At 31.1% G+C, this 141,175-nt stretch overlaps 17 protein-coding genes and 1 non-coding gene across 29 annotated transcripts in view; 7 read left to right on the top strand and 11 right to left on the bottom strand.

Annotated features, from left to right (window-relative positions):
• LOC106766846 overlaps positions 1 to 458 on the top strand; it is a 2,356-nt gene extending 1,898 nt beyond the window's left edge. For both annotated transcript variants that reach the window (XM_022782827.1, XM_014651611.2), the window contains exon 5: positions 1 to 458. This exon is cut by the window's left edge. In XM_022782827.1, the coding sequence (XP_022638548.1) occupies positions 1 to 124 (124 nt within the window). In that variant the 3' untranslated portion in view covers positions 125 to 458.
• Positions 459 to 12,028: 11,570 nt separating this feature from the next.
• On the top strand, positions 12,029 to 16,169 carry LOC106769218 (la-related protein 1C). Its single transcript, XM_014654740.2, has 6 exons — positions 12,029 to 12,673; positions 12,977 to 13,490; positions 13,575 to 13,731; positions 13,832 to 13,922; positions 14,984 to 15,055; positions 15,175 to 16,169. Exons 1-6 carry the CDS (start codon positions 12,326 to 12,328, stop codon positions 15,448 to 15,450), a joined length of 1,458 nt encoding a protein of 485 aa, XP_014510226.1. The 5' UTR covers positions 12,029 to 12,325; the 3' UTR covers positions 15,451 to 16,169.
• A 3,079-nt stretch (positions 16,170 to 19,248) lies between these two features.
• On the bottom strand, positions 19,249 to 20,647 carry LOC106765933 (bZIP transcription factor 27-like). Of its 2 annotated transcripts, none has more exons than XM_022784411.1 (3): positions 20,072 to 20,647; positions 19,881 to 19,958; positions 19,249 to 19,622 (listed from the first exon to the last, which is right to left on the bottom strand). In XM_022784411.1, the coding sequence occupies exons 1-3, from the start codon at positions 20,507 to 20,509 to the stop codon at positions 19,551 to 19,553; spliced, it is 588 nt and encodes a 195-aa protein (XP_022640132.1). In that variant the 5' UTR covers positions 20,510 to 20,647; the 3' UTR covers positions 19,249 to 19,550. The 2 variants fall into 2 exon arrangements, with proteins under 2 accessions (XP_022640132.1, XP_022640134.1); XM_022784413.1 differs by having other exon boundaries at positions 19,249 to 19,619.
• A 7,083-nt stretch (positions 20,648 to 27,730) lies between these two features.
• On the top strand, positions 27,731 to 35,059 carry LOC106765778. 2 transcript variants are annotated; one of them, XM_014650510.2, is made up of 10 exons: positions 27,731 to 27,902; positions 28,393 to 28,418; positions 28,571 to 28,705; positions 29,208 to 29,276; positions 30,404 to 30,433; positions 30,981 to 31,013; positions 33,214 to 33,284; positions 33,610 to 33,691; positions 34,518 to 34,610; positions 34,747 to 35,059. In XM_014650510.2, the coding sequence occupies exons 3-10, from the start codon at positions 28,574 to 28,576 to the stop codon at positions 34,804 to 34,806; spliced, it is 570 nt and encodes a 189-aa protein (XP_014505996.1). In that variant the 5' UTR covers positions 27,731 to 27,902; positions 28,393 to 28,418; positions 28,571 to 28,573; the 3' UTR covers positions 34,807 to 35,059. The 2 variants fall into 2 exon arrangements, with proteins under 2 accessions (XP_014505996.1, XP_014505995.1); XM_014650509.2 differs by having other exon boundaries at positions 28,557 to 28,705.
• A 401-nt stretch (positions 35,060 to 35,460) lies between these two features.
• Positions 35,461 to 37,076, bottom strand: LOC106766769 (SKP1-like protein 1A). Its single transcript, XM_014651517.2, has 2 exons — positions 36,695 to 37,076; positions 35,461 to 35,880 (listed from the first exon to the last, which is right to left on the bottom strand). The coding sequence occupies exons 1-2, from the start codon at positions 36,986 to 36,988 to the stop codon at positions 35,707 to 35,709; spliced, it is 468 nt and encodes a 155-aa protein (XP_014507003.1). The 5' UTR covers positions 36,989 to 37,076; the 3' UTR covers positions 35,461 to 35,706.
• Positions 37,077 to 38,779: 1,703 nt separating this feature from the next.
• On the bottom strand, positions 38,780 to 42,848 carry LOC106765856 (protein MID1-COMPLEMENTING ACTIVITY 1). 4 transcript variants are annotated; one of them, XM_014650620.2, is made up of 9 exons: positions 42,665 to 42,848; positions 42,065 to 42,196; positions 41,467 to 41,895; positions 40,355 to 40,734; positions 40,027 to 40,127; positions 39,553 to 39,624; positions 39,228 to 39,334; positions 39,053 to 39,146; positions 38,780 to 38,968 (listed from the first exon to the last, which is right to left on the bottom strand). In XM_014650620.2, exons 3-9 carry the CDS (start codon positions 41,875 to 41,877, stop codon positions 38,916 to 38,918), a joined length of 1,218 nt encoding a protein of 405 aa, XP_014506106.1. In that variant the 5' UTR covers positions 41,878 to 41,895; positions 42,065 to 42,196; positions 42,665 to 42,848; the 3' UTR covers positions 38,780 to 38,915. The 4 variants fall into 4 exon arrangements, with proteins under 4 accessions (XP_014506106.1, XP_014506108.1, XP_014506107.1 ...); XM_014650622.2 differs by having other exon boundaries at positions 42,065 to 42,165; XM_014650621.2 differs by lacking the exon at positions 42,665 to 42,848 and adding an exon at positions 42,257 to 42,632 and having other exon boundaries at positions 42,065 to 42,165.
• Positions 42,849 to 60,156: 17,308 nt separating this feature from the next.
• On the top strand, positions 60,157 to 62,730 carry LOC106767164 (F-box protein At4g35930). The gene is made up of 5 exons (XM_014652004.2): positions 60,157 to 60,291; positions 60,370 to 60,768; positions 61,720 to 61,794; positions 61,897 to 62,006; positions 62,108 to 62,730. The coding sequence occupies exons 2-5, from the start codon at positions 60,397 to 60,399 to the stop codon at positions 62,367 to 62,369; spliced, it is 819 nt and encodes a 272-aa protein (XP_014507490.1). The 5' UTR covers positions 60,157 to 60,291; positions 60,370 to 60,396; the 3' UTR covers positions 62,370 to 62,730.
• Positions 62,731 to 63,294: 564 nt separating this feature from the next.
• Positions 63,295 to 71,772, bottom strand: LOC106765932. The gene is made up of 12 exons (XM_022784449.1): positions 71,495 to 71,772; positions 71,275 to 71,405; positions 70,943 to 71,176; positions 70,495 to 70,750; positions 70,186 to 70,369; positions 65,235 to 65,242; positions 64,990 to 65,085; positions 64,606 to 64,800; positions 64,299 to 64,429; positions 63,958 to 64,191; positions 63,572 to 63,827; positions 63,295 to 63,491 (listed from the first exon to the last, which is right to left on the bottom strand). Exons 1-12 carry the CDS (start codon positions 71,754 to 71,756, stop codon positions 63,298 to 63,300), a joined length of 2,181 nt encoding a protein of 726 aa, XP_022640170.1. The 5' UTR covers positions 71,757 to 71,772; the 3' UTR covers positions 63,295 to 63,297.
• An 11,812-nt stretch (positions 71,773 to 83,584) lies between these two features.
• On the top strand, positions 83,585 to 85,517 carry LOC106766750 (rac-like GTP-binding protein RHO1). Of its 3 annotated transcripts, none has more exons than XM_014651491.2 (9): positions 83,585 to 83,829; positions 83,948 to 84,002; positions 84,079 to 84,201; positions 84,298 to 84,385; positions 84,460 to 84,569; positions 84,641 to 84,704; positions 84,925 to 84,989; positions 85,073 to 85,138; positions 85,225 to 85,517. In XM_014651491.2, exons 3-9 carry the CDS (start codon positions 84,103 to 84,105, stop codon positions 85,324 to 85,326), a joined length of 594 nt encoding a protein of 197 aa, XP_014506977.1. In that variant the 5' UTR covers positions 83,585 to 83,829; positions 83,948 to 84,002; positions 84,079 to 84,102; the 3' UTR covers positions 85,327 to 85,517. The 3 variants fall into 3 exon arrangements, with proteins under 3 accessions (XP_014506977.1, XP_014506979.1, XP_022640128.1); XM_014651493.2 differs by having other exon boundaries at positions 83,926 to 84,002; XM_022784407.1 differs by lacking the exon at positions 83,585 to 83,829 and having other exon boundaries at positions 83,846 to 84,201.
• A 2,225-nt stretch (positions 85,518 to 87,742) lies between these two features.
• LOC106765728 (cell cycle checkpoint protein RAD17) lies at positions 87,743 to 92,699 on the top strand. 3 transcript variants are annotated; one of them, XM_014650439.2, is made up of 12 exons: positions 87,743 to 88,159; positions 88,285 to 88,342; positions 89,048 to 89,133; positions 89,217 to 89,264; positions 89,689 to 89,745; positions 89,983 to 90,085; positions 90,350 to 90,660; positions 90,746 to 90,863; positions 91,236 to 91,361; positions 91,499 to 91,697; positions 91,776 to 91,833; positions 92,116 to 92,699. In XM_014650439.2, the coding sequence occupies exons 1-12, from the start codon at positions 87,974 to 87,976 to the stop codon at positions 92,350 to 92,352; spliced, it is 1,587 nt and encodes a 528-aa protein (XP_014505925.1). In that variant the 5' UTR covers positions 87,743 to 87,973; the 3' UTR covers positions 92,353 to 92,699. The 3 variants fall into 3 exon arrangements, with proteins under 3 accessions (XP_014505925.1, XP_014505924.1, XP_014505923.1); XM_014650438.2 differs by having other exon boundaries at positions 90,746 to 91,100; positions 91,559 to 91,697; XM_014650437.2 differs by having other exon boundaries at positions 90,746 to 91,100.
• Positions 92,700 to 93,581: 882 nt separating this feature from the next.
• Positions 93,582 to 95,944, bottom strand: LOC106766888 (protein POLLENLESS 3-LIKE 2). Its single transcript, XM_014651666.2, has 4 exons — positions 95,621 to 95,944; positions 95,303 to 95,515; positions 94,899 to 95,054; positions 93,582 to 94,758 (listed from the first exon to the last, which is right to left on the bottom strand). The coding sequence occupies exons 1-4, from the start codon at positions 95,786 to 95,788 to the stop codon at positions 93,817 to 93,819; spliced, it is 1,479 nt and encodes a 492-aa protein (XP_014507152.1). The 5' UTR covers positions 95,789 to 95,944; the 3' UTR covers positions 93,582 to 93,816.
• A 1,772-nt stretch (positions 95,945 to 97,716) lies between these two features.
• On the bottom strand, positions 97,717 to 100,022 carry LOC106768865. Its single transcript, XM_014654229.2, has 3 exons — positions 99,898 to 100,022; positions 98,255 to 98,368; positions 97,717 to 98,126 (listed from the first exon to the last, which is right to left on the bottom strand). Exons 1-3 carry the CDS (start codon positions 99,922 to 99,924, stop codon positions 97,995 to 97,997), a joined length of 273 nt encoding a protein of 90 aa, XP_014509715.1. The 5' UTR covers positions 99,925 to 100,022; the 3' UTR covers positions 97,717 to 97,994.
• Positions 100,023 to 100,059: 37 nt separating this feature from the next.
• Positions 100,060 to 100,133, top strand: TRNAI-AAU. The gene has a single exon. It is a non-coding gene; the product is annotated as a tRNA-Ile (tRNA).
• A 696-nt stretch (positions 100,134 to 100,829) lies between these two features.
• LOC106768864 (proteasome subunit alpha type-7) lies at positions 100,830 to 104,051 on the bottom strand. Its single transcript, XM_014654228.2, has 3 exons — positions 103,761 to 104,051; positions 103,223 to 103,637; positions 100,830 to 101,280 (listed from the first exon to the last, which is right to left on the bottom strand). The coding sequence occupies exons 1-3, from the start codon at positions 103,931 to 103,933 to the stop codon at positions 101,119 to 101,121; spliced, it is 750 nt and encodes a 249-aa protein (XP_014509714.1). The 5' UTR covers positions 103,934 to 104,051; the 3' UTR covers positions 100,830 to 101,118.
• Positions 104,052 to 106,132: 2,081 nt separating this feature from the next.
• LOC106768916 (histidine kinase 1) lies at positions 106,133 to 112,426 on the bottom strand. Its single transcript, XM_014654304.2, has 13 exons — positions 111,967 to 112,426; positions 111,568 to 111,813; positions 110,664 to 111,461; positions 110,188 to 110,435; positions 109,773 to 109,932; positions 109,505 to 109,631; positions 109,314 to 109,403; positions 108,855 to 109,049; positions 108,666 to 108,735; positions 108,445 to 108,487; positions 108,013 to 108,153; positions 106,771 to 107,937; positions 106,133 to 106,666 (listed from the first exon to the last, which is right to left on the bottom strand). The coding sequence occupies exons 1-13, from the start codon at positions 112,156 to 112,158 to the stop codon at positions 106,439 to 106,441; spliced, it is 3,705 nt and encodes a 1,234-aa protein (XP_014509790.1). The 5' UTR covers positions 112,159 to 112,426; the 3' UTR covers positions 106,133 to 106,438.
• Positions 112,427 to 118,764: 6,338 nt separating this feature from the next.
• On the bottom strand, positions 118,765 to 121,491 carry LOC106765930 (protein EARLY-RESPONSIVE TO DEHYDRATION 7, chloroplastic). Its single transcript, XM_022784406.1, is given in 5 exon segments — positions 118,765 to 119,359; positions 119,429 to 119,513; positions 120,049 to 120,215; positions 120,401 to 121,160; positions 121,163 to 121,491. Coding segments are annotated over 5 exon segments (1,362 nt in total). The 5' UTR covers positions 121,323 to 121,491; the 3' UTR covers positions 118,765 to 119,169.
• Positions 121,492 to 127,064: 5,573 nt separating this feature from the next.
• Positions 127,065 to 135,750, bottom strand: LOC106768403 (alpha-mannosidase). 2 transcript variants are annotated; one of them, XM_014653549.2, is made up of 28 exons: positions 135,080 to 135,750; positions 134,930 to 135,013; positions 134,729 to 134,817; positions 134,228 to 134,402; positions 132,994 to 133,206; positions 132,826 to 132,897; positions 132,541 to 132,654; positions 132,336 to 132,436; positions 132,137 to 132,230; positions 131,865 to 132,032; positions 131,667 to 131,756; positions 131,349 to 131,414; positions 131,216 to 131,272; positions 130,919 to 131,138; positions 130,582 to 130,715; positions 130,187 to 130,252; positions 130,039 to 130,098; positions 129,738 to 129,809; positions 129,167 to 129,214; positions 128,931 to 129,050; positions 128,769 to 128,834; positions 128,451 to 128,563; positions 128,282 to 128,372; positions 127,956 to 128,066; positions 127,785 to 127,880; positions 127,669 to 127,716; positions 127,458 to 127,526; positions 127,065 to 127,342 (listed from the first exon to the last, which is right to left on the bottom strand). In XM_014653549.2, exons 1-28 carry the CDS (start codon positions 135,278 to 135,280, stop codon positions 127,154 to 127,156), a joined length of 3,027 nt encoding a protein of 1,008 aa, XP_014509035.1. In that variant the 5' UTR covers positions 135,281 to 135,750; the 3' UTR covers positions 127,065 to 127,153. The 2 variants fall into 2 exon arrangements, with proteins under 2 accessions (XP_014509035.1, XP_014509034.1); XM_014653548.2 differs by having other exon boundaries at positions 134,930 to 135,746.
• A 1,182-nt stretch (positions 135,751 to 136,932) lies between these two features.
• LOC106768405 (26S proteasome non-ATPase regulatory subunit 4 homolog) overlaps positions 136,933 to 141,175 on the bottom strand; it is a 4,534-nt gene continuing 291 nt past the window's right edge. Inside the window, exons 2-10 of the mRNA XM_014653550.2 lie at positions 141,070 to 141,175; positions 140,767 to 140,872; positions 140,427 to 140,541; positions 140,126 to 140,335; positions 139,616 to 139,928; positions 138,656 to 138,779; positions 138,243 to 138,346; positions 137,578 to 137,646; positions 136,933 to 137,222 (exon numbers count right to left, since the gene is read on the bottom strand). The exon at positions 141,070 to 141,175 is cut by the window's right edge and continues 8 nt beyond it. Coding sequence (XP_014509036.1) covers positions 137,172 to 137,222; positions 137,578 to 137,646; positions 138,243 to 138,346; positions 138,656 to 138,779; positions 139,616 to 139,928; positions 140,126 to 140,335; positions 140,427 to 140,541; positions 140,767 to 140,872; positions 141,070 to 141,175 — 1,198 coding nt within the window. The 3' untranslated portion in view covers positions 136,933 to 137,171. The remainder of the gene's footprint in view (positions 137,223 to 137,577; positions 137,647 to 138,242; positions 138,347 to 138,655; positions 138,780 to 139,615; positions 139,929 to 140,125; positions 140,336 to 140,426; positions 140,542 to 140,766; positions 140,873 to 141,069) is intronic.

Here is a 141,175-nt window from a genome sequence, read left to right as displayed (position 1 = left end):
TGTTGCTGATGACCTTAACTTGGATTTGGTAGTTATTAGCATGGAAGCAATTCATACAAAGCACATAGATGCAAATTTGCTTGCTGAGTTCATTCCTTGTCCTGTCATGCTTTTGCCATTGTAATTTGCATTGTTTTAAGATAGGGAGCGGTTTTTGTTTCATCCCCTCTGTCTTCTCTCATGCAATTTGATATTCCATCGTGTTTTTTAGCATTTGCTACTCCAGTGTCAGGGATGTACATATGTGTGCTGAAGCACATCTAAGTTTTATGTCTGCAAAGGAACCGTGTTAGAGTTTTCTTCTGGGGACCAAATTTTCAAGAAATGATAATTAGGAGAGGAATTTGGATCCTCTATCTGAGCTATTGGAATGTTTTTCTGCTATTTTAAGTTTTGGATGTATCTCTCCTTGAAGATACCATTTGAAAATCTCACATCGTTAAGGGTTATTGTTGTCCCATGTTCTCTGTTTAACATGGTTCGTAGATATTGCAATTTCACTCCCAATGATTCTGATTTCTGGTTCTGAAAACATATCAATGATGAACATTATCCATGTTCAAAACTTCAATTTAATATATTTCACTTTTTACTTTCATCTGTAATTGGACTTAAAATCTGAAGTTTGAATCTCATGAACCCCATCTCAGAATGAAAAGTGGTAGAGAAATTGCTTTTTTCCCCATTGAATGAAGTTATTTACCAGGAAAAAAATGGAAATTCGTGAAATATAATTTTCTTATAATAGTAACTGATTGATCTTGTTCAAAATGGAAATTTCATTAATCTAAATCGGTTTTTGTTTGATTTTTATTTTTCATATAATTGTAAAAAAAGATGTCATTTCATTCAAATGCATTAAATATACGTTTAATGCAATTTAATGTATGTGTTTTTAACAACAAACACTGTAGCAATTGACATAAATGTTATATATAGGTCGAATTGAAGGCCTATCTTTATTGAAACCTTCTGCCATGAAAAAAAAAACGAAAAACTAATTTATTATCATAAAGGGAGGAGAAACAGAAATCCAAATAACCCTAATTTATTTTATTGACCGAGTTGGATGAAAAATGTCTGCACCAAACAATGAAATTAGTTGGGACTATTTAGTTGATCAATAATTAATTGATTTGACGTTTGTAAGAGCAAGTTGTCACCAATATGGGATTGAGAAATCTACTTAAATTGTATTTTCTCTTGCACTCGTAAGCAGTGAAAAGAATAGCTTAAATCCTTAAAACTAGTTATAACATGAGAAATTAACTGGTAGTTTAAAGTTTGTGATTGTTAGTTGAAAGCAAAGCACTTAAAAAGTTTACTAATTATGTCATAAATATTGAGTGAAATTATAAGTTATTTATAAATATAAAATAATCAAATTAAATATGTCTATATGATGTGGTATTTTAATTTTAATTAACTTTACAGTCTTATAATTTTATATTAATAAATAAATCATTGTAATTATATTTATTTTACTTTCAATACTTATATATATATATATATATATATATATATATATATTTATATTTACTAATAATCTATATTATATTTTCAACATTTCTATTCAAATTTAAAACAAAGTACAGCATATTTTTAAATATATTTAACACTTTCGTCGTGTTGATAATGTAATAATTGAAGTATCTTGAAATATAATGTTAAAAATAATATAATAATTGAATGGTTAAAATAGACAATATAAATACAAAAATATTTACAAAGTACAACTAAATTAAATCTACCATCTATCAATATCAATATCTCAAAGTATTATTCTCGAACCAATGTAAATAATATAATATTAAAGAAATAAAGATATATATATATATATATATATATATATATATATATATATATATATATATATATATATATATATATATTCAGTAACAAATGAACTTGATAAATATATAATTTTTTATTTAAGAAAGCAACTCTTCGAATTTAATATATTGTAAAGAGAATATTACAAAATTAAGTGATATATCTTTATACAAATAGTTTGAATTTTTTTTCCAAAAGCCTTTTATCTAATGTCTGATTGAATTTCTAACTATCTTCGAATATGAAGTAAACAATGAAAGATAATCTAAAAAATAAAACACAAAAGTCAATTTTTAAAGAGTTGATTATTAAATTATAAACTTATAAACTTTTGAAGAATAAAAACAAAATAAATATGAAAAGTGTAACATCTCGTATTAGTAAAACTTTCTACTAATTCAGTGTATTTGTTATCAAGCATAAAATACACAAGTTTGGTCACACAAATATATTACATTATTCCTCATGTACTACTAATATAAAGTATTTCAAAATAAAAAAATTTAAAATAAAAAGAAAGAAATAACATGTAATATAAATCAAGCAATACAACACTAGTTATCCACATTTAGTTTACTCTTGACCTAGATTAAGAGTATGTTCTTCTTATTTTTTGTTATTGTGTAACTTATTATCTTAGAAAAAAGAAATTAAACAATCACAAAACAAGGGTAAATAAGTATATTTTAAAAAAATGTAAAATTAAATTCAAAGATTTAAAATCAAGCAAATCATGTACTATTAATTCATTCAATCAAATATATAATATCAACAAACCATAACAATCACCTCTGAAAGATTTTGTGTATAAAGTCAAATTCAAAAATTTTGCACCTATCATAAGGATTTCGATAGCATTTCGATGGTTTCACCAATACTTCCTATATGACAAGGTTAACTCACATACATTAACCAAAAAGGGTCCATTCAGAATCAATTCTCTTCATAGAAACCTCAATCGATTCTCATTAACTAAATATTGTACTCTATGTGAGTTGAAATACCTAGTAGAGTCTAAATAATCTCCTTTTGAACCCATACTGAATATACTTAACACAAAATTGGAATGTTTTCTCTCTTGCAAGACATTGCCCAACACAAGTCATATGATGCCCTGTGCCAGCCCTTTGCGCCTCAACCCTAAACCCTAAACCCTAAACCCTAATATCAGACTAATGCCCCACAACCCTTGGGTGGCGCCCAACAGTGAATGTATGGGAGTTCTGCCTAATGCAAGCCAAGTTAGAGACCAATATCCAAGTGGCACCTAACAATATTGTAGGAGTACCCAATAGTATTCCAAAAACTTGAAATTTTTCTGAGTTTTTAATTGAGTAAATTGACTCTTTCTAAGATATTCTTCACTTAATGAGCTTTATAAAGTTATAATATAACTAAATTTTAGCTAAAAAAATATCAATTTAATCAATTAAATGTCTCATGGAGAAGTCCCCATCAATAAACCAAAAACCAAGGTTTTACAAGAGCAAAACACATTAAATCAACCTCACTTATCTTTAAAACAATCCTACAAGACTAAATAGATTACACAATCATCCCTGTAAATCCAAATATCATATAACTTCCACTACAACAACAGACGAATTCATAATTAAGTTTCAATAAATCAAATTCACCTATAAACACAATTATATAGTCAAACACATAAAAGTTTTTAAAAAACTAACTTCTTTTACCTATATAATAGCACAACACAATTCCTTTGACTCCAAACACCTCTAATCACAAAGATTGACAATACATGTGCACAAAGAAAACCTAGATTAACAATTCAATCATACTCTAATTATCCTATTTAAATAAAGATTCATCAAGAACTCATATATTATACATGCAAACCTAATCCCTAAATATGCATCCAAAACAAATATCAAATGACTTTAGAAGAACTTAATTTGTTCAACTTAAAAATAAAATAGAAGTATAGATCTCTTTGAACAAATTTACAACGGGTTCCTATCTTTGAAAGAATGAGTAAATAGTTAATAGCTTTTAAAGAAGGATAGAGAAAAAAGAAGAAGTTAAAAAGTAACACTTTTTAAGAAAATGATAGAAGTGAATAAAGAAAGTCTTAACTAAATATTACTATACTAGTAAAGTTAAACAAATTTTAAAACTAATAAAATAAACTAGAAACTATAATGATGTTTAAAAGAATATATATATATATATATATATATATATATATATATATATATTAACTAACATTTATTTAAGATAACTTCAACAATTTAGCATTGATAAAAAAAAGAGTAAATATGCAAAATTAAATGACAAAACCTTCTACAAGGAGTTCAGTTTTTTTTTTCTAAAAATTATAATCTAACATCTCGTTACTTCTAAATATCCTCAGCTATAGCATATATTAGAAAAATGTCCAAGGAACCTCAAGCTTAATTTAATCCATCTGATTTTTTTAGAGATTTAATATTTATTATACTCTCTTGTTATATTATAAAGTAACATTCATTTTCCAGAAGTGCCAAATCCACTTTATTTCTTTTAACGTTCATACAAAACTTTAAATAATTATCTGTGGACATTTTTTTTATCAAACTGTTAAATATAAAAACTATATGCATCTTCGAAGAGAATAGCTAGAAATGATAGAAATGATAATGCAAATTGAATTAATTAGTTTTGATATGTCAGAACAAGTTAGGTGGATTAAGATGCGTACAACCACAAAACTATATTGTAAGCATAATGACAAACTTGTATGTCCACATGTCCATGTGAAAAATGAAAAAAATAACTAATAAAGTTATTAATAGTATTTGTATTCCAAATTTGAGTCTCAACTAAACAAAGATAGAAGTAAAAATAGTTTTAAAGTAAAAGCATATATATTAATAACCTCTCTTGTGTAAGTAAATAGGAAAACTTTGAAAAAAATATATTAAGTAGAATAAAAAGTAATAATGATATACAGGTGAATGCAAATGATTCATAATTAATTAAACTTATATTAATAAAAAAATAGTTTTTTTACTGACACACTTCACAATGAATTTAAAGAAAAACAATGAAAAAAATTGAGTAGTGAATTTTTGTAAATAATTGATATTTATTTTTGATTAAGATACCGTCTAAAATAAATATGTTGAGTTTTACTTCATATTACTCTAAAAGTTTCACATAAATTTGTTTAAATTAGGACTTTGAATTGTTTTTTTATTTATTTATTTTTCCTTACTTTTTTTTCTTTAGAAAAATGGTGATGATGATGGTATTTCTACTTTGATGTTTGTGGATATTTTAAAAGTTACTTTTTAGTCTAAATCAATGGTTGTAAGTGTTTTGTGATGGTTGACAATTTCTTTGGATTACATTGGAATTTTGTGATTGTAAGTGTGTTATTGAGGTAATTATCCCTATTGTGATATTGAAATTGAATTGTGAGTGCTTTTGAGGTTTCTAATCACAACAATGCATTAATTGTTTATATTAATTTTGTGTTTCTGATTTGTTGTGGTTTACTGTTTTGTTTACCATATCTTAAAATTTTGTTTATTATTCAAACTATGATTCTCATAACACCATGGTTCCCTAATAAGTTCATGTTAAGAATCAATGAACTTTGATATCTTAACTATGATGACACCCTAAAATCCAACAATGGTCATCCCATAAAATTTTTATTAAAAAAATATAAAATAAATGATAACAAAACATGGGGTTAAGGAGCTCATTGCTCATAACATGACTCATTATTCCTTTGCTATAAGTTATGATAAAAATACACTAACATGGAAGAATCATCTACCATGGCTTATATTCCAAATTGAAGGAAGATATCAATAATAAAGAAGATGTAATTTTTTGTTAAGGTATAGTCCTACTTGTTAAGGTCTTCACGAATATTCAAAGAATGACTTGAACAATCATATGGTTCACCATCTCTTGAGTGATAAGATTCTCACCTAAAAAAAAAATCCTTCATAAAAAAGGTAATTATTTTGTCTTGATTTCCACTTAAGTAAAATATCTATCTTTTAACAGAAGTCATGGTAAAATAAAAGTTTGGTCTTACTATTATTTTCACTTAGAATGAAATTGTTTTGTTTAAACAAAAATATGCGTATTTATAAATCAAATGTCTATAATCAAACAACATTTTTCCCACCATTTTCAACCACCTAAAAAGAACAACAATCATTGTATACTTATTTTACAACCCATAACATTCAAATGTGTTTTTGGCTCAAAAAGAATAACTTATACTCTAATTTTATTTAAATGTAACTATTATGAATTTCAACATAATATCATACATTAACTTCTATAAATCAAAGATCAAATTAAAGTAGACATGGTTCCTAAGTTTCTTAAAATTATCACATACAATGAGTCCACACTTACAAAGATCAATTTACACACTAGTGTAGCAGAGGGAAACGACAACGGTTATTTTCGACTATATGTAGCGATTCATGAACCGAGATATATACAAGCGAGGCAAAAAGGGGTGAGTTTTTTGCCTTGGTTTTGAACTGAGGTAGTATGTGGGGATCTTTTGCCTCGGTTTAGGGGAACCAAAGCAGTATGTAAGGGTTTTTTTTTGCCTCAGTTGATTTCGAACCGAGGCGGTAGACGTGTCCTTTTTATTATTCTTTTTGTCTATTCAAAATCATTTTTATCTGCAATAGGACAAATTTTAAGTTTAGCATATTCAAATCCATTGTTTCACACTTTCACGCCACGCCAACTACTTCACCAACTCTTTTTAACTATTAGTAATGTAGTGATATCAAAATAAAATGTAATTAAATCAAAATGCTAGAAGATCAAATAGAATTCATCACATTAACATAATAGAATGTAATGAAATGAAAATGCTAGTGCAATGTTTCCATACTTTATATTAAATCAAACAATAAGGAGAAACATACTATGGCTTTGCAAACGGTCGGAGGCAACTTCAAATGGCCGATGATGGCGACGAATGGTCGCAGGCAGCGACGAACAACTAGTGGCTGCGACGAACGGCCGATGACGGCAACGAATAACGCAATTCGCGCGAGAGAAATGGAGGCAACAACGTTCACACGACAGAAATGGAGCCAACGAATATGGGAACTACAACAAGCACTTCACGCGAGAGAAATGGAGGTCACGAACCAACAGTTTTGCCTAAGAGAGAGAATTGTTGTGCGAGGAAGAAGAAGGAAACAAGGATTCTCGTGCAAGGAAGAAGAAGGAACAATAGGCTAAAATGTTTTACGTTTCTGAGAAGTTAAATATCGACGAAAGATATTGCCTCAGTTCTTTACTTAACCGAGGCAATAGACCATTACTGTCTTTGTTCTTAATGCAACCGATACCTAAAACCCTTTTAACATCAGAACTGTCAGGTGATGGACAAGACATATTACCTTGCTTTTATGTAGAATCAAGGTAATATGTCATTTTTAAAAAAAGTGTCAGGCAAAAAGTTTATTCTGCAAAGGGACACATGAAAATTTGTAGGGATTTAAGCATCGATTGCTAATTTAATTGAAGTAATATAGACTTTCTGCTTCGATTCCCCTTGAACCGAGGTGTATAAGTTAATTGACATTACGAAAATACCACCACGTTTTTATAGGCTTTGTTTCTTCTAAACCAAAGCTTATTGGGCGAGTTAAAATGAAGTTTCTGCAATAGTGACAATTTCATAATTAAATCTACATATACTTTTGCACTATTTTCTAAGTTCTTACAAAATATGAACCATAATTAGCACCCGTTACCTTAAGTTTTGAAGTTCCACGAGAAAATAATCCAAAAAATAATCAAATTACTTCAAAAAAACTTAATTCACAAACAAAGCATAATATTAGAAATTTAGTTAACATATATTAATCTAAATGGTTCGTAAGGACTTGGAAAATAATGTAAGAGTAGTGATAGTTTTAATGATGATACTCAATTATTTTATTTATAAAAAGTTCAACTATAAATAAATTAGACATTAATCAAGTTTCATTCTATAAGAAACCATTATCTCTCTATAAACTCTTTTCAGAACTTTCTTTGCCTTCTCTTTTTCTTGAGCTTGTCTTTCGTCTGCTTGATGATCAAAGATCACTAATGGACTCAGGACAAAGAGGTCTACAATTCTACCTAATCATTTTCTTAAACAAAGTAACTTTATCTTTTGTCATTCTTTTTGGTCTTTAAAGAAATTTGTTTGCATTAAGATGTTAAAATGTTTGGATGTGACGTTAAAGGACTCAAAATGAATCCTTGTTCAGTTAGAATTGTTAGGGTGTATTATGAAAATTGATCAGAGTTCTTTATATGTAGGTAGGATAACTAGTGTTAGGTAGAGTCTGTGGAGTTTGTGAGAGTTGATTTTGTGTAGCACACCTTTTGGAGTTTAAGAGTATCTACCTAGGTAAGGAAAGTTAGTTTAATTATAATGGTCGAGCTTTGAATTAATGAAGTGGAACTACTGTGATATTTGCTTTTAAACTGTTGAATTAAAAATGTTATTTATGGAACTAATTTGATTTTGTTAGGATCATCCATTTTGATCTATCTGAGGTTATTTTAAACTAAAATAAGGTGTTTTAAAATAAGGAAGAGTCAAAATTGCATAGATAGACAAGTTAGATAACCTAACTCAGTCTAATCAAGGGTTGGAATTTTGATATAGCATCAAGCAGTACCACAAATTTGTTGGGCGCTATGCAAAGGGCTCAAGTTAGTGAGATCCAAATGTCCAAGGTGGTAGGCGCTACCTTGGGACTGTTAGGCGCTTACATGAATTTGTTTCAATGGTCTAAGGCACTATATTGGAACCACCAAGTGTTCACTTGATAATAAGTTTTAGTGGGTGCCACCTCGTATCGCTAAACGCTCACTTGACAGTGAGCTTTAAGGGCTTTAGCATTGGGTACTAGGGCCTTATGTTGGGCGTCAGAGGCCTTGGGTTGGGTGCCATATTCCCCTCGCTAGATGCCATATGGAATTTCATTCAAAGAGTTCCTAAAGTGTAGTGTTGGGTGCTAGGGAGCCTTCGTTTGACACTATGTTTTGTAACATACTGATTTATGTTCAAAATAATTTTATTTAATCATGTATGTTGATTTATTGATAATGATGAATGAGTTTGATATGTAATGCGTGATTTTTGTTGTTTGGATAAGGACATTGTAGTGATTTCCAAGGAAGAAGTGTTACATTGATGTTGAATTACAATGTATTTAATGTTGATTTCGTAAAGACATTATATTTACTTTGCTAGTATTCTACTCAAGTAGAGAAATATATCTAGTTGTGAAAGTCAAGAGAGGTTCGTATTTGGAGTTTCGGTAAGAGAGCAAACTCGCAAATATAATATTTACCTTGTCATGCTCTTTGAGAAGGATGTTGTCCAACATATACATGTCCTAAGAGGCAAGAGTGAGGGATAACATATGCACAATCTCTCAATTTACTAAATACAATTTTATTTCGGAAGTAAAGTCAAATGTCTAAATCTTGAGAACCAATGCGTTATGAGGGCAAGTTTTATGCAGACATTTGATTTTGCTATACTTGATTGACTAGTTTTAGTGATTATAAAATTTAGGTTTAAACCTCTTTTTGGTCCCTAAGTTATGAGCGGATGTTCAGTTTAGTCCCCGCTTTTAAAAATATAAACTTTTGATTCCTAAGTTATAAAAAATGTATCAAATGAGTCCTTTTTTTATGTTCATGGTCAAAGTACAAAGAGCAATCTAAAGTGGTCTTATTATTAAGAAACAAATCAGAGCAATCTAAAGATGTAGCAGTTGTTAAGAAACAACCAAAAACAATATTTCAAGTTAAAAAAAGACTCATTTTATACATTTTTTATAACTTAAGGACCAAAGATTTACATTTTTAAAAACAGGGACTAAACTAAACATCTGCTTATAATTCAGAGACCAAAAAGAGGTTTAAACCTAAAATTTATAATATGCATTGTCTTTTATACTTACACTACCTTACATTGTTATCTATTGTGTTGTGGTTTGTTCATATGTAATAATTATATGTTATACATAAAAAATAATCATACATGTGAGAAAGTTGTGAAAGAATATAATTTTTCATGATTTTTTAAAAAATAATAGTTATTACTTAAATATATAATTTTTATATTCTATAGATCTTATTGATGAAGTATCAATCATCTTTTAAAAATTTAGTTTTATTTTCTTATTAATTATTTTGTAAATACATCTTATATATTATATTTATAAGTTTGTTTATGCCTTTTATTAATTATGTAATATTTTAAATTAGTAAGGTGATCCGAATAAGTTGGAGTGTTAAATATTCCATGTGCAAACATTAAAAACCAAAGTTAAAAATTTAAAAGAAAAAGAAAACTTACTTTAAAACAAAAATCAATTGATTTAAACTACCCTAGATTGAATAATTTTAAAATTTTCAAAGGAAGTTAGAAAGGCCAATTAAAAGTAATTTTTAAAAAATAATAGTTTGTTAAATATTTCACGTGCAAACTTTAAAAACCAAAGTTAAAAGTCTAAAAGAAAAAGAAAACTTACTTTAAAACAAAAATCAATTGATTTAAATTACCCTAAATTGAATAATTTTAAAATTTTCAAAGGAAGTTAGGAAGACCAATTAAAAGTAATTTTAAAAAAAAATAGTTTGTAAAATAAATTATTATATAGTTAAATTATAATTACAACCTTATATTATATTAAAATGTTTTTCACGTTAAAAATAAAAAAATCATCAACAATACATAGTATTAAAAACGTATATTGTTTTTTTACTCTATCTGTTATTATAATTAAAATAATAACTATTCAGTGATGAATTTCTAAATTTCACTTTTCATAAAAATATATACTTAGTATATATACATGACCGTGTAAAATTATTTATTTTCTTAATTTCTCCTGTTTAATATTATTTTAATATTTTTTATTATGAATGAATATCTTAACATTTAACTAACTGTGACTAAATATTATAATTTAATTTCAAATATGAACTTCATCTTAAAATGATTTTACACTTTTAATTTAATGGATTTGTTTAAAAATTTACAAACAGCTGTCTCACACAAACGTACCGAACAAATTTAATATAACTTTTTATATAATTCAACTTATTTTTTTATTATTTTATTTTCAATAATTTTGATTTTTTTAATAAAACAGTAACTAAATATATAATACATATTAAAAATTTTGTAGTAAATATAAAGCATAACTTAATTGTTTAAAAATATTTTCTATTATTTATTTTATTTATACCAAATAAATATGTATTAAGTATAATGAACAAATTAAAATACAATATTATATTGTGAAAAAAATATTTTGGTTATTTATAATTTATTTGAAAGATATTCAATAATTTAATAATGATTATGATTAAAGGATATAAACTGTTGAGAAGACAAAGTATTGAGATAAAGATAGAAGTAGAGTTGTTAGAGATGGTTAAAACAGAACATGTTTGAACTAATTATTGAAACTAAAATTATACTTTAAAATACTTAAAATAAATTATATATTTAATTTATGGGATCTGAATAAATATTTGGGTCAGATCTATTCAAAATCATGGTAAAGTACACTATTGTTGAAGAATATTTATGAGAATAATTTCAAGACATAAGAAATTAAAAATAGAGAAAAGTTAGGTATCTTATATTTTTAATAGTAAAAATAATTCATAAAATATATTTTTAATCAAATATTTTGTACAAAATAAGTTTGTAATGTTTTTAAAAATAAAAAGAAATTAAAAAAACAGTTTATTCTCTTAATTGATATACCAATATTAAAATTTTATTGTAAGAAAAGATATAGTCTAACTGATTTGGTTATCATTATTTGGAGTTGCAGTATACAGTTGCATGGTGGGTGAAGAAGAATTAGTTGCCACTCTCAGGATCAGGTATGAGGTGTATGTAATCTATTCTCTGCAGAAAATATTAATAGAAGAATGTCTGAAATATTAAACAGAAAGATGAGATAATTTTGTAAAAGATAAAATAATTATAATTATGATAAGTAAAAAATAAGAATGAAAATGAAGTAGATTTTGAAAGAAATGGTGGGATTATGATATGATTATCTTGAATAAAAATTATATTTTCTTAGAATATATTTTATTGGCAGACAGGGGTATTTGCGTAAAGTTGTAGGTCACAGAAAACCTGGTATAAGAAGGAAGCTCATCCCTGATTCTGAGAGTCACAGTGAGAAGAGCAAAAAAGCACAAGAAACAACGTGACCCCACCCCCTTCTCCTTCTTATAAATGCACACTCTCTAACAAACCAAATACCTCTACCACTTGCGATCCGAGAGATCAAACCCTAATATACACATACACACACTTTCTCTCTCTCAATCCCAATTTTTTTTTATAACCATCTCCTCGATCACCTCTCAGACACGCGCAGATTGAGATTCAGATTAACCCTAACACATACTCACACACACTCATCCGATTGGGATTCCGATTCGGATTCAAATGGCTACGAACGGTGCCTCTCCCAATCATTCTCCTAAGCCCGGAGTCTCCTCACCCTGGAGTCAGATTGTGGCTGCAGCTGCGCCTCCTTCCTCTCCGCCTCCGCCTGTCGACTCTGCCTTCATCAATTCTGCTCCGACAGATGATGTTGATAACGCAGGTGGAAACAATGTCAATAGCGGGAAGAGGCCTGCGTGGAATAAGCCCTCCAACGGTGCTTCTTCTTCCGTCATGGGTGCAGATTCCTGGCCCGCACTGTCGGAATCCGCTCGCTCTTCGGCAAAATCGCCTTCACCTTCGGAATCTGCGAAGGGTTCCATGGATGCAATGTCTACGCCATCATTGCAGGTTTTTTTTTTTTTCTCTTCCATCTTTTGTTTTTGTTAATTTGGGATTATTGATTTTAAAAAAAAATACAAAATACTTGAGGCAGATATTTTTTAATAACTTTATGTAGTAATATTCAGTTCTGTCTAGTGTTTGTTTGTTTTGTCTTTCTATTCTACCAACTGAAAAATAATGCAGTGTAGGTTTTTTTAATATTAGAATTTAGATCAAGGCTGTTGTAGGTGATTGTAAATTGAATCTGTCTTTTAGTTTGTCCGGTATATGGAGATTTTTGAAAGTGCAACATGTACATTGCTGTTGCAGGGTTCTGGAAGTGTGGTTCCTTCGCCACATAGGCAAGATAGGGATAATGTAAGTGCGAACAACACTGTGCAGACTCATCAGAAGTCTTTTAATAAGCGGGGCAATTTCAACCCATCTTCTAATGGAGGTCACATTCCTCCACAAACGTTGGGGCCTCAAGGTCTTATGGCTCCTGCTGGGTCCCACAACTATAATTCTTCTCTTAAAGAGCATCAACCGAGAGCTGGATTTGTGCCTAATGATCATCCGCCACAACGGAATTCTTTTAGACACCGGAATGGTGGTGGTCCTCATCAGCGTGGGGATGGTCACCATCATAACTATGGGGGTAGACGTGATCATGATCGTGGGAATCAGGACTGGAGTAATCACCGTAATTTTAATGGTAGAGATAACTATATGTCTCCAAGATTCGTTCCTAGGTTTATTAGGCCTCCACCACCTCCTAATCTTGCTCAAATATATCCACCTCCACCTGCAATGCGACCTCCTTATGGTTCTATTGGGTATCCTGGTACGTGATGATGTTTTATTGTTTATGTTCAGATGATGTTTTTATTGTTTATGTTCGTGGTCTGATAATTGTTTGCATTTGCAGAACTACCTCCTCAGATGTTATATGTTCCACCTCCACCCATGGAATCAATGAGAGGTGTCCCCTTTGTCTCTCCAATACCACCTAATGCAATGTTTTTTCAACCTACTGATAATCATTTGCACTCTAAGATTGTGAACCAGATTGATTACTATTTCAGGTGTTGCTTATGCTTTTGATTAATCACTATTTTCATCTTTTATGATTTTTAACTGCTTTAAGAAGTTGTCTGCATATTTACCACACATTGTCTTTTTCAGCAATGATAATTTAGTTAAAGATATATACTTAAGGCGGAACATGGATGACCAAGGATGGGTTCCTATAAGTTTAATATCAAACTTCAAGAAAGTAAGTTGGTTTGGTGGTATTTGGTTGCCTGATTTTTTTATATATGGGAAATTGGTTGGTTGATCGGGTTTGTAGCTGATTAATAATACCATACTGCACTTTCTGTTGTATTGTTTGATGCTCTCTATATTGGATAGTGATTGATGACATATGTAGTAACATTCTCGTTATCCAATCTATCCTATATTTTATTATCCTTTCCATGACATTCATGGGATAACAAACAGTTGTAGTATAGGTTTTTTGTTTTTTTAGGTTATATTAGAAAATCTTTGAGAGAAGTATGAATTTACTCTTAAAATCAATGTATTACGGCTAGGTGCATGGTAAGTGCTACATTCAGTATGGATCAAAATCTAATGATTGCTGGGTTCCAACAATGTACTTTGGTTGATACATGAATTATTCACCACCCTTGTTAGACTAGAAAGGCTTGGATACAAACCTCAGTGTGATTATCCTTTTGATTTTCTGTTATTTATCTCTTGGGGTTATTTGAACTATATACCTCAGATATGAATATGATCCCTGCAATAACTTATTGTTGAATTAGATGGATATAGGTGGGTAGTAAGAGTAATATTGCAGGGTATACACAAACGTACCAGGTTGGGAAAACGGTACACCATTTGCTTTTATGATTTGTGAGGTGACTTGAATGAACCAAGTTTTGCTATACTCAAATTTTTACCATCTTTTTGAGGAGTTCCATATTCATATGTCTCTTGATGGTGTTGTGTTGATGTACAAGCCGTGATTTGAGTGACTTATTTATTTGAGTGACTAATAATGTGTATAGAGTTTGATTTACTGACATAGGTAAAATGGAAGTGGAGGATTTTGCTTATTGTATCTGATTATTGTAGAATCACTTCTAAAGCTGAACATTATATGTGGGGTAGTCTGTTAGAGTTTTCCTTATATTATGTTTTGTTTTTTCTTTTCTTTTGTGATTTCAGTTAGTATTCTGACCAATTTTTGTTCTTTTGCCGATTCTTCTATTTTGGATACGTAGATGAAGCATTGTTCATCATTAGATGACTATTTTTTTTATGTCGTAGGTCAAGTATTTGACTGAAAATATTCAGACTGTGATAGATGCTGTTCGAGCGTCATCTGTTGTTGAAATTCAGGTATTTTTGTTAAACTAGCATCCTATCTCCCTGTTTTAAAATTTAAGTAAACAGGACAATTGGATTATATTTGTTTGTTAAATCTATTTTATGTTAAACTTATTCCTCTTGGATTATAGGGTGACAAAGTTAGGAAAAGAAATGATTGGAGGAGATGGATCATGCCTCCTGCTCAGCTTCCTAATTCTAGAGGTTCTCAAACCGTTGGACAACTGGCAGAACAAGTCCAAAACATTACGCTGGAAACAACTATGAATGATGATACTGGGGTATTAGATGTTTCACAGGATAGTCCCTTCGGGGAATTGAATGGTCAATATCTGCTTTCCACTAGCGAGAGTACTGGACAAGTTGGCATTCAAGTTTCAGATCATTCTATTTCTGCCAGAAATTAGAGCTGCATCTGTTCTTTAAAACATTTTTGAAGAATATTCTTCAGAGGGAGGCAGGAAGCAGGGATCATGGTCTCAATTTTTACATATCGCACAGTGGGACATGATTTCTCATGAGGTATCTAGGAAAACATGATTGAGAAATGGGAAGAAAATACCTTTTTATAAAACAGAAAAAAACACCAAATGGTAAAAATGGCCCGGAAAAGGCGCATTTATATTTTGTGTTTTGGAGCTAGTAGCATTACTCTTGTGATTACTTGTTTATATGGGGTGTAATGTTCCTACTCCAATGGTGGGATGGTAGTTTACTTTAATGTGGGGATTATTTTTTGTTTTTATTCCCCTGAATTCCCCCTTGGCTGCTTTTAAAATTGTTTGGGGTTCATGTTACCACCTGGTTTAGGAGCATTATATGTGAGATGGATCAATGGGTGTTGAATGAGTTTGATAGCTACTAGTTGACTGAGTGAAGGGGAACATGGCTTTCTGCTGACGGAGCTTCTGCCGCAACTGCTTCTTCACTCAATCGTTGTATGATGTCCCTTGCTATTTCCCCTTCACATCATATTTGGAAATGACTACACCTTTTTTTCCTTTTCATTCAAACTCTTACTAGCCATAAATTTGTCCCTGTGGGGGGTTATTTAAAACTTCCAATTTTTTGCACTCCATGGAACTTGTCTTCCTTATTCCTGTTCATGTAATTCGTTTACTCTTTATTTTAGGCTTAACGTTTTCAAATAATTATTACCAACTTCATATCTTATGCATACAGTCTTATAATCACAGTAAATGAAGAGAATAAATATAGTTTTCGAATTAAGTTTTAAAATAGTTAAGTTGTATTTTATAAGGTGAACTTTGCATTCGAAGTATTTTTATACATCTTGGTTGTGAAATTCTTTTTGGCCCAATGAGTTTATACGACTAGCATTCATGCGAAGTTTTCTCAGTGTGATGTAAAATTTTATTTCAATATATTGACTTTTTCATACAACTCTTATGAAAACTTTTAAATTTAAGTTTTATTTAATGAGAAGCTCACTTTGAACAATTCTAGCAATTAAATCAATTTCATGCTTTTCAGCACAAGCACTTGTAATCTAGTTTTGTCCTTTCCATATTTGAGCGCTGGACGATTTTCTGTACTTTTCTATATGACGTGTTTTATTTTGCGACTTATATTTAGAAAATACGGAAATAATTGTATTTAAAAATATAAGAAAGATATATATATATATATATATATATATATATATATATATATATATATATATATATATATATATTATTTGGGATACATAATTAAATATTTGGGATACATGAACAATACAAAAAGAAGTAAAAAATATTATTAGATTTTTCTTTTGTATGCAAATCATATAATACATTTTCCTAAAAATAACTCTTATATTTGCTTTTTTATTTAACTATGTAATTCCAAAAATGTCCCAGTCCCAGATTTTTTTTTATAATTGCTTCTTGCATCTCATCAATTTCTACCTGCATCCCTACGAATTTTGAAATTCAAATTCCGAATAACATACTTGGGTATAAAATTTAGTCAGATAATATACATAATATACCGTGTCAAATATTTATGTAGAAAATACATTTTTTTAAAATCAATTCTTTCCGATAATAATACTTTTTACATTAATTTCGAAATTCCATAATTTTTAACACTTAGACACACGTAGGTAACATAAGAAAACAAGATACCCAATAACTTAAAAATTTAAATAATAAATACCAGATTGAAAAAACTAGGTATTTTATTATTTGGTCTTTAAGGTCACTAATAAAAAAAAACATAAATTTTATAAATCTATACTCACTATCTATTTATTATGAATGAACTATACGATAAGTTTTATTAGTTTTGTAATAATGTCTCTGTTATGTTATATTATAATGGCCAGTTATAATTTTGACTAGCATGCTTATCAATTTAAAATTCGAATTAAAAAGCTTTCATCGTGGTGAAAACACGATAATTATAAATAAAATGCATGTTAAAATGTTATGTTATTCAATAGATTCTACAATATTAGTTATTCAACTTTCAATTTTCAACACACCCTTAAATGAAGGTAGTGAAAATAATATATATAGAAAAAAAAAAGAGATATCGAGTTTAAAATAAATTAAATATTGGAGTGTCCATGTAATTTTCTCATTTTTTTTTTCACATTCATATACTTTATAATGTAGAAAATATTTCAAATTTTAGAAGTCCCCAAACAAATATCCTTGCATATATTAGATTTAGATTGTCAGCTTAATGTTAAAGGTCTTGTTAATACCAGAACTCATATTTAAACAATTTGATCTTAGGTTTAACACATTAACTACTTTTGTCCTAGTGCTTATCAACAAAATTTCTTCACATTAAAAATAGTAATAATAATTGAATTGAATAACACCTTTTATATTTATTCCAGCCCAAAATTGGAACCTCTCCACCTCTTAACCCAGAAGTAAATAAATAGAAAATAGTTTTTAAGATAAATTCTCATTCTCTTTAGATCATATTTGTTCTAATTTGCTTAATATAGTTTCATATAATTCAAAAATTAATACTAAAAAACATGCTAACCAAAAATGGAAATAAAAAGATTGCTATAAACAAGTAACACGAGATTCAATGAATGAAATAAGTATATTAGAAGCCATATAGAGATAAAAGAAGAAAATAAAAATTAATTTTGATTATAAGAGGATAAAGATAATTAATAAATATCTTTTTCCTAAACAAAATTATACTTTATTTGCAAGAAGGCTTTAACTCATTAAATATCACTATTAATACTAATAAAAATCAACAAACACTAATAGTAGTTTAATTAAATTTTATTAGTTATAATTAATTTAATTAAAGTATATTAGTGTTAAAAATATTTAAGGTTTTTTTATTAAACATAATTTTATTATTAATTTATATAGAAGAATATTAATACTGAAAAAAACTAAGTCTTTTTTTTTAGGCCCAAACCTTCACCTCTGAGTCGACATTGATTAGAAGGAAAAATCATATCATCCATACTTAATTACAAGATTTTTTTTTTTTTTGTTTTTTCGGTCCAAGCCATGTATTTGCAACTCCATGCTTAATACAATTTTTTCAATTTTAAATAATAACTCACTTTTATTAATAATCATTTTATTTAACCTAATCACTCACCCATAAATTATTTGAATTTAATTTTTACTAATCTTATTTTATTTCAATAAAATTTTATTATTTTGAATTTCTTTTATATTAAAAATCACATTTCATTTTAACACGATTGCATAATTTTTGAAACATTGTCTTACTTGAGGGTACACCATTGCTCCATTATTCTTGATCTAGCATATCTTGTAGTGCTGGTTACTTTTGTATTATATAGAGGTTTCATTGAAATTAAAATAAGTTTTCTAGTTATGAAGTTTTACTGTGGCCAGTAACATGCATTTTTATTATTCTAATTTTATGACCAAAGATAAAACAATAATCTTCTAATTTTAATAATTAAAATTTTTCTTAATTTATTAAATTCATCACATTATTCAAAAACTTCCATAAACGTTTTTCTTAAAAATGTTATTATTTTTTCTTTAATTCAAATAACTTCACTTTCCTCTGAAATCAATTTCTAGAAAGAAACACATCCTGAAAGAAATGATATAGGTATGGTAATTAAGTCTAAATATTATCCTTAACATGGTTGTGCATGGCTTGAGACTAAGTAACTAATACAGAAATTATAGCTGCACCATGGAGAGAAGGTGTTAAATATATCTATTATTGGGCAATCCTGATGTTTGTTAGGAAGGTCTAAAGTCCACAAGCAGAGAGTACAACAACATGTGCAGATAATTGAACTTTTGAAATAAAGATATGAAGTATGTCACCCACACTATCAACCAATAATGGTCAAATATTTAGGCACATGTGGAGTAACTATTGAGATAGTCATTTATGGAAGATGGAGCTTCTCAATATCTACAACTACCAAGCTAGGGCCACATAATGCTGTCATACTTTAAAGGGTACATTTCTGTCTCAGTGGAACGTGCCTCTGGGTAAAAGGATCACTCTAATAGTAAAATGCTTCTTAAAATGGAGCTGTATATGTTCGATATAGATTGCCCTTCTTCCACTCATTCGTTGCGCTTTCACCCAACTGCTGCCAAAACAATACAAACACCCCAAAATTCCCTTTTTTAGGGTATGTGATGAATGAAACAAAAATATATTTCAAATCTGAATTAAAAATAGTTAAAAGATTCATTTTTTTTTTATATATAAAAAAAATACACCTTTATGCATATTTATTTCCCTTCCCCTCATTGCAAGTTTTCCAGTTTACAGTACAAAGGAAGAAAATGGGAAAAGATGTGTACGGAAAGATCAATAATCAAAGAGATAAGGGAAATAAGGGAACCAGTTGCTGCTGTTTTCTGAGTCTTGCATTCTCTTCTCGCAACTGCTTGATTTTTTGCTTCAACTCAAACAAGTAAGCCTACACAGAAAAAGCAAAACACGGACAAAGATCATTGTTATGCAAATAAAGACGAAAACCCGAAACAGTGGTGACACTCTAAAGCTAAGAGTTGAAGAAGAAGCAATATTTTCCTGCTTTCTGGCTCTGGATCGAGCAGCAGATTCGCGATTCTTCATGAGTCGTGCGTCGCGCATGTCCCTTGAAGGTGGGGCTCTTTTATTTGAAAATGGGTGGGCAAAAGGTTCGGTCTTTGAAGCATTATGCACCAATTGCAGGTCCTTTTGCCGGGGAGGGTACTCAGAGCACGTGCTCAAGGTGAGAGCAGTCACCGGAGATGTGTCCACAGTGAAGCTGTTAAAGGGTCGAGCTAGAAAGTCTTGAAAATTTGCACCTTTGGAAGTGGGGGTAGTGTCGGAGTTGTGGCCGCTTAAGGAAGTGAGGTTGATGCCGTCCCATACATCTTCCATGGCTTTGTTGTTGGTAGTGTTGTTGGTTGTCGGGGTTTGGTGGTTCAGGTTGTTCCTGTTGCAGGTGGTGGTGGTTGTGTTTATTGATGAAGATGACAGCATTTTGTGGAAGATGAAGTGGGGTTGGATTTGGAATGGAGAGGTAGGGAAAGGTGACAAATTTGGAACACTTGTTTCAGCGGTGTGAAATTAAACATGAAAAAGAAACAGTCTTTAAGTTGGCCTGTTGTTGGTTACACTGTTTCGTACGTTGTCTGTGATGAACAGTCATGTCCCGACTGTCCTGGTTTGCAACTTCTGACATGTCCAATAAGCATTTCTTTAACTTTTATTACTTTAGGTTAAGTATAGTTAGTGTTTCTGATTGTTTTAGCGTTAATTAGTGTTTCTAATGTGCCCCGGAAAAAATAGGATGTGAAAATAATCGTGCATGCAAAATTATGAAATAAATAAACAACACACAAAAAGTTGGATGAATGCATGTTTGGATACTCGTCCAGTCTTGGATTTTTCACTTGTCATCTTCCATTTTCGTAGGCAACAAATGTGAGTGCAAGATTTTTTCGTTCGACTATGCTTAACGTGTTCACAGATACATCATGAGTGAACGAGTGAATGTGGTCCTTGAAACATAATACAAAGAACGTCACGTTGGACAGGTACAAATACATCACTCTTGAGAAGTTTATATATATATTACAAGGAAATTTTTAAATGTAACAAAAAATAATTGATAGTAATTAATGTTAATTTATAGATTGAAATTTATTAGTGTTTTGGCGTGAGACTAGGAATTATAATCAAAATATCCTTTCACACCTTTTATTTAAGTCTTTCCATGTTGTCTTTGGTTTCTGTGAAATTTTTTTAAGTTTTTTATGTTTCATTTTCAAATCGTGCGAGTGGATATTTGTCAAAAGTACTCTAAACACTCAAGTTAGTAATTTAACTGATTGATTATCATAGTAATGTTTAAATTCACAATGAATGTCATCACCTACATCCTTATCTTAGACTCATAAATGTAAAGGTTTCAAGAATGTTGTGATTAACAATTCTGTTATTTGTTGTTATAGTCATATAACCTCTGGGCATGAGCTTATGGGAGAGAAAAGGAAGAAATCCTTTGGGGTTTTTCTATTCTTTTAGGAGCTACATTGCTTAATTTTTAAAATACCTTTAAGTCAATACAAGTTAATCCTAATTTTTTTCTCCTTAATCTTGTGTTGCAACTCCTCCTTCACTTTTTGCATCGCCATGCTTGCTTCCTTTGCATCCTCCTTCTCAAATCCCTTTTTTCCACTAATACTATATTACACCTCCTATCATACATAACACTTCATTCTCCTTTTCCATCAACATGCTTTGCAACAATTATCTTTTAGCTTATATACAAGGTGACAAATGAGTCATAGACGACATGACACATGCCACACGTCGTAGTCATTTTGCCTTAGTAAATCCATTAGGTTGTGTTCACTTTAGATGATGAATTTGAGGGGGAGGAAGTGAATAGATTTAAGGAGATTTGAAAGTAATTGTTATTTTTTTAGGAGATTTGGAGGTGAGTGATAATGGATTTGAAATAAAATTTGTGAAAATTAGTGTAAGATTTAACCAATTTGAGAGATAAAAATATTGGTTTAATTGGTAAAATTGAAGATTACCAAAATGCCCTAAGTAGTAAAAATAATGTAAAATGATAATTGTTGATAATATATAATTGTAAAAATGTTTTTAAGAGGAAAAGAAATAAAATTAATTTTTAAAATGTAAAAAAATTGATATTTATGTAAAGTGAAATATTTATTTTAAAATACTATATTTTGTGATGTCGCACCAAGTTTGGAACTGAACCACACAATGGGAACCGAATACACCAGCAAAGGAAACCTAATATAACATATTTTTCATTTGTGCGTTGAGATGGAACCAAACACTATTTAGTTTAAACTGAATACATACATCAAGGAACCAAATATTCAACCTTCTTCAAGTAGTCTTCTCCATCTTCAAACTCTTTGTTTTCACCTTCATTTTCATCTTGAGAGCAAAACTGACTTTTTTAAAACAAATAACCCCAAATCCGAACAACTTCATGGGTGATAAAAAAAAATACATATCTCACAAATCCTTGTAAATCCTTCTTTGCATAAGATATAGAAAGACACACCTAACTTTAATCTATCCCGTATTTTACTCATATCTACATTTTTTGTTTTAAGATTTTGAACTTTTACTTTATTCTTTACAAAAACACTTTGTGATGTGTTAAAAGTGACACATATTTCTAAATAATTTTAAAATATTAAAAATATATAATTTTTTAAATTAAAAGTAAACAATTTGATAAAATATTTTCAAATAAATTATTTGAGAATAAGTTGGAGAAAAAGAAAATATTTTTGTTTTCCTATATTTTTTTTAGTATTTTCGAATAAAAAAAATCCACATCGATTTCATATGTTTAATTAAAAGTATCTTAATAAAGAACTTCAAATTTCATAGATTTTATTTTATTTTTAATTTTTTATAATTGTAACATAAAAAAAATAACTTAAAACTTAACAAGAAAATAGATAAAATCATACTTCTTATTTCACGTCTTAGTTCCGTGCTTGTTTGCCCTTGACATGCTCCTAAGCTCACACCGTTTAGGTGATTGTTGCAAAAGAAAAGACAAACACATATAGACAAAAACAATAAGGGTAAGGTAATATCCAAATGGATAAAACACGAAATTCACAAAACAACATATAACATTTTCATTTCAACCAAACACAACACCTGAACAAGTAAGACATCTAAACTTAAGATTTGGATACCTGCGTTATTGTCGAGCTATGACATGTTGTATACTTGTAGTGGTGAAACAACTAGCCCACCCTAAGTTATCACACAATATTAGTCCATTAAAACGCCCTTTTCCTACTCTCACCGCATGATCCCCCTCTCAACTTGAGAATGGATGACCATTAGAATGTCAGGATAATCCTTCTTACAATAATACAAACACTATAGGACACTGCCATGGGATCTATCCACAAAAAATCATGGAATTACGTCCATCTACCATGCACATGATCAAGACATACTCATCTTCATCATATTCGTCAACGATAAACATACATATAAACATGTTTACAAACCATAAATATACATACATCTAAATTAATTCACCTCATAACAATCATCATTATCATCACATACTCAAAGTATTTCAAGTATAAAATCATTTATAATATTATGGAAATAACAACTACATAATACAATTTTCTTCATAATAGCTTGTTACACACATTAGCCAAGGAAAACAACTTGGAAACCCTCACCAAAGCTCCAAAAGGGTCCAAAACCCCCAAAACGACCTAAAAACATAAAAAAATTGATGTTTAAAACCCAAAATTTGAGATTCACAACAACTTAATTCCTGCTAGACAACTCTTACCACCAGAAGCTTACCACCTAACTCCTTACCAGACGATCTATCAGACAACTCCTTACCATACGATCCATTAGACGATTCCTTTCCAGACGATCTACTAGACAACTCCTTGCCAAACAACTCCTTATCAAACTATCTACCAGATGACTCCCTACCAGACGACTGCTTACCAGACAATCTATAAGTTTTTTGGTACAATAAGAGACCAAGTTAACCCTTAATGGCCCTAAGATAGTTTCTAAAACTGCAGACTTTCCCCACAACCATGACCTTAAAATTGTAACTGTCAAAGCCCTCATTTTATGATAAAAACTCACTTTTCTTCTAATTTATTCTAAACCCAAGTTTTGTAAAAAGACATCAATTCAAATTCACTAAATCCATATTCACAAATTCATCAATAATAAACAACTTTTCACATCGGCAAACCAATTACACACCAACATGTTGAAGTTTTCAATTCAATACACCACCATTTTCAAGCACCCAACATACCAAATTTCACGATTTAATTAAAGTTCAAAGATCAATCATCACATCATCATACAAACATCAAATATCACATGCATACCAAATCCAAACCAAATAAACTAGTTTTCCTTACCTGAGTGACACTTTGACAGTTCTAAGAACTCTAAAATTTCTCTTACGGCTTCAAGATCTCTATTTACTCCTACAAGTCATGACAATTTGATCAAAGGATACCCTCAATATCATTGATCAACAAAGAGTCTTAGAGAAGACTCATACTCCAAAAGAGTGAAGAAAACCCCTACATGCAAAGACACCAAACTTTAAAGAAAATGGAAGAAATAGATTTACTATATAGCTAAAATAAATTGGTTAGAAATGAAGATCTCACCTTAAGGAACTCTTAGGCGATCTCTGTAACATCCCAATGATTATAGTATTGAACTATAATATAGTTATTACATCCTTGATATTATAGAACAATCATAGAAACGAGGAATAAAAGTTTTCCTCAATTTTATACAAATTATCACTCAAATTTTAAACTTAATACAATTCAAACTTAAAACGATTAAAAACAAGGATCTTATCCATTTAAGCTAAACACTAGTCGATCCTCCATCTAATGCCTGTTCCACCAGCATCTCATCACCTTCTGCTCACACCCACCGAATGATCATCGCCGAGAGAAAACACACAACACAACAATAACAACCAAACAATAGATAAAACAAGGGTGAGCTAATGCAACAAAATAACATGGTATATTTAAATTAATAACATAATTTCTAACTTATAAGTCAAATCACTTAATAATACAATAAACATACCATAATTATTATAAACTCAACCCACTCAAATAATCGTATGAATATCAAACTCTCAGTAGGTTATACACTTGCAATGGTACTTTACTCAAATACATCATATTTTACTCTGTCCCCCAAAGTGGATCTTCGAATATGGATGCACCTACTTGCTAGTTCAATTATCTTATCCTACTATGTCCCTCAAACTGGATCTTCAAATATAAATGCAACCACTGAAGCTACATCCTTCTTACTCTGTCCAACTTCTCAAGGTGGATCTTCTGTAAGGATTTCTCACTCTCCACCAAACTCTTACTATGTTCAAATACATAAATTTCACATCGAACATAATATAATACATTCAACACATATTTCATATCCATTGAGTATTTTACAAAATAAAATTAGCAGAATATAATATGTTTAATAAGAATTTAGTTAAAACACATCGAGTATACTTTCATGAAACAATGGACAACTTAAGTACCAAGTCTTTCCTAGCTAAAGTGTTCCTCAACTTATTATTAACAAATTTCTTATTTACATGTTCAAAACAACAACATATAATATTAACACAGAAATTCAAATAGTTATACAACAAGCACATTGTTTTTTCATTAACAGTAATTGCACATAATTTCAAGACATGAATAGTTATGCAAAAATATTTATCGTAATATAAAAGTTTAGAAAGATTAGCTCCCCTTACCTCTTTTTTAGACTTAGTTTCCTACTCAGAAGTTGTTCCCCCGAAAATTCTCCAGAGTCTCTACTCTTTTTGCAATCAGAATTTCTTCTTAATTATTTCCTTCTCTCCCTTTGTCTCTTATTTTCTCTCCTTCTTATTAGAATCCTTCTCCCCCCTTGGCTATTTATAGCAAAAAAATATTTTACTATTCAATTTTTTTTTAAAATAATTTTATTAAAAATAATATTTTAATCATCCATCACCCAATGTTCTTATCTTATCTGCTTCTTCAATGTCTCATAGGATGTCTTATTCACTGGGCACTATTCACATTTTTTTACTATTCATTTTTATTTTTTCTTTTATTTTATTTTATGTTATTTTTTTACAAAACTTTCTAAAATAGGTTCTCAAAATTTTGAATCCCTCTTTCTGAAATTATTATAATTTTCTATAAATTTTAATTTTTTTAACCGTAATTTTTTTAATCATATTTTCTATTAATTAAAATTATTATTACTAATAATATTGTTAAAATTTACTATTATTTATTAAAATAGATATTTTTAATGGATCTTGCAATATCTGATCTTTCGATGAATGAATAAAGAATTAAAATTTCTAAAAAAAATAGAAAAAAATTTAAAAAATGAAGCTTTAAAGAGAAAACTTATTTGATAATAAAACTTTCTATTAGAAAATTTTATTTACATGATTAATATTTTTGAAATAAAATAATAAAACATCATTTTTTAAAATTCTTCATCACATCTAATACTCTATTTTGAGCGTCTTACATCAATAATAATAATAATAATAATAATAATAATAATAATAATAATAATAATAATAATAATAAAAATAAAAATAAAAATGATGATGATGAATCAAAAAAATTATTTTTAAACTGACACTATTATTCAATATACAACTTTAAATAAATATCAAAGGCCTTTAATATAAAATATGAAACATAAATATAGTAAAGTTAAACATTATTAAAAGAATATTTTAGTATAACAATATTTTCAAAATAAAGATTTCATCCAGAAATTTCTCTTGAATTACTCAAACAATAATATCTTAGAAACAATTTTATTTTATTTTTCATTAAAAAAATGTAAAAGGAATATCCAACTCATGGAAAAATATGCGAATTTTAGTAACTTGTAAAAAAGTTACTATCGTGTAAATTAAAAACTATTAAAAAGACATTACCTTTAAGTTATTATTATTACTTAGATGAAATATATATATATATATATATATATATATATATATATATATATATATATATATATATATATATATATATATATACACACACACCTACACACACTTTTTTATTATAATAATAACATATAAAACATAAATTCATGATTATTAAAATAAAAAAGCACTTTTAAATTTTAAAATCAAGGTATACTTTATAATCCATACTTATATATAAAAATATTTTTTTACTTATACTTATTTTCAATTTTACTCTTTAAATAAAAGTTTCTTAAATTAAAATAATTATTTTACCAATAATAGTATTTAATTACCATTTCTTTAAATATTAACTATTTTTAATTTTAATATTTTTTTTATTAAAAAATACATAAAAACTATTTACAGTAAAACTATAAAAATTATTTATATTTGATTTTATAATTATAATAATAACACTAACAATAATTTTTCTTATTTTATCACATAGATTTTTATTATATGTAGTTAATTGATTTTTGTAAATTAATTATAAAATTTCAAAAGTAAAATAATAAAAAAAATATTAGTAAAAAATTAATAATAAATTATCATGACTAAATTTTCTATTAATGATTACCCCAGAAAAAAAAAAATCCTCTTTAATTAGCATAAATTACTCCTTCCAATTTCCATTGTATACGTTCCTGTATATTTTGAAGTAACTATCATTTCTATATCGGAATGTTTTAATAGAACTATGGAAGAGCTGAAGAGTCGAAACACATTGAATGTATAAGGCGGGAAATAAAGAGTGAATACAAATTGTCTGGTGTTCAACAAAATCTCTGTTCGGAGGGTTGCTCACGAGGGCGAGAGAGACAATTCACGGTAAGTTCTTTATCTTAACACTCTCGATGATCCTTTCAGCAATTGTCTTTATTACTGTAATTAGGTCACAGCACCAATTACTTACATCACCAATTGTCGCAACAGATTTCCTAAACTCAGAATTGGCTTAGGGTTATGAATAGTAATTTTCCATAGCAATTCATTGATAGAGTATTATGTAGTAAAACTGTTGCTACTGCGTAATTCTGTTCTATCCCAATCTTAAAATGAATATAAGAGAAAAGCAATAAGCGAACCTAACAGCAGAGCAAGAATTTTTTCTGTTATTGGTTCTGGTCTTTCAACTTGCTTCGAATACTTGTCTGTAATGAAGATTCCAAAAATCTGCTAATATCGCAGCTCACAATGCTAATAAATGAATGTCATATACTTGTAATTTTGAGCCAGTTTCCATGTACTAAATCTCTTTTCTAGCTCGTATGTAATTTAGCTTTCCAATATTTTCCAATTAACGTGCTATAACTCTCAGGTTCTTTTCAGAGGGACTCATTTCAGGTAATTGTTGCTCACATCTTTGCTTCACAGTTCATTCACTTCAACAGCATATGATTTGCATGCACGAGCTTCACATTCAATTTTTTTTTTTTTTGGCTTTTATATCTGTTCTGCTCTGTGTCCAATGATTATTCATAGCCACTGATTTTAAGGCAATGGATAAAAGACCTGAACATGGAGCCAATGCCTCGCTATTGCCTTCTAATGGAATAGGATCCAGGTTCTCCAATTTGAACAAGTCTTTCAAATATTCTATCAGATCTTTGCTCACTTCATGCTCAAAAGAGGTACACTTTGTTTCTTCTTTCTTCTCTCTCTTCTCACGGATGCTTTCAATTGTGTTGTATAATGAAAGAGTTAATAATAGGTATGTAAAAGAATTTCACTTATTTTGTGCTTTTTGACCAGTTCACCGTTTTCATATTGCTTTAAAACTTGAGACCAGTTTTATGGTTCAAATAGACCGGACACCAGACCGGTTCACTGGTTATAACAATTGTGTGATATCACTCCCTTGTAATTTATAGACGCATAAAACATTAACCAGATCTGTTGCACTAGTTCAGATCAGAAGCTTTTGCACTAAACAGATAGTCATATGTTTACACCGTGTTACTGGCTTAATAGGTAGTAATGGTTGAGTTACGTTATGTCTAACCCATTCTGTGATAGCATACCTTTTTATCTTGTGGTTTGAGTATGAGTAATCAAGTATAAATCTGAAATTATGTTAATATTTTGCACTCTAAGACGGCTATATATTGATACATGTTCTGTTGACGCTTAAAGGAATTTTATAAAGCATTTTCAAGTTTCTCTAACACTGAAAGGGAATTTCTCCATCGCCTATTTCTTCAGGTATGCACTCTTGATATTAGTTTGTCCATATTAGAAGTATATTTCTGAATGTTACATTGAGTTTTAGCCCATAAGACAACCGTGCCAATGGGTTGACCCAGGTCATCATTTTTCCTATCTAGTTTTCCTAATAAATTGTGTTCTAAAATTAGGACAGTGGTTGAATTTCAATATTTCCTTTATATTTATGCCAATGTTAATCTTGGAAATGTTTTTGTGCAACCTTGTAGATAGAGTTATATAATATTTTTATTCCTCGGCCACTTAATGCTAAGTAGGTTTATAGAAGGTATTAACCATCAAAGGGAGGGCAAATTAAAAAGACATCTTTACAAATAAATACGTAAAATGAAGAAGGCCTTAAATGTGACAACATAGCAACAACTTGTTAGATATGAAATTAAACAAGGATTTGTTGTTACTATCAAGCTTGTGTCTATCAAGAAACATGTTTTATAAACCTGCTGCCCCAATCGTTCAGTGATTACAGATTAATGATTTCATATCTAACATGCCCCATTACACTGGAGCCTTGCGAGACTGGAAGCCTTTAAAAGCTCAGACAATGCACTGACATCCTCTACCTTGTATTGAAATATAACTTTACTTTTAAAACATAGAGGCTCTAATACCAACCTACCTAAGAACAAGTTCTGAAGCACTTCAGAAAAAATACTTTCAGGCTGCACTGATTTTAAAGGAAGGAGGTGAATGAACGCCTAGTATAGTCCCCAACATCCATCCAACCCCCTTTTTTAAGTGACTAGAAAAGAACAAACAAAAATAACTAAAAAATATATGGGTGTTGTTGGAGTCTTTGATAAAAAAGAGTGACCTGTGCATCACTCTTTATAAAATGCAAGACTACTCCAAGAAATCTGTGAATTATTGTGATTGATAGTTTGACACTCCTTTTTACAGGAAGTGTCTTCTTTTCTAATTGTAATAGGAACCAACCTATATATATATATATATATACTAATTAAGCTATATATATCATTCCTCTTCTTAGCTGGACGCAATTCACACAAATTCCTTTGTTCTGTTTTTCAAAGGCCAAGTGTCAAGAAATACTTGGAGTTCCATTTATTTGTATTCTAATTGCCTTTTTGTATCATGTCTTTCAGGTCATTACTTCATTGCACGAAAACATAGAGGTAAGTTCGTGATAGGTGCTGTTGTGAGTAATGTTGATGTATAATCCATTCCCTCCCAAATATAAACAGCTGATGAGATGCGTTATGCAACAGTTGAGGATGTTATCTCAATATCACTTCTGATTATTTCCTTCTAGTCATAGCTATTTTTCAAGCATAAGCCTGATGCTGATGTTTCGCTATTTTAGATACTTAGTAATGATCTGTCATCTATGGTTTGAGTCAGTAAAGAAAATTATCTTCTTGAAATTTGTATTAGTTAGCTTATGTTAAGTTTGTGTCTGTCAGCGTATGCAATGGTTTAGTATTTTTCTTTTGTTTTTTTAGAATTATTGGATCATGATTTGTTGTTACTGTGCAATTTTGTTTTGTTTCTTTTTCTTTCCCTCTCTCACATGTTGATAGATTTGTCGGGAAACATCTATTCAATAACTTGTCTCCTCCTCTAACTATTTTATTTACACATGTGAAGCTTTTTAGCATAAATAATCTGCGATTATTTTGATAAAAATGTTAATTTTAAATGCTCAGTTAATTATTTTTCCAGGAAGGGTTTGAGACAATCTGCCTTCAAACACAGGTATAGTTGAATTATTGTCTCTGTCCTTTTATTCTAAAATTTAAACAAAAGTGTAGAACAATTCTGTATCTGATTGCCCAGCATTCTGATAGGTAACCGAGTACGAAACCTAACCAGAACAGCCTCACACACACTCACAACACCTAACATAACAATGAACGAATGGTAGTGGATGAATGAATTTCTTTTATTGATGGTAATATCTCAGTAAACAAAAGCAAACAATAATTAGGAGCATAACCTCCTTCAATTACTTGGGAGCATAACCTCCCTCACAGGAGCATAGCTGCCTGTCAACAAAACTCGATAATCAAAAGCATCCTTAACAATAGACCCTAGCTCTATTTATACTAAAATATTTCCCGCTCATCTCATACTAAATATTTCCCTAGAATATATCTATATTTAATATAAATATCCTTATATGTAATATAATTATCCCCCATATATTTCCCTAGCATATATCTTTAATTATAAATATCTTATATTGAATATTTTCCTAGAATATATATTTATTTACTATAATTATTTGATACTGAATATTCTCTTCGAATATAGCTCCCTTTATTGTAATTAGTTCCCACCCATCCTAACTGCTGCAACAGTTAGGATGGTAACTCTTCAATCGTTCGACTCAAGTCCTTCGCTGCTTCCCACCGTTCGGCTCGAGCACTCACCATCTTTAGCCGTTCGGCTCGACTCCTCACGGCCTACCACCTTTCGGCTTGGCCTCTCTCTGGTTCCTCCCTTTCGGCTTGGTCGCTTCTCGTTGTTCACCGTTTGGCCTGCTCGCTCCCCGCCTTCCATTATTCGGTTTGGTCGCTTCTCGTTGTCCACCGTTCGTCCTGATGACTCCCTGCCTTCCACCGTTCAGCTTGCTTCACCCTGTCTCCTATCTTTTGGCTCCAGCTCTTCACTGCCTTCCACCGTTCGGCTTTGCTTCCCCTTACCGTTCGGCTCCCCTGCCTTCTATCCTATCACCCAATATCCTATCACATTCATATACTGCAATTTAGTTAAGGATTGCAACCATACATTATAAGACTTGCACATTAGTAGGCATGGTAGACAGAAGGGGCAAGGTAAGTTTTCGTTGCCCACCACAACTACCACCTAGGTCTGGAGCAGGTTCACAAGTAGAATTGAAATTAATGGAAATCAAGGGGGGCAAACTTTCATTTGGATTAGGCTCCTCTAAATTGAGTCTGTTTTTAAAGTGAACAAGGGTTTATTTACTCTCCATTTAGTCCAAAGTGCTTTTTGCTCTAAAATGTAGAAGTACATACACTTTCTTTCTCACAGTAAACACACACTCATTTTAGAGGATCTTTCGCTTTAATTCATACTTGAAGGTGCTACCGAAAGTGTGTGGAAAACAGTAAAAGAAAATAGTATGGACATGTTATTGAGGATAGTAATTGCATATATTCTTAGGCAAATCCTCACAATGTAATCAAATTAATAAATTTGTATAAAACTCCTTATTCTTGTGCCTTTTTTTCATGGATACTTGTTTTTATTGTTGCAAATGGTCAAATACCTCCCACTCGATGGTTAAAATAAGAGCTTTTCTTATTTTAATCAAATCATATTTAACTCAAATTTCAGCTAGGGAATCTTTAGAACTAGCTGATACAGTTTAGAAGTTCAACCTTTCTAGTTCTTTTTAAGTTTCACCATCCAGTTCTCTACAAGTTAAGATTTGGCTTTGAAGATATTCTTTTTAAAAGGCATGACTGGATAAGCTTCCCAAGAAAGATTTGGAAGAGAAAAATATGAAAACAAAATGAAATTAATTTCTCCACGAGTTAAAATTAGCTTATTTGAGTTAACTTGTAGAAACTTTCATATAACTTCAAATTTTCATTTTAACTATTGCATAAGTTAATTCTAACTTATAAAAAAAAATCATTTTTTTTTGTTACTTCATATTTTGTTTCGTAGAAGTCTTTATGGAGAAGTTCTTTCATATAGACTAAAAATCTTCTACAGTACCTACATAATCATATCACAATTCAGTTACTTCCTTTAAGTAAAGTGAAAGTTTTGAATGCTTTTAGATACCTTAACACATGCAGATATGGTGGCTTTGAAACATACTCTTATTGCTATACCCTCTGTGTAGGACATACAGGAATGCACTTGCACTATCCTAACATATACAAGTTAGTCTGTAATTTTGCATTCATCTTTGCTGCAGGCAGGAGCCACTCTTGATGCTGTGGAGGAAATTGTGGAAGAACAAGATCTGGATGTCCTGTTTTCAGATAGGTATGATAGGATTTTGGAACAGCATTATAAGAAGTTTGTCGTAGGATGTTATTACTATTATTATATATCTGAAATGGTCATATTGAAAATTCCATTCATATTAGCAATCATATTAAAAATTAGTGAAGCTTAATCTCCAACACAAGGCTCTCTTTTGTTAACCCCATTTTTAATCTTGTTGGTAGAGATTTCAGATTACTTGGAGACGAATGCTGATTATTTTTAACGCATTGAATTTGTCTACTTATCCTATATATATTGGTTATTACGTTTACAGTATGTTTGATTATTTGTACTCAATATGGAAACATTGATAAAAATGCAGGAGTAATATAATGGATGTTTCTGAGAATCTGTCTATGGCAAAGAAGAAAGAAATTCAACACTTAATGCATATGGTTCAATTGGTAGGTACACCGTACATTGCCATTATGGCATATTATACTGAAGGTGAACTAGAAAATAAGTAGTTTCTTTTTTATTAAGGGATTGCACATCTTGAGTCTATTTGACGCCACTATTCACTTCGCCTAAAAGGACAAAATACTGTCCACTTTCTGTGCGTCTCTCACTATTTTCATATTATTCCATGCCTTCTCTTTTTTCATTCTCAAATTTTAATAGACAAAAAGTTTATTATCCTTCGCCGTGTGGACTCCAGGAACAGCCTTCTACTTTGTCATGAACCTAAAAAGTATTCCTTGGAGCGTAACAGTGATAACCTTTGTCTAGAACTCGACATACAATTTAAGGGTACAAAGCAAACCCTTATTAATTGGTTTGTAAATTTGAATATAAATCACTTTGTTAAATTTTGAAATCATGTGAAATACGTATACAGAGCTGAAAGGTTTGGTCATGAAAATGCTGCAAAGTAAATTGGCTGGGGCACAAATGATATTAATTATCAATTGAAAATAATTGATATTTTCCTAGGCCCTTACACAGTGTTATAGAAGAAAATGAGGGTAGAGGTACTTTTATATCTTTTTTCTTATTTGGTTGGAAACTGAGAGTAGGAAAGAGAAGGAACTATCTTGAGGTTTTGTTATTTCTCCGCTCCTGTTCATTAGTGTTGCTATAGGTAAAAAAAATTCTCCCTTTAAACCTAAACAAATATCCTTCCGTTCTTCTACCCAAACCAAATAAGAGATTTTTCTGTCCTCTCCGACTTCTGAATCGTTTGTTTTTCTTCTACTTTGTACTCTGTATGATCACCTTGTTGTTTGTTAGGGAGAGGAACATAATCAAATGTTGCGCAACCGACTGCAAATCCTTAGGGAAGACAACAAAGTATTATCTGGCGCTTCCCAAGCTGTTGAGAAGGTGAATGTCTCTGAACTCTTCTCTGGTCATTCCATTAGTCGAAAGGTTATAATTCTGATGTTTTATTACTTGGGGGTTTCTTTTTTGGCTGATGCGTGTCTCCCATCTGTTATTTGTTTATGCGCATAACCAACAGTTCAAGAACATGAATTTAAATTATGGAGCCAACAGCGGTGATGGGATCCGTGATGTATAACATATCTTGCAGGTGCTCCAGCAAATTTGATGAAGGTTCATCCTCTGGTTATAGTTCCTTTCTAAAACTTAGTAATTCATTTTAGTTTTTACTGTTTTATTTTTAATTATCGTTTTACTCTAGTAAGAAACAACTAGTTACTTAAGGGAATGGTAGAATTTCGTGTCACTCTAAGAAAGTGAATGCTACCTCTGTATACAACCATTTGTTATCATCAATTCTTGCATTAATACCGCCTAATGCCTTCTGCCCTTACGTTTTGGTCGGTCTTTTAAATGAGCTTTCGATTGTGAATTTGTAAAACACTTGAAACTTTTTAGAACCCGGAACTGATTATGTTCCTCTGCTACAATTATTTAGAAATTCATTGATTTTGTTTCCTTTTGCTAAAAAATATCCAATCAAAGAGATGCCTTTTAAAATGTTTCTATATGGTTTTCTCTGAAACAAATCTACTAACAACCAACGGTACATTTTCTATTATAATAAAGCATAATTATTTTCTGTCTATAATTCTAGCTTCTACATTTTAAATAACTTAAAATTAAAACAAATCCAGAAATATGAAGGTCATAAAAGCAGCATTTTATAGTAGACACGTAGGATGAATAAATTTTCACAATCCGTTCTAAAAAAAAAAAATCATAGCATCGATGATACGAACAAGCATAGATGAAAAGAATTACAAAGCACACAAGTTTGACAATGGATCAAACTTCATATAGAGACTCAAAAGCATTACCAAATATTCAACTATTACTTACAAATTTCAAGATTGCCCACAAGGTTTAACAAAAGAAAAAGTCTTTTACGCCAACATATAAAAACATAAACAAAACAGAATAACTAGTAACTATCCCTTGATCCCATCCACGGTCTTCATTGGAGCTTCAAAATAATTCATTCAAAAGCCCATTGATTTTCCCTACGAACTTCTTCTTCTTCCTCAGGGGTGAAGTCATTCTTAATGTTAAAAGTCTTGCGAATTTCCTCAGGAGTCTTCCCCTTTATCATGTCAGCTACAGTCTGGCATGTAAGGTCCAAAAGGTTCTTGATATTCAGGTAATTAGCAGCCTGGAACAAAAACAGAGTACCATAACCAACCAACAAAGTAAATAAAGATAAAAATATACAGATACGAGTTATAGATGTCACAACTTACATACATAACACAATCATGTGATGATCGGATCAAATACATCGATGATTGTTATTTAGAACAAATTACTGTCTCGAAGGGGCATGGAAACACATAAGAACTCTTGAATTGAAATGGAAAAATAGATAGAACTCTTAGTTACTTCGAAAATGGTAAGATCTTTGGAAATGTATTACATTCTTATAAAATTGAAAACAATTTTCAGTCCTAGGGCTTACTTAAAAACACAAGGTCTATCTCAGACTATTCTTTATCTTAAAAGACTTTGGTTATGACTCCTTCGTTGGAGATGTCTTTGTATACAATCTCCTCCTCTCTTAATCCATTGAGAAAACTATCTAAGCATACGAAATGAACAAAAGAATCAAGCTCCAAAACAGACCATGGATACAACGTCACCGTTATTGATCCTCTGAGCAAGTTGTAAATTTACATCCGAAGCCGCCGACATCACAACTTACAAAATTACAAGGTTTTGGGATTTACAGGGATAACATTGCAGCAAACAATAGAACCAAAGTATTCTAAGAAACTGCAAATCCACCTTTTGTACTTAGATGGTTGCACAACATCATCATCTAAATAAAGAATCAACAATAACGGTAAACAATTATACAATATGCCAATCCACGATAAATCAATTGAAAAATCCAGAAATCCTAATAAAAATAGAAACCCTCAATAGCAAAATCCTTAACCTCCGCATAATAAAATCATAAAATAACGAACCAGAATGAGATCGAAGAGCGTGGCCTGATCAACTTTGACGAAATCAGCATCCCAAGCCTTAAGCTCGTCCTCGGTAGGCTTTTCATCAGCGCTATTGGCCTCAACGTGTTTCTTACAGTACTCAATTACCTTTGCAAGAATTTTGCTTGTGACATTGGGGAGAGGAATTCCGCTGTCGGCACAATCATCCTCTATCATATGCTTTATCGTCTGAGACTCCAGAGCTACAATCTCATCCACTTCGAACGCCTCACCGTCCGAACTCTTCAGCGTGATCTTCTTTGTTGATGCCATATACAAATCCCTAACCCTAACCCCTTTTTCTCTCTTTTCCGTGCGATTCTGTTTCTAAAGCAAAACGCTATTGGTAAAAACAAACGTGTGGTGCATCGTATATTTATGGCGTTGTTATATGGGCCCCACCCAAAACGAGCCTATCATTCATTGGCTATATGAAATATATCATTTTAATCGTTTTTATTTTCTTAAATATTTGAAACAATATACTCACATCTTTTACTTCTTCAAATTTTAAATTTAAATCAACTAACTCAATAAAATATAGTTTATCTTTTATATATAGACAGTGTGTAAGGAATCCATTTTTAGATCAAAGAAATATTAATTAAATTCAGATTCTAATATTAATTAAATTAATATAATAAAATCATTAGCTCTCATGATAATGTTCGATTGTTTTAATAGGATATATGAATAATAACATATATCTTAAATTTTATTTTATTTATTTGATTGCTATTATTAAGTTTTCATGATATGGTTTTAGTTATATAAGGAGGCATATGTGTTTGGGTTTTATTATTTACTTAAATTTAATTATAATTATATGACGTAATATAAAAAATAAATTAAGATTTGTATGATTATGCTTTGGTGAAAAATATATGATTGATAATTTTATTTATTTATTGTTTAATAATATATGTTGTAATTAATATATATAATTAAATATTTTTTTAAATAAATATGATTAATTATTTTAATAAAAAGATAAAATGATTTGTTATTTATATTTAAAGGATAACTTATGTCTTTTATTAATAGTTATATATATATATATATATATATATATATATATATATATATATAATTGTGTAAATAATATTTTTATGTGACATTATTGTCTTGGGATTTCATGATATATTAAAATAGTTATTTTATTTAAGAACATGAAATATGGTTTTAATATGGTTTGAGTTGGTTATTGTAATATTATATGTATTAATCTATAATATAAACTCACACTTATATCCAATGATAATATATAAACAAATAATTGTATTTGTGGTTGTTGTAGTGCTTAGATATTATTGTTAAATAATAATAATAACAAAATATATTTTTTAAAATAAATATGTTTGTTGTGAGTTATATATATATATATATATATATATATATATATATATATATATATATATAATTTTATTATATGATTACTATAAAATTTAGTATGTATGGGATGATAATTTAATTAGAAGATTTTAGATAATTTAGTTATCAAAAGGTATTGTTTAATATTGTTAATTAGATATTTTAAAAGATATTCTTGAATATTATTAAATGTGAGATATATTTACAAATTAAAAGATATCTTAAAATATTATTTAATTTAACTAGATAATAATATATATATATATATATATATATATATATATATATATTAATTATTGATTCACTTATCAAATTAATTAAAATAAAGATATTAGATAAAACATATTATTTATGAACTTATTAAGTCAATTAAAACGAAGATAATTTTATTTGATTGTATTATGAAAATAATAAAAGATTTAGAAAATAAACCAAATAAAGATAGATATGTCTTATATGTATAGTATGTTAGCGTAGAAATGTAATCATTAGAAAAAAAGAGACAGAAAATCCTATGAGTTGAGAGCGAGGTTTGAGAGAAAAACATTGTTTTTCTACCAAGGAGATGTAAGGAGAGTTGACCTTACTTGATTTAGGTTTGTATATTTTAGTTTCTTGGAATGATGATGTTGTAGAAAGCGAATATTGTTGATTGTTTCGTATAATTATGTAAGCTTTAATCAATTTGTGGTGTTGTGTGATTGAATGGATTGATTATTTCTATAAAACAGAAAACTTCTTTACATAGACCCTGACTTCTTGAGACAACACTAATAACCAAATTGCTTCTGAACAAGAAAAAAATTCTATGTGAATCTCATGGTGTTGCTTAAGATTCCATGTATTGTGAGGGTGGAGGCCTTGTGTTAGTCTTCTCAGGACCTGCAATTCAATAGGTTTTGAGATTAAATGAAAGACAATTTCAATTCCTTGAGTGTTGAAAGAGCTGCATGGAGTCAGTCATACCAGAAGCCCTGCGGATCTCAACTTCTCTCCATTCTTGCACAAGTGCACAGCAGCAACACATTAAATGAGAAAGAAAATCATCAACATAGCCCCCCTGCCATACAATGTCAGTGCTTAATAAACATGAAATATACCTACCACAAATAATTCACCACCAAAAGGAAGGAAAATTTACTCTAATGTTCAACATCTTCCGAAGCTTACTCCTTATGCAGCAAGTATAGCAGCAGCAAGATAAAATTAAAGAATATGCCATCAATTCGTTACATACTTCTGCAGAGGCTGAAAACCCACCAAATTGAAATTATAGGAGCAAGACCGTGTGACAAATCAACCAAATTCATGATGACAAGAATAATATAAAAACAATTACCCAAACAGGAGCAGAAAGTATGGTTTTGTTTCATTTAAATGTCATGACCTTTTTAGCAGTTTGATCTAATTATGTTATAGCTTTGTCAGCAAAAAAAAAAAACAGATTTCGGATATAGCTCACTTACATATTGGCCTGTTAGTTGCAACACTAGCAATATCTGACAATGTTCCACAAGGGCAGAAGCATGTCTTTATACCTGCAAATCAAATTATCTACTTATGAGAAGTAATACAGGATCGGATACCTATGTTGAGCATTCTATTACTAAATATTTTCTCTTTAGTCTCTTAAGTCTCAGTTTCAGATACTAGTAGTTACTGTAGTTATTGTAGTTAGTTCTTCTAAAATCAATTGTTTGGATGGAGAGAGTTTCAGATGTTTGGAAAAATCTTCATATCAGATTCTACAATACAAGATGTTTAGTAATAATTTCCTCCCATATTTGCTTTAATTGAGTTAACTCATATTAGGTAAGCAAGTTAAACAATATATCTATTATTTTAAAGATTTTGATTGAATATGATATCCAATGAACAAACAATATGCTCTTAAATAGAATAGAGAGAGAGAATCAAATTAACAGAATGAGAGCACATACAAAGACAAGGTTCAGAACAGCAAGCAAGTAAATCAGTATGCCAGTCTTCCCTATTATATGAACCTCTTGTTGATAGCAGATCCTTTCCTGAAACTGATGATCTGAGTGAAGGGTCAGATCAATTGAAATATAAGTTAGTAATGATAAAAGGTAAGAACAACATTTTTTTCTAAGAAAGTCATTATTGACAGCATGACAACATAAAGGAAGATTGGAGGAAGCATGAATAAGTGTTGTGTTAACTACTATACTGTTTTGGGTCAAGTAGTTTCCACTGACCAGGAGTTTACCCATAACACGTGAAATCGGGCAAGTGTGACAACATTACCTCGATGAGGAAAGAGTGTCATTCTTTTTGGCACCATTGTCATCAGAATAACTGCTTCCGCTGTACTCTACTTTCTTGTTATTTTTTTCTGAATGATAATGAGCTGCAACTTCTGTCACGTCTAATAAATGTTGAATGAATTCATACTGATATATATCCATATTTGCTTGTGAATGTTCTAGCTCTGCTTGAAGCTTTTCGTTTTCCTTTTTAAGAGCTTCGTTGAAAGAAAAGTTTGGATAAGAATAGGAAAGAGTTTTCTTCAGCACCACAGCATCACCTTTCTCAGGCTCAGGTTTCAAAATGACAGTCTGTATCTTTTGCTCCTCATCATCTAATGTATACTCACATTGATCCTTTTCAATAACTTCAAGTCTTTCCTGAACATTCCAAATAAGCAAGAGATCGTTATCAGTTATCAGACCAAATTTATGAACTTAAATTTCTTCATGAAATTTACTATAAAAGGTATATCAGTCTTTTGGAAGATTCAGAAATTTGCAAATTCTAATCCAGAAGCAAAATGCCGCAACTTGTGTGCAACACCATCATACATACTCACAAATATGAGAATAAGGAGATGTAATTTCACTAATTGTTATAGAATTTTGAGTTAGAACTTCAGATGCTGATTTTTGTATATAGATGCTTTTAGATAAGATAACTAATGCACGAGAATGGACTGAAGAAAAAGCATGAGAAGGGCCTATTTTAAACATCTTAAAATAAACCTGATCTTGACTAGTGAGAGTTGGAGTTCTCCATTATATCAAACACAGAGCATCGCAGGACATAGTTGTGAATATACACGGAGGGAACAGAATAATCCTCCATCTCTTCGTATGAATCTCAAGAAATTGCGATTCCAAAAGAGTGGTTTCTCAAACACTGTTGAGGCAAGTTCTCCGAATGGATCCCCATATTTCATATATAACATATTCAAGCACAGTGCCCATTTTTTCTGGTTTGTACAAACCTTATCTAAGCAATATAAATTTGAAGTAGACATAACCTTAGCAAGATTGAAAATATCAACGAAGATGTTCAAAGAATAATTGCAATATAGTATTGGCATAAAGATGCAACAAGGAAACAAGGCGAATAGCAGATACCCTAACTCGATTATTGTCCACTAGGGAAATGAGAGGAACAAGGTGCAAGTATCTGTCAATTTCACTTTGAGCCTTCCTGAATTGATAGACAATGTTCCAGCCCATAGCCAGCAGATAAAGATAGCTACGATCTTGACAACTATTAACCAAAATGTAAGACCTTCTAAGGGCATCTTCTAGCTGCTCCAGAGGCTCTCGGGTTTCGGGGTACTTCTTTAGCTCAGAGATCTTGAGCTGATCCAGCAAGTTTCCAATCAACTTCAGATGCTGCGCAAATTGCCTGCAGTTCTTCTTGTGCATCCGTGCTGTACTTGCAGCTTTCACAATCATCCCAATCAACTTCACAGCATCTATGCCCGTTAGCTGAGCCACATTTGCAAGCTCCCCAAAATATTCCCATGAAGATGCCATCCTCTCTCCAAACACAACCTAAAATGTCCATCTACATCAGCTCACATCACAGTTCCCAACACAAAACAGAAAACAAGAAAAAACACTTGTAATACTTGATTTAGTCAGCAGAACCTAGAATAAGTAGCACCAAGGTTATCCAAGAAAAACCACTATAGTCTGTAGATGCCAGAGTCCATTTCTTTACCTTTGATATTCAAATTACATGGACATCTCAACAATTTGCAATCTTCCTCTGCATGGTGTTCTCACTTCTCGAAAACAGCATTGTCCTTCAAGATCTCGACACTGCAACCAATGGAAAATGCAATTCAAGCACCTGAAAAGAGAAAGCAGAATGAAAATGAACAAATCTTGAGAGTGTCAACGAGACAAATACTCTAATCTCTGATTCACCCCCAAACCCAGTTCAAAGTGTTGAACTAAACTGATATTTTCACCCATTTAATCAAAATTAGTCTCACTTTTTTTTGCTTAAAAAATGAAAAAGAGTATCTCGGTTGTCAGTTAAGAAACCAGTTAGAATATTCAAGGCTTCATGCTTACAATGCGTAACGTAACATAACGGAACACTTTTGCTTTAAACAAACAGAGCAAAACATTAATTAAAAGAAAGAAGAAAGAAAAAAGGAAGACTCGCACGCTACACAACAATGCCAAATTTGAAAAACCAGATGAAAATAAGGAACATGGAATTCAAGTAATGGAAGAAATTGGTTTGCGTAAACAGCCTTTTGTTGGCTTCTGTGCTAAGGGAAAAAAAAAACAGAGACATCCCCTGATAAACCTTTCTGTCTCTCTGTTTTCTCTGTGTTATCGGTTACAGTTACGGTTGGGTGTGGTTCCATGAAAGGCAGTTACGTAAGTGCCTCTCATTTGCCCATTGCCGACAGCAACAGTGAAAATGCAAATGTCTAATGTTTGATATTGTTTATGGCAGAAAACTTCGAAGTTAATCCAAACACGGTGTTGGGAATGGCGTTGGTGGTGGTTGTTGACACCGACGTGGAACCAAAGTACGTGAGTGAGAGTAGCTAGCATGGCAGCTTTCTCTCTTATGTGAGAAAGCTTATGAAGTTATTTGTGCCAACCACACCAATTACGAGTAACATGCTTTTACATTAATTATTAATTATTTCAGAGTAAAATATTATAAAAATTAAAATATCATTAAAAAAAATAGAGTAGATATTTGTATTTTAAAAAAATTAAAAAAATAATAATATTTTGAAATACATAAAATTTTTACATTTTGAAATTATTTTTTTTCTTTTTTCTTTTAAAAAATTATAAAAGTTATAATCATTTTAATTTTGTATTGTATGTTACATTAATGTAAAAATATGTTATTTTATCATTATTTAAAAAATTAAAAAGTAGGAAAATAATATCAATGTAAAACTTTATCTGTGGTCAAAGTATATATTTTTTTCTCTTATTTTTATTTTACAAGGGGAAAGTAAACAAATGCTTCATTCACAATCACACTGATAAAAAACCAAAAAAATATGAACAGTGTTTCGTAAGATAATATATATGTTTATTTTAAATTATGATATTAGATGGACGAGTTTAGTACTTCGTATTTTAATTATTTAAATTAAAAGTCGTGTTTCAGAAGTTATTGAATTTATCAACACTATTTATTTTTAGGTGGTACGAATGTAATTTGAACATCACTTTTTAATTGATGTAGTCTCTTAACCTTCTGCTTGATAAAGAGAGACAAAAGCCAAAAAAAAAAATTAAAGAAAAAACGAAATGGCTGAAAAAAAAAAACAAGAAAATATATTTTATTACAATATTATTCTATTTTATTTTATTATTTATATTACTATTAGAGAAAAGTTTGTGTTTTGGTATCTCTGCCTTTTCAATTTGTTTTTTATTTTTATATTTCAAATTTATAAACTTAATCTTTCAAATTTAATATTTATTAATAATTTTCCAATCTTTTCTTCGGCCTCCATTAAATTGCCTTGCACGTCAAGGCCCATTGTTAAGCAAAAGGTAGCTTTTTAAGACGAAGGATATTCATACCGGACGTGAGAAAATGAGATTCTCCGTCATATCATAATATTAAGTATTAGTTCTTTATATTTAGATTTAACATGTGATGATATTTTATCGATACAACAAAAGCTAAATTAATTTGAACTAAATATACAACAATAAAAAAAATTACCTAACTTTTATTATTACTTTACAGATTTTTAGCTATAATTACCTTGTAAGTTTTCTTCTTTTCTTTTTCTACACCAAATCAGACTTACTTTACTCTATCCAGATTCCCTTGTGTACAATCCAAGCATTCCAAGTTTAATAACACTAACACTACACTCAAAATTTTATTAATACAACTATTATTATAATTTATAAAGTTAGAAAACACACACACACTCATTACAATTCAAGCATTTCGTCATATTTTCTTCTATAACATTTTTTATTTTCTTCTTTTATTATATTTTTTATTATTATCAGTGTAATACTTTTTATATTTTGACAATTTACTCATTAAAAACTCACTAAAAATTCAAATTTTCATGGAACTGTATGTTATGTGTGGTGACAAAGGTGATAGAAAAAACACTGCATGTTATAATGAACCTGTGACTTTTTTGTCTTTATGTGAAACTGAATACATTACAGCTTTAGAAGCTTCATGTCAAGCAGCGTGGTTGGGTTTTCTGTTGAATGAATTGAAGGTGAATCTCACACAAACTACTAAGTTGTTGGTGGAAAATAAGTCAACAATTGACTTAGTAAGACATCTAGCTTCTCATGGGAGAAACAGGCACATAAAAACATGCTTCCATTTTCCGTCAGAGCAAGTGAGCAATGGAAAACTTGCCATTGAACAGTGCATATGTCTGAGGTTCAGTTAGCAGACTTGTTTACTAAAGCTACAAAGTCTGAAAGGTTTAAATGTTTGAGAGATGTTATTGGAGTTTTCAATGTAAACACAACTTTGACTTCATGAGCTGTATTAGATATTTGTGTAAGTCAAAGTTGTTTTGTTTTGACAGTTATATGTTAAACTGTCATTTACATTGCTATCTCTGGTTTATATTTCTATTCTATATAAACCTGATATATATGTTCTAATAAAAGGGTTACATAATATCAGTTTTCTGTATTCTTTCGTGAATATATATATCCCAGGTTTTAACAAAAGTTTCTAATCATATCTAAGTTTGAGTAAGCCATCGTTTATCACCTTTAAAACAAAACCTAAAATCGTTAATATCGTGGATATTCCTCAAATTCTATTTCACATAATTCAAATGCTCTTTACTTATATTTGACAGAAATTGACATGATTGTACCAACATGTACAATTCTTGATCTTGTACATCAAACTACACATATGCATTAAAAGCTCTGGTTATATATGTCTTTTCAATTTCGTTTCAGAAACTCTCTTTAACACTTACTTTAACGTCCTGTTCGCTTGCGCTGATTTACTGTATATGAGAATTAGTGAGGATATATTTGTGTTGATTTCCTATGTTCGCATGCGCTGATTTGCGAAGAAAGAAAAGTGGGGAAAAGCAAGGATTTGCGATATTGTACTGTTTTTAGCATCTTGCAATTTTGCTAAGATTTGCAATGATTTATACCGAAAAGTCGTGTATGCCCCTGTACTATTTCTATAATTCCAGGACTATTTTAAAGCCATGCACAATATAAATAAACGAGAATATTAATGTTAACATTATTCGATTCTGAAGTTTTCATACTCGATTCCAAGCAATTGCACTATGCTCTCACGAGTCATATTACTATTGCTGCCCATGTGAGGAGTTTGCCTATGCCTCACCATGCTTTTGTAGCTTGCTTTTGCAGCGTAGTGCAGTGTCCCTAGCTGGCGAGATTCTCTGGTTGACACAACCATTCACTGCAAAGAGAGATTTGTGTTTGAATTTGAAAAAGAAGGTCTGACTATGAACAACATTAATAACACACGCTGTTGATAGATAAGTTTGTTTTTTTTTTACAACAGCCTAACCATTTGTATGTGTTGCAAGTTTTCGTAACCATAAGATGCATTTGGTAAGCAACGAAGGTGAAGTACTTGGTAAGCTACGGAGAATGTTAAGTCATTCACATGTGCACTAAACATAGTGATTTATGTGTCCAGTTTCATTCCTTGAATACTATTTGAGATTTTTATTAATGTTGTTGTTCTTTGAGGCGCTCAAAGTCTTGTCGTTGATGCTTTCCCTAGCCACAAGAACACCATTTTTCTGATCTGCCAGAATTATTTAGGACCGTTTCTCCTAGTTTCTGGACGTGGTGATTTTCCAAGCACCAAGTTTTAGACATATATTGGTATGAAAAGCATTTTGATTGTTTTTACTTCTTTTTTCTTCAGACAGACTATTGACTTGATGTTTATTAATTTGTCTTTGTAATTAATTGCACTTGAGTTTTAGTCTCAAAAAGCTCATGTAAATGGTATTTTTAATTCCTTATGTTAGCAAGAAGAGAACAAAACCTTATTGGTGTAAGCATTGCTGCAGACGAAGATGCCCTTCACAATCTAAACCAGTTTCTCCTGCAATTGCCTTGGCCAGAAAATGATTGTAATTATCTAGCTTTGGAGCAAATTCCCTTCAATCTAGATTGTTTGTGTTGTTGAAATTTAAGCCAGAAAAGCAAGAGTGGTCCTTGAGAAAGGAGTTCAACGAACTCAAACTTCCCAAAGTAATTTCTGAAAAGGTCACACCATAGTTGAGAGGCTCACTATCTTTGACCAGCAAGGAAAAGAGGTGAGTGATAAGTACCCTCTGTCCATAACATGTGTAGGTTAGTAATGAACTTCCTCTTATACTATGATTAGAGCATATTTGACGTGGAAAAGCTTGGTGGGTGTATGTTAATAATTTTTCACCATTACCTGGTTCAACTTCCTAAGTTGTTGTCTTAATGTGAGTGCGTATTGAATCTCGCTTCAAATCTTGCTTAAAAGCTTCCTTCAAATCTTGCTTGAAAGCTTCATAAGTGTCTTCAATAGGTATGTTTCATATTACTATATTTAATTAATATGCATGACTGTGGTTTATTTACTGAATAAATATAATGTATTTAGTTTAATTATTATATGAATGCATGAATATTGTTAATTAGGATATGATTATATGAATATATGAATTTAATGATATTGTTGATTTTAGTTGTATGTATAAAGTTGTTAAATTGTATGTATTTTGTTAAGTAAATATAGATGGAAGAAGAAATAGATTTATCATATTTCGACCGTGAAGATATAAATGATGATGTGGTTGGTGTAGACTTCAATATAGACGCAGTGTTACGTCAACAATTACAAATTACCACTTCAGTGGCTGCATTAACAATGTTATGCATTGTTGGACATGCGTTGAGTATCTTGAATATGTACTCGAGTGATTCGAGTAGTGTAAGCAATTTCCTACCAGATAGAGACCGTCGTAGGGAGCAATTAATGTGATACCTTGTCCATATTAATCAGTGTCGCGACATTATTAGGATGGGTCTAGAGGCATTTATTAATCTGTGTGAGAGACTAAGATCAACTGGGTTAGTTAAGGATGTCATTCGGTCGACAGTGGAGCAACATGTTGCCCAATTTCTTCATATAATTGGTCATAATGTTAAGAATCGAAGTGTCACATTTTTCTTTCATCGATCTGGTTCGACGGTTAGTAGACACTTTCACAATGTCTTGGATGCTATCTTAACTTTCGAATCTGAATTTCTAATTCAACCCTCAAGAAATGAGGTTCATCCATATGTCTTGAACAACAATCGATTTTACCCGTACTTTAAGGTACTCATTTCAACATATTTGTAGATGTTCTTTGGTCAAAGGATGATAACAGATTTTGAGTTTTATGATGACTTCTTATTTGTATGTTTAGGATTGTTTAGAGGCCATAGACGGTACTCATGTTCGTGTAAAGGTGCTAAGATGTGATGCTCCGAGATTTCGAGGAAGAAAAGATTGGCCAACTCAAATTGTGTTTGCGGCGTGTGATTTTGACATGAAATTCAAATACGTTCTTGTTGGGTGGGAAGACACTACATTTGATTCAAGAATTTTAAAAAATGCTCTTGATCGAGATGATCCATTGGTTATCCCCTAAGGTCAGTGTCTATATTGCGATGTTGAAGATTTTATTTAGTAATGACTAATTACCTATATATGTGCAAAATTGTAGGAAAATACTACCTCGGTGATGCTGGATTTATGTTGAAAAGCACAGTTTTGACTCCATATAAAGGCGTAAGATATCACCTTAAAGAATATACACGTAGAGGACCACAAAATCGACGTGAGTTATTTAATCATCGACATTCATCGTTGAGAAATGTTATTGAAAGAGCTTTTGGTGTGTTGAAAAAATGATTCCCTATCATTGCAAGTAGCACTAAACCACACTATGGATTGGAGACAATGACAAACATTATATTAGCTTGTTGTATCTTACACAACTTCCTTCGTGAAGTGGATAACGATGAATCATTACTTGATGAAGTTGATAATGAGTTGAACGAAAGGGAAGAGCATAATGTTTCATCATCTCAAGTTAGAGAAGAGAACCATAGGATTGGTAGTAGTATTAGGGATTCTATAGCATATCATATGTGGCGAGATTATCAAAACTCTTAGTTATTGTATTTTATTATGTTGTATGACTATTTGATGTTATGGGGTATGACAAGAACATTATATTATAGATGTTTAATCTTAACTTCTAACCATTTTGTTTATCAAATGGGTATAAAATGAGCATAGGTAAGACAGTCGCCATTAAGTCCTCTGGTCCTACTAGAGAGTTCATGAAGTGGATAAAGGACATGGACGCACATCTTCTACACTCTATGATTGAGGAATCACGAATCGAGTTAACGGAAGCTGGACATCCCGAGCATATAATAACATAGTTGATCATCTTCATAGCTTTAGGTATGTCACAGTGACGAAAAATAATGTTAAAAATCGTCAGAAAGTCTTGAAAGATAAATGGCGTGAGGTACATGACCTATTTGATGGATTGAGTGGATTTGCTTGGAACACTGTTACTATGAGATTTGAAGCTGAGGATGAAGTTTGGATGAACCTCATTCAGGTATTTTAAAATAAATACTCAGATTTTGTGGATTCTTATAACACATAATATGAACCACTATATTTGTAATGTATATTATGCAGTCGAGGCCATGTGCCGCAAAGTGGAGAGTGAATAGTATCAAACACTACGATTTAATGGTGGAATTATGGGCGACTGATCGAGCTATTCGGAGTGGTGTTCAGTCAAGCACGTCGACAGCGGGTTGGGCCTCGTGTTAGTGTTGATCTAAATTAGAATATTGAGTGCATTCCAGAACAACCTGACTGGACAGGGTATAGAGACCCAACTCCACCATCACCTCCTTTGCTGAGTGAGGTCAACAAAAGAAGAATCAGATTGAAACCTACCGATTAGTTGAATATTACTAATATGAAGTACGAGGGTCAAGTTGTGTTATTCAACTATCCTAGACGACTTTCCCTATGATCGGGAGATGACATTAGCTACTATGGTTAGACCAGAAATGTAGGATTAACATCTTAAAATAGTTGGGTGTTTGAATATTAATGATAGACTTTTGCATTATGTTATTATGCACATGCTCATTCCACGACCTACAAATTTTGCAAAGTTATTGTAGGAGGATATATTTATGTTATGGGTGCTTAAAAATAATGTTTAAATACCTTTTTAGTCCCAAGTTGGGGTCTGAATTTTTGTTTTGTTCCCGGTTTCAAAAATGAAGCTCTTTGGTCCCCATGTTTTCAATTTTGAGTGCAATCGGTCTCTTTCGTTAAGTAGATGTTAACAACGTTAAATGTTAAGTGACTGTGTATGTTATGTGGCAACAAATGTGGTCGTGACAATGAGGTGGCAGCATATGTGCTGTTTTAAATTTGGGAAAATTAAATATATTAATTTTTTTTAATTAGGGCAAATAAAATTAAGTTAGTTTTTTTTAATTAGGGTAAATAAATTAACCTCGAGCCAATTTTGTTTTCTGAAATGCTTAGATCAAGGAACTGGTGGAAGAATTTGTTAAAATGAAGTTGAAGGACTGTCAATGAATGAATTTTGCAGTATTTGTTGGGAAATAGTTACAACTATGTTATAATTTTATCATTGCTTTCTTCATTAAAAATTAACAAAAGGTTTATTATAACACATAAAATGCACTATTAATTGAATTGCAAGTGTGTAGGTATATGTATAAGAATGTGATAGTTGAATTTCAAAAACCCTTGATTTCATAATTTGGGAACCTGCTTGGAAATTTTTGCCATGAAAAGGGTTGGGGTCGCCTCCCTTGAGCACCGCCAGTCACTTCTTCGAACCCAGCCACCGCGCCACCAACTCCTCCTGTCTCGGCGCCGCCGACGACGCCACACCCACCATTTCCTCATCAAAACCTCCCCTGCACCCAGAATCGCGTATCCTTCTCGCGCAAGGGTTCGAAGTCATTGTGACGCCTTCATCTTCTCCACCATCGTGCCACCACGCTCATCGCACAATAGCCCCGGCCGCAGAAGCCTAGCGCTGTCACACCATCAACAATGGCAATGTCCTGCTTCTACACCTCTTTCACCGCACCTGCCGCCTGACTCAACCCCTTTGCCTTTTCCTCTACCTTTCCTTGCATGTTGTGTGGTTATTGAACCAACTGTTGGTGCAGTGAAGAAAAGGAAACAAGTTTGCCATAGAAGTTGCAGGGGCCGAAAGAAACAAGATGAAGAAAACGAAAATGGTTAGAGGTTAATTTATTTGCCCTAATTAAAAAAAACTAACTTAATTTTATTTGCCCTAATTAAAAAAAACTAATATATTTAATTTTCCCAAATTTAAAACACCACATATGCTGCCACCTCATTGCCACGACCACATTTGTTGCCACATAACATACACAATCACTTAACATTTAACGCCGTTAGCATTTACTTAACACAAGGGACCAATTGCACTTAAAATTGAAAACACGGGGACCAAAGGGCTTCATTTTTAAAATCGAGGACAAAACAAAAATTCAGACCCCAGCTTGGGGACTAAAAAGGTATTTAAACCTAAAAATAATATACTTATCAATTGGCCTCATCACATCATGCAACATATGCTTAAATGCAAGGCCAGTGACACACCCCTACCATATGGTGTCCTGATCAATTGTGGAGTACATGTTGATGCCGATGCCAACACTCATATTGGGACTACACATCATTTTTCAATAAATTCTTTGAAGAGGTTGAATATTGTTAATGTCAACGGTGTTTGGCAACACGATGTCAGTGATAATGAAGAAGAAGAGCAACCACATCATCATGACAACCCTGTGCAACCTCCTCCACATTTTTCAAATCCTAATATGATGACTCAAATGTAGGAGGGGGTACAAGACTTGCAACACAGAATGCAGGGTATGGAACAAATGCAAGTGCAGGTTCAACATATTGAAGATAACTTGGCAAACCTATCCCTCGACATGAATCGGCAATTTGCTCACCTGAATAAAAATGTTAACTTAATTCTTCACCATTTAGATTATTAAGTTCATTACTATTCCGAGAATGTATTACATGACTTTTTTGCTTAAATTGATTTATGTGTTTGATAACTTACATTACCTATTTTGGAATGTTATTATCTTTCACATCAATTTTCATACTTTTATTTATTGGTCAACTTAATGAAATGCAAATCAGATGGATCAACAAATCATAGATGAACTGCAAGAAGTAAATAATCAAAGAAGAAGAGTATATGTTGCTCTTGAACGACTGACACAGGCCATAGAGCGTCGAATATCCCTGGTAAATGCTAGGATTCAATCATCTAATCCAACTACAGAAGAAATTGAAAACTTATTACGGATTATGAACATTGAAGATCAGAATTTATTCAGGCAGTGCTTCGACTTTTTATCTTCGCATCTATCTCATACAAGAGTCTAATAGGGATGCCAATACAATATCGTTTCAATAGATTGCAATGATACCTCACTTAAGCAAGCTCGTAATGAACTATTACAAATATATTTGTATGTTATTATATTGACACTTTTTTTTAGGTCATATAATATTATAACTTCGTTTAATTATATGTTTGTTTAAAATTAATCAATCTCACTTCCGTAACAAATAAATTGATACTACTTGATAGTAAATTATATTACAAACAAATACTATATTTAAAAATAAATTCATTTTACTACATTATAATTTTCATAATTTTTAAAAATTATTTTTAATAATTATTTATAATTTTGGTCTCTTTATAAACATTTTTACAATTGAATATAACATTAGTAAATAACATTTTATATTACTTTAATAACTAGGGACATTTAGGTAATCTTTAATTTCTATCAATTAAACAAATTTTTTAAATATGTTACATCAATCAAATTCTACACTAATTCCCACAAACTTTATTCCCAAATCTACTCTCATTTACCTACAAATTTACTAAAAAAAAAATAACAAAAAAATTACTCTCAAATCCACTTAAATTCATTCAAATCATCTCTCCAAAATCATCTCCTCAAATACATGTAAAGGAACAAAACATAAATGAGTAGGAGAGGAGGGCTCATAACTTTAGTATTTTCCATCTTCAATCTCTGCTTCACCATCTTACTGTAGCGCTTTTATAGTCAAAACTTTTCTTTTCTCCTATCCCATGAGATACCTTATGCAAATAATTTTTTTAGCAGCTTAATGAGTTTTTCATTTAAAATGAATCGTACAATTGCTTCTTTAACCTATCAATGCAAGAAATATTCTCAACAATAAATATGTTATCAACGTATAAGGACAATATATCTTAGAAAACTTTCTGACAAAGACACAATTATTAGAAGTAGTCATTTTGACATTTGATCACATATAAAAGGTTGAAACTTTTTATACCACTGCGTACAGATTTTTTTTCAACCTGCACAAAGAAGCTTTCTTGCCAACAAAAAAACCATCAAGATTATTTCAATGTAAATCTTTTTCTCCAAATTATCATGAAAGAAAGTTATCTTCAAACCCACCTACTTAACTTCCAAATCAAGAGTAACAACACATAAATGACATTTTCATTTGTAAATATCAAAATCGCATTGAAATAAAGATCGTTTGTTTGTCTAAAGTCTTTTACCACTAATATGATTTGTGCCTTACAGTTACTCTTACTTTTCTTCACTTTACAAAACTTTTTCAAACACTCTACAAAACTTTTCATTAAAAAGATACCATCAACAAGTTACAAAGTCCTTGATTCCAATTAAACAAAACAAACCATTTTTATATAACATCATTTTTCCTGTAGATAAAATTCAAATTTATATTTATTTTAACTCAACTATATTTAAAGTATTTAACTTGTTAAACAATATAACATTCAAATACCATCTTTAGATATCTCATATGCAAACACAATATTAAATAGCTCAGCTTAAACTAATACATTTCACTTACATGATCCCTGTGAAATCATATACACATGTACATCTAATTCATATCATCATACAACACAATGATATACATTTCATTTCATTACCAAAATTCAATTATTCAAATCTTACCTTTAACAACAATACTATTAAATATAAACATGTCTATCACACTCACACACTTTAAGCTCTTACAAAATTTTTTTGTTATATATAATTTATAACCTTTTAAATAGTAAAATATATTTTCTTCATTTAACTTAAACTTTGTCTCATAAATTTACAAAACCGGTCCTAACAGTTAAATTTTGGTTTGGTGAGAATTTCAAAGAAAACATTTATTAGGAGTAAAGAAAGAAATTAATTTAGGTGGGTTATATTAGAAGTTACGTGTTGTGTCAAGAGGGATTTGTAAAAGTAACGTTTGACCAACCAAAGTTTCATTACTCCTATACGTGAAATAATAGAAACTTAAATACCTTTTTTTTTTTTTACTTTAACTGAAAATCATATTAATCTTTTTAATTAAATTTTATTAAAATTATTTTACACTTCAAAAGCAATTATTAATTAATATTAAAACAAAAATATAATAAACAATTTAAATACTATCATAAGTTTAAAGAGTTAAATAAATTTAATTAAATTTAATTAAAATAATTAAATTCAAAGTTAAAAGATTAAATTAAATTAAAGTTATAAAATTTGAATAATCTAATAATATTTATATTAATTAGCCAATTGCAAATAAATAGGTGAATCATTATATATATATATATATATATATATATATATATATATATATATAGGGGTTTGTTAACACGCGTACGCCTGTTTTTCAGTTGGTACGTTTTAACAATGTGTACCGAATTATAGTAGACAAAAATACCCTCATTTATCATGGATTCTAAGTTTTAAAGTCAAGGATATTTAAATAATTTTCATTCTCAAAACTAAAAAAAAAAAACCCGAAACCCTTACTCACCTCCCTCATTCCTTCCTCTCAACCCTTCCTCTTTCATCTCTCTCACCCCAACATTTTCTCTATCATGTCTCTCACTCCAACATTTAAATATCATTGACTTTAAAACTTAGAATCCATGATAAATGAGAGTATTTTTGTCTACTATAATTCGGTACACATTGTTAAAACGTACCAACTGAAAAACAGGCGTACGCGTGTTAACAAACCCATACGTGAAATACATGTTAATCTTTATCTCTATGTGACAACCCTTTTGTTAAAATTTAAACTGAGTTGAAATTCTTTTAATATATTTTATAAATTGTATCATTGAACATGAAAAAAAAAATCATTGAGAATTAGTATCAGGAATTATAAAAGAATAAAATAAAATACTCTTATGTTTAAGATGTCCATTCTTCGATATAAAAAATGTATTGAAAATTATATATCAATTAAAAAAAGTCGAATCATATTTTTGTGAAATTAAATTAAGCATAAACTCGCTTATTAGAAAAAATTGCTATCACTTGCACTAGTATTACCACCATTACCATTTTTTTTCTCAAGTAATTGGATAATGTTATATTCATCATAACAACTATCATTATATTATCACTGCTAACGTCACAATTTTTGTTAACATCATTGTTACCATCAACATTACTATAACATAATAATTATTCTTTTATTTATATTACTTTCATTATAATCACCATCTTAATATTATTATTATTATTATTTATCATTATCGTTATTAACATTATTATACATCCCTATTATTATTATTATTATTATTATTATTATTATTATTATTATTATTATTATTATTATTATTATTATTATTATTATCACATTCCATATATATTACTTTTATCACCCTAAAGTATTATTGTTTGATTTTTATACCGAACATTAAAGCAAATATTTATTTTGTGTATAATATTTCTAAATCTAGAAGCACTTCTAACTAAACCACTTAAAAAAGTGTAGTTTGTTTAATAAATATATGTTTTCTTCGTGTAAAAGCATTATATTAGTTTAATTTTTTTTTTCAAATTATTGAAATGGAAAGTTATGAAAAAACTTACAAAGTAGATTAATAATGTTAATTTAGTAAGATTTTAGTGTAGAAAACTCATATATATAACATTCCATTTTAGTAGTATTAAACATTTAAAATAAAATATTACATAGATTATAATTTACCAAAAACTGTAGATTATCGACGAAGAAAATCTTATACTTGGAAAACAAAACTCTATCTATGTTGTTGCTTCATTCTCAACCGTACACTAAATGATTGGAAAAACATCCCCCTAAGCTTATATCATTTAAGGTGATTATTGCAAAAGATAAAACACAAACAAACAAAGACAAAAATAAGAGTAAGCTAGTGATACAAAACATTTTCATAATACATCAAAAACATATTAAACATCTTACGTAATGATACATATCTCACACCAAATCAACCACACACTTTATATATGCATGACAACCGTTTGATTTAACAACTCAGATTAGTATGAATATCGAACTATGACAATTCGTGCACTTGTTATGGTGAAATAACTAGTTCATCCCAAGCTACCACACAAGGTTAGTTTGTTATCACTCGCCTTAGACCAGGGTAAAACCCTTAGAGTAAGACCTTTTGCTATTCTCACGACATGTCTCACCCATATTTACTTGAGAATGGGCGATCATTATAATGTCAGGATGAACTCCAAGACCGAGCTTCCCATATTCATATTACAAATAGAAACACCCTTACAAGTTATCAGAGATCACATAATAACAATTTTCTTTATGGCATTTTGATACCCACATTTAGGTAAGAAAAAAAGCTTGGAAACCTCACCAACAGTTCCAAAAGGGTTCAAAACCCCTAAAACGACCTAAAGAACGTCCAAAACTGATATCTATAACCCTAAAAACCTCCAAAACTGATGTAATGGCGTTTAGGGTGTCCAGAGGTTGGCGCTCAACGTCCTAGCCACTAAGTTAACAGCACACTACGAAAAAGGCTTTTGATGCACTTAAGACTTTTTCTGTTGATCAAATTGGTTCCTTAAACATTGAAATTGATAGGAAAATACTTTTATAAGTGAAAGAAAACATTCATCTTATCATTAGACCCAAGACTAGTTGCATCATACCATTTTGACACTCCAAAACATACAAACTCATATTTACATCTTATACACCAAATTTTTGCAACCTAACCTCTTGAAAAAGTTCTAATAAACCAAATAACATATTACAAATCATCAGATATAGTCCAAAACTTCTAATTTGAAATCTCACTAGTTAAAACCCCTAAAATTGAACCTAAAACCATACAAAACTCAACATTTCAATTACTAATTTACTTTACCTCAAATTTCTCTTAATTAAGAGCCTATACAAGTTTCAAATAACCATAAAATATCCCCAAAAGCACAGTTTCTCTCATTTGATCATTACTTCAAAGTTTCACTTCTCAAAACCCCATAATTTGAACTCAAAACCAACCAAAACATCTTCAAAGTACTACTAACTATTTCTAGATTAGATTTCAACTAATTAACCACTCCAACAAGTCTTAATTCACCTTTAAACATACTTTAAAACTAGATTTACTCATTCTAACCCCTAATTCAAAAACTCACATATCAAAACCCTCCATTTTTGACTAAAAACACTTATCATTCAACTTAGTTCAATTCCATCCCACATTTAACCCAAAACAACACCAATACACACCTCAATAGCACCATCCATAAAAGATTCGAAGTTTAACGCAAAATCATACAAGTCCACCAATAATCATGAGATCAAACACAATTACACAACGACAATTCTTCTTCTAAAACACTTTAAAATTCAATAACAAACATTCAATAAAAACCACAAACTAATCAAGACTAGAACACGTGACCACTTAGCCCACCAAAGAGATGACTCCTAGAGAAAATGTGGAGAATTCTATAAAAGTGGTTTATAGATAATTAATACGTATTAAAATAATGAAACTCATTTATAATAAAATTATTTGTAAATAAATCACTTAATATTATAATAATCGAATCTCACTATTTTTAAACTATCATCACTTCTAAAATATTATTTTACATATTTTACAAAAATAACTTTAGTACAAAATATTTTCAAGTTAGGTTAAGATGGCATAATTTTAATTGATTGCATTTTAAACATATTAATTTTAATTCAATTTTATATATTGTATTAAATTGACGCAATTTTAGTTTAAAATATTTAAAATTAAAATTGTGTAATTTTAACATGACTTTAATTTTAAAAATATTATATAATAAAATCATGTCACCTTATATGATTTATCCTTTTGTGTGTGTGTGTTTAGAACTGTATGTTCAAATAATTTTTGTAAAAATTTACCCGATTAGTGATTTTGGTGTTTTCTTCTATTATTTTTTTAAGAGTTTTATATTTTTATGTATTTTTAACAACATATATATAACAAGCTTGGCTTTTATCCTTTTAATTTTTTTACCAACAGTTATTGTTTTATTGGTTATTTGCATGTTTGATGGTTGTTAAATAAATTGGTCCACCCTTATTAATAATGAGTAGAAATTTAGATGTTTTTGACCGAAAAAAAACATGGCAAAAAGAAAAGATTTTGAATTAATACAAGTAGAATAGAGAAACATTAGACATGAATGTGGAGTGATGTGTAAGAATGTTTGATCTCTTTTTCCCTTGTTATTTTTGAAGAAGAAAGAAATATCTTAGCAGCATTTACGAAGGTATATGATTAGTAAAAATGGTGAATTTCTTTATAAACATAATCATTAATAATGATAGTTGTATAAAGTGAGGACCTACACAGTCAACATTCAACCAAATAATTGAGTTCATTGCCAAACCAAAACCTGGGATCCTATGCTCTCTTACTTTCTCGTCATTAAAGTACTTGTCATACACCAATATTTTTTTTTACAAATGAATATCTTTTACGTATCATATTGGTCCATAGTATCTATAGTATTTATGATTATTATTGATTATAAAATAATTTTATATCAATCACAAATGATATGTAAATAATTTTTAAATTACGTGAAAAAATATTATTTAAGTATTATTATTTTTTTACATATCCTTACTTTTACTTCTCCAAATATTATACCTAATTTTTTTCAATTTACAAAGTAAACTTTATAAACACAAATAATATATAAAATATATTAAAATTTTTAAAACATGTTTTAATTTATATATATATATATATAAGAGATTGAGAGATCAGGACCCTCTACCACCACAATAATCCACCACTGAAGACAATATATACTAACTATATTTGCTTCAGGGGCCAAAAATAAATTTTGCAAATAATTTAAGGACCAAAAGTCAAGATATTTAAAACTCAAAATATATTTAATTCATAAAATTACGTTAAAATACATTATCCTCTAAAGTTTTTTATCCTAAAAATTTCACAACGCACTACTATTATTTATTTTTCTTAATTTGTTTTCATATATTTAATTATTTTTGTTTAATGTCAAGTATTTCAATTATTATGGTCAATCACCATGTATGAATTTTAGAGTCTTGTTTATTATGATTTTGTTTTTAAAATACTCAAAGAATAAAATCAATATTTAAAATGTTTTAAACTTTGACTTCAGATGATGTAAGACTTTTAAGTGTGATAAAAACATAAACTTCAAAAAGAGAAATAATTAGTCATCTCAACAAAGAATTTAAGAGAATACTTGGACCTCAAGTCCATTAAATGACATTATTAGAATTCATCACTATATATATGAAATATTATCTTTAGAATAATTTCTATCACGGTTTTATTTTAAAATATATTGTGAAAAAATATTTAACTTGTTTTTTTAAACATTATTTTTAGACAATGTAAGACTATTGGACATAGTAAAAATAATTATATTCACATAAATTTTTTATTTTATGTATTTATTGAAAATGTGAAACTATTTTAATACTAAAATTGTACAAAAGAGACATATTCATTCTAATCTATGTTTATAAATTTTAAACTACATGTAATTTGAGATGGAAGAGGCAATAGTAAGAAATATAATAGAAGAATATAAATGTTTTTATTTATTAAAGACATATTTCCTTTAAAATTTGCATTTATTCATTTTATTATTCTCAATTTATCAATTTGGCAAGTCTGTTTTCAGTTTTTGAAACAACTAAATCGCACTTGATATGCTATTTGTTAGTTCTACATAATTGTTGTTATATATATAAAATTTCTTGATATGTATGTAAACTAAAAATAATTTCACGAATTTATTTTCACAGAATAAAGTTATTCTTACCTTTTAAAATAAGCCAAAATAATGAACCATATAATAACAGATATTGTCCAGTAGTATTTTATTTTCTATCAAGTAATGAGGTTTATTTATTATTATAATAAAATTTAATTTGGAAAATGATGAAGTAAGAAATTTGAAAGTACATTGGTTATGTAACAACTGTAGATGCCGTGTTTGTCTGTTGTCTTGGGTAGTTTTGCAAAGCGCGGAACTCACGTGCGAGTGGTGAATTAATAAAGGGGTGAATCCGTATTTTTGCGCATTAAATCCCTATCATCACTTATGACACGAGGGTTGCCACCTTTTCAGGGTACAGCAACAACGTCAGGGTAAAATAGTCATTCAACCTGAGAAATTGATCGAAATCGACGGCAGGCCTTGTGGTGGGACCCAGGTGGCCTAGGATACCAAAAAGGACGAACGAGAAGATGCCACGTAAGGAAAAGTAGATCGAGTGCAGGAGGCCCAGGGTGTGATTCCGTGGAACGAAAACAGTTCAGTGAAATTTGGCGGGCATCTTAATGAGTGACCAAATTCAAACAAAGTAGAATAAAAACCCTAGCGGCCCCATTCCTTTCTTTCCCTCTCTGTTCCGCCTTCTATTTTCACCTTCCACCTCACCACCATGTACCAACCTTTCTCTTTCTCTCTTCTTCTTCTTCTTGATCTTTGTTTTTCAATTTTTTATTTTTATTTTTTTTTCAGGTTGGGTTGAGTGTGGGGAACGAGAGAATGGGTAAAGTGTCGCCGAAGGAGAAGACTCGGAGGGTTAAGGGAAGGAGGCAGTCACGGAGCTCCGGGAACAAGTACCTCAGGCCGGGGACTCTCGCTCAGCTTCGCTGCTCCAAGCCTTCAGGTTCGGCTTCTGCTGCGGGAAAGTGTTGCTGCACCGATCTCGGGAAGAAGAGGGTGGCGGTGTTGCATACCAGGAAGAGAGCAAAGGGGCATGAAGATAATGCCAGGGTTTTCGACAAGAGTCCTCTCATGTTGTCGCCTGTGAATTTGGTTAGCCACGGTGCTGGTTTCGTCGGAACCCCCAAAACCCCTCGCCTCGACGATTCGCTTTCTGAATCCAAGCTCGAGTCTCTCCCCATGGAATTGCTGGTATGTTTCACTGGATTCAATTTTCTCGAGTTGTTAATTTAATCAGTTTTCTATAACTGGCATGTTTGTTTTACTTGTGTTTGTTCGTGTATTTGAAGGTTTGATTTGAGGGAAATTGATGCGTGCTGGTTTTCCGGGAAGAAAAAAACTTTTTTATTTGTTTTTTTTAGGATTTAATTAGAATAGTGATTATGTTATTTGAAGGCTAGGTTCTCCGTTGGTTAAACACCAGTGTTGATGGGTCATGATCATGGATACTACTCTGTTTTCTTGATTGGTGTTGTATTGGTTGTTGATGGTTGGGTTTCCTTGAATTTGAAGGATGTGGTAGGATATGTTTGTGTTCCTGTTTGTTTAACTTGTAGCTGTGTCTCAACTTTCCGATTCTGCCTTGGGCTTTTAATGTTTTGCATGCGTTTCTTGTACTTTTGTTTTGGGTTATTTTTGTTGTTTTCTTTATTAGTCATGACTTGCCACTGTTTTTATGAATTTGTATCTAGAGTTGCGAATTTATTAAATTTTCTCTAATTTGGGAATTTTTGTTTCTTATGTCATACCGAATTAATGTGTTTGCTTGTAAGGGTATTCAGAGAAATGGTGCGTAGGATAGAAAAGAGAGATCGTTATCTTTTTTTATTAAGTTAATTGGAATAATGATTAGGGGATTTGAAGGTTGATAATATTATGGAAGTTCTCTTTGCAGCCTTGGATGCTTAATGTTTTGCATACTTCGTCTTTTCTTCTATTTCTGTTGAGTCATACTTTTGTTGCTTTTGATGTTGAATTGTAGGTCTCGTCAGTATTTTATGTATTTGTATCTGTGGGTTTCGGTGATTTGTTCTGACTTGTTTGAATGTTGAAGCTTGTATAAGGAAGAATTAATTGGTTGATAGACTGCATACTATTTTTTTTTTTCTGTTATGTTGACCCCTTATCTTTGACAAATTCGAGGTTAAAATACTGTGTCTCCTGCACCATGACCAACTGAGAGCTGTGTTCCATGTTTCTCAGAGAATTAGGAAAGCTGTAAGTCGTGTCTCTGTATTTATGCCTTTAAATGCTTGTTTATGATTTAGCTGAAGTACTTTGGCTTCTTCTGTAATTGCTAACTTTTTCTAATGCTATTAGGTTATGATTGCAAGGCAATTTTACTTCAATTATACTACTCCAGATCGCTCTCGGCAAGAAATGTTAAGCACAATGACTCCTCGTCCTACTGAGCATTGGCCTTTTTTGTCGTAGGTGTTTCTGACAATAATTTTCTGCAGTTTTATATGCATGTCTTTATCATACAGTTTCATAAGCAAGTTTTCATCACACTCTTATTGTTTTTTTGTAGCAAGGGTGATGGGAAGGGAGTGAGAGTTCCAAGTCCACATACGCCTAAAGCACCGAGACATGGGCCTCGACCTCCTTCTCGCCTAAAAGTTTCTGAGATGCGGCAGGTTGCAGCAGTTCTTTTCCCAGAGTCAGCTTTTCCTTCGCGTTGCTTGGTGCCATCAGTTATACCAAGGCCCCTATACAAATCTTTGGCTTCTAATAGAGTTCTCTTCTATGAAGATGAACTTTGCCAGGCAGTTGCTCAGAATAAACTTCGCTGATGCAACCGTGTCTTCGATTTCTTTTTGCTCGCCGCCTCATACTCATGTTCTCTGCTGTGTATATTCTCTTTCGGTCTCTACTCTTAAGTGAATTTTAGAATAGTTAAAATGCAATTTTGTAGTCTGTCTTGTGGCAGTCTAGGTGGTGTGGATATTTCATATGTCTAAATAGATGCGGAGGGTTAGCGATGGTTGTGGTAAGTAATAATATTATTATAGTCATTACTTGTATATGGTTTGTATGCTGAAACAATTGAAGGATCTTTTATATTAGTAGTGTCAAAGGTAGTGCCCCATTACCTTCATCGTTGCTTGATTGCAATGAATTTGTTGGAATCTATTGACAAGTAGTTTTGTCAAAGTGCTTGTTGCTTCTTTTAGCTCCAATATTTTGATCGAGAGTGGCAGGATGGTGCGCCTATGTTATCATGCTTTTCATGGAAATTTATTAATTTAGTTTTTCTCAAGTTAAATGCCTAATCGGGTGGGTGGAACGTCTGTGAATGAAATGCTACAGAAATGACTGATTTTGCTGACGTGCTGTTTGCATGGTTGCGTAAAAGTACTGGTTAAACTGTTCGACATAACTCAGTCACAATCGTTCAAACTAAAATTTATTTTAATTGGGATGTGCCACAGCAGTGCTTCAGCTGTCTTTCTTTAACTTCTGAGTTTTAAGATTCGTTTAAGTATATCCAATGCATACCATTCGTTTAAAATAAAAAACAAATTTATTTTAATTTGTTTTTTGTAATTTTGTAAATATTCTTAGTTTGGGCTATCTTTTTTAAAATCATAAGACACACCGTAGCCTTCATGATAATTGAGCTACGGTTTTGTAGCTTTGTTCGGAGTATGTTTTCATAGTTGAGCCTCATTTTACAACATTAACTGCATCAGTGTATTAAGCTCAAAAGGAAAAGTATTTTCAAACAAACTTGTGAACATTTTTTGCCATGGTACTTGTGACAAGCATACTGTAAGTTCGCTCTGTGGGGTGAATACTGTCCCAGAATACATATTTTGTAGCATTTTCACATACTTTTAAGGACAAAGAATTACACAGAATGCCTGCTTCAATATTTCCAACGCCACAGCATGCAGTGTCCCCCACTTCAAATCCTGTTCCATAAGAGTCAATAAATTATCATGAAATTTGGCTAAGGTGGCATGGCATATAAAGAGTAGATGAAGAAATTTACCAAATTCGTTGTAGTGTTGGATAATTTCATTGAGTTCACTATAGTTGTCAAGGTAAACAAGCCTAGCTTTTGGAAGACTTTTGTTGAGAGCCTCTATTGAAGAAGAAAGCTTGGAGTTGAAGACCATGGCTGCTTGGTTTATTGATTCTACGCAATTCCTTTCTCCACCTCCCCCTAATGTTCTTTGCAGTGGCACACATCCTATTGGAGATAGGCTCAGTACTCCAATCTTTCTTGCTCCATATTTATACAGTTCCTTCCATTAAATTTCATGACATTTTCATCAAATTGTGAAATTTTCTAATACCATTATGCTATGTTGTTATTATTGTCAATATACATGTTCCTAGCCTTGAATTTAAATATTATTCACATCAAAAGCACACCTGAAGAAAATTTGAACATATATGGACTAGCATACTTGTATACTCTTCAACATTATACTCATTTCTCCGATATGGTGACATGAAATATGTTACTGAAACGTCATTACTTCCCATACTGATAAAAAATACGCTTTCTCTTAGAATGAAAGCTGTCCTTTCTTTCCCTGCACCGGCCTTCAGTTTTCCTATATAATCTTTGAACATATTCAGTTGATCCTCTACTGATAGCACTGCCTGATATATAACAAATGAAAAAACTGTTACGCTGTTATAGGAAAAACAGAACTGAAATGTTGAGAATTAGAAAATAGATTATGGTGGCTGAGCAGAGTGATGATTACTGCTACTTCTGTTGTTAGATGATCATATCCAGAGCCAGCAGAGGCAAAAGACACCCCAGTTAATAGGTCTTCAATCTCCAGAGTTGGATCAAGATAGGGTGGCAGAGTCTCCTTTATTCCAAACTTTTCAACTGAAATTATAAGCCAATTTCTAAGCATAATGAAGCATGACAGTATTATACGGTGTCCAATTCATACAGTATTTCTTTCTCAGTTGACATTTAGCTGGTATAATTTGTTGCAAATAATATTTTTCTTTTATTTGATAAAACCACTTTTATAAGCATTAGTTAGAACTTAGAAGTACCTAAAAAGTCTGAAGGGATCCTGCCATTGCTAAATCTCCCTGTGGGTTTTCCTCCGAAGAAATCCCTCCCATATGGTCTGAAATCTGCCTTCATTATGGTCTCAATATAATCGTTGTTCCCAGTATCCAAGATTGAATCACCAAAAGCTATGACAGCAGGAATTGCAAACTTGCTGTAATTTGTTTGTGATTTGGCTGTTACATCAAACATGTAAAACATCACAACAAAAAGACGTGCATTAAGAGATTTAAGGGTGGGAAGATTCATCATCATGTGACTAGAATCTCACACTTAGCTTCTAAGATTTTGATCCATATAATAAATTTATAATGGTGATTTTCATGTTTGGCATATTTTGTTGATTGGAAGTCCATAGCATTTACCCGTTGGTGTTAGGTATTTAAGCAAGGCAACTGATTTAGTCTTCAAGTTTCTCACGAAACTTTGTTCATGCATGTAGTGTGCTTCCTTAAAAGTGCCTGGTAATAAGCATGACTAGTTATTTTTCCTTTGATAAGAAACCAACAGCAATTATGCATACGCATGCATGCATAGTAGTTGGACTCCAGCTTTTGCAGAGCAATATAACACAAATAGATCAAACAGCACAACAAAAAGACATACATACACAGATAACTACATATTCAAATGTATAATGATAATAAATAGCTATAATAATTTTTATATACCAGTCATACACATAATATAACTAGTTATTTTATTATATTTTTTATAAAATTTATATTTCTTTTAGGATTCTTTTATCAGAATTTTTTTTAAGTTATATTGAACTCTTTTTTTTTTCCTATGATGAGTTGGGTATGTATGCAAGTCTTTCAAGTTCGAAAGTTCGAAATGTATAATGAATGAACTCATAGGACGACAATGGCTCCTTTCTACAGGTTGTGGCTGACTTACTTATGCATGCTCATAACGTTATTATTCATGTGATCAAATTAATATTTCTAAACTATAACAAATTTAATATTTTTAAGATAATAGTTAACAAAATAGATAGGATAAAATTAATCCTAAGTTGTAAATTAGTTCTTATAACATCATTATTTTTAAAAATTATTGATAAAAACTCATTTAATCATATAATTTTTTTTTAAACAAAATCAAAGTAAATTTTCAATTAACTTTAAAAATTCTTAACTCATATTATCAATATCAATATAGATCAAACACTATGTTAGTTAGAAAAAAAAAATGGAGGACATGATTAAGTTTCTTAAAGGGTTCTTAAACTTCCTTTTTCTTTTTTGCCAATTTTTTTGACTGGATTTTGTTTTAGGTTTTGTTGTTGCTGTAATATTCTTTCTAAGACTATTTCTCCCTGTACCTCCACATTTTTCTTCCTGCACTTCCACATTTCAAAAATACCTTCAGGATTATGTTTTTTTTTTTTAACGGATTTTAAAATTTGTTGAAGGATTTTTCAAAGGCTTCAACGGATTTCGAAATCTATTGAAACACAAAAAATGTGATATAAAGTTTTCTGAATTACCAAGGATAGTTTTGGAATTTTAAAAAAATATGGAGGTATAGAGAGAAATATGTGAAGTGCAGGAAGAAACAACCTCTTTTATTTCTTTCTAAATAATTCAATATTTTCAAAATATATTTGATTATTTTGGAGATCTAAGAAGATTTGATAAGATCTTACCATATTCAAAAATATTTGACAAATATTATTTTTTTTATATTTATTGATATGATTAAATATGATAATTATTTTAAAATATCTAAAGATATATTTTTTTTTCAAATTATCTTTTATCATAAAAATTTATCAATTATCAAAGTCTTTTAACAGGATAGAGAAAACGAAAAAGTTTAATTTTTATTGTTTGTTTCTTATCTTAACTTAGCCAAATTTATTCACTTTTTCATACTTTTCTTGTCTTCTTTATATAATGTTTGGTTTGGAGTTTTTGTGATTTTGATTATTTTCTATTCTTGAATTTATCTTTAAGGTGTCATGAAGTTTTAATCAATTTATTTCTACACGTCCATTAACCCAACTTAGCTACAACTGCATTAAGACAACTTAAAATATCGAAAGAACATTTATTCAACTGAAAAGTCATTTTTAACATGTTTTTATATCTCAAGCATAATAAAATCAATTATAACAAATCCTAATTAAAATAGTCTTTTTAAAAACAAAAACCAATTAAAAATCTAATATTAAAGACTAGATAAGGACATAAATAGATACTCATTACAATTCGAATGATCTTAGTGTATAATTATATTTTGGTCGATTTGAAGTGGTCTTTTATATGCAGGTGGAATGGTCATTTTAGCTGCTTTCTAAGTGGTAATCTTTGAAGAAGGTAGGCTTTTATACTGTTGTCTTAGATAGGTTTCAAGTAATGTTGGTTGCCTTTCGAGAGACCTTGAGTTGAAAACTTGAAAATTTATCCTTCTTTTGCTAGCATACTTACTCATTTGATTTGCAAATGTTCTTATCGAAATCTAATTTTATCTGATCCAAGAAAATGCTCTATAGACTTTAATGACTTAGACAGAAAAAATCACAAAAAACTTTCGACGTTAAATCAATAAAAAAGTTTTAGATATTTGAATAACTAATAAACTTACCATAAATTATAATCATAATGCATAAAAAATACATTATAAACCAAATTGTCCAGATTAATGACGTAATTAATTCACAAAGGTTGGATAAATGTACATGAGTAAAGTTTTTTAATAATATGTTCGTTTTTTTAAGAGAAAGTTATACTTTATAAATCTTTCTATGTCACGAAAAAACACGTTGAGAACTTGAAATAGAACTTTGCGTTGGATAGATATAGTTTTCCATTTTGGATTTGTGAGGTTTTTGATTGGTAATGAAGGTAAATACAAAATCTTTCAATGTTTACTTTATCAATAAAATCTAAAAGTTAATGTTAAAATATTATATTTATGTTGTTGAGATAGAATTATACACATTATTGTTGTGATGTAGTTATGATTGCTTGTTTTGGTCAATATTGCTTGTTTTGGTATATTTTGGTGTTTAATTGTTAAAAGAATTTAATGTTCGAACCAAATTGAAATGAGACAAGGAGATTTTAATTTATATAGAGGGAAAAAGGAAAACTTGTCATCATTTAATTTGTTATTGGTATATATTTAAGATACAACCTGTCGAATGGTATAAAACTCAAATTTTAACATACAACAATATTGAAATAAAAAATAGATTTGATTGAGTTTCATGTTTCTCATAAATTTAACTTTTTAATTGAGTCATTATTTTTTTTAATATATTGAGTGCTCCAAATTTCTATATTTTTTAATTCAATATATGTAATTTAATTTATTGGTTAAGTGTTTTTATCTTGTTTGATATTTTACTTAGTTGTATCTATATGTTACAAAATGTGAAATTTTATGATTAATATAAAACAATTTTGATATTACTATGAATTGAAAAAATAGAAGTAGTTAATATAAAAGTAAGGTTATATTTTGTTAGTTTGGTTTGGGTAAGTGATTATGGAAACTTTCCTTCTCTTGTCGGTTTATGCGATTTTTTTTCTTTAATGATTAATGAAGATGAGGATGTGTCTAATTGGACTTTGAACATATTAATATATTTTCTCAATAAGTTATAAAAAAAGTTTTATTCTTATGGTATAAAGTAGAGCTGTCAAAACGGGTAACCCGGTCCTACCCGACCCGACCGACCATGGGTCGGTCATTTAGTGAGTCAACCCAACCTGGTTCATTTATTAGCGAGTTAGAAAAATTTGAACCCAACCCGACCCACCAAGGGTTGGTGGGTAAACGGGTTGGCTCACTCGCTCGCTTAATTACAATTTTTTTTTAAATAAAAATAAATTACAAACTTTCTATAATTTAAATTTAAACAAATTTTAATCCCAAATTTCACTGCCAACATGGGTGTTTAATTAATTTTGAAAATAAGAAACTTAAATAATTTTTTCAAGCAAAAAAATAAATAAATATCTTTTCATAAAATTAAAATTAAATTTTAATAAAATAAAATAAGGTAGGTGGGTTGGTGGGCCAACATGGTCCACCACGGGTTCAACCCGCATGAGCTGGATTTAAATGAGTCGGGTTGAAATCCGACCCGCATAAAAAAATATAATTTTTTCAAACCCAATCTGGCTCGAACCCGTGATGGGCCAGGTTGGCCTGCGGGTTGTGACCCATTTTGACAGCTCTAGTATAAAGCGTGTGGATTGGGGGAATTAATTTGGTTGAATGAGGTGTCACCAATTAAAATTTTGATTATTTGAACATTTTTGTATGATTATTTACTTATTGATTTGGAGGTTCAAGAAAAAAAAAGTGAGTTTATGCTTTATTTGTTCTTTGTGTGGTAATAATGTTGAGTTTTTGTCTCATCTTCATTATTCTATTGCTGTACGTTTATTGGAATGGTTGAAGAAAGTTTCTTAAGAGTTATAGTTATTTTTTTTTATCTGTTTATTCAGTTTAAGAAGTCTCCTTGCAGTCTTTTACTTAAATTGATTAAAGTATAGTCATTATTGTAGTTGTTTGGATGATTTGGAGCATGTGAAATCACAATAGATTTCAGGATCCAATTGTATTTTCTTTTACTATTTTTTAAATTAAGGAGTTAGTGCGAAAATAAATTTTAGAAGCTTATAAGTAACATTGTCTCTTTTTTATGTCAAAATTTTTTGATATTCAAATTAGGAAAAGTAAGATGGTTATCTTTATAAACGTAATTCATCTACTAATTTGTGTGGATATTGATAATGTAGCCATGAATTGTCTTAATTTGGCTTTATGATTTGGTATTTACAGAGAAAGTCGGGCTAAATATGTGGGTAGTTTTCCAACTTTTTTAGGGATATTATATTTTTATTTTTGTTGAGTTTTATAGGAGTTATTTATGATTTGGAACATGTTTGGAATGAATACTTTCAAAGGCTTTGCATGAAAATTGATTCTTCTTTAGTCTGTCATAGTCTTTTTTGGATTAACAAGTAGTTTTTTAGAGTTTTAGAAAGAAATGAGGCTCATGCTTAAATTTCTGTACGTATACACACTTTAAAGTTTCTTATATATTTTTTTTGTGAAGGAAATTATTATGTTAATAAGTTAGAAAATTTAGTTCTCATTCACAAAAAACAATATAAATTGTTTAATGTTTTTTCATATATTTATTTGTATTTTTTCTATAATAAGTATAATTTGTTTGTGTTTTGTAAAATATAAATTATTACATATTTGATGTATTTCTTTGTTATAATTTTATTTTTTAATAAATATTTATGTGATGAGAAATAATTAATAAATTTTGTGAAGAGATGTAAATGTTAAACAGTAACGAATCAAAGAGGAATAATAATAGGTAGAAGAAAGAAATAAAAGTAATAGTTGAATACATTTTCATAACAAGGCAACCATACATGTCAATCCTACCAATATTTTGAAATCACGTTGATTGATCACACTTATGCATAACATTCCTTACAATCTCTTACAACATATTAGGCATAAAACCAGACAAATTAAATTGATAGATAAAAAAGCTACACCAAGTTGATCCTTAAAAGAACTGCTTAACTTTTTCATCGAGTGTTAAAGTACTAAGAACATAGTAAGCCTGCTCTGTTGGATGATAGCTGTCCCAAAATATGTAGTCAGAAGAGTTGGAGCATGTGTTTATGATGTAGCGGTTGCACAAAATGCTCACTTCTATATTCCCTGTGCCGCAGCATCCTTTCTCTGTCACTTCGAAACCTTCACACAACCATAAAAAACACAAACAGTCACAAATATAATGTTACTTGTTGAGTTAAACTGAAATTATTAATGGACTGTAACAATGTAATGATAAATAATATACGTCATTGATGGATGATTACCATATTTAGCAGGTTCTCTAATCATTTTTAGCAATCCATTGTAAGAATCAAGGTAAACAAGTCTAGCGTCTGGTAACTTCTTTCCAAGGGCATCCATTTTAGAAGAAAGCTTCGAATTGAAGAGCATCGCCGCTTCATTAGAAGATTCTACACATGCTCTATCTAAGCCTCCAGCCATTGTTCTTTGAGAGGGCACACACCCTATAGCTGGTATACCAAACACTCCGATCCTTCTAGCTCCCATTCCATAAAGTGTCTGCATAACAAAGGTTGTGTATACTATTAGCATGCTGTTTTGAATAGATTTCATTGTTATATAAGGGATGGCAGTAACATGGCTTATGCTTCAAAGATTAACCATTATATAATGAGTCTATAAAGTAGTAAATGCATGGTTATATGACAGTTTTTGTTTATCTTTTACATATCTATTTTTCCAAAAACATACCTCAAAGAACTTTGAGGCTTCAGAGGCCATTAGATCAGTGTATGAAGGAATATCATACTCAGCACGCCTAAACGGTGATTGAATGTAAGTATTGGCAATGTCATCACTTCCTATGCACACTATGTATATGCTCTTAGACACTATTTGTGTGGTTCTGTTTCCTCCAACTGCATCTTTAATCTTGTCTATATACTCCTTGAACATGACTAATTGATCTGACAATGACATCACAGACTGGTGACATGGAGAGAATAGACTAAGTTAGCTTTAAGATGTGCCAAAGTAAATTAGCTTTAACATAACATGAAAAAGTTGCATATATGGTTATTTACCACTAATTCGGCTGTTAGAGGATCATATCCGGCCCCACCTGAGGCAAAGCTTACACCAGTGAGGAGATCTTGAAGCTGCAAAGTTGGATCGAGATAAGGAGGTAAGAACTTCTTGACTCCAAATTTTGCAGCTGAAAATGAAAGAAAGATGTTAAGAAATTGAAGAGTTCATCCTCTTTAACTGTACAAGATAATGGTTTAAGAGCATAAAAGTTTGTACCAATAATATCTGATGGGACTAAGCCATTGCTGAACCTCCCAGATGGATGATTTCCTTCGGCAAAATCTCTACCATATGGTGGGAAATTGCATTTGACAAGAGTGGAGATATAGTTGTTGTTTCCTGTATCTACTATGGAGTCCCCAAAGACAATGACTGCTGGCACAGTTTCATTGTTGGGTAGGATCAGTGCAGAAACATATTGAAACATGAGAATGAGTATAAGCCATTGAGAAAGAAGGTTTCCACAGATAAGAGTCATGCTTCTGTATGTACTGTTTCCTATGTTGTTTTTGAACATTTGAAGTTTTGGTTTAAGCAACTTATAGAAAAGAAAAGAGTTTCTTTAACCATTTCTTTTTTACAATTTTGTTATAATGTATAGTTTGTAATTGATCCTTTTAAATATTCTTTTAAAATTAAAACATACCAATAAAACAATGATACGTATCCTGTTACCAACAAAATATTAAAAAAAATTATTAAAATATCATGAAAAAAAAAGTTTTTTTAACAATTTTTAGACGGTGTGTCTTCCATATGACACTTGTGTTGCAAAATTGTAATATATTTTTATTAATTGATAATATGTAATTTCTTATATGCAAACTAATGTTTCTTTGTTTGGTATGTTGAGGTATCTCCTTAGGCTTCATACTTTTACTCCAATGAAATACAAGTATTTAACATAGATAACTTCGCTGTTCTACAATTTTTATTTTATTTTCAAATTTCAAACCTATCAAAATATTCGCACCAAAGGCATGGTTATCATACCAAAAGCCTACGAACATATTAACAATAATAAATTTTATAATGCCATCCTATTAATAAATAAACAATAGCATATAAAATTAAAAAAAAAATAATCGAATCTTATTGTTAGAAAATATAAATTGTCAGTTTATTAAAATTTAAAATGACCTTGACGAATTAGTGGTGGATGATTGCTTACTAATAAGTGGCAAATAATAATGTCAAAATGGATTTCAATGCATAACTCAATTCACCACATGCTTGAGTTGGATTAGATTAGATTGAAAAAAAATTAATTTTTTCAAATTTAAGTTAAATTAAACTTAATTCATATAACATGTATCTTTAGTATGTTCGAGTCGGATTTAATCCACTGTCACCAATTCTTTATTAATTTTTTATAAGTTTTTTATTATAATTTTTTATTACTCTTAATTATATAAATTGACAATTTAATTTTTTAAATACTAGAAAATTGTTTAATAATATTTAAATATTTAGATGTTTAATTTATTTATTTACTAAATTATTTATCTAATTTTCAACTATTATCTTCGATTAGCATTTGATAAAATAAATAAACATTTTGATTGTACAACTATAAAACAATGGGAGCTCATTCATTTTAATTGTAATTGTACTATAATAAATATATAAAATAAATTAGGATAACAAAATATTTTTAAGTGAATACATCTACTTACTCATTGTAAATGGAACCTAGTATTACAAAAAAAATTTATAATGAGATTTAGATTTACTCATACTCAGTAAGTGGAACCTAGTATTACAAAAAAAATTATAATTAATTTTGGATCGACTCCTCTTGGTGAAAAAAAAAAACATCAAAAGATAAATATATTAAAATAACTTTTAATATTTTTGTGAAATTTTAATGTAAAAAGTAAAGTTTGAATTGATTAATTTCGAGCTCTGTGGTACTAATGCACCAGTAATCCCAAAAATATTGTTCTCCCGCTGCAATTTGTTTTTCTCACACCAACCATATGAGTGATCATCTTCAATCATAAAGTATAACCTTTATTTTTTTTTCATTCTTTTTAGTGACGGAGAAAAAATTGGTCTACTTTACACGTATTATGAGTTTAAATTTCAAACCTATAAAATAAAGTTTTACAAGTAATTATTCATAGTTTAGTCATAGTTTTCTTTTGAATTTTATAAATAGAGTTTAATATTTTTCTTTTCTAATAGATTTTTAGTTCTCTATGTATTGGGGACTCTAATTCTTTTGGTTATCATATTAAAAAATTTTATTTTTTAAATCTTAATTTAGTGAAATGTTATTTTAGTATGGAGGAATAAAGATTATTAAAATTGATACAATATATTCAATTTACATCTTTTTATAATTAAATTGTATTAAAATTTTAAGAAGTTGTACTGATATAAAGAAATATGTAAATAATTATGTAGTTGTTTGTTTGATTTGAAGATTGAACCCTAACAACCAAAGAACATGTTGCATTAGTTAGACATTTTTTTGTGTGAAAGTGCAATAATATATGATGGATGTTTAGGTGATATCAATTGTCTTATGACGTAGGTTAGACAAATCAAGACACAATCAAATTGTGTTGCTTAGACTACTACATTTTTAAGTAGAAAGAATTGTATCTTAACTATTAACAAAGCTTTTGGTCTAGTTGCAAATACTTAAACCAAATTTAGTGTTAGTGTCACTTAAAAGGGTTGTGTTTTAATTATCAATTATAGATTTTGGTCTAAGTCCTTCATTCAACAAGATTTTACCACCCATTTGTCATGTACCATGAGAAAATATGATGGAGTGTAGGTTATAATGGATTAGTTAATAAATATTATACATTTCTTTCCTATAAATATAAGGATTTTTATGCAAAAGGTTATACAAATTTAAAGCACTGAGGTTGTCAGATAGATGAGATACCTTCCAATATTATATCAAATAGATATTTGTGTTTCACTTCTAAATTCTTGTAAACGCTTCAAGAATTTTGGGAAATATATTTCAACTTAGTTCAACCCACCATCCATAGACTTATGGACAATAAAAAAGAACAATCCAATTTTAAAAAGATTGATAGGAAACTTTTAGTTTGGATCACTTGGAAAACTATGATAAAACTTTGCCACTTTTGGAATTCACCTATAATAAACAATTAAGAAAAAATCATGGATATAATGGATCCTTGTGAAACATTGTAATGTAGAAAGTGTAATACATTTTTGCATTGGTTGGACTTGAATATGATGGTTGGACTTGAGTTTACTACAACATATTACTAACATGGTTAGAATGATTTAAGAGAGACTAAAGACTTATGCTAGTAAATAAAAAATCATATAAAGATTAGAGAAGAATACTTTTGAAATTCGTTGTTAGTGATCATGTTTTTCTTAGAGTTACATCATTTATTGGTGTGAGAACAACTATAGATTTAGAAAGTTGACTCTAAAGTTCATAGAACCATATCAAATTTTAGATCTGGCCCTATCTCTCCCTTTAACTAATTTCCACGATATCTTTTATGTCTCACAATTTAGAAAATATATACATGATTTTAAACATTTTCTCTAGAATGTAATACAAGTAAATGATATTTTCTAAAACATTTTCATTGTGTTTGCAAAATTCTAAAGAGAATCAAAACACTTGGTTGTTTACTTCAGTTGAGCTAAACGATCTAGTCAGGAAGACTAATCCTAACGAGTTCTAAGTGGGCATTTTTGTTTCTATTCCACCCGATATCAGGCCGTTATCGGACCACTCAATTTCTACTATCACACACGAGATGTTTATACCTCGGCGTGAAGGGGTGTGTTGGAAGTTTCACATCGACTAGAGATAAGGCTAAATTATAATATATATGTGAGGTGCAAACCTCACCTTTCAAGTTGGTTTGGTGGAGGTTGAGTTAGGCTTAAAAACCCACTTTCTAATATGGTATCAGAGTCATGGTAAGAGTCTATCCTAGCGAGTTCTAAGTGGGAATTTCTCTATTCCACCCGTTGTCGGGCCACTATCGAACCACCTAATTTCTACTATCACACACGAGATGTCTATACCTCGACATGAAGGGGGTGTGTTGGAAGTCTCACATCGACTAGAGATAAGGCCAATTTATAATATATAAGTGAGGTGCAAACCTCACCCTACAAGCTCCTAGCAAGTTCTAAGTGGGCATTTCTTTTTCTATTCCACCCGCAATCGGGCCGTTATTGGACCACCCAATTTCTACTATCACGCACGAGATGTTTATACCTCGGCGTGAAGGGGGTGTGTTGGAAGTCCCACATCGACTATTGATAAGGCTAAATTATAATATATATACACATATATATATATATATATATATATATATATATATATGTATGTATGTATGTATATGTATGTATATATATGTGAGGTGCAAACCTCACATTTCAAGTCGGTTTTGTGGGGTTGAGCTGGGCTTAAAAACCCACTTTCTAATATGGTATTAGAGCCATGGTAAGAACCTATCTTAGCGAGTTCTAAGTGGGCATTTCTCTATTCCACTCGTTGTCGGGCCACTATCGGACCACCTAATTTATACTATCACGCACGAGATGTTTATACCTCGGTGTGAAGGGGGTGTGTTGGAAGTCCCACATCAACTGGAGATAATGCCAATTTATAATATATAAGTGAGGTGCAAACCTCACCTCCTAGCGAGTTCTAAGTGGACATTTATGTTTCTATTCCACCCACTATAGGGTCGTTATTTGAACATCCAATTTCTACTATCACGCACGAGATGTTTATATCTCGGCGTGAAAGGGGTATGGTGGAAGTCCCACATCGACTAGAGATAAAGCTAAGTTATAATATATATGTGAGGTGCAAACTTCATCTTTCAAACCGGTTTCATATATCCATATTAGATAGTTATAACGATGAAATTCGTTGTAATATTTGAAAGAGTGATTGAACCTTTTAAAAGTATTAAAGGAAGAAGTGGATGTATATTTACTTTGCTTTATATACATGTTTTCTAAATGTTGTTAAAAAAACTTAAAGTCTTTAATAGATATTTACAAAGAGCATTTGAAAACTCTATTCAATTTCATTCTAGAATTTTTCTTGTGTTTCATTGATTATCAATCAACACACAATGACAAAGATATCAAAACGCATGAAAAGACAAAAATAGTTAAAGTGTTAATAAAAATAAAAAAGAAAAAGATCTTAAAAGGTTTTGAAATACAAATATCTTGTGGGATATATCAATTTTGTAAACTAAACCTTTTATCTTGTAATGTTTAAGAATTAGTATTATGAAACATTGGTGAATAGATGTTCATATTCAAAAACTAACTCTGAAAGAAAAGAATAATTATAATTTTGAATATATATATTAAAATACATTGATTGAATAATTAGCTATCCACAATATTATATCCAATTATATGTAACGTTTTTAAAGGGTGTTACACCCTATATTCTATTTACATGTTATCTCTACGTAAAAAGAAAACAAAATATTGATGTAAAAGACCTTATTGAGCACATAATTTGAGAAGTCTGTTTGAAATTTTGGATATATAGGAATTATAGGGTTTAGAAGTCATTGAACATATTAATGCACATGCTGAGAAGTTGCCAACGCCCACGAATCTTTCATGCCACTTCCCATGCCTTATAGCCTTCCACAACATTCAACTCTACACCTAATTTCTTACGTTATATTTTTTTTTTTCAACAGACTTTTTTCACCCACTTATCTATATTCATATGTAAAACATTTCTCAATTTTCCCATACTGTCTTTGTAATCAATTCCCCATACTGTCTGCTCATATTGAGTTTGGGTACTTATCAACCCATAAAATAATATGAGTGTGTGTATAGTTATATCATGAAAAATATATTTTTTTATCAAAATGTGTAGAAGTAAAATTGTATTCTTTAATGAGAATGTAAATTTTTTTAATAAAAAAAATCATTGTTAAGATAGTGAAATGTTATTTTGTTTATTCTTCTATTGAACTTAACAAAATTTATAAGATATGACTTTTGATTCAGAATGATATCCTACCGAATAATGATATTTAGATAATATTTTTTTGACAACATTTAAATATCATCTATGTGTGATTCTGTGATTGGTCTATAGTAATATTTATGATTATTATTATTATTGATTGTGAAACCAATCATAGAATGATACGTAGATAATGTTCAAATATTGTCAAAAGAATGTTGTTTAAATGTCATTATCCTATCCTATAATCGCTCCTTAGTGAAAAAAAAGTCTCTTAAAATGATTAAATCTTTTCATATAAAAATCATTTATAAATAGAATAAATTTATATGTAACAAATATAAGAGAAACGGAGATTATTTTTTTTTTCATAAATATGATTAAAAAGTAATATTCTGATTTATATGTACACAAGTAACTTAAAAAGCAAATTCTATTAAACTTATATTTTATAAAAATTCGTGAGAACTAATCAAATCTAAATTATCAATTATTTGAATTTTTTTTTTACATTGTAAAATTATATTTTTTAGATTTTTTTTGTATATTTCTTTATTACACCAATAATCTCTAAGTTCAATATTATGAAAATGGTAAAAATATTTTCTTTTGTTCCCTAACCTAATACAAAAGATACAAACAAACATTAAATGAAATCATTCCAAGTATTCTGAGAAAAAGTGGTATAAATGATTATTATATATTTATATGCATTTTCAATGGTCACACCTCACTTTTAGGTACAAAAAACTCCTTTCAATTAATTTTACGTAATCCTTAATTCAAAATCTCGAAACATTATAGTCATGAATTTTTTTTGATGTAGCATTTAATTATTTTATTTTTATGTAGACTCATTCTTAAATAATTTTTAATGGTTTATAAAAAAATTAATTTTCTTTTATAAAAGTTATACTCAAACCATTACCATTTGGATGAAAAGACTCATATGGATTATTTTTTTTTATATTCTTCATGTTCGAGTTAGAGTTTATATTATATATATATATATATATATATATATATATATATATATATATAAAGTTTTGCACATAGAATTAGGCCTAAGAAGATAAGAACTAGAGGTAGGTTTTTGGTTGTAATGGTTTGTGTGTTCTTAGATTGCGTGTTGTTTGAAGTTAGTTGGTGAAAGCAACGAATAACTAATTCATCGTTACAAAACACATCAGTTTTACCTTTGTACTCAATGAAATGAAATGTGTATGAATGTAATCTTTAACAGTTAATCATCTATTACTTCATTCATGGATTTTCGAGTTTCAATATTAAATAATAAGTTTTTCTCATTTACCAATATAATTCATTAAAAAAATTATGAAATAAGAAGTATAAAAATAATGGGGAAAAAAAATAAATCATTTAGCATGATTTTTTTATACATGTTTGGAGACACCGCTTCATAAATGCTTCTAGAAGAAAAAACACAATAAGAAAAGAAAAAAAGTAAACAAATTTCTTTGAAGTTTAAAATAAAAATTTAAGGAAATACAATTTAACTTTTCTTTTTCATAATTTTTTATTTTTAATCTATTAACTATAAAACTATCCTCACGAATCTTAAGTTTAATTTATGAATCTTATATATGAAACATGATGTTCCGCTTTTAAGTTTTTTTTTATAATAATTATTAGTTCTAATTATCACATTATTGTCTATTTTCATATTTGGAATTTCATTATAATTTTATTCTTATAAAATTCCCAGAAAGATACACAAAATATATCAAATACATAATTTTGTTCTTGTAATTTTATCCTTAAATATTAAGCTATGTTCTTGTAATTAGAAATATTAGTGGAATATAAAGTGAGATATACAAAATTTTGTTAACCATTCATTTGGTTGATTGTTCCTAAACAATAAATATTTTTCTTTCGTTTGAAAATTATTTATAAAAAAGAAAAATCCATCTAAACATTCCTTAAATATAAGAAGTGAATGTTCATAAGAAAAAATGTTGACTTTCTCTTTACATACCAAACAAAATTCAATCTACATTGGTTGCTTACATCTCATAACACCCTTTTTTGTTTTGAATTTAGAAGAAAATGATGCACAATGAGCATCATGGTATATATATATAAAATTAAATTCAAAATGGTTTTTGTTTCTAAAAAAAAATTAAGGGCCCAAACCAAATAGCACACAATCCAGCCCAAGTTTGCCAAGTCCCAGTACAGACTATTGATTAAAAAAGACTGCATTTTAATGTGAAAAAATAATTTTTAAAATTAGTTTTTCTTTGTATTAAAAAATATAAGATTTTAAAAAATAAATTAAAAACAAATATGTATAGCTTTACAAGCTATCCCAACTTATGTGTTTTGTAGGGAAATTAAGGATGGGTTGATGCTAAACTCTCCTAGTTTAGGTTAAGACAAAAACCCTTAGCTATTGTGATTTTTTTTTTTTATTAAGGATAAAGAGTATTTACCTCCTTTAAATTTTTAAATTTTTATAAATATGCATTCTAAATTTTAATTAATCCTCAAATAAATGAATTGACTTGTTTTTTTCATTACCCGTGAACTTTAAACTTTATGTAAATAGTTACACCAAATTTTTATTTTATTTTAATTAAAGTTTAAAAATTATTGTTTTCTATAAATATTTTTTAGTTAAATAATTTGCATTAAATGTCAATAATTTTTTAATTTTTCCTTTTTTTAGTTATTTTTTATACACTAATTTTATTTTTTTATCTAATAATTTCATCATTCTTATTTCGTTTTTGGACAAAAATTCATCTGTGTCCAACGAGTTTTACACCTTTAACGAACTATAAGTCCAAGAATCTTTTGTTTAGCAAAAGAATATAATTATGCTTCAATTGTATTTTTCTATTTTGACAAATCATTTTTTTAAAATCTTTAATGGTCATTATCTTTTATCGTCATTGTCACTGGTAACATTCATCGTTATACTATATCTAAAAGTATCCTCCATGTTGACTTTGTTTCAGTTCCATATTATTTTATTGATGTTATAATTTATTGAGATCACATCATTTTTAACAATTGATGATACTTGATGTTTTCTTCAAATTTAATTATATGTGAAATGAATTTTTTGAGATTTTCAACTCTTCAATTAGGTCATCTTATATTTTAGCTCATTCTCATTTCAGAATTTTTATCTCCGGAACCAATGGACCTATCATGCTTTAAGCATGTTTGAGATTTATTTGCTATGTTAGGTTGTCCAACATGAATGTCAATTCTATTTTGAGTATAAGTTTGTAGCACATGTGATTTAGTTACCCCTTTTGTGTCAATATTTTTTTTCCCACATCATTAATTTTTTTTTTTTGCACTTATAGTTTTAAAATCTTAAATCGTAAATGCATCCAAACATAACGAGCTTTTCAAAAGAATTACAATTTATTAGTGGTCATATATTTTTTTTTAAATTGTTTCACAATCCAGTAAGATGTTCAAATTTCAACCCTTCATAGAAGTGATGATAAAAGAAAATCATAGCTTTAACTTTATCTTATTCAAATATTTTATTTCTTTATTTAGTGACACTACTAATACTTATTGTATCTAAATGTATTTTAATATTTAATTAATTCTTCCATATAATTTTTGAGGGTCACAAATTCAAGTTTTGCAATTTTTGACATCAATTGAAAGAGTCATCGTGCTACCATTTTATAAAATATAAAGTTGATAATAAAGAGAAAAAGAAAAAGATAATATGAAAGAAAGAAGTCTATTTTTTTACGTTTTTGAGGAAAAATCTCATTTACGAATACAAATGCAATCTAATACAATTCAAAGATTACAGATAGTTAAATATCATTAAAAAGTAATCAACACAAGCATACATACAAAAATCAATAAATAATCATTAATTCAAAACATTGCCTATATTTTTACATTATCAACAAATTTTAAATATTATTTAAATATAAATTTGTAAATAATTATAAATTTATATAATAATAATTTGAACTAGTTTCCCAGAAAATAGTATTGAATGAAAGCATACAATTTGTTTTATTAAAAAAATAATTTAATTCAAACAATGTTTTGAATTTGAACTGATACTTTCTATCAATTCAGCAACAATACATATTCTAAATCCCATTCTTAAAACATATTAAATTAATTTTTAAAAAATAAAATAATCACATTATCATTTTGTCTAATCAAAGTACTATATTTTATAAACTGGCAGATGTTTACATAAACAATTAAAAGCTTGCTTCAAATAAGCATTATTTGCAAAACTATTTTAAAGATTAATTAAAATGATATAAAAATTTAGGTATCCATCTCTAAAAACAATAGAGTTTAAAATTTTATCGAAAAAAATTAACGTCAAAAAGCATCTATTTTTTTTAAATGAAATGAAGTTTAAAGACAATTAATAAAAAGTTTCATTATGTGTTTTTAAAATGAATAAAGAATAATTTACTGTTTATAAAAAAAAAAAACGAGTCGATATATATAAGGAGTTATTGACCAACTTATATATAATTGATTTAACAGATAAGGCCAATTAAGATAACGTAAGGATTCAAGAAAATTAGTTGAAATCTTATATGAAATATACATAAAAATTTACTTGAGGAATTTAAAATAGCGAATTAATTGATACGGATTTTTTAAGATAACATAGCATCGAATATCTGTGTGCCATATACCTATAAAATCAAAAGTTCCATATAGATTCCATACATGTAAAATAAATAAAATATAATTGGATAATGATATTTAGACAATATTTTTTTATAACATTTGAAAATTATTTACGTGTTATTATATAATTGGTCCATAGTAATGTTTATAATTATTATTAGTGATTGTGAAGTAATTATAGATCAACCACAAAATGACATGACAAATAAATAATGTTTAAATATTGTCAAAAAGATATTATTTAAATATTATTATCCAATATAAATTAAAGAGAAACAACACAACTATTAAGAATAATTATAAGACTTCATGCCAAAATAAAATAGAAGAAGAGAGTAAACTGAAATACTCAAATGCGAAATTTTAAGAAATTTCAAATATAATTCTGTTTAATGAAATACATTTTTTTTTATTTCAAATTGGTTGAAATAATTTTGTTAACATCAATCATTATAATATTTATAGTTTTATATTTTAAATTCAAAGTTTAATCATAATTTAGTCTTAAATGGTTATTTTCTTCTATTTAATGTATTGAAACAATTCTCAATTAAAATATCTGGAAAATGATGATTAATACATATTTCATTCTTTCTCGTAGAGGACTAAGAAAATAAAAGTTCAACTTTAAAATCATTGTTTTTTCTTTATTTTCACATCAATATTCCAAGTTTAATTTCTATTGTAATAATTATATTTATGAAGTATTGAAATCATTTTTAATAACAATCATCGTGATTTTGTTATTAAAAAATGATTGGAAAAATTAAGAAAGGATCATGATTTTGTTATTAAAAATATTTGGGAAAAATGAAGAAAGGAACGTATTTTAATTATTTTTTCGGTTTAATGTCTCAATATATCTTTATTTTTGTCCAGAATCTCAGATAGGTCCTTTTCTTTTTCGACGTCTCAATTGAGTTCTTATTTTTGTAAAATTGAATCAAATAAGGCCTTTCCGTCAAATTGAGATGACGTCGTTAGGAAGGATATGCTGACATTGTAGTTTTTTATTACGTGACATTAAAAACGTGACTGAATTGTATTTTTTTAATTTTTGAATTAAAAATGAAATATACATTTTAATTCAAAAATTAAAAAAATACAATTCAGTCACATTTTCAATGCCATGTAATAAAAGACTACACGGTCAACATACCCTTCTTAATAGAGTCATTTTAATTTTAATTTGACGGAAAGGCCTTATTTGATTCAATTTTAAGAAAATAAAGACTTAATTGAGACGCCGAAATTTGAGATTCTGTGCGAAAATAGGGACCTATTGAAACATTAAACCTATTTTTTCCTTCAACTCCAAAACTATTTAAGTCTATTAAGTATGCCAAAACATTTTCTATTCTTTTATTATTTTTAAAATGAATTTATCAAAAACGTGTTAAAATTAAAAAGTAATTATTTTGTAAAAAAAAAACTTGTTAAAAAAAATTAAGCAAACTAACCCAATATCATTAACTTGAAATATTAGCTATTCTTTTACATTAGCAAATATAGGATGAAACTGAAAATTTAAGTAGAGCATGGTATGATGGTATGATTGACATGTGAATATTAGATGAGATGTTGTAAACGATAAGACATGTTACAACAATCATTACAGTTACTATTTTGAGACTAAATGTAGTGACTAATGAAACGAAACCGATTTTGATTGCGATTAATGTGGGCATAAAAAGAAAAATACAGAATTACACTAAAAGAAAAAAGAAATGTAAAAATGAAAATGTAATAAAAATGGCAAAGATTAGTTGATATAATGAACGCTTCAACAGGAAAATTTCTCGGATTCGAAAAATTCTGGTCTCTTTCTCTTTCTTTGATCTCATTCCGTAACAACAACAACAACTCACGTTCCTGATGCATAATTTCTATCTCCTCCAAAAAAAGGGTTAGGGTTTCTCATTTTTCTTCTTCTTCTTCTTCATCCAAATTCTTGTGATTTTTGTGTATGTGTTTTAGAATTTGCCTTGACGGAAGTTTGTAGAATTGAATTTTTGGTCAAACAGATGCATGATTGAAGCAGAAAGTTGCGATAAGCGGTGGAGGAGAAGAAATTGGAAGGTTGTGTGCGTTGTGTGTGGGTGAGTTATTGATCAAGGTCCTCAGATGAATGATATGATAGGGTTTCGTTTTTTAGGTGAATAGAGGGTGATTGAAGAAGATGAGCGCTACTAGGTTCATCAAGTGTGTCACCGTTGGAGATGGAGCTGTGGGCAAAACTTGCTTGTTAATCTCCTATACCAGCAATACCTTCCCCACTGTCAGTTTTCTTTTTCTTTTACAATAACCTCTTCATTTTAATCTTATATATAATTTTTTTCTTAATTTTCTATTTCTTCATTTTTCTTCGATACAGGATTATGTGCCAACAGTTTTTGACAATTTCAGCGCAAATGTGGTTGTGAATGGAGCCACTGTTAATCTGGGATTGTGGGACACTGCTGGTAATGGTTGTACTTTTTCTTTTTTCAAATCTGGTTATTTTTTCAGCTTTTTATTCTTTTATTTTGTGAAATAGGACAAGAGGATTACAACAGATTACGACCATTGAGTTATCGAGGTGCCGATGTTTTCATATTGGCTTTCTCTCTCATTAGCAAGGCCAGTTATGAAAATGTTTCCAAGAAGGTACAAATTCATCAGAAAGCAAAATAATTTTTTCCATTGATTAAAAAACTAATCAATATTTTCATTTCCAGTGGATTCCAGAGTTAAAACATTATGCTCCTGGTGTTCCCATCATTCTCGTTGGCACAAAGCTTGGTGAGTTAACTTCTTTCCTTCTACCATATTAATCTATATAATATGAATTAATATTTATATCATGGAATCATGTATTTATATAATGTGATTGCTTCATATTTGATGAAGTTTTATAAATGATAAGAGTATATGTGAATGTAAATTTACTTTATGATTCTGTTAAATAAAAAAAAAAAGTAGCTTTCAATCTTGGTCATAAACTTTGAAGAATTTGGGACAGATCTTCGAGATGATAAACAGTTCTTCATAGACCATCCCGGTGCTGTACCCATTACCAATGCTCAGGTAAATGTATAATATATTTTGTTGTTGAATTGTTTTACACATATATTTGAATCCAATTTAAAAAATTTGTTATGTTGTTAAAGGGGGAAGAACTTAAGAAGCTGATTAATTCACCTGCTTACATTGAGTGCAGTTCAAAATCACAAGAGGTTTTATTGTTATTTTCCTTTTGTTCTTGCACACTGTATTGGTTAAATGAATTATAGAATTGAACATTTTTGGGGATTTATGGCAGAACGTGAAAGCAGTGTTCGATGCAGCCATAAGAGTTGTCCTTCAGCCACCAAAACAAAAGAAAAAGAAGAATAAAGGACAAAAAGCTTGTTCAATATTGTGATTATCACTATTTTTGTTCCATTTATTCATTCATTTGCCATTGAAGAAGTTGGAGTCTTCTGGGTCTTCATTTCACATACTCAACATCTCCTTGGAGCATAAAGTGCTTGTGGATTCTAATTGTCAAATTTGCTTTTCATGCTACTCACATTTTTTCTTAACTTATGTTTTATGTATTAATTTACTGGAATATCCCAGTTAGGAATTACTACTTTATTTGCATGAATATATTTAAATTATTTTATATTTTCATTTACACTCCTTTCTATATTTATCTATTCTCTATCATTTTAAATAGTGACCCTTTTATCCTCCTTTCTTTGAATCATAACATTTTCTATGGACATTACCACAAAAAAGGATAATAATTTAAAATATCTGACCTGTTTACCATTATGGGGTATACACTTTGTAATATTAATATCATTTTCAATTTAATTTCTCTTTATTTTATAAATTCAAACATAGTCCTATGATGTTTTGATATTCCTTTACATTATCAGACTTTTATAGTTTAAGCAAGTAGTGCCATGTTGACATGAGAAAGAAAGAAGTCATATCTGACTGAAATTATTTTGTAGATTTGACTTGAACTTGATTATGTATAATTCCTTTTCATTATTACTAACATAAAAAAAAAAGTTTTTAATATATTAGATTTTTCACGTTTGTTAAAGGTTAAATGTTATGGCAGTTAAATTAAGGTTTTTTATTCTGAATAGATGTCAATTTGTATAAACCTTAATTAACTTATGCTAGAGGAACAATAAACATTAATTTGTGGAATTATTATTTTTTATAAATTTCCATCAATATTATTCTTCTTTATCATGAAAAATTAATATATAATATAATAACACCTACCAAAATTTTCATGATTCTAAATAGTATGAGTATCTCAAATAAATTTGTAAAGTATAGTAAAATGGATAAAAATTAAGAAAAAAAAATACGGTAAATGATGATTCTTTTAAAATTTTAGACCCCCAACAACTTTTGTTTTTATTGAGTGTTTCCATCCGAGGTTTACTATGAATATTTAAAGTTTTTTACCATTAAATCTTCACAACTCTAGACCTCTGGCCAATATCTTAGAATTGAATACTTTGTATTTGAATATAACCTAATAGAAATTACCACAAAAAAAATTAAGTCAAAAATCTTTTACTATGTTTGAATATAACCTAATAGAAATTACCACAAAAAAAATTATCAAAAATCTTATGCTAGCTATTTTTAGTACATTTCACGAAGTCAAAGTTAAGTTAAAAATACAATATTTAGGTTACAAAATAATGATTAGTGAATGAAAATATCAATTTTAATATGAAATGGAATTGAGAAGAATGAAAGTTTAAGCTCAAACTAATCACCATCGCAAGATGAAATAAAATGAGTAAAAAACATGTTCTTATGAGTTTGACATCATCATTACACTTTATTAAAAAGTTTTGCGTAATAAAAAAAGAGAAAGATGAGGACGTTGTTACTATTTCTAAAATTTCAAAAGCCAAACTAAAGTTGAACCCTTACAACAACAAACGTCAATTTCTAATTTGACATCAACTCAGGATAGTTCAATGTTATTAAACGTTTGTTATTTAAATGTAAAATTGAAAATTGACGTTTATTGTGAAAGCTGTATCATCAATTTGGACAAAATATTTAAAAAAATTTTAACATCAAAATTTGGATCATGCGACGTGACACCCGTGATATTGTAAGTCTTTCTTGTTGCGTTTTTTTTTGTCGTTAACATTGTTGAGGGAGGTTTGCATTGTTTACGCGTTAAATATGTTTTTACTTCTATATTTTGGGGACGATTTTGGTTTTAGTCTATTTTTAAACTATAGTATAATTTAGTCTTTCAACTTTAGAAAACTCTGATTTTAGTTTTTTTTACCAATTTTTTTTAACTTTGTTTGTTGTTTCAAACACGTTTCATTATAGCATTTGAATTGTTTACACTGCTTAACATATTTTTGCTTCAATATTAACTAAGAAACGTGCTTGAAATAACAAATAAAATTAAAAAAATTAGTAAAAAAGACTAAAACCAGAGTTTTCTAAAGTTGAAGGACTAAATTGTAGCATAGTTTGAAAATGGACTAAAACCAAAATCGCTCCAAAGTATAGAGACTAAAAACATATTTAACCCTTGTTTTCGCTGTCTCGAAGTTGTATATTTGTAAAATAAAATATTAAAATTTATTAATTTAAGAATTTAGGAAGATAAGATTATTTTTTACAAGAACCGAAAAAAAATTTAGAAAATAAACAATAACTAAAATAATAATTTCAAATTTTACAAAACTATATTTTTATGAAAACCAAAATCAAAATTAGTTCATTTTTCTAAACTTAAATAAAGTACTTAATGGTAAATTCAAATTTTAAAACCTTCTTAGGTTCCTTCCCTTGAACAAGAAGCCAAAGACTGAGAGCGAAAAGAAAAGAGAAAACGCGCGCAGTTCCTTCCTTCCACTCTCGTATTTTGCGCTCCAAAATGAAACCCCCCATTACCATATTGGCGTTTTCGATTCCGATTCACGGCCACTTGTGGTTTCCGTAGGTTTCATTTCACGAATCTCACTAGGAACTTGTTGCAACAAATCCGTAAAATAAAGAAGGGGAAATAGGGTTTTCTGATGTCAAAGAGAAACTGCGTCGTTATTCTGTCATCGGAAGATGAAGACGCTACTTCTAATCTTCGCTCGTTGAGTTCCAGTCGCAGCTATACGAAATCGAAGTCGAGGTCCACCTCAGCATCCTCTCGGGGAAGGAAGAAGGCACGTGCTTCGCATTCTCGCTCTCACCTCTCCAAATTGCACGAGGTATCAGTTTTTCACTTCATGTGTTTATTATTTCCATTGTTTTACTTAAACTTTTACTAATCAATGTGAAGCCTGAGCGAGTTTGCATTTTTTAATGTGTGTTATTTGATGATTCTTTTTGGTAGATAGATTTATTTGGAGATGACTTCAATGAAGTGTTTACTGGGTCAAAGGTATCCGCTGGTATGCTATTGCTGTGTTTAAAACTTTTCTTCAATCTTTTTATCGTACATTTGTTATTTGTTTGCTTCAGCATAATGCAAATGGATTCGGCTCCTCTAATTTGAGCCGTTCGATTAGAAAGTAAAGTCAGCTCATTTAGTCATTACGTAACAAATCATGAATGTGTATGAATAGTAACTGTTCTTCTTCTCGTCAACTACCGAGATTACTAATTCTACACTTGCTCACTTCAGATAAACTAAATCCGATGAGATTACTATTCAATATGCACAGTTCCTTTAAAGTGAGGAGGTTGCACTTTAGAGAATAAAGTGCATTTATGATCCTTGGATTGAAAAGCAATAGTCGAACAGCTAAATAGTTTGTTTACACAGATATTTGCATTTTATCACAGTATCAACCAGTTAATTTTCTAACTGACTGTTAAAACTTCACCTTATTCTCTAAATGTGCTCCTCGCTTTGAAGGATGCAAGTTGTAGTATCACAGTGGTTCCTTTTCAATTTGATACTAATACCTTGACTTTGTTAAAATGGTGAAGCTTTATTAAACAGATTCCCTGGCTTATTATCAACTTCACATACACAGAAAAAAATTGAAATCCTTAATTTGTACCTTTTGTCCCGATTGTTGTGCCTTCTGTTTTTTATTTTTATTTTTTATTTTCTGCTCTAATATGTTGCAAGTGTTACGTGGATACAACAGGTACTAAAAGGAGCTTTGCAGAGGAGTTATGGGTTGATAAATACAAGCCCAATTCACTGGAAGAGCTTGCTGTTCACAAGAAAAAGGTCAAGAATCTGATACCTAAGGTCTTGATTCTGGTAGTGATATGAATGTCATCCCATTTTCTCCATTTCTATTGCATTTGCAGGTTGAAGATGTTAAGACGTGGTTTGAAGAGAGGTTGAAACCTTCAAAGGTAAATCTAGGAGTAGAGCTGTGAGATTATAGTATATTTTATTGACTTATGACTGTTATCTTGTTTTTCACGAACTAGAATGTATAGCTTCATAGAGACTGTAATTCTTGTAAATGTGCAAAACGAGTTTTTAGAATGTGGTAATAATAAATTAGTCCTGAATTGTCAATGTTTTCAGAATGTTTGAAAGTTGACCTGGTATAAAAAGAGAACGTCATCATCTTTTTTTTGTTGGCTGTTGGTTGTTTCGAGTCTTCTAAATTCTTCCTCATACGTGTTTAATTCCAAATTTTACTTTTCTATGGAACTTTCTTCCTGGCGTTATACTAAGTTACTATAAATTGTCCTCTCTGCATTTTATTGATTTTATTCTATTCATATTGTGAGTTCCTTTTTCTTTGTTTTCTTTATGGCAAATTTTCAGGGTGTCTACAATAATAATGTTCTCCTCATCAGTGGTCAGGCTGGAGTTGGAAAATCTGTATGTAGCTCTACCTTCCTCATTTAGCCTATTTTGTGTACTGGCTCAGCCACTGAGGACAATTTGGAAATGTTAATTTTTGGAGCTTCAAGCTTCTATGGCTTGCTGTCAAAATCTTCTCTTTTATCTATTACTAAATAACACTTCTCTTTACATTGATATGAATAACCTTATTTTAATGTACTTTGATAGAAATTCCACTTAGATATTTAAGTATTTCTTCTTTTCACTATGTAGGCTGCTATTCATGTGATTGCATCTCATCTGGGAGCAATAGTTGATGGGTGGAACACACCTACACCTGTAATATGGCGGGAGCATCTTTATAATTCTGGCACAGGTGGGTTCAGCAACTATGTTTTGATGAGATAGTACGAGTAAATCATGATTTTAATCCACTTTAGCCTCTCTCGTTAAACATCTATTTTTTCAGTGAAATGATTAGTATCCTTGAGGATGTATTGTTAAATTACAATGTGCATTGTGTTTACATTCCAATGTATAATACAGGCTGTTTGGGGTTGGTGGGATTCTAATGATTGAAATTTGTGACTTACTGATTGGACCCTTTTTTTAATCTTGTTAATTTTCTGATTCAATGCAGGGACTCAATACACATCCAAGTTAGATGAATTTGAAAGTTTCGTTGAGAGAGTGCGAAAGTATGGATCATTGCTAACTTCCTATACTGGGGATTCAAAGCCTTCCATCATACTTTTAATAGACGATCTTCCCATGACTAATGGGAAATCTGCTTTTGGAAGACTTAAAAATTGCTTGCAACTTTTGGTAAAATCAACTCAGATACCCACAGCGATATTGTTAACTGACTGTGGAAATGCTGACTCAGTAGATTATAATGCTCGTTGCCTGGAAGAACTGAAGCTATCTCTGGAGAGTTCTGGGGCTTGTAAGGTTACATCCTTGAAGAATTATCTTCTGGTTTTTATTGCCATGTTATAAGAGAATATGTGTTAGACTTAGTTTGGGAAACTTTCAGGTTGCTTTCAATCCAATTACAGTGAATTCTATGAAGAAGGTTCTTTTCAGAATATGCCAAATGGAGCGGCTAGATGTGACTGCTGATTATGTTGATCTAATAGCAAAAACAAGTGGAGGTGACATCAGACATGCAATCACTTCTTTACAGTTTTTCTGCCTGAAACCAAATCTAGTGCATTCTTTGGCCTCTTCCACTTGCTCTCATGGTTCGTTGAAAGAGGAAAATAATAAACCTTATAGATCAGATTATGGATATTCATTGCACTTTGGCAGAGACGAAGCATTATCTCTATTTCATGCTTTGGGGAAATTTTTGCATAATAAAAGGGAGACTGGAGTTGGAATAGAATATGGTGTGTGATTGAGCAAAATTTGGATTCCGTATTTTCTCTTTCTTGTACTTGAGGAAGCAGCAATATAACTAGGCTAAGTTAAATATTTAATATCTATGCTACATCTTTTAACCTGTGGATTTTCTTGTTTGGTAGATCAAGATGGATTTCTTCTTCGAGAAAGACTTTCAAGATTTCCATTAAAAATGGATGTCCCTGAGAAGATTCTTTGCCAAGCTCATGTGCAACCTGGTTCAGTTGCTGATTTTCTGCATGAAAATGGTACTTCCTTCCCATATGCTAGTGTTGTCATTCTTCATAAAAATTGAAAACATATTTCTAAAATGAAGATGACATCTTTCTTTAATGTTCGAAAAACCAAATCCAGTAGCTTTATGATTCATGCTAATTTCTTGCAGTTCTGGATTTTTTGGATGACGAGGCAATAGATGACGCATGGACTGTGTCTTCATATCTAGGTGATGCTGACATTCTTCTTGCTAAACTCCGGGGAATGCTATGTAGTTATAACGAGGCAGAGGGTGTTTTACAGTCAGCTGCTGCATCCATAGCTGTTCGTGGGGTGCTATTTGGAAATTCTAATCCGCTATCCTCCAGGTTATCATTTGTTTACATTCAGTGTTCTGTGACAGAACTTTATGTTTCTGTTATATTTAAACCTGTTCACTCGTGCAGGTGGCATGCAGTTCGGCGACCAAGGCTCTGGCAAGTTGAGAAAGTAACATTATATAAGGTAAACGCATTATGGCTGCTCTATATGTTATACGTTCTTATCCCGCATTTTTTCAATTATCTGTGATGTAGGTAATTTGGATTTGAAATTTATTATTACATTTATATAGTAGTTACCTTGGGAAAGAACAAAGGACTCTGGAGAGCATAGATGGAATATATTACTTTTTATAAACGTTATTTTTATGCTATTTACTATCGTCTATTCAAATGTTTCATCTTCTAGTTTTTTGTTTCTGGCCACTGTTGAAATTTGACTTCTGTTCATGGTCTTACATTGCAGAATGAGGTGGATAGGCTGAGAATCCCTGCCTGTAAACGTTTTAGTTCTTATCATATGTCAATTATGGCCACTGAGTACATGCCCATGCTTAAATTGCTCGGAAATAGAGCATGTGGATATGATGGACCGAGTCAGAAATCATCACGGAACTTGGAAATGGAAGACTTTGATTTCGACAAAATGGATTTAGATGAACAATCTATGGGCCTTTCCGATGATGACATAGAAGATTGGTAGGGATGCGACGTGTAATATATGTGGTTGTTCAGCTTGAAATCTTACTTTAATGCATATAGTGTTAGCAGCTTCTCAAGCCTATCATCTCTACTATTGATTGAGGTTAAAGCTTTACACTGGAAACAGGTTTGAGTTCTTCTGATGCATGATCAGAAGTCCGAATTAGTACTCTCAAGCCTTGATGGGGATGATGGGTTTTCTAAAAACAAATTCTTAGTGAGAAAGATCCTTTGTAAATAACTACTTTTGTTACTTTGTAATGTTGTGTTAATGCTCGCAATACCGAATTAATAGCTACTTATGAAGCAGGAACATGGAATGGAAGTTATTGGAAAACAGCTTATATATTACAAACAGTTCAAGGGGGGTAAATTCCAAGAACATGGAACATAATTAGTTTGTGTTTTTAATACAGTTAAAAGGTGTTCACTTTTTGTTAGATTGCTAAGAAGATTATCGTTTTAATAATAGGAGAGAAGTTTGCAAATGATAGTTGAATATGGAAGTGCTAATGTTGGGATGCCCAATGTTCATGGTGATGCTAAAAAGTTTTCTGTCTGTCTGCTTTAAATACAATTATCAAGTGGTGATCTGAAGTAACATAAAGGTATTACTAATCAATTCAAACGTTGATGAATTCGATAATATTATAAAAACATGCCAAGGAGCTATTTTGGTAGCTCATCGAAGAGTTTGTTAATATCTTCAAACATGCCAATGAGCTGTTTTGGTGGCTTGACGATTAAGGTGCATATATTTTCGAACGGTGTTGTCTTTGCTAGCTCAATCATCAAGTTGGAAATTTCCTCTAACGTGGTTTTGGTAGTCTAACGATCTAGTTGAAACCATCTCCTAACATGTAAAGGGTCATCTTGATAAAATGAATGAAATCGCCTGAGGGATACGTATAATTTTCTTTATACATATAATTTTCTTTATACAAAAAGATGGAGCCATTACAATTTTCTTTATACATATAATTTTTATTTATTTTTATATAATTTTAACACTTCATTACTTTATATATGTTGTAGAGATATTATATAAATTAAAAAAAAATGTCTTAACTATTTTAAATTTTACCAAATAACATTTTCTTGTTATTTTGAATCAATTACGTTTTTAGAAAATTTTATTTTTTAATTTTAACTAGTAGTGGAGACAAGGTGCTATTACTTTAAAGTCTTGTAAAGTTGAAAATTATAACTGGATGGGTGAAGACACAAATAAAAACACAAGAAGGGAAAACTGATATGAATTTATTAAGTCAATGATGTGCCTTGTTTACAAGGCAATATAACAAATAAACAGATAGTAACAAATGATTCCATGCCGAAAGTCATGAAGCTATTCCCTCTACAGAAGATGGACTAAGAAGTTAAACAGCAAGTGGAGAGCAAGATCATCTCCAACCTAAAAACACTAAGTTCATTCATTATTCATTAGATTAAAAATTCTTCCACTTCAGGCTCTTGGACTCAGAGATAGCGTAATATCCTTAAAAACCTTAAGCCTCTTGTCATTATTCCTCTGCAAAGTTTTGCTTGTTTCACTATCTTTATTATCATTGGAGGGTCCCAAAATTGCAGCAAGAATTGCCTCTTCAAAGTCATCATCATCAGGTAACATATCTGTTAACTTGTTCTTCTGACTATCCTCTGATGACAGCCTTCTTGTTTTGTTCTCTGGCACTGACACCTCTAATTCCACTTGCAACTTGTTGCTGCTGTCCCTGTCCTTCACATCACTAACCGCTCTCATGGACCCTGCAGAGTTTCCAGACCTTGTTCTCTTAAGGGTCTCGGAGAACTGGTTCTCAAATGGTTCTCTCAGCATCGATTTTGATGCATAAAAGGGGGGAGCTGCAACATTGAGTGAGTTCCCCAACATAGTAACAGTTTGTTTGTTGGTAGTAGTAGTAATAGTGGTAGCTTTTGGTGGTGGCAGTGCTGTGTGGTTTTTGGTCATTATGTTGGAATTGATGTTCTCATCAGCAAAATCATCTTGAATTCTGGATGAATTTGTAGCTGCTGGCAAGGTTGTGTGGTGGTCCTTGCAAGGCTGGGGTTGCCATATTGATGAAGAACCTAAAAAGGCCTCAAAGAGCCTGCTTTGTTCAATCCTATCAACTCCCTTATTCATCATCTCAGATTCAAGGTCTTTCAGCATCTGTTGTGCCCTTTCATAGGCTTTCAAGTGAGAATCCGAGCCTCTAGGGCCATCCATAACTGCAGGCTTTACACGGTACAGTGTCTCTTTTGCTTCACCAATTCTTCCTTGCTTCATCAAGCAAATGCCCAGATTGCACATCTTATTGTTGTCAGGAGCAATAGATAGCGCCCGGCGATAAGCCTCTTCTGCTTCTATGTAGTTGTTCTGCTGCATCAGCGCCCATCCCAAGTTTCCCTACATTAAAACAAGCCTAATTCAGTTCCATAAAGACCATAAAACAGTATCTATTCTATTCTTTCCATACACACCACAGAAAAGACTGAAAACTGAGAAGATGACTAAAAATTCACTTTCATGTGTTACTCTATTCTTACCAGCAATCTCGTGGCTTCTTGCTCAACAGAAACTTGAAACTTTTTCCCTTGAGATCTTGCAGTCTTTGTGCGCTTACCATTGAATGCCAACCCTTGTTGAATTAAGTACAACTTGTGCTTCAAGAGGGCTATTTGGTCATCAAGTCTTCCACACCTCTGTGGAGACAAAGTGAATTGTTTTTTTGCTAAGTATTGCTAGTCATAGAAGTATTAGTTTCTAAACAAGTATTGCTAGCCATACCTAATAGTTTTTATAGACAAGCTGAATCACTAAACACAAATTTGATGAAAATGACAGCAACTTAACAAAACCAATCAAATACCAAATATATTATTATACACATGACAGTCGAATTGAAAGCTTTTGCAACAAAAGAACATAAAACTTAGTTAGTGAAGGTTACCTTGTAAAGATCCAAGAGGATATTATCAAGAGATTCTTGGGCTTGATCTGAACATCTAGTTCGAAGGGATTTAATGGCTTCAATGGCTTCTCCAGCCCTATTTTGCTGTTTCATGACAATAGCCATATCTTTCAAAGCACTGTCCACTCTATCTCCCGCATTAATGGCTGCCCAAAACAGCGGAATTGCTTTCTCCGGATCCTTATCCACTAACTGAAATCCACAAAAAAAAAAAAAAACTATACCTTTCAACACTTGAACAAAACAAAATAGAAAACCCACATGTACATTGCAACAAAACAATCAAAAAAAGGTTACCTGAACATTTTTTGCTCTGACATAAGGAGTGTCACCAACTGGGACCTTGTGAGTGACATGGAAAGACTCAGAACGCGTTCTGAGAACTGCTCCGAGAGGCTTCGCAGGAGAAGAAGGTGCAGATTTGGAGGGTCTGAAACCCGGTGGAACATTCCACATGTCTTGCATTGTGATGTGAAAAATGACAATAGATGTTTGAAACTTTGTGGATCCGATATTTCTTCTGCAAGAGAAGAAGAAATCGGACAGTGCTCTGAAAGAGTAAAAGAGAAGCTACTGTGAAAGTGAAGAAGATTGAAGGAAAGAAGGGAAGGATGTGCTGTGGGGAAGACTGTGACCTTTTTAAATTTCTGAAAAAAAATAGCCGTTGGAAGATTGAGATAAGTAGCCGTTACTTAGGATGAAATTGGGTTTTTTCTATCTATACATCCCATTTATTAAATTCAACTTCATTCTCTTTCTTTTAAACTATTTTTTATCATCAGATGTTAAAAAAAATTATATCCCATGATCCTCTGTATAAGACAGGATCAGATATATTTTTGGTTTATATAATTTTGACCCTAATTTTTTAGACCTTTTTTTATTTAAAAAATATTTTTAAAGTTTTCTAGTATTCATAGTTAAGAATAATAGCCAAACAAATCATAGCTCAGGTCAGCATTAATAAGGCTAAAATAGAAAAAAAACATTATATTGTTATGTCAATACATGTGTAACTAAAAACTACTTAGTTGTCTGTATTTCTATCCCAACAGATACAAACTAAAATCTGCCCCAAATTGTACAATTATAATTATAACTTTAAATTAATGATAACATTAATATAACATAAATATTTAATTACAAAACATAAATGTAATACAGTTTATACTAACAAATTAGTTGGACTAATATAAAGTTTCATCAGAATTTTTTTTCTATTTTTACTTTCAAATAAGTTTTATAATTTTAATATAATGTAATATAGTTCACAGGTATAATTTGTAATAAATAAATAAATGGAACTTTAAAACTTTGTAGTGTTTATATCATATATAATTAAACAACCTGAACAACTCAATTAATGGGGTTATTTCATAATTAAAGAATTATAACTTAAATTACTTAATTAATATATACAAAGCGCAATCATTCATAATAATATACTCTCTTTTTTTCCGTACTTTAAAAATACTCATTAACATTTTACTAAAGAAACGCTTGTATATTTTATTTTATTTATATTTGCATTAAAGTCCTTAAATATACTAATAAGCTAATGGTTTTAATAAAAACATTTTATAACTATTTATTTATTTTATATTAAAATTGTTTAAAAAAAAATCTACCCTTTTGTATTATATTAGAAAGTGATTTATAAAAAAAATAATTTTTATATTGTTAATAAATAATAATTACATCATTCACTTTTTTATTTATAAAATTTTAATTTTCATATAATAAAATTTTATTTTATTTGAGTTTTTAATTAATTTTATTTTTAAATAAATAAAGAAAATAAATCAGTTTATTCAAAATATAGAAAACGTCTATAACATCTTAGAAATATAAAAAAGATAAATATTTACTTAAAAACTAGATTAAAGATAAGTACCATTATGTTAAAAGAATAAATAAACTAATCCATTTTAAAACTGAAATAAGTATATTGTTTATCATGATCTAGGTAGAAATAAACTTGTCATATATCACAGATGCATATTCAAAACTTATCTAAGCCATTTTTCATCTCTCTTAAACAATGATGACCATCTAAAATACTTCATTATTAAAAATATATTTCAAAATTTAAAAGGCATAAAACTTTGAAAATAATAGAAAAATTAAAAGATAGTTCAATAAATTTTAGAAAATTTTTTTTTTTAACAGTCTCATTATTCCTATTAAATCACAGTTTCAATTCAAACTTATAAAATTCAATGATGCTCCTCCCAAAATATCACCAAAGACAACAAAATTTCCCTCTTGAATGTTCAATTAAGATTGGTCTAATCCTTCCAAAAATAAGAATTATATTTTACAGAAATATATATATATATATATACACACACACATACACTCACATAAGTTCAACAAGATAAACTTACATTGAGTGAAGACAAGCATCTACTTATTAATAAATATTTTGGTGCAAAGATACATACTAAGGTAGGTAGAATCATGCTAAAATAAGGTGGAATCACTTAAAACGATAATTACTGACTAAAGTAACTAATTTAAACCATACTACAGCAAACTTGAAATTGAAATGACTGAACTTGATAATCAATACCAATCTATAACCATTGCATGGATGAGTATAACATCGTAATCATAATATATGGAAGAAGATAATGTTTTAACATGCCACACAACCCAAATAAAAACATGGTCATAGTGCACGAAAACTGTCTCCTCTGTCAAGTCTTGCTGTTCCTGTGCTTGATGACTCACCCATTGGATCAGGAGATGCTGCATTCTGTGGTGATTCCCTATTTAGAGAAGAAGGCATACCCGAAATCTCCTGAAAAATGTTATAAAAAAGTATGTTAAAACAAAATTAATGCAAATAACAAAAGTATGGATCTACATGTTACCGCATGACAAAACATGTAATCTAAATGAGAAAATAACAAAAATATGTTCTTCTACCTTCATCAGATGAAGTCTGAAATTGAATGGTTGAATCTTGCATCCAATACAAGCCAGCGCAAATCTTGAATAATGAAACAACACATCAGCAGAAGCTTGCTTTTTATCTTCTGTCTGCAATAAAATTCACTTTCTTCAAATAAATGATTTGGAAAATATGAGTATATACAAAATCCTATGTACAGTAACCGGACAAATCTAAGCTCCCATGTGTAGAAGGAAACAAAAATAATGTTTTGTCAAAATCAGTATACTGCAGGCAAAATTGAATCTATTGTCAATGCTAAAGCAAGGAATATTGTATGATTGCCAATGTTTAAGCAAGGATATTGTATGAAAAATGTGAAATCAAACCACTTTGCTTAAAGTGTCTCCAGTGACCTTCTTTGTTTGATTGCACTGTGCATGTGTCCAAACCACCTTTACCAATTTTCTGTTTTCCTTTTCTCAATAGATGTCACGACAAATCTCCTTATTTACACATCAATTTTAAAATACAAATTTAATGCTACTCCCACTTTTTTCTCTTGTTCCTTTAAAGGCCAAATTCTATAACATATAGTATAGTATTGTGATGGAACTACACCATTAATCCTCCTATGTGCCAAAAAAGAGAGGTTTGTATGACATGAAATTTCCAGAACCATACATGAAAGATTCTCACTTGACGGCTAGGTAAGTTTATTGTCCTGCCTTATCATGCCTTCATGTTGACAAAGTCAGTTAGGACAATAGGAGAACCCATTTGGCAAATACAAAATTCCAATCAGTAACAGTAGCTGAATTTCACATAAGTCTCTGAGTGACCATTGGGTGTAGTTACAGACAAGGGTGTATGGATTTCTTCACATGCCAATAGAATCATCAAAACCATAGCTTTATCAAATGAGAAAGCAGTGCAAATCTTATACAGAAAAACCAGACAAAAAATGGTCTCATTTTGTCTTTCAACAGGGAGCACCACCAGTTTCCAAAAGTGCAAAACCTTTGAAAATATCACCACTAGTGAAGTTGACCTGAACATTCGAGTCTAGCTTAACCTACAACGGTATAATAACCTGAATTGAATCCATAACCTTAAATATCAGGGAATTCAAACAAAAGCCTATCATACACATGATGATGTTTTACATGGAATCTCTTCCAGACACGTTTGAAAATTCTAAGTTCTTTCTGGATCTTCTAGTCGATGGGATTTTACCCAGGGAAAAGAAAACAGGAGTTGTGAATTGTACCTTGTCGCTAAAATGCTCAACCTAAATTTTCAAAGCAAAATAGCAAAATCCTCAAGTAGTGATGGTTTATCTATGAGAAAAGAGAGAAAGCTACAACTTTTGTCAGTAAATCAATAGATAGAGACTTTCCAAGCAGATTTCAACATTAAACAGAGATGTAACCAGCGCTAAACAGTACGAGGATACAAGAACAATAAACAAACGAAAACAACAACAATAATAAAAAGAAAAAAACTTGATGACACCGACAAGCTCTTTTTAACATTGAAAGATGAAACTTGAGAGATTTTTATCAAAGGGTTTGGGAGATGGGAGAAAAATGAATTGGGAACTGGTGACAAAGAAGGTTGAGAGCAGAAGAAAAAAAAACGATAATACAAGCTAGTTTTATTGGAGGAAGGAAATTACCTCGTTATCTTCTTTCGTTTCTTTCATGGTGTATGTCAATCTGACGAACTCCCCGATCCTCCCTTCTCGCGAGTTTGATTGAAGGCATCCAGAATGAAAAAAGCTTTGCTCTGTTTAATAACTATAGTATATATTCATAAACAGAAAAAAATGATCAACATTGGCCTATTAGCTCAGCTGGTTAGAGCGTCGTGCTAATAACGCGAAGGTCGCAGGTTCGAGACCTGCATGGGCCATTATTTTGAACTTATATTTTTGTTAGTTCTTAATTACATGTTAGAGTAATTTCATAGAACAATTTTTCTTTCTTTTTCTTCCATACAAAAAATAAGCCTTTAATCATGATATTAGAATGGATTAGTATATAATAAAGATTTTTTCAACAAAGAGGATAAAACTAAATGAGTATAAGATGATGGTATAAAGCCTTAACCTTTTAAAAGGTTGGATAGAGAAGTAGCATATTCTTTGTTTGTTGAGGATTTAAATGTTATGTTTTTGTAATTTTAGAAATATTGGAATCTCACGGAAACACAGCGTGAGTGTCATTGTGCCCAACATCTAAGATTATAAGCAGGTTGTTATAGAAGAAAATTTTATTTAAATATTATGGTAATTAATTTCTCAAATAAATGAAGAGCAAACGTGGCGTACTACAAATGACGTTAAGATGCTACCATCAGTATACGTTCTAGGAAAACCAAAGAATCAAACACGAAATTACCACATTTTATTATATAGCAATTCACATGATTTATCCAGAATCTAATAACACCACCATTTCAATTTCACGTCATTAAAATTTCTTATAGAGATGGAAATATACTCTTTTTTTTTTCTTTTTCTACACAATGGACACATTTCTTACCAGTATAAAGCACGAGTTCTTGCCAATGAAATGTTGTGGATCATGGAGTATCACCCGACTCAAGTTGAACTTGAATAACAATGGCATGCAATTAATTTGACCAATACTATGTCACATGGCAGTACCCAAAAACAGCAAAGAATTCAATTATAAGTTAGGCCAACATCTATCAAGACCAGTTCAAGTGCTAAACAAAAGTAACATAAATCATGTTTTCTCCTTAGAAATGGTATTCTTTGCAGCCTCAACAACCGTTTTCTCTGTTTCAATCTCAGACACAATGCCATCAATTTAGCTCCAGCGAGTACAGCCACAACCCACCAAGAACACTGCGTAACACACTAAACAGAAAATCATGTCTCCTTCGGAGGGGCTTTCTTCGCAGCCTCAGCAGCTGCTTTCTCTGCTTCGATCTCAGCAACGATGGCATCGATTTCAGCTTCCTCCAGTTGACGCAGACCATGCTCCTTAGTCATCACAGCAACTTCTATATTTTTCCCTCCACTCTCAACAACCTAATCACATACGATGTCAAATAAAAATCACAAAGTGAAGCGCAAAAAACCATGTTCCGAATGCATAACAAACCATTAAAAGATAGTTATACCACTAATACTGTAATCATGCAACTGGAATAGGCAGAACTACTCGATCTATTTCACACTTTGATTGAACAGGCCAATTTACCACTATCAGATTTATCAACTTGCTCTGACAGACAATATTAGCGTGGATACCATTATGTTACGCAGCCCAAAATTTTCCATTTTAAGTGGCAAAAGGCACACAACTTACATAAAAGCTTTGAATGCAAACAAGTTATGTATAGATGTACATTTACTTCAATAATAAAAAAAAGTCAAATCAAAAGAACCAGTCTGCAGCACTGAAAACGTCAGTCTTCAATGGGAATATATTGCCCCAAGATAATTTCTCTTTCCCAAGTATGCAAAACACAAACCAAAAATAGGACTACTTAAGAGTTCTGGGCCTAGGGCATAACAAATACAAAAAACATAAACAGGGAAATTCCAAGAAAAGTATTTTTCTAATTTAAGTAAAATTAATTAGTTAAGAGCTCATTGAAGCAAATATACGGTTAAACCATTAACAATATTACAACATTGTTAACCATTTATTTGGTTGATTGTTCCCAAACGACAAATATTTTACCAGAAATACCTAAATTATAATTCTGCTCAAAACAATAAGGGAATTGCCAAGGATCGTGAAATACAGCAACATAAGCTTCACTTTAGGTTGCTGACTATCCTAGATCATCTAGAAATGATCTAAGTGACATATACTAGTGTCCTAATAATTTTATTTATCAGTAAAGACGATGTTAGCTAGCATCTATGCAAAATAAATTCGTAAGAGGGAATAAAAAGTGCCTTTTAAGTACCAATGATATCCTCATTCCTTCCAACTGTCTGACCTAGCTCTCATCTTTTACTTTATATTAAAATTTTCAAACGAAGTGCTTTTCAACCAAGTGCCACAACTACCACATAAATGTATCACAAAGTTGTCTTGTTTTTCATATATTCATTTTGGTTTGGCTTAAATTCCTAAATACAATTACAGAAGGTTATTGGCATAGATCAATACAAAAGGAATATGAAAGATATAAACCATTAGATTAGATATCTGAGAAGTTATCATGAAGTTCTACTAAATTGTTATTTTAGTGAATTAAAAAGAATTTGATGGTTCAAGTTGAGGTTGAATGACATGCTTATTTGCATAAAGTATATAATAATGTACCAGATAGCTTACAGACATATATCAACAAAGTTTAGGTAAGAATGAGTCACATGCTAAAACATGGTTTATGTTTACAACTATAAAACATTAATCAGTGCATAAGATTCGTGTTTTAATCTTACTAACCAATAAATATTCCAAAAGAATAATGCTATATATGTCTTACATAACAATTCCTATGACTATATTAGCTATTGATTTTTAGAAAGAAGCCAGGTCTACATAAATAATCAAAAAGAGGGACAAAATCTATGTATGAAGATGGGTACTTTAGGTCAGTCTAATCTAGTTAAAATGTTACTTTGACTCAAGTGCCCAATATATTATAAGGCATATCAAGCTCAAGACAATTAGATAGCTTTTGATAGAAAGGTTAGAACAAGATAGAACATAGCATATAGATTTTGTGCTATTTCGGTACATTTTAAAAAATACAACGGAATTGAACATTAGGATAAAAAGTCGTATGTTATGATTCCACTAAAAAGGTAGAACCAAAGAGAGCACATCAGGGTAGACCATTCCAATCCATTTTTTCTTCCCATCAAAAACTACCTTAGTGTTCTTCCCAAGCCATAAAAAACGTTAAAAGGCAGAACACGCAAAATGCAAGGCAAGGGTTTCTAGATAAACAATAAAACCAGGCAGGCAGGTATTTATTCACAAATGAAAGGCCAAAATGAAACTCACTTCAAGCAATGCACGAATAGCCAATTTCACAGTCTCCTGCCCAGAGGTCTCCTTGTAATTCTTTTCCAGAAACTCCCGAATCGAATTCGAGTTTCGGCCGGTGGCGTTCGCCTTCCACGCGGAAAACGTGCCAGAAGGGTCCGTTTGGTACAGTGAGGGGGCGCCAGTGTAGGGATCAAACCCAACAATGAGGGTGGAAAGCCCAAAGGGTCGCACACCACCACTCTGCGTGTACTTCTGCTGAAGCCCTGCAATGTAACGGGTGATATACTCGACAGTAACGGGATCCTCGACGGTGAGCCTGTGACTCTGACACTCCACACGTGCCCGGTTTATGAGCACACGTGCGTCGGCCTTCAGCCCCGCGCAGGCAAGCGCAATGTGATCATCGAGATTCACAATCTTCCTCACAGTCCTGCGAAACGACACAGAGTCAATTAGAGAGTAAGCCAAGTCTAGTTTGAAACGACGTCGTTGTCTCGGTGATCCCTAATCGAAGGGAAAGGGATCTGAAAAAAAAAGGGAATTGGAAGGGAACCTGGAGTCTTGGAGTTTGGCGGTGGATTTCTTCTCGACGCCGAGGACGACGTTGTCGGTGCCTCGGACGCCGACGGCGGCGTTACCTTTGCGGACGGCTTCGAGGGCATACTCGACCTGGAAGAGGTGACCGTCGGGGGAGAACACGGTGATTGCTCGATCGTACCTGGCCATTGTGCCGTGCTTTGTGTTTGCTACTAAGTTTTACTTCTGACTTGGTATTGCTACCTCTCTCCTTGCCTCTCTATTCAAGCGTTTTGCTTCGCTGAAGAGAGTGAAGAACAAGAAAACGAATAAAGTGCAGCTGCTTAGGCAACAAGTAGAGTAGTAACGTGTTGGGCTCACATTGGGCCTAACTTACTTTACTAGTTCCACCATGGTTTTGCTAAGTCACCATCCAATATTTTAATGAACTTTTTCTACCACACTACTATTTATCATATACAACGTAAACATATTCTATTCATACTTGAATGGTATTGATTCTCATTATTAGAATAGGTTTAATCATTTTGATAGTCCCTATTTTTGATGACTTTTTTTAATTAGGTCCCTTATTTTTTCTTTTTCTTAATTGGATCCTTATTTTTGAAAAATTGACGCAATTAGTTCAGTGTCGTTAGTTTCGTACTAACACCGTTAAAAAGAGTGACACGTGTCAGCTTGTAATTTTTTTGAATTTTTTAAATATATTTTTAATTATTTTTATTTTTTATTTTTTATTTTTTTTCTTTTAAAAATAAAATTTGCCACGTGTCAAGTTGACATTGAGCCACGTGGCAATGACAATGTGAGGTGGCACTGATAGTGCCACGTGTCACTATCAAACCACGTGTCATTGCGTTTGTTTCAATTTGGTCCCTGTATTTTTATTTTGTTCCAATTTGGTCCTTGTATTTTTATTTTGTATCAATTTAGTCCTAATTTTTTTAAAAATTTAAAAAAATTTGTCCCTTCGCAAATAAAATAGGGTATGTACATCTTCCAAATTTTTGTCTTTAAATTTGGTTCTGTTAAGCAAATTATTAGTAATGATATATTTCAAATCGAAATATTTAACTCTAGAAACTTTTTATGAATTGTTGAGGAAGTATTGAGACTATACTTGTGTAGATTACCTTCACAAAAATATTTATTATTGAGATGTTAACTTTTATAGGTTACTCATTCATATTATTTAGGTTAAATGATTTCTTTACTACTATATAAATAAAAATGTGTCATATGCTAGTTTGTAATTTTTTTATTTTTCTAATAAAAAATTAATTTGCATAAATTTCTTTGTAAAGATTTATATACAAATAAAATTTTGTTTGAACTTGGAGAGAAACACAATTGTTTAGTTTTTTTAAAAAAAATAGGACTAAATTACGACAAAATAAGAATACAGGGACCAACTTGAGACAAATTAAAAATATAGGGAACAAATTGAGACAAATCTAATGACACGTGGTCTGATAGTGACACGTGGCACTATCAGTGCCACCTCACATTGTCATTGCCACGTGGCTCAATGTCAACTTGACACGTGGCAATTTTTTTTAAAATAAATAAAAAAATTAAAAATAAAAATAATTAAAAATATATTTAAAAAATTCAAAAAAATCACGAGCTGACTCGTGTCACCCTTTTTAACAGTGTTAGTACGAAACTAACGACAGTGACCTAATTGTTTCAATTTTTCAAAAATATGGATCTAATTGAAAAAAATAAAAAATGAGAGACCTAATTGAAAAAAATCACCGAAAATAAGGACTATAAGAATTATTAAACCATTAGAATAAGTGTAATAATATATGATGGATAAATACATTATTTAAAAACTAAAGTAATACAAATAAAGTCAAACCAAAAACAAAATAATAGAAAATAATACAATTTGTTTATGCTCCTTGGACAACACTCAAATCAGAATAAAGATTCACATCATATTTAAAGATGCATTCCATTTCCTCCGTCAATATATCCTAATCAAACACGAGATATAGGAATTTTATCCTCATTAAGTCAAATACCAAATTCTCAATTCCTAAAAAATAAAAATAAAAAATAAAAAAATAAAAGCATATCCTCTTGTTTCAAACTATCAAGAGGTTCAGAAACATATTTGCACTATTTATATTCTTCAAATATAATTCGTTACGAACTCAAGTATTACTTTATTATTTGTGTAGAAATAGAATGTGGTGAATATATTTACTGCTTAAATCTCTCTTAAAATCTTGTACATCATCAGCAAATAGCTGGTTCCAATCTAAGAGCACACACGGCTAAAGGAGGAGAAAATCAGAATTTAACTAAAATGTGAAACCAATTATGTTGATTGCATAGTTCAGAGAAGATAGTTCAGAGAAGATAGTTCAGAGAAGATAGTTCAGCTTATATGTATATATATATAATAAAGAAATAGGTAAACAGACAAGTTAATATGCAGACAAAATGTTATTTCTTGTACAAAATGGTGTCACATTGACATAGAATTTGGCCTTCTCTGTATGGTTAAAGAAATAAAGAGTAACAAGTCCGAGTCCTTTGCTGTACAAATGAGTTAATTGAGGAAAATTGGATTACGTTTCTGGAATTCTTACGTTAAGCCGTGATTCTTGATGTTAATGTCTGGTAAAGTTGTATATATTTGTAGGATGTCTTAGACAATCCTTTATTAGCTTGGTTACAGCATCAAACAAAAGTCGGAGATGTCCTTCTTGTGAGTGAAAGAATGGTGGACTCCATCAGTTTGAAGTCAATTGGCTTTGTTAAATAAGCATCCATGCCAACCTCTAAGCACTTGGCTTCATCACATGACATTGCATGAGCTGTAAGAGCAACAATTGGAATGTGAAAACCAGTTCCCGCTTCTGATTTCCTGATTGCTTTTGTTGTCTCATATCCATCCATCTTTGGCATCTGTTTATTTTACACACAAGACAAGGAATTGGAACAAGAAAACTGAAATAGATTATGAAACTGCAACAAATTTTACCTCATATACTTTTTGTCCTAGTTCATACCTGACAATCCATTAGGATCAAGTCATACGGAGGGCAACTGAGAATCTCAGTTTGAGATGATCTTGTGTTTCTTTCTTTCATCATAGACTCCCTTCTACAATCTTCAACTCCAGGCATGCCATTCAGAGCATCCACTGCTTGTTGTCCATCACCTACAGCTACAACAATGGCTCCCATTTTTTCAAGCATTATGGTTGCAACCCTTTGAATTACTGGTGTGTCTTCTGCAAGCAATATCCTCAGACCTTCAAGAGATTTCTTTCCACTCACTGTTCTTCTCGAGCTACTCCCACTTCCTGTTTCGCCATATTCAGAGTCTTTACCTTGACTGCCTTTTGCAAACAATGCTTGTTTAGTGGAGGATGATTTTGGTGTGCCATTCGCAGTGACATTGTTAGACTTGAGGCTGCTCTCACATAACTCTTCCTTCCAAGGACTATTATCTTCCTTATATCCATTTGCTAATCCAGCTAAATTATTTATCTTGTGTTGTGATGATGATTCAGATCTCACTACCTTCTCTCTTTGTTTATCTCCACTTTCACGAACAGGATTAGAACCTCCCGTTTCTGAAATGTCAGAACCATCCGAGCTTGCAACATCACATTGAGTATAATCAATCTCAAGACTCTCATGCAAATAACCCTCTTTCACTGTAGTAGCTCTCGGAGTAGTCATATTTTTCTTTTGTAACTCGTCACTCCTTTCTTTTGTAATGGTTTCCAAAATATGAAGCATTTTTGTTTTGTAGAGGGGTTTGTTCACTGTCAGTGTATGCCCTTTCCTGCAAAGCTCCATCTTTATGGTATTGGAGGAGTCATGCTTTAGTATCCACACGAATTTCGCTCTCCCAAAGTATTTGTGAAGGAAATTAAGCTGTTCCTTCCATATATCTGTGCTCAAGTCAAGTAGTCCAATGTCAACAGCAATCACAAAAACTGGGTTCCTCAATTCCTGAATGCTCAGTAGTTTCGACTTTAAATTTTCATGCACTGAATAATTTGCATCGAAACCGTTATTATGAGCTGAACTTCTAGCATGAAAGAGTACCCTAAGCATTTGTGTTAATCCATTCCATTCTGATGCCTCCATAGACACTACCCCATTTTTCTGTAACCACTTAGATGTAACAGATCTACCCATACTGCCATGTAGTGCAAGAAGTACCTGCACTGACACATTTTATTTCATGTCCTGCTTATTATCTTAGTAGTCACTCAAAGCCAAGTTTATTCTACTCACCACTAAGCCTTTGTTAGCAAAATCTCCTTGACAATGTTGTTCTGTGGCATCCATAGGTGCACTCAGACGCAAGTATAATCGCATAAGTGTTCCTGGGCCCTCCTTTTTGACAACCTTGATTTCTCCACCCATCTTGTTAACCTACCACCACAGATTAATTAAGATAATATGAAAATGTATGCAATTCAAGAGACTTGCGTCATTTTAGAAGAGAAAGAACAAATGCAAGTGAATTTATAGACCTTGAGATGAAAACCCTGCTCTACTAAACTAAAAACATGCAACTGATACAAGTTTGACCAACTTGTGTGATGCCATTACATGTTTGGGCCGGCAGAGATGGATACCTTTTGACTTTCATCAAGAACATGTATTATGAATGGTAATTTTTATTGACTTGATTGAAAGTTTACATATTAAGGTCTTACTCACCAAGGTTCTGACAATGCAAAGACCAAGACCCGTGCCTCCATGCCTGAAACGAGTAAAAGTGCTGGAGTTCAAGTCTTAAATTATTGCTGGATGTATGTTCAAATTAATTTCAAAGTTTAATAGCACTCTCATATGACTGAGATAATGAGGCCATGTTAATATGATAGCTAAAAAGTAATTTCTAGCAGATTTTGTCTTTGTTAAAATTTCAAGTCACTTACAGTCTAGTAGTTGATGGATCAGCTTGCTCAAAGCTTTCAAACACGGATTCCCATTTACTTGGATCAATACCTATGAAGGGGATGCATGCGAATTTGAGATAGCCATATACATGTCAAAAAAATCAATAGCCTGAAAACATATTTCTTTTCCCACAAAACTGTTTTTCCAGTCAAGTTTTTGAAACATACCACAGCCTGTGTCATCAACTTCAAACCAAAGTACTATTTTGTTATCTCTATTGGAAATCCTCTTTGCATGGTTTTCATGTTGTTTTGCTCTGTTCTTCTGTGAACACCGTGATTTCTTTTGCTCTAGTGGAAAATTCGTATCATCACTGCAAGCATTTGGGTTTTCACACCATCCTCTCAGAATAATGTGACCGGCTGTAATTATTTCGAAGAGTTAGGATTAGTCATCTCAGAATAAGATTAGTAATGGTTGCAAATAGCACATCTCCATGTTGATCAGTTGGGAGAAAATATCTTTAAATTATTCCTATTCATTTTAGCATATATTTTATTTTCTTATTTTAGAAAGTTTGAGTGTTACGAACAGATGTGACAGGAATGTAATTGATATGAATACAAGTTTTCTTTTCTACAATCTCTGCTGTGTTGAAACTTTATACAAGAAAAGGTTTGACTTACATAGAGTAAACTTAATTGAGTTATTGATCAAATTTGCAAAAATTTGAACTACCCTAGCAGAATCACCTCGAACTAGCTTTGGCATATCATCTGCAACAAAATAACTATGCATCAGACACTTTTTGTGATGATTTCTTATCTCATGCTTTTCAGTAAAATTAAAATCTTAATCAGACAAATAAGATAGATACCAGACAAGTCTAGAACAGTCTCTACATTGTGGTTGATGCACTGCACAGAAAACATATCTACAAGCCCTTCAAGTTCCCGCCCCAAATCAAATTCTGCATCTTCTAGGACCAATTTTCCAGATTCCACCTATTTGCTATAAAATATTAGAAGTCTTTCTTGAATGATTGCAGCTTTGCAGCAATGGTAAGAGAATTTTGCATTAGAGTTCATTTCAGTAATTAATGTAAGTGTGGAATTAAACGTTCTTGAACAAAAGGCTTGTTATACCTTGCTCAGGTCCAAAATGTTATTAAGTAGACGAAGCAGGGCAGTTGAACATTTTCTTATTTGAGTAACTGTTGCACATTGCTCATTTGTGAGACGGTCATCAGATATAAGAATGTCGAGTAACCCGATTACTGCTGCCATTGGTGTCCTCAATTCATGACTGTAATGCACCCAAGCAAAAGCTATTTAAGCACATTTGTGAACACACAAAAAGCAAGGATTTTGTCGTACATGCTGACCAAATGGCCTGAACTCCTAAAGGACATAGGACTATTGAATGTGATAGCAACAAAAATGAAGATTTGTTATTTGTTTAGAGTAGCTTGTGTTTACAGGGTATCTATATTATTTTTTTTATATGATTTCAGCGAAGTTAAATTTCTTTAAATTCACATTCGATTTCCGAAAAACCAACCTCATATTTGCAAGAAATTGACTTTTATAGTTGCTTGATGCCTCTGCCTTCCTTCTTGCTTCCAGGTGGCTGATGAGTTCTGCTCTTAGTTTCATTTCCTTTGACACTCCATTTGTCAGTATCAAAATGCAAACACATCCAATGACAATAATACACAACGATGCAGATATAAGAATAACCAATGTTTTGAAGGCTCTTTCATCTGCCTGCCCCATGATATGCTTTCTGGGTATGATGATTACACCCACCTGCACAAAGTTCAAGTCAGTAACTTGCAAACAAGAATAAATTATAGTAGAGCAGATGGTCAGTCATTCATAACAGTAATAAAGTAAATAGCAGCAGAAAAATTTCGTTGAATCTATATTTAGCAGAAATTGCAGTACTTGATCATCTACGGATCATTTTAAGATTTCAAAACAAATGTTACACATAAGATCAGATAAAAAGAACACGTTCAGCTTCTTTAAATGTACCAGAGGAAGTCTCTTCAAGTTAAGGAAGAATGAGTCGATGTAATATTGCTGGGGACCTAGCTTGACATTCTCTACATGAAGTTCATGACTTTGAGGGAAATTGCTGCCATAGGTTTTCTGTAGCCACCGTGCTCCCTCTCTTATTACTTCATTTTCACAGTCAACAGCCATCTTAAGCTTCGGAGGCCTTGTAGAATTTGACAGTAGAGGTGCATTTGTGGAAGTTGCAAGTAAGTAACCCTCTTGGGAGGTCAAATACATGTGACCACCGTGCAACTCAACCAGCTCTTGCATGAGCTGTCCCACACTATAAAGTGCAGTTGTGACACCCACAACTGCCACGATGCTTTTATTTGAAGAGTCCCAAACTGGCAATGCCGCAGAAAGCAATGGTGAATCTGTAAACTTGCTAACAGCAACATGCCACGAAGCTACACCATCAGGTACTTGGGAGATGCCTGCTATATTGATGGAATCTTCTGGTGCAATTGGCATTACTTTTCCGATCTTCTCTCCACTGACAGGATCAAGCGGTTCCCGATACCAGATTGCAGACTTGTTTCTGTGAATGTCTTTATCATTCCAAGCTTCGTTCGATGAAAGCGAATTGATCTCATTGTGGCCACTGGCAGCCATGGAGTAATTTGCAAGATCAGAATATATGTAGAAGGTGTTGTTTTCCTTCAGGTCTCTATGGAATGCTTGGACAAATCCATTCTTGTATTTGACAGTTATTGAATTCAGAGCTTTTTTACTGGCAAACAGTGCCCACGTCACAGCTCTCATCGCGTCGTACATCTGGCAAGAGTTGGAACATACTCAAACTTGTAATTGAAAATGGAATCAAACTAAGAACAGCATAGCAGGAGCATAAACAATGGAAAAATTGAACAGGTAACTCAACCTCAACTTGGTCTGCTTGAGTGGGAAGGTTGGTGGTGTGGCTTCTGATCACATACTGCGACAGCTTAACCTGAGCAGTAGTAATTTCAGAAGTAGAATTCAGAATGTTCCACATCCTCAAGATGGGGCGTTGCAGAAGTTCATAACGGAGGTCGTATGCCAAGCTGTTAAGAGATTTTGTCGTATAAATCTTTGTGAAATGCCATGTGAGGAAAGTGAGCAGACCAATCAAGATGGCTAGCATCGCCTGGAAAAAGCAAAAAGATAATAATAGTAACAGAAAGGGTCTAATCTTTTAATCACAATTTTCACTCTTTTATCATTATGAACAATCTCTGCACATCAACCATATTGTAGCTGCAGCTACAAAACTCGATCATACAGAGAAAAATTAACTTACCATGATTGCTAGACGAACCACAAAGACACTGTAGTAGGATGAGAGACATTGAGTACTGGCATACTGGAATTCTTCCTTTTCCACATCCCTGTGGAAAATTCGTCTGCCTGTTGGTGTGGTGCTTTTCTTCCAATAAGTGAAAAAACTCAAACTCTGTAATCTATCAAAAACGTGTCTGCACTTGGCAGCCATTGGTTACCTTGAACCAGGTGACCATACAGAAGTTTCAGAAGAACGTTGGTCTTTGTCTTGGGTCACATAAAATCACTTTGTGTTACTTGAAGCAACTATGAGCATATAAAGTAGCACTTCAATTAAACTCTGCCGTGTGCTTGATTGAGAAGGGAATAGCTTTTTCACGAACTTTGATTGGATAAAACTTCATTTTTTAAGTCCTCAACCTATCTAGGCTAAGATTGCGTACATCTATCCTTCCTAGACCCTCTTTAGTTTTAACATTTCTTTAATACTATCTATCACAAAGGAGATACACAATTTAATATACTTGTGTGGTTGGCTTAAGCTATTCAATTTTTTTTTGGTTTAAAACCTTTTACTTATTTTTCTTTTCCTTAGTTTCCTCAAATCGGACAAGCAACTAGTTAGTTTCCATAATCAATTAAAGTTAAACTTTTATGTATTATCAGTGTACACAAATTTACACAATAAAATAAAGTAACAAACAAATTGTTTTGGTTTTGGTTTACAAAAATGTGAAATTGATAATGATAGTCTAAAAGTCTAATAGGAAGATTGAAGACACAAGTCAGATATTGTCAGTTTTGAGTCTTCATATATTTATTTTTCGTACTACTCCAAAAAATCTCTTATCATTAGAGGTATCTTATATTTATATAAATTTATATCCATCTCTGTTTTATTTGATATGGGAATTTGTTTGTATCCAATAAGTCTCACCTAAAGTTCTTCTGAAAACGTTGACAGTTCAATGAGAAACCGATCAATCGTAGGTAAAGTAGACAAATCATATCCTAGAAAACTTATTATTGAAGAAACAAACTTTTAGTGATTATTTGTGTAAGAGTCTTAGTGGAAGTTTTAGTCTTCATGCATGTCACAAATTTCTAGTAGTTTTTAAAGGTTAGTTGTTAATTTATAAGTGATAAATTTATCTGATACAAGTAAGATACCTTAATTACAAGGACTAAAATTATATTATAGGTAAGAAAATATGAATAATATGGTAATAAGAAAAAAAAAAGAATTATGTGTTGTTGAAAGATGATTGGTCCTTTGAATTATGCTAGTTGTACTTGAATGTGGTGGTAGTGTGAGTAAAAGTGATTTGTTTATTCTTGATGCTTTCCTTATCCATAGTTATGCGACATTTGCCACTTCATACGGCGATTGTTGGCATAATTTGAACCATAAATGTGGCCATTAGATTACTGGGAAGAAAGGGAAGAATGATGGCCGAGGAACATACTGGTGTCGTGTCTGGGTTTGGATACCATGAATCGGGTGCAGTGGTGCCCACACTCTCTTTTCTCTTCAATCATCAACCTTTCGCCAAGGGTCAACGAATCCCAATTATTTTTTCTTTTCTATTTCTAATCCTACATTATTCTTCTGCTCCACTTTTACTCTTATTGGGAAAACTAAGAATACGTTTTTTTATACCAACTTCAACAGAGAAAAAACATTCATACAAAATTATTCTAATTGCATGATAATAAGTACTACAATACATCCTAAACGAATGTTTATTTTATTCATTCAATTTCATTTGCATATTTAAATATGGTCTGCAAGAAGTGACTTAGCTGATTGGTTGGTCCTTTAACACATGCCTTTGGATGTGTCTCTGTGACTGGTTTTACAATAGAAGCTTTTGGGTGCACAAATCAAACACAAAAATCAGAACAACGACTACAATTCTACCAGCCTAATGTCTTGCCTATTCAAAGAATAAAATATGGTAAAAAAATAAAAGGAGAGGACCAAAACCACATAATAGCCAAAGCACAAAACTTTGCATTTTATGATTTTTGTGTATTATGATAATCTCATCGCAAAGGATAATCTCAAGCAGAAAAGAGCAAACATGTGTATTATGTATTTTTGTGGTAATCGGTGGTAGCTGGTAAAGAAAACATGACGTAATTGTTATGAGAAATATAAAAATGACATGAGATAACCACAAGAAGAAAATTTAGCTGATAGAATGTGGGAACATAAACCAGAAATGGAGTCCTCTAGAACACACCTTTGTGCTCCAACTCACTATTCCATAGAAACTCTTTTTGCAGTGTTCGTACAGAACTCGGGAATATAATATGAATTGAAGCACTAACTAAGATGAGGGTTAAGATCTTTAATGGTTTATAGTGGGAGAAAACTGAACTGCTTGATGACACCCTCCATCAAAAGGAGAACATATCAAGAACCAAATCATCAAGATCATACACAAATACCATTGGCATTATACTACAAACAACTTGAGTGCACGTTTTAATTTTTTACATGCTCAAAACTCTTCTACTTGCAATTCTTTGTTCCCTCAAACAGTACCAAGATTGGGTCCTTCTTCTGTATTTTACAAAAGAGACAAAGCAATTAATAGAATAGTTGGAAGGTATTTTTCCAAGTTGACTGTGTCGACCACTGAAATTCCATGGCTGCTGTAACAGTTTAATTTACTATTATTGATACACAAACATATTGGGAGTGAGGCATTAAGCAAATCAAAGATATGCAGAATCTTTTATCACTAAGGGTCTGGACAAAGCTGTCACATTCTAATCAAGTTTTCAACTTCAATTCCTTCTTTACAATGCAGATACCATCAAGGAATTACATTCCTCAGGTCCACTGTTAGGTGCAAATTTAGCTCTCAGGGTTTCACGAATCGCTTTGCTCACCAGCAGTGAAAAAGAAATACTATTTTTTTTTTTTTTTAACTTTTTGTTAATAATATTAAGCCATTAGAAGAAAAAATTTTGCCAAATTACATTATATAATTCACTTTTTAAAATTTATTTCAATCAAGTTTATCAAAATTATATGGTCTCATCAGATTCGTTATAAATTATTTATAAATATGAAATTTTACATAAAAAAAAATTCAATATTTTGACTTGAGAGTGTTACAAAGATAAAGCCAATTTATAATATATATATATATATATATATATATATATATATATATATATATATATATATATATAAGTGAGATGCAGATTTCATCTGATTTTGTGGGGTTGAGTTAGACCTAAAACTCACTTTTAATATGTTGTTATCAGAGCTAGGTTAAAGCCTATGTTAGCATATTTGTTGGACATATTATTCTACCCGTTATTGGCTCTTATCGGACCACCCATTAATATCTAGTCTCACGTTCGGTGTAGGCTTCACCTTACAAGCCGGTTTTGTGGGATTGAATTAGGTTTAAACTCACTTTCTAATAGAGAGGACGTATTAGAAATTATAGAATAATAAAAAACTATATAATTATTTGATAATATTATAAAACCTGTTTACTTATTATGTTATTGTCGAACAGAAAAGCATTGTATATTTTTATAGTCTTACTTAGAATATATAATTGGTTGTTAGATTAGTTTTTATATTTATAGGCCATATATTAAATAAGGGGGTTGCACTAATGGAGATTATTTCCCATTATCACAGTAAAATTATTATTCGATTGCAATGAATATAAAAATAATCATACAATTATTTTAAATATTTGATACATCTTTTATGTATAAAATGGTTGTGTAAAATTTTATTCATTTTTAGATTTTGTATAGTTTCATCATAAGTGTCTAAGGCATATATTTAGAATAGAATATTAAACTTTGAATTTTATCTAAAAAAGTGTTATAAACATTGTTTAGAACCTGATAAGTGTTGGAAAAAAAACTAATAGCCATATATAATAGTCTCCTCATTTCTTGAAATTTAATAATATCTGACTATGAGACAACATATATTAACAGTTGCATAAGATTATTAATATATTTAATAATATCTGATCAGACAACTGTTAATATATGATCAAAGATATACAAGTTGCTAATTTTTTTTCAAGCAATTCATTCACCTAATTATAGTAGTAGTAGTTCAATTTAACCCTTATATTTCTTTTTTTTTAATTTATTTATTATATGGTTGTGGGGGAATAGGGTTTATAAATTGAAAAGTAGTTCATCGTATCCATTGGAGTTGGGTAAGGTTTGACCTTTGATCATGATAGTTAAGGCATACTTATCGCTATTTAAAATTATACATTCACCTAAAAACAATTACTTTTTAAGGTTAAGTTATATTTTTTTTCTCTATGACATTATTTTCCATTTTTTTTATCTTATTTCTCATATTTTAAAAATTTTATATATTTGCAATCTTAAAATTGATTTTATCATGATTTAACTAAATCCTATATATTAATTTAATATATCATAAAAAATAATTCATTTTATAATAATCAACCATCTCTTTAATTATTCTCTTAAACATTTTCTCTATTTCTTTCTAAATTTTTTATTTCATTATTCATTTATTTGAAAATCGGAATACGCCATAAATTTCTAACGACAAAGTTTATACTTAATCAATTTATCGAACAAAGTAAGTTCGTTCTTTATTCTTTTTAGAGTCTAATTGATTTTTGTAATGTATATGTAAAATTAAGAAGTTGTATGTAAATGAATATCCGTTCTATTATGATTATTATAATATGATCAAATAATTGATTTGAATATTCTTTATGTAAATATTATCTTTAGCCGAGAAGATTATGTTTTGTGTTCATAAATCAAGTAAAATAAACTAATTATTTAAAAATTGTAAATGTGGATTGGTGACTGTGTTTTGATACGTGAATTCAACTGATTCAACATGAACTATGAATCGAGATTTGTGATGAAAGTGATATGATGTTTGATTAAAAGTATGTATATATTAAAGATGAAATATTGTGGAAGAGCTTTAAAGATGAGTGAGATTCTTTTTCAATTAATATTAAAGAGTGTATTTTTTATTTTGAATTTTTTTGGTTTTGTTTGTTAATGGAGATTATCTAAGAGACACTTGATTGATTAAATTGGTATCTCTTAAACTAAAACATAGTTATATTGTAATTTTATTAAATATATTAGTTTGATGAATAGTTTTGAAAGAGTCCATTCAATTAATTAAAATAATAGAAAAGTTCAAGTTTATGATATACTGCAGTACCCTGGGTATGACATAGAAGAAATTTATGGATACGTTGAATTGATAAAATGAGTTAGATGAATTGTTTATTGAATGCTTTATATAATAAACCATTTTTAATATTGATTAAATGCAATTAGTTTATCTTGAAGGTTGTTGTATCTTGATACAAGAACAAAAGAACAAATGATGTTTCAAATAAGATTAGAAACATAAAAAGAAAATGTAGGTATGTTGTCTAAATATTTATATTTATATTTTTTAAAATTGTTATTTTGTTTTGAAAGAAATAAATTTAAATTTAAAAATTTAAATGTTTTGTTTGAGATGTTACATATTAATGAGATGAGGTAATAATCTAGTAGTGTGCACATCTGGTCCCTTTTGCACCAAAAGAAAGTATATGAAGTGTTGTCATTAATTAAAGATGTGGATGATGATATTTTGACAACTTTTTTTAATAACTTTTTTATAATCAAATATATATCATTATTTTATTGGTCTGTTTAATGTTATGTTTTAAAAATATTTCAAAACGAATCAATCATAAACTGTCATATATATACATTGTCAAAAAAAGAGTTTTTAAAGATATTTTTTCCAAATACGCCAATGGTCATACACCACTCACGTACCCCCTTCCTTATCTTAATACTAATTAACTAAGCTTCAGAATCAGATAACCCAGCTAAAAGGTATTTATTACTGATCTTATTCTGCACGCTTACCTTGTGCACCAAATCAATAGGAATTTGGACCAAAATGGTATGCATGCCTTTCTTATATTCACTTTTGGCTACTCCGATAACTGAACACATCACTATCTATGTATAAAGTGAAAACTCTTACGCCATTGCTGACTCGGTAATGCTCCCAGTCATATCATAATAGAACATTTATTTTGCCATTTTCTACATGCTCCACAAACGTTTTACATCATTCTATGCTTCTTCTTAAAGTATGTACTGCAAATTTTCATTTTCCCAATCTTTCAGTATAAATTCAGTGGAAGCGAAATAGAGTGGAATAGAATGAAAATGGCAGCTCTGGAGGACAGTTTTTTCCTTCTTATCCCCAAGTGGGGGGAACTGTTTGTTGCAATTTTAAGCACAAAAATAAATCTATCTTATTCTACTACTTGGGATGTGAACAAAGTCTGAAATTCTGATACCACCTATCAATCACCAAGAAAAAGAAATCCCATAAAATTTACACTTTCTCTTGCTTTAAGTACAATCAAGATAATAAAGTTTGTGTTTATGACAGGCTGCTTTTTTAAATAAAATAAAGTTTGCATTATTATGACATGTTGCAAACTAGTCCCGAACTGCTAATCCAATCCTAGTAATTTACACTTTGACTAGTTGATGGTACACCAAAGTATGACAGTAGTTCATAGTTCATCGAAAAATGTCATTAGTCATATGGTAAGAGTACTGGGAAGGATAAGTGACAGATACAACTTATAAATTCGGTATCACAAGCCTATATATCAGAATTCAAAATTCAAAACAAGAACAATTAAGATTAGTAGAAAACTAAAATAAAATTCAGTGCTAATCGCAAGTTGTTATCAATCAGCCTTGGCCAAAGGATTGAATCAATTAAAGACAACCTCAGAAGAAAACTATGTTTAATTAACTGAAATGACAGCGAAAGTATACAAATCAGTTCTGAAAAGCTTATTTACAACTCATATTTTCACTATCGCTTCCAATTAAATCAACCGTTCTATCATTCACTTCTCTCCTCTTCTAAATTGCAAAAATGGTGATAAAAAAATTGTCTGCAAGTAGAATTATCCTGTATTTTATTTACACTTGGGAAAAGTCTAAAGCTTATGAAAGATCAGACATCATGGTAATGAGAATGGATATGTATATATATACACACATACCATAAAGGAAAAAAGAAAAACACAAATAAAATCATAAATGAATGTTCATAGCTGTCTAGAATGAATAGCAGTGGCTGTTGATGTTATGATGGTGAAAACCATAATTGAAGAAGTACCGGCAGAAATCACTTGGACATTTTAGCCTTAAGTTCAGCAGCAGCAGCTTCAGCCGCAGATTTGGTGAGTGCAGTAGGTTTTATAACACTCTTAGGATTCAAAGCCTGTCGAAGCTTAAATGCAGCCCAAGCAGTCCCCACAGCATGACCAGCAGCATCGAGTCCTTCACTTGCTGCCTTTGCAGCTTCATCTCCATATCTGCAGTGCAGATAGTATCATTAAATTCAATTCCTAATTTCATACTTTCTTCAATAGTATTCTCTTTACCTGTGACTGACAAGCTCGGTTGTAACAGTGTTTGACGTTGACATCACATTTTTTCCTGCTACTTCAACAGCATCGCACACTTTGCCTATTTACAAAAACAATTCATTACTATAATAACTGACTCGGTAAATTATGTACAGTAACTAAATAGCAGGATCAGGGCTGGTTGATCTTAAAGCCCAAACATGTGAATATGTCTAAACACTGATTTTGGAAGACTTCAACAAAATTTATATGATTTTACTTCATTATCTGATTTTTGTGAGCAGTTTCAAACTGTAATTCCTACGAGCCAGTCAGAAATTGCTTGTGTTTTGAAGACAACCAGAACACAACATACTCAGAACGTTCTAATCAACTACAAACACACTTGTCAAGTTATTTTCCTGTTTGAACCCTTTGCGCATGTGTGAGAGTTTGAATGCCCTACACACATGTATCATTTTTCTTACCTTGTAATAATAAAAATATAAACTTTTTCGCCCTAATTTTCTTTGCTTTGTAAAGAATTTGGAAGGTTTTTTATTTCTTTCTTTGCAAGGGGATATTGGATTAATGCTTAAAACTCAAACAACTCAAACAGCATCATAGTGATGCTGGGATTAGGATAACTGACATACTGAATCCATCCAATGATGCAAGCACAACTTCGCCAGGTAGAAGGCTGAAAATTTTCTTTCCCGCTTTTGAATTTACAAGTGAACTGGTGAAATATCCGGAGACCTTCACAACCCCAGTGAGGACCCCATTTGCTACACTCTCTGTCATTTGGGTCATTCTCTTAACCCTATATAAACATCAAGTTAAAAGAAAATGTCAGTTTTTTGAATGTTCAAGTTCAAACAGAGTAGCAGACAAAAAACAACCATTGAACAGAAAAACATAGTACAACAGAGTGCTGCAAATTCCTTAAGTTGTTAGAGAACAAATTCAACCTGACAGCAAAAGAAGATTAATTAAAAGCACACCAACCTTTGGATCCGCTTCATGGTTTCGGGATTAACCTCTTCCTGTGAACCCGGAGCCATCCTTTGCTTCATGATCTCATTCCCCCACCGCAACCGTTCCACCGTCACATCCCCACACCACAAAATCCCCTTCACCAGTTGTCCAGAACCAGCCGCAATAAGTTTCGCAGCAGTTCCACTGTAATCCTCTACATTAGGAGCCAACGTGGTCCAATACGCAGCACACTTCTCCTCCATCATCTCTTTCTTCTCCTCCGTCTGCAAATCCGCCGGCGATACCTCCTTCGCCACCGACGCATCCAACGCCTCCCCCTCCTTCTTCGCCTCCTCCGACACCTTCTGCACCGAGAAAGCACTGCATTCCTGAAGCACCTTATCCAACTCCTTCAGCAAATCCTCCTGCCCCTTCGACGCTATCGTTAAGCCGTAGCTCATCACGCTGGGAACGGAGTCCTTCTTTTTCTTCTTCCGGTTCCGGCGGAGGTTAAATATTCCTCTTTTTTCCTCCTCATCACTGGAGGAATCTGATTTAGATTCGTCCGGCATGTGGAGGGAGAAGAAGTAGTGCGAGTCGTCTACCTTTACCGCCGCCTCGTCTTTTGCCATGGGCCATTGTATATCGCCGACATTTGCATAAAAGCCGACTATATTCGTCCCCTGGCGGAGGCAGATGATTTTGAGGTCGCCGCAGGCGAGCTCCACGCTGCATTCCTTGTCGATGAGGTGGAGGATGGCGCCGGGGACCTTGATGAGAACCTCCTCGGCGGCGGGGCGGAGGCGCTCAAGTTGTTCGGGAGGAGGTTTTCGACCTCGTCGATTTTGGGGTAAAGATTGGAGGAAGGGTTGGAAGAAGATGCTTCGGGATTTACATCGACTATTACCTGCGGATAGAGGGAGTTTTTCTCGTTAGGAATTTCAGATGCCATTGATGAACGGAGTTTCCAACTTCCAACTCCCAAAGTCGTTACCGTTGTGTGGATTTGGAATGAGAAACGGAAAACCAACTGACAGAGGAAAAACGACACGTGGCGCTTAGAGCAAGATTTGTTAACTGCAACGTAAATTTCCCGCGTCGATGTCGCTGCGGAACTTGCTTTGTTTTGTTTTTCTGACTCCGCCGACTGATCAAATTTTTTAAGATTTTAAAACTTCTGTATTAATATTTCAAATGAATGAACTATTGATTATTAATATTTTACACGCTTTTTAGTTTATATTTTCACATTTAAATTTGTAATACATATTTGTTTTCATGAAATCTGACAATGCAACAACTTGCATTGGATTCAATTTCAGCTAGCATGGTATTTGTATTGTGTAAAGCCTAGTAACCTAAATAAATAGCAAGATAGGTTTTTCATGGCTGAGCATTAATGTATTTATTCAGACTATGAATACAACTATTTTTGTAAATATTATAATTTATAACTTAAAATTAACTTAAACGTCTGTTGCTTAAAAGTTTCACCTTTTCCACTGTAGTTATTTCTTCCCGGACAATGACCAAAATTTTCTATGTTAAGTCAACATTTATAGTCTACACAGTAGAGCTAAGCGTAATCAAAAGAAATTTATTCGTTATCACAAGATAAATATGTGGACTTGTACAAGAGAAAAAAAAATACATAAAAAATATATAAAATTATTTTACTAATTTTCTAATAACCAGGTAAATCCAATCCCAAAAATTTCTGATGAACTTCATCAAATAGGGTCCATTACCTTGGTAGGCCCTGCATATGAAATAAAGTGTAGAATAAGAAATATCAAAATCTTAAAAAAAGAATACGTTGAAAGACGTTTAATAAGAGAGTTAGAAGAATAGTTAACCCAAAATGATCTTTTCTAAAAAAATAAAATAAAAGGATGATGTACTTTGATATCATTTTAATATATTTAGTGTCATTATTGGTTCAAAATTATTTCACAATTAATAATAATAATTATATATAAACATTACTATAAACCAATCACACATAAATGATATTAAAATATTATTAAAAAATACTGTCAAAATATCATTATTTTTTCTAAAAAATATATTAAACAAATACTAACATCACATTAAGAAAGTTTGTGACTGGACTTCATTAATTTATTTTATGGATTATTTTTTATTTATATAATAAAATTTAGAATTAAATGTATTATTACTCTCAATTTAATGTAAAATTAAAATTTATTTATGTTTTAAATTTTGATATAATTTAGTTTTTAATTTTTGAAAATGAATAAATATAATTATTCTAAACTAATTATATGAAATTATTTTGATACTAAATAATATTTTAGATCGATATTGAATTTTTTATATTATTTAATATGTTTAAATTTAAATGTTAGTCTCGAATATTGTTTATCACATAAAAAATCAACATTGTTAAATTAAAATATTTATAGTCATTATTTTTTAAGTTTAATAAAGACCATAAAAATTTGAAACAATAATATTTACAATTTTTCACATTTTGAGGCATGAATGAGATTAAAATTTACATGAGAGATTTTGAGGTATGAATGAGATTAAAATTTATACGAGAGATCGTGAACTTTTTTTAATGTTTCAAATTTAATGGTTTTATATAAAGGAATTTTTTACTTTTAATTTTTCTTTCAATATTATCCTATCTTTCTTTTTAACTAAAACAATTATCTTACAAATTTTATCTTTTAATCCGTTTAATTTTTAAAGTTAACCGTTATTTTTTATTTTACTGTTTTTTAATATTTAATTATATTTTAAAATAAAGTAAATATTTATAATAAAAATATTTTAAAAAAATAAAAAAAAATTTCTGTAATATAATTATTAAAATTATTTATATTTATTATTATAATGTCAATGACATAAATGAGATTGCCATTAATGGAAAATTTTACATAATGAAAATTGTTCAACATCATCTAACAAAAAAAGTCAAAGGTGAAGTAGAGGAGAGTTTTGTCCTAGAACATCTAATATGTTACTTAATACTACATATGGCAATATATAATTATAATGTTACTTATAATTAGAATTAACATAGGAAGTTAATACAAAGATATAATGATACGATCATAGACAATATAATGGTGTTACTTCTCATCATTCTCTTAGAGAGCTTTATGAAGTACACGGTGTCACTTCTCATCACTCTTCTATAGAACTTCACTGATAAAGTAAATTATGTCACTTATCACCACTTTTCTAGAGACCACAACTAGAGTTCTCAAGATTAGCTCCCAAAGCCTTCTCACTTCTAGTCGAGACGCAGGTTTTTCATCCGTACCATCACATCATATATGCAAGCATTAAGTTCACAATAACATATATTCCATTCCATATTATAAACAATTATATAACTTAAACTCACATCATTACTACTAGATAAAATATAAAAATTACATCATATCCCTCAACCAACATTTTAACCCGATACAACCACATATGATATCACACCCCAATTCAACACACAAAATGGTCTCAACGTAAGGCATTGACTCATGCAAAGCCACCAGATTTATAATGATAGATCATATACAACTCAGTCAAAATTTGATACTTATCAATCAAGGTCTAATATATCTCGGCCAATGGCTTAAAAGTATGGGACGAGTACATCTCAGACAGGGATTGACTAGTTTTGACAAAGTCGTAATTCATCACTGATAAAGAATTTGGCAAGTGCACCAAATCGTTCAAGTAATAAAACTGGTAAGACCAGGTATCGTTTTCCCAAGAGACTCGTAATACTAGAAAATTGTGTGATTAACAACTCATTAAGACTCAAGAACATAACATTCATTCAAGAATATGTGCAAAAAGATAAATTCACAAATAATTACAAGGTTGGACTTTGGTCTTGAAGGCACTTAGAAATGGAAAAGACTAGAAATGGAATGAAATGTCAATGTTAAGATTAGATTTCTCTAATTCACTCTTGTGTATAACTAATTTCATCTCCTTTCTATCAATTTACTAAAGTCAATCCACTAAAACACTCTAACCCCAATCCCTTAGATGAAAGAGCCTAGGTTTTCCCTATCAAACTCCAATCCCTTGGAAAATGTAACAAGCAAACCCGCATTAAGAACTAGGATCTAAGACAACATGCAAATCATATCCCATCCCTGGCTCAATGACCCACAAGGACTCTTGTTTCAGTTCAAGATTTCATATCCCATCCCTGGCTCAATGAAACCCCAAAATCAAGTCATGAACGTCCCCATTACATGCAAGCTTTAAGATCGGAAACAAGAATACTAGTAATAGATAGAAAAGGCAATATATAAATACGAAACAATCATTCATTACACAAGAGTTCATAGGTTACATCTAACCCTAACAAGATGAATCTGGTTCTCCATTTCCATGGAGAACCCTAAAGCTTACAAACATGGAAGATGGAAGAAGAAGGAGACCCAAAGGAAGAGGAGGAGATGTTTCCACAAGCTCCTCGTGCCCTCCATGAGCTCCAGACGTGAAATCGAGCCTCCAAAGAACCAAAGACCCCTTTTCGTTTTGTCTCGTGAGTATATATATTGCCTGAATTCTCGCTTAAGTTAAACTATTCTTGCTTAAGCGAGAAGATATTTCTTGGAGAAGATAGTCATTCTCGCTTAAGCTAAAATATTCTCGCTTAAGCTAAAATATTCTCGCTTAAGCGAAAATGACTTTTACATCAATGGCTTCCTAGATCACCAAGGCTCTTCAATGTAATGGAGGATCTTCCTAACATCAAAATAGATCAAAAACAAGGGATTAGAGTATTATTTACGTAATGTAGCTCAAAATATAGATAAATACTAAAACTAGATAAAATAGAGGATTTAAGCAAATTTCAAGCTAGAAAAGAGTTGATTTTGCTATTAAAATGATGCTTAGATAATGGTAAGAATTAGCATTATCAATCACTTTAACATTATATAATCTAACAAAGCCTCTTATTTCCTTTTCATGTAGCCATAATAAAACCAAAACAACATCATGCCCTATCAAATTCACATTGAAAAAGAAAATTATAATTTACCAAAACCACATCACCTTTATTCCTAGGAAAAATACCAAGACCTAATAATCAACAAGTTTACTTCCAAAGCATAAAATGCATACACTCATTCATAAAAAAAAAAAAAAAAATGCATCAATCTCAAAGTAAAAACAAATCAATAACCTTAAAATGCTTAATTCACTTCTACAACACTGAACACAATAACCCAACACCTTACCCTTTACCCCTTTACTAATATATTATAATACAATTGTCAAATTACATTTAAGATGAATAAACAACAAATATCCAAGAGTTTAAACTTCATATATATTTTAGTATATCTCAATGCTATACTGCATACACATTATGATTCAAATAATTTTTCCATGAACTCTCATCAAAATCACAAGACAACACATATTCAAATAAAAGAAAAATATCTAGTTAGCTCTCCTTATCTTAATTCATACTACTTTCATTCCTTGATCATAAGAACGCCCTTCCTTTGCACCAACTAGTTCTCACAAATCTTTTAATAAGAAAAAATATTTTCATCATAACACACTCATGTTTTTGCTTCCTTTTCTGTTGTGTTGAATTTCTCTCTTAACGTAATTTAATGAAAAGACATGTCTAATCCTAGTTTTAGAGTGTTTATGTTCATTCCCCTGAGTCTATGTAAATGCACCTTAATGAAAAAATATAAAAATAAAAAAATATTTTAAATTGTCATTATCAACCTTTAAATGTTTCATTTTAATTTTTTTTTGTGTTGTCTAAGAGTATGTAACATGAGTCCTAAAGTCCATTATCCACTTGACTCGTCAAATTAGGATTCAAAAATCTATCCACATAAAAAATTGATATCATCTTCAATAAAAAAAATTTTAATGTTAAACCTTCATTATATAGTATTTAGCCTTCTCATCATTACACAATTTGAGACTTTCACACTTAGATTTTTTAACCATGATGATATAACGATATAACAATATAACAAAAATAAATTTGATTTTTGTCTATATATGATAATATAGATTTCAATTATATATTAAATAAAACAATATTTGGATAATAAATGTAAGTTGAATTAATTAGAAAGATATTTTCTATTCAAGATAAATAAGATGATCAACATAAATGTAAACTCTTATTTTTTAAAAAGCTTAATGGAAAAAGCAATTTTTCATATTAAGGGAAGCTTTTTGTAAAATTTGAAGAGCAAGTAAAACTTAAAGAAAAAACCTTGGAGAATATTAAATGACTAAAGAAAAATAAAATTGCAAGAAAAGGAAAAATTAAGAAATGTATATGCAAGGTAAGTATTTGTTAATGCTAGAATATAAATTTGTATAGAAAATCCTAAAGTAGGTGATGAGGAACACAAATACTACTGTCTATACAGTACAACTTTAACTTCACGATACAATATTTAAGAGGAATATTAATGCATCAATTACTTGATAATATGAGTCCTTTCACACTGTACAAAAAGTTGAGAAAGTAAGATTAACTTACATGGATAATAAAGAGATAAGGTCTCCTGAATGTAAAATTTGTATATAATTTCCGATAAACACACTTTTCATTTAAAAATTTATTATCCAAATATTTGATATATTACAGACTTCACGAAAAGGAGATAAAATATGGGATTTAGTTAGCCTTTTGCAATTAGAAATTGAAGACAAAAGATAGAAACATCAAACATGTTTATTTCACTGACAGAAATATTTCAATGTTTATTTCTTCAAATAAATTCATCAATGATGACTTGAGGTATTTTAAAGTTTCAAAAGGAAAGTTCGTATTTCCATGGGGCCAAGCTCAACAACCAAATTAGGACTGCTGACAGGGCCACCCCTAAGACCTTGAGCTTCTTGTCCATTGTCTCCTTCAACCTTCCATGTCATTTTCTTTATTTCTGACTTCTCTTGGTTAGCTGATAAACTCACCTCCTTCAACTCCTTTATCTGCATAATAAAACACCATCACACGTTACAACCAGAAATACAAAGTTTTATAGCACAAAAGCAATCCAAATTATATGCTAATCTAAAAAAGTATGTGAAAAGAATATCTATGTACCGTTTTCTTGGCAATCAGCTTCTTCAATTCTACTTTGGTTAGAGTTGAATACTCAGCATCTTCACTTGGCTAATCACATCGAAAACATGATATTAAAACTTAGAGATATTACAGTATTGCATAATCAAACTGAATTACACTAAAACATGTATTTATGCAATTTGCTTCGTGCATCTGAAGTTATATGAGATAAATACTTGTATAGACTAACCTCATATAGATGTGCCAAACGGAGAAGCACAACTCCACCATCCAACTCCTGCAAAAGAAATTTGTTTAGAGAGAGATAATCAAAAGTGTTACAAAAATCCTCAGCATTTGTTCTACCTCAAGAGTTATCAGAGCTACATTCGGGGGCAAGCTGTAATTTGGGTCCAGGATCGTTCCTTTGGTCCAATGTGAGGACTTCCAACTTTCCAAGTTCTGATAAGCTCATAAGATATCATTAATATGTTGATGATTAGAAATTGATAAGTGCATGCAACTGTCATATCACACCTCATGTGTAAAAGCCAATAAGAATGGCGAATAGATTTCTTGACCAGTTGTGCGGCGCCAGCGTGCACCAGCCCCAAGTTTGTCTATGCTGATATAATAATTTCCTCTGACCTGATATGACAGGAAAAAAAAAGAGAGATAGATATACTTTACATAGATAGAAGAAAGGAAAACATAGTCAATTTCTAGTTTCTAGCTTTTCTAGCAAGTTGGTGAAAGAGAGCGTTTCAATTCATACCTTTCACAAAAGCAAACTGAATTTGTCACTCAATCAATTAATAAAGAGGATGCAAAGAAATATAAATCAATTGATGAGATTGCCATACTGTTAGTCCTTCACATGTTTTGTTATTGTTCACGCAAACTTGTTCATCGAGTGCTTCCCCAACTCCTCTACCATCATCATGAAGAATACGCCTTGAGTGGTAAAAATTATNTTAATATTTTNTTTGCAGTAAAATACTACTGATTTAGACTAAAAGACANATTTAATACCTATGAAGCATCAATTCCACCTCACCATCTTTGATGCTAGCCCCACCAGTGGCACGATCAACTAAGACTGAGAACTCAGATTTCTTATCCTTGGTATAAATTCCAAGATTGATCTGGACAGCGAAAAAAACAATAGAATAGTTCTATATAAATTTTATCAACATTGTAGAAACCTATCAACTTTGGAGCAACAGAAGTAACATATGCTACTCCTTCTCTCTCAAATTCTTCTATTTAATTTTCCAGTCTTTCATGCCCTAACATTATCTACAATTAAAACCTGAAATCCTGATGAAATTAAGAGTTAAAGAATTTTACTGGGTAATAGTTTCCTGCAACTGGTTGAGTTACTTGAAGGGGCCAATCATCCCTATGATCTCGAACCTGCATGACAGTTTTAAGGGTCATATAAGTCAATGCTGCAATTATTTTCTCCCTAGAGCATTTCATTATAAAGAGAGAAAAAATGTATAAAGTTACTCGTTTGAGAAAATCTCTGCCGTTGGAATCAGTATAAAACTCCTTGTTTGTGGCCATATTTGCTGTCATTCGTGTGATCACCTCTTTTCCAACTCCATCATCAGTAGGAATTGGACCAATCTTCATAAATAAACTCAGGTCAGAACCTTATTATTTGCTATTTAACGACTCCAGCCTATGGAATCCATGTTAGGCCAATTAACATAAACTTCATAAGACCAGACAATCCAACTTACAGTGAATTCGACTTCAGCATGGTCTTTGCCTTTGTAAAGCCTAGTAACCTAAAAGGTAAATAAACAAATAGTAAGAAAAGGTTATTCAAGACAAAGCAGAGGCCTTCGAATATTCAATTAAAGTATCATTTACAATGAATTGGACATCTGTCATAATCTATAACTTAATGAGCTGAAAGCAAAGAAATGAGCTGCAACTTTTCCACTGCAATGCTTTTTCTTTTCCTTCAGGCAATTTGTAGTCATTGATTATTGAACCACTCAAAATTATAGTCTAAAAAATTAGTTCTAAATGTCATCAATCCAGATAATGGGATAAGGTTCCTGCCTTCCGGTCCTGAATGCATTCACTCCATTAAAGATCTACATTGTGTATCATTTAATTGCCTCAATAAAACGAAGCCAAGAAACACTAATACTCAGCCTCCACTGTTGTATCTTGAAATTCATAAATTTATTACAACATAGAATATATGGGACTAGAGAATATAAGCTAAAGAAAAAGCATTATCTTTAAAAGACTCGGAATCTTTTTGCATCCTAGACTTAATAATTCTGCTGAGGTACTTACCTGATAAATCCAAGAGCTAAATTTCTGATGAACTTCATCAACTAGTGGTCCGCGGATTACCTTAGTGGGCACCTGCACATCAAATAAATCAAAAGGCAAATATAGAGACAATAGATGTAGTATTAGAAATATAAAAATCCTAGAAGGACATTGGAAAGCATGTAGTACAGAAAATAGCAAACCATGATCCTATGTTAGAACTTTTTATGAATATCTTGTTGTCCATTTAGAGTTCATATAAATAATTCTATTTTATATAAAACTAATCTCAGATGTTACTAGACTCATGGAAAGAACTTACTGATCTTGAAATGATAGTTGGAGGGGATCCATTAGGCCGGAATATATACGCACCAGAAGCCTGTGGAAGAAATCACACCATTGACGCATACGTTGTACTAATTCAATTTGTTTTTGGAATGAGTTGTATGTGCAAATAAATCACAGACCTGAGGATCACTATCACCCTCACTAGATCCATAATAGAGATAGCTTTGCTGAATAGGTATATCAACCTGGAAAATTTTTGAACATAGTGAAATACTCTCTATCACACCCTTAGAATATATGTCAGGATATGAAATCAATAAAACTAAAATATGAGAAATTATGCCTTGAACATGCTATTGCTATACATTACTTTTATGCATATGAATTCAATAGAATATATTTTCAAGAATACACAAAATATAGCATGACAGTAAATGGTCATGACCATGAGTAGGAATGTTGAATAAATCGTGATTATGTGTCAAAATAAATAAATAAATGATCATGGAATATGACAATTTGAAGTTCAATGAGTGGGAAATACTGTGCTGTATGAACTTTGCAAAATACGTACTCCAGTTCGAGAATTGTACATCCTTTTGAGTTGCCCAGAGGCTGAGGAAAAGGACATCTTTAAATTTCCAGGCCCAATGACAACGGTGTCACCTCTCTGACTGCCGAGGTTAGATAGGTTTTTTGTTTCGGACCCTTTTAAATTGAAACAACAAAAAAGCATGCTTAGTACTAAAAACTAATAAATTTAGAGTAATGATATCATGACACACTCTTACGTTCCTTTAATACAGAATATAAGAGTAAAATGATCATAAAAATATAAACTTTTATATTTTTTCAAAAAGGAAAATAAATGGTTAGTACACTTAGACAATGAGAGAAAAGTGGAAGTGCACCTGTTCCCGTTGCTTTAGAAATGAAGTACGTGCTCCATCCAAGTGGAGGTACTGAAGCCTGAAACAGAAGCCAGTACTTTGGGGCTTGTTTTGGTGACACCCCCAAATAAGCCTTTACATAGAAATTTCTTAAATTTGTTGTAACATCATCCACATCCACATATTGTACTTCGATATTATTGCCCAGTGAGTCTTGGACAACAAGATTAGCATCATTAACCTAATGTAAATGCCACCTTTAGATAACATTGGAATCAATATGTATTATGACGTTGCAAGTAAATGACATGTACTCACTGGTATTTTGACAATATCAGTACGTTTCCATCCAAGTGGATTATACACCACGACTACCTGGAAATAATTATTATTAACATATGATAGACAAAATTTAACCAGAACTCCTTATCAAAGCTTAAGAAAATGTTACCAAACTCTTAGCGTCTGGAATGTTATCTTCTGTAGGAGGGCAGTAACTGATATTTAACAATTGACACTGCCAAAAGATCCAACAGTAATGAGAAAAAAAGAAGAATTAAAGAATCAAGAATATGACAAACTATATAATCTACGTATACAAAATAAACATATCACGGTAAACAAGTCTTGTAGATATATCTATCTTTAGCTGAAAGCCTGGAGCATTGACAGAAATGTCTTCGACATTTTTTTGGCAAGACATTTGGACAAGATTAACAAATATCAAACATAGAGAAACATTGCTTTTTCTTTGAAATTGAAACTTTACCTGGGCAAAAGCCGATGCAGGTTCTGAACATTGATCACTTGATTTCTTACTAGTAAGACAAGCCAAAGAAGAACTAACAACTGCTTCAGCCTATAAGAAAACATTGTTTTTTTGGAAACTTTAACTAGATAAACGAATCAGGCCAGGACAAAAAATATATGGTCAAATTTAAAATTTGTACAATTTCTAATTCCTGACCTCAGAGACTCCAATAGCCAGTCGTTTGGCATAGTCATTGGTTGTGTGCTGTTTGGCAGTGCCACTGACAGCATCATGGTGTTGTGCAATTCCTAGAGCATCTCCAAGACCAAAAGTATTGTATTTAGCTGATTGCTTTCCAGCAAAAAATTCAAGCTGACGCGTTGCCTGCATCAAAAGTTTAGCAATGTCTCGTATTCAACTAGAACACTCGGGAGAAAACAAGAAAAAAATCCATCCAATTTTATTTTGTTTAGTACAAAGTATTGTACCAAGTAGTATCCACTTGTCATCCTAACATATCGCTTTAAGGCTGGGCGACTCGTGAAATAGCCAGTCCAATAAGCATTAGCACTATCAGCATACCTATATATATATATATATATATAAGAAATAATCAGGAAATGTGCATAAGTGGTTGAGATATAATAAGCTAGTTTCCAAGCAAAACAATAGCATGTATATCCTTACGGGAAGTAATCATCAGTTTTCAGTGGCCAAGTTTGATTAGCAGCATTTTTGGCATTGGTGTAAATAGATGGAGTGGAATACAACGCATTTACTCTACCATCCTGAAGATTTAAAACACAGGGAAGTATGCATTTGCTCTCAGCGTAATATGATCAAACAATACATGTATAACAATCGGTAGCTGGGATGTACTATGATTCATCACCTTATTAACATAGTGAATTAATTTATCCATTTGCTTGAACCAAGACTCTGCATATTGGTACTGGAAATCATCACCCATTGTCCACATTATATGGTTTGTCCTCGTCACATTTGCCTAAATTAACCACAAGCAAAGCTAATTGGTATATGAAATGAGAACCTCTCAGTTTCAAGAGTCATATTCAAAATTTGTGACTTTCTCATTCCCACTACAATGATACACTCATTAATCACTACAAGGAAATTGCCACTCTAATGACAAAATTCTTGGATGGAATGAGATTACTTGGGTAGTAGCAGCTTCAATAAAGTCTTTGACACGTTGTTCAACGTTGTAGTCAAAAAGAAGAGGATCATCCTGCATATGTAAAAGTGAAGTTAAATATATAAGCCATTATGTGCGTATCAAAATATGCAAAATAGCATCATCATTTTAGCTGTTGAGTGTTGGAACCTGCACTGGAACAACATTAACATCAGCATTATTGACTTCAAAGTTGAAACCATTTGGAGCACTGTAATGAACAGGAAAAGCATTGGCAAAAATCTGAGCGGAAGAACCAAATGTTTTGGAGGCACGCCAAACAACTTCAAGAGACTTATCAGCTTTGCGCTTAGCTCTGTCTTGATAATCAATTCTTGCAAAATGTACAGAATCAAACCCAAGCTGCATGCAATGCCAAATTAAAACTGATTATTTCTTTTTTCATTCATTAGTAGTCACAATTGTGCAATTAATATGGAAGCACAATTCATTTTAGAGAAAATGCAAAGTATACCTACACATTATTAAATCATGGGTGAAGAACATAAACAGGATGATGAGAAGTTAAAATATATTACAACAACTAACTTATACATTTTATTTCATGATACTTTTTTACTTCATTTTAAATTATTTTTAATATAATTGGATTTTAGTTCTTTTTAAGGAAATTTTAATTATTTTTTATAAATTTAAAGTGTAATTTTTATATTCGAATCTATTTACTTGCAATAAAACGTAATATATATTTATCATCCATAATTTACAATTAAATAAATAAAATCATCAAATATTTTAAATTTTTAATTGTATAATTCATTGAAAAACTAATTTTATTCAATAATGTCATCATCAAAAGATAAAAATAAAATTCAACATTGGTGATATCTTTCTAGTAATAAGTCAAGTAAAATTTCGTAAAAGAAAAATATCATGACATAATTACTATTCCAAAACTAAACAGGTTTAGATGTAGCCCATGGTTTTACTTTCTCAATATAAAAACCAGCCAACCAAATGTCAACTTAGTATATAATCTTCGAATAATAACAGTAAATAAAGATAATATAGTACGTTTTCTACAATAAATAATAAAAAAGCTTATTTACGTTTAAATTATTTTATGAATTTAGATGGTTTTTTGTAAAAAATTTATTAAAAGAATTATTCTATTAAATATTTAAAATGTTTTTATTTTTACCTAAGTATTTTTATTATTTGATTTTGTAGTTAAAAAAATACATAGTTATTAATTTTATCTTCTTATCTTTAATTTGTCTATTATTTATGTCTTCCCTTCTAGTTTTTTTTTTCCAGTGCTTAACTTGTTTTTTTTTAAGGAAAAGGGTGACTTAATTAAGAAATTGAATCGGATTAAAGAAGAAAAGGAGTGAAATGAATGGGTGATTGATAATGGAGGTACCTCAGCTCCAAGAAGGTAAGCCTGCACAGCAGAGTGTCCAAATGGATCAATCTGCCATCCAACGGTGGGAGTCTTGTTAAACTCATCCTTGATAAATCGATGGCCCAAAGTGGTTTGATCAATCATGTCTATGTAGTGCGTTGCAGCTTCATCGTGCATGCACCAACCACCGTTTCTGCCGACAAAAACACGTCAAAACACATTGCAGCAAGATTCCCAAATCTTTGTCTCTCACACAAAAACACACACGTGCTGGACCCCACAAAAAGAAGCTCTAGTTTTTAGAAAGACAAATGGAGATAAAAAGTAAAGAGAATGATATTTTTACCTTTTTTTAAGAACTTTTTTATAATAACATATGTCTTATCATTTTATTGGTTTACGTGTAATTATTTTATTGGTCTGTATAAATTTATATAATGTTACGTATGCGTTGAATATAAAAAAAAATTGTTAAAAGATACTTTTTCCCAAAAAGTAAAGCATAAATCTGGCACGTACATGATTTCTAGCTGCCCCGCATTCACAAGCTTTCTCACTTCTTCTTGTGTTTCTGGACTTTGTTCCACCCACCACCGATGGAAAAAGGCCTAACATTTATCACCATTTAACCGATCAAACCAAACCTAGTATTATGTCCAATTCACAACAAATGCACCAAAACCTTAATCCATGTCTGGGTTATGACAGATTTCGTTTTACCATTTCGGCAAACACAAACTTTCTATTTGGGTCTTTCTTCAGTGACACAACCACCGAGTCCAGCACATTCTCAACGCATGCCCCCTGTTTCATCCAACTGAGAATTATATAATGCTGAAAACGAACACAAATGAATGTTATGATTCTAACCTGGATACTGTTGTTTGATCCGACGTAGTACTGATCAACGGTTTTGAGCCAACCAACATCATCATGGGAGTGTGGAACCAGGTGAACATTCAGTTTTCCTGGAGCAATAGCAGCCCCTGTATTGTACCTGATGTATTTGGCAGAAACTAGTGTGGCACAGAAGGAAAGCCATAGAAAAGCAGAGAGAGTTTGTGCAACCATTTGCAGAGTCTGAAACTTTGGTGAGTGTGAGGATTATGGCATTAAAGGGATACTAAAGGAAAAGGATATAACAAAGCTTTGAATTGACCCAACAAATAAAGTAATGGTTGGTCCATGCCTAAGAATGCCGGCCCTGGAAACTATGTACTGGAATAGGCTGATTAATTAATTTCTATCTCTTTAACTTATGTATCAGAAGTATTTCAAAATTAGGATTTCACAACTTTCTAGACTTTTGTTTTTATCTTCACTGTGTATAAGTTTGAGATCCAATTTTGGGTGTTTCATCCATGCTTACAAACCCTGTTTCATTGTTTATTTCGTTATGATCTATTCACGTGCTTTACTGAGTTTATTGTCATTTACAAACTGCTGGCTGCGGTACTCAGACATACAAGTATTTAGAAGGTTAAGTTGTGTTTAAAAAAACTTAAATATTGCATTATTTGGACAGAAAGTTTGAATTATAATTACAATTAGATTAAATTTAACCTAAAACTGATACTTTGACATTTTCCTTGCTTTCTCCTTAAACTTATGTACTTTTTTCTTCATATTTTATTATTTTTTGCTCAATCACAATTAAGATATTGTGGACTTAACATTGATATGTAGCTCATTGATTCTGTTAAGGTCAAGGTTTCTTCAACTTAATTATTTTCTATTTCAAAACTTTTTTTACATATAGTTATCACTAAAGTTCTTCCTTGTTATACAAATCAATGATATTTTTAAGTTAAAATGAATTAGATTTTTTTTGTCAACTTTAACCATATGTTAAACCCAAATTTTGTATTAACATCATCATATATTATTTTCAATTGATGTCATTTAAGACTATTTTATTTTCTACAATTAACTGTTAGAAGATAAGTTGGAGTTTTTTCTTAATTAATATTAATCAAAGATTTCTCAACATTGACATGATTAATCTTTCAATGAGTGTCAACTAAGCTTTTCTTTTTCTTTTAGATATGGCTAAAGAGACTAATATTCAGTTGGTGTAAATCAAAGTTTTCTACTCTATATTGATATAAATTAGCTTTTATTTCACATTATTCAGATTATTTATCTATCAATCTAATCCAATTCTCGATTGATGTTTATCATGATTTGTCGGCACTATTTTCCAGTTGCAGTTTGTAATAGTTAATTTTGTGATTCATGTCTCTAAAGTTAAAGTAGTAAAGTTTGCACTTGATAGTAATAAGAATACTTCATTCAAACAAGACAACTAATATTTAATATTGTCTGAACATTTAAAAGATTAAACAACTTAAAATGGAAGTAATTTAAAGGAACATATTTAAATTTCCTGAAAATCTGTAAAATTCCTTGACCAGGTTAAAGTGATATCAAGGGTTTTATTTCCACTTTCATAATTTATATGTTCTTAAATCAATAATTAGAGATGGTTTACTTATTAAAACCATTCAATTAAGAATACAGGTTTACACAATCCTTTTTGCTTGGTATTCACGTCACTTAAAATATAAATTCACTTGCCCAATCCGTTCAGCTGTCGATAATTGGACAACATTTGACAGAGATGCAAATTTTATAATAAATTTGTTTATATTGATGGGTTATGCAGCACTTTTCAGCGTTAAGCATAAACTTTCAAACTAAAATAAATATATGCAAATAAGAAAAAGGAAAGGAAACCATGTAATCGATTCTGCAATGTTTTAAAATAAAGTATTTAATAAAACCATGTGCTCGATTCAAACCCCCATTGACAATATTTTCTTCGGATATGCTCTACCCAATCTTCCATTCGAGAAATACATGCGTTTCAATCAGCAGGGTGATAACACCCCAAGTAAAATAACTTTCCAACATGCTATTATAAGCCTACCAGAAATAAAACGGCGAAGAGACTCAATCAACATTACTTTTTCTCCTCTTCATTTGGTGGCTTGTCTTCATTCTTCTGCTGAGGCTGATTGACAGCACAATCAATAAATTGTTATTAGGACAGGAATGTACCAAAACTGCTCGAATGTTAATTAGTTATTTGTAGTACTGAGCATAATGGTGTTCATATATCACTCGTATAAAATTATATTTGGTCAATTAAATATTATATTTCTACCTACACGTATAAATTTTTCCATTTAGTGCATTTTAATCGCCATTTTTTAACCACGTTCACCGAACAGATACAATTTCGAAGAAACAAATATTGATCAAAGATATAATGACCCAATTTGCTCGTCGAACATGAATAAATTTTCCCACCAAAATTAGCAAGGACAAAGGAGAATACAGATTATTCTTCATAGAAGAAAACCTACCTCAGACTGATTTTGCATAGAAGCCAGTAAATCTTTGACCGATGGGTCATTTGGGTCAACTCCGGGAAGCTACAGAAGCAAATCATTTTATTAATACATTTACGGTATGATAAAAGTCAAGAGCGAACTGAATAGCTAGGTATGTATTATTTAACAGATTATGCAGTAAAACAATGATGAGCTGATAGCTCTACAGCAAACCAAGTAACCCGAGTCATAGACTCCTCCAGAGAGTAACTCTCCTCCAAAAGGGACCACAATTCCTCCCCCCTCCAACAAACATTCGCTCTCTCTCATATACCGGAATCCCACATAATAGGGATTTCTTACCCGTCATCCCCATTTCCTAACTAACTTCTCACTCCTTCCCCACTTGACCCCACTTTCTTTCTCCTGATATAAACATTCCATATTCTAGGCCTAACTACCCCATCTATAATCGTTCCTTGATGAGTAACAGGCCCATGCTCACTTCTCACGTATGACCCCTATTTGGAGTCCTATCATGGTATGTCAGTTTCTGATATTTTTTTAATCGTATCAGTTAAAAAGATGTGGAGACTTTGTATTTTAGCTTCAATGATTGCAAGTCCAGTTTTGAATGACGCCAAACCAAACAAGAATTAAAAGAATAAGATGTAAATTTTCAGGATCTATAGACATACCGATGCAAGGATAGAAGATACAAAAGACTGATCTGCTAACAATTTACTGACATCAGACTGGCTTGCCGAGTCCTTTGAGCTATCTTCTACTGACAATTGGAGAGCTACAATAAAAAGACAAGAAGAAGTCGATGTGATCAGGACAAAAACTAAAGCTTTCCTGTAAATTCTATCAGATGCATATGGACTCCATAACCAGAACAAGTTGTCATTGAAAAAAAAACAGAGAGAGAGAATATGATTATAATGATTAAACAAAGCCAAATCATTGATACCTCAAAACAGACGGAGAAAAACTAGCCAAATCCTCAAACGTTTCTCTTAGTTCGAGAACCAAATCAATCATCAATCAACATAATGAGAAAACACCCCACCCATGTTTAAACACATAACTATTAAGCGTAAAAACTCACCTAGAGCCAGCTCAGGATCATCAGCAGCTGCTTCAGACATATCTGTATCTCTCACATCATGGGTAATAGCAGGATCGTCCATTGACATTGCAAGAGCCTGCTGTAGAAGAGCATTTTCATCGTCCTGTTTTCAATTGAAAATCAGCTCATGCATATCACATACTATTATCGGACAATCATTTGTGGGAAGGATGAAAATAAAACGAGAGAACTCATTTGTGGCAAGCAGAAGCAAACTATTTGGGGTGGAAGACAAAAACATACTCACACCAGCTCGCTAAACAGATTTGTTGCCAATCAAGTTGAAATGCAACTAGAAAAGCAACATGTTGCCAGACACAAGTTACCCAAACAGACAGTACTCATCATAGCATTTACAATGCAATGAGAGAATCCAAAAGAGCTGCTTTAGTTTAAACTAACAAAAAATGCTTTCAAAGATTATGTTTCTAGTGAGCCAGTGGGAAGCATGGTAAAGGGAAAACAATATAATGCAAAAGATGGTAAAATTGGACATAATTATAATACATTATCAAATGAGCAATGATGACGCTATGGAGTATATGTTCTCGGATCAAATTGACTTTAGTAATCAAGAAGAACCCAGCTACAGTCACACTTATGCGCTAGCACTGAACAACTGCAAAGGTATGCTTTAGACTCTCAGTTAGCAACTAGCTCCCACACTCCATAATTTATTTTTTTTAAGTTTCACTTACACCACCTAACAGAAAAGAAAATGATCCTGTAGAACTAGGGACACTTTAGCTCTAATATCAACCTTTAAAAGCGTCAAACCATGTACATACTGGTAATGAAAAATAAACATTACAGGACAAAATAATTATAGCAGATAGTAAAATAAACTACTTGAATGAATTTAGATAATTGATTTTATAATTCAAATAAGCAAATGACAAAACAAGCAAAAAACATGCTAAAATAACAAATTGCACCAACCGTCAAATCAGTTTTCTTATTATTGGCTTCAGAAGCTCCTGCACTGGCACCCTCGGTCATAGTTGTATCCTGTGGACTAGCCTTCTGCTCGTCACCTTTCTCCTGTTTGGAAGCATCCTCTGCAGCTTTTTTTGCAGCCGCTTCCTGTCTAGCTCTCTCTTCTTCCATTGAAACTCTTAAAGCAAGAGCTAGTTCAGGGTCCAAGTTCGGATCTACACCAAACTCAAATCCAGATACACCGCCTGCTGCAGCAGCTGCGGCAGCTGCTGCAAAACCACTTCCACCTTCCCCGTCACCAGTAAAAATAGGAGTGCTGCCACAAGAGTCCAATGTTGAAAAAACGAAAATGCCCAAGAGTCCACAATACAAACTATTCTATCAGAGCCAGAAGAAAATGGACAGAATTGAAAAGAAGTACGGCTACTTGAATCAATAACTTCTCTATTACTAACTGGGAATTCAGTTCAAATGGGAAGACTGGGTGAAAAGCAAATAAAGAACCCAACTAACCTTATTAGTACATCCGAAAGAGCATTCGGACCAGATGGAACATGGACGATGTGACTGGTATCATTATTGTTAACAGCAGAGAGGAGTGCTTCCAACTTCTCATTTTTTCCTTCATCTTCTTCGCCAAAATTGACAATGTCAAGTGCTACACTGTTCTTTTTCAATTTTCTACCAATCATCTCCAACATTTTCTTCTCATGTTTAACGGGACTAAAAAGCATTAAATTAGATAATTAGAGACAATATAGTCAGCAACAGACAAAACAATTTAAAATAACACAGAAGAAGCGATTAATCACACCTTCCAGCAAAGACAATGATCCTTTGCTGCTGCTTCTTGTTCTGCCTATGCTTAAGAGCCAATTGTGCCACCTGAATGCCCGCAGCTAGGTTCATCTCACCACCTATTTCTAGTCCTAAAGCAGGAAATGAAAAACAAGGAAAACATCAACAGAAGAATTAAATCATAATAACATGTCCGAGCAAATTTGTTGCAATGCGGTCGATATTTTCCGAAATAAGTTCCATACACATCAGTTGCAATGACAGGCACCTCTATAACACAGATATTACACACACCATTCTATAACATGCCAAATTCAAATGTGACTTAATCCAAATACTTCAAAAAAAACACTGACCATGCATGCAAGCTAAGATCTTGCCCAAATCACTGGTAGGGGTGACCAAGACACGGACGCCCTTCCCTGCCATCGTGAGAACTCCCACCGTATTTTCTGGATTAGACTAAATAAGCAAAAGAAAAAGAAAAAGAAAAAAATCAGCACAAATTGAACCCTGCTGCAATATCCTAAACCTGAAATTAATTCTCAAAGTCCTAGTCTGAAACAGAACAATATCTGACACATTTTATTTTTCTACTGACAGTAGTAGTCACAGATAATAGCAGTGTTAAGGAACGACAAACAGGCTTGACTTCCCACCTGGGTTTTGGCACCGCAAATAAGATTGACGGCGTCCGCTTGGGCTTGAAATCGAGAAGGAGCGTAATCTCCATTACGCATCCATTCCGAATTGTCAATACAGATC

The sequence above is a fragment of the Vigna radiata genome, chromosome 7 (genome assembly GCF_000741045.1).
Source record: "Vigna radiata var. radiata cultivar VC1973A chromosome 7, Vradiata_ver6, whole genome shotgun sequence".
Classification (NCBI taxonomy): Eukaryota; Viridiplantae; Streptophyta; class Magnoliopsida; order Fabales; family Fabaceae; genus Vigna; species Vigna radiata.
This window is presented reverse-complemented; position numbering and strand designations above follow the sequence as displayed.

Excerpts from the sequence above, each read along its gene's own strand:
- LOC106769218 (XM_014654740.2), top strand. The coding sequence starts at position 12,326 with ATGGCTACGAACGGTGCCTCTCCCAATCATTCTCCTAAGCCCGGAGTC. Across the intron at positions 13,491-13,574 it reads TGGTTCTATTGGGTATCCTG|AACTACCTCCTCAGATGTTA; the intron begins GTACGTGATGAT and ends TTGCATTTGCAG. Across the intron at positions 15,056-15,174 it reads CATCTGTTGTTGAAATTCAG|GGTGACAAAGTTAGGAAAAG; the intron begins GTATTTTTGTTA and ends CTTGGATTATAG.
- LOC106765933 (XM_022784411.1), bottom strand. The coding sequence starts at position 20,509 with ATGCTGTCATCTTCATCAATAAACACAACCACCACCACCTGCAACAGG. Across the intron at positions 19,959-20,071 it reads GATCCAGAGCCAGAAAGCAG|GCTTACTTGTTTGAGTTGAA; the intron begins GAAAATATTGCT and ends TTTTCTGTGTAG. Across the intron at positions 19,623-19,880 it reads TCAGAAAACAGCAGCAACTG|CAGTTGGGTGAAAGCGCAAC; the intron begins GTTCCCTTATTT and ends TTGTTTTGGCAG.
- LOC106765778 (XM_014650510.2), top strand. The coding sequence starts at position 28,574 with ATGGATAAAAGACCTGAACATGGAGCCAATGCCTCGCTATTGCCTTCT. Across the intron at positions 29,277-30,403 it reads TCCATCGCCTATTTCTTCAG|GTCATTACTTCATTGCACGA; the intron begins GTATGCACTCTT and ends CATGTCTTTCAG. Across the intron at positions 34,611-34,746 it reads CTTCCCAAGCTGTTGAGAAG|TTCAAGAACATGAATTTAAA; the intron begins GTGAATGTCTCT and ends CATAACCAACAG.
- LOC106766769 (XM_014651517.2), bottom strand. The coding sequence starts at position 36,988 with ATGGCATCAACAAAGAAGATCACGCTGAAGAGTTCGGACGGTGAGGCG. Across the intron at positions 35,881-36,694 it reads CGCTCTTCGATCTCATTCTG|GCTGCTAATTACCTGAATAT; the intron begins GTTCGTTATTTT and ends TTTTTGTTCCAG.
- LOC106765856 (XM_014650620.2), bottom strand. The coding sequence starts at position 41,877 with ATGGCATCTTCATGGGAATATTTTGGGGAGCTTGCAAATGTGGCTCAG. Across the intron at positions 39,625-40,026 it reads CTGTTCTGAACCTTGTCTTT|GTATAAAGACATGCTTCTGC; the intron begins GTATGTGCTCTC and ends TTTGATTTGCAG. Across the intron at positions 39,335-39,552 it reads TGCAACTAACAGGCCAATAT|CCTCTGCAGAAGTATGTAAC; the intron begins GTAAGTGAGCTA and ends GTGGGTTTTCAG.
- LOC106767164 (XM_014652004.2), top strand. The coding sequence starts at position 60,397 with ATGGGTAAAGTGTCGCCGAAGGAGAAGACTCGGAGGGTTAAGGGAAGG. Across the intron at positions 60,769-61,719 it reads CTCTCCCCATGGAATTGCTG|GTTAAAATACTGTGTCTCCT; the intron begins GTATGTTTCACT and ends GACAAATTCGAG. Across the intron at positions 61,795-61,896 it reads CTCAGAGAATTAGGAAAGCT|GTTATGATTGCAAGGCAATT; the intron begins GTAAGTCGTGTC and ends TAATGCTATTAG.
- LOC106765932 (XM_022784449.1), bottom strand. The coding sequence starts at position 71,756 with ATGACTCTTATCTGTGGAAACCTTCTTTCTCAATGGCTTATACTCATT. Across the intron at positions 71,406-71,494 it reads AGTCCCATCAGATATTATTG|CTGCAAAATTTGGAGTCAAG; the intron begins GTACAAACTTTT and ends TTTCATTTTCAG. Across the intron at positions 64,430-64,605 it reads GATCCCTTCAGACTTTTTAG|TTGAAAAGTTTGGAATAAAG; the intron begins GTACTTCTAAGT and ends TTATAATTTCAG.
- LOC106766750 (XM_014651491.2), top strand. The coding sequence starts at position 84,103 with ATGAGCGCTACTAGGTTCATCAAGTGTGTCACCGTTGGAGATGGAGCT. Across the intron at positions 84,202-84,297 it reads CCAGCAATACCTTCCCCACT|GATTATGTGCCAACAGTTTT; the intron begins GTCAGTTTTCTT and ends TCTTCGATACAG. Across the intron at positions 84,990-85,072 it reads TACCCATTACCAATGCTCAG|GGGGAAGAACTTAAGAAGCT; the intron begins GTAAATGTATAA and ends ATGTTGTTAAAG.
- LOC106765728 (XM_014650437.2), top strand. The coding sequence starts at position 87,974 with ATGTCAAAGAGAAACTGCGTCGTTATTCTGTCATCGGAAGATGAAGAC. Across the intron at positions 89,134-89,216 it reads TTGCTGTTCACAAGAAAAAG|GTTGAAGATGTTAAGACGTG; the intron begins GTCAAGAATCTG and ends TTGCATTTGCAG. Across the intron at positions 91,698-91,775 it reads TCTAATCCGCTATCCTCCAG|GTGGCATGCAGTTCGGCGAC; the intron begins GTTATCATTTGT and ends TCACTCGTGCAG.
- LOC106766888 (XM_014651666.2), bottom strand. The coding sequence starts at position 95,788 with ATGCAAGACATGTGGAATGTTCCACCGGGTTTCAGACCCTCCAAATCT. Across the intron at positions 95,516-95,620 it reads TCAGAGCAAAAAATGTTCAG|TTAGTGGATAAGGATCCGGA; the intron begins GTAACCTTTTTT and ends TGTGGATTTCAG. Across the intron at positions 95,055-95,302 it reads TCCTCTTGGATCTTTACAAG|AGGTGTGGAAGACTTGATGA; the intron begins GTAACCTTCACT and ends TTGTCTCCACAG.
- LOC106768865 (XM_014654229.2), bottom strand. The coding sequence starts at position 99,924 with ATGAAAGAAACGAAAGAAGATAACGAG. Across the intron at positions 98,369-99,897 it reads AAACGAAAGAAGATAACGAG|ACAGAAGATAAAAAGCAAGC; the intron begins GTAATTTCCTTC and ends ATTTTATTGCAG. Across the intron at positions 98,127-98,254 it reads TCAGACTTCATCTGATGAAG|GAGATTTCGGGTATGCCTTC; the intron begins GTAGAAGAACAT and ends AACATTTTTCAG.
- LOC106768864 (XM_014654228.2), bottom strand. The coding sequence starts at position 103,933 with ATGGCCAGGTACGATCGAGCAATCACCGTGTTCTCCCCCGACGGTCAC. Across the intron at positions 103,638-103,760 it reads GCCAAACTCCAAGACTCCAG|GACTGTGAGGAAGATTGTGA; the intron begins GTTCCCTTCCAA and ends GTCGTTTCGCAG. Across the intron at positions 101,281-103,222 it reads CTATTCGTGCATTGCTTGAA|GTTGTTGAGAGTGGAGGGAA; the intron begins GTGAGTTTCATT and ends GTATGTGATTAG.
- LOC106768916 (XM_014654304.2), bottom strand. The coding sequence starts at position 112,158 with ATGGCTGCCAAGTGCAGACACGTTTTTGATAGATTACAGAGTTTGAGT. Across the intron at positions 109,933-110,187 it reads CAATTTCTTGCAAATATGAG|TCATGAATTGAGGACACCAA; the intron begins GTTGGTTTTTCG and ends GGTGCATTACAG. Across the intron at positions 106,667-106,770 it reads TGATCCTAATGGATTGTCAG|ATGCCAAAGATGGATGGATA; the intron begins GTATGAACTAGG and ends TAAAATAAACAG.
- LOC106768403 (XM_014653548.2), bottom strand. The coding sequence starts at position 135,280 with ATGGTTGCACAAACTCTCTCTGCTTTTCTATGGCTTTCCTTCTGTGCC. Across the intron at positions 131,139-131,215 it reads CTGATATTGTCAAAATACCA|GTTAATGATGCTAATCTTGT; the intron begins GTGAGTACATGT and ends CATTTACATTAG. Across the intron at positions 130,253-130,581 it reads TGTACAATTCTCGAACTGGA|GTTGATATACCTATTCAGCA; the intron begins GTACGTATTTTG and ends AAAATTTTCCAG.